The 122,551-nt window shown below is 50.6% G+C and overlaps 1 protein-coding gene across 5 annotated transcripts; it reads right to left on the bottom strand.

Moving 5' to 3' along the window:
* Nucleotides 1-3,078: 3,078 nt before the first annotated feature.
* GALNT14 (polypeptide N-acetylgalactosaminyltransferase 14) lies at nucleotides 3,079-94,509 on the bottom strand. 5 transcript variants are annotated; one of them, XM_054060887.1, is made up of 15 exons: nucleotides 57,823-57,960; nucleotides 56,970-57,194; nucleotides 42,145-42,243; nucleotides 33,294-33,361; nucleotides 30,830-30,895; nucleotides 29,020-29,141; nucleotides 24,343-24,430; nucleotides 23,585-23,669; nucleotides 22,078-22,181; nucleotides 18,431-18,557; nucleotides 15,738-15,830; nucleotides 14,205-14,288; nucleotides 13,119-13,263; nucleotides 8,239-8,358; nucleotides 3,079-7,671 (listed from the first exon to the last, which is right to left on the bottom strand). In XM_054060887.1, exons 2-15 carry the CDS (start codon nucleotides 57,092-57,094, stop codon nucleotides 7,513-7,515), a joined length of 1,485 nt encoding a protein of 494 aa, XP_053916862.1. In that variant the 5' UTR covers nucleotides 57,095-57,194; nucleotides 57,823-57,960; the 3' UTR covers nucleotides 3,079-7,512. The 5 variants fall into 5 exon arrangements, with proteins under 5 accessions (XP_053916862.1, XP_053916859.1, XP_053916857.1 ...); XM_054060882.1 differs by lacking the exon at nucleotides 57,823-57,960 and adding an exon at nucleotides 94,332-94,509 and having other exon boundaries at nucleotides 3,080-7,671; nucleotides 57,025-57,194; XM_054060885.1 differs by lacking the exon at nucleotides 57,823-57,960 and adding an exon at nucleotides 94,332-94,471 and having other exon boundaries at nucleotides 3,080-7,671.
* Nucleotides 94,510-122,551: the final 28,042 nt, after the last annotated feature.

Genomic DNA, 122,551 nt, shown 5'->3' on the forward strand with positions numbered 1-122,551 from the left:
GGACACCCCAAGCCCCGGCACAGCTGAATACGCAGGACCCGAGGTGCAGGAAAAGCGGAGCTTTTAGCTCCCCACTGCCTCACGTTAAAACAGGTCATGGCTGACCTTTTAAATTAGGCCGGATAGTGCACAGTCCCCTCGCACCCACCCACCCACAGCTGCCGCTATTGGCATATGCCACAGGAAGCTGAAGTCAGGTTAAGGACATGAACTCCTTCTCCCCCCCAGTCCAGTTACTTCTTACCAAATCCAGTTGGGGCACTGTGATTTTCCCTTTCCAAACCAGATGCTTGTGCTCTTAGGCAGCTTTTGACAACTTCCATTAATTACGATGACACACGAATACGGGGCCTCTCCCTCCCACAGCCGCACACACACGAGCCAAGAGCAGATTTGCTCACTGCCACCAAAGGCAGCAAGCTCGGCCGTGAGCATCGCCGCGTCCCCGGGGCAGTCGGCCAGGGCCATCCCTCCTGCTCTCTCAGGGACAACCCGAGTTGGCACCTTTCGCTAGGAGTCCGTTGCTCCTGCCTGGGGATAACTGCTTGGTGTTCAGGGGCCAGCCCCGACACTCTGGCCAAGGGGAAACGGCAAGACACAACCTACAAAACATTCCCAGCCTGGGCACAACTGCAGCAGGCAGCCTCGTGCTGAGGGAAGGGGATGGCTCCAGACAGGAGCTGTGCCACAAATCCATCCATATCTCCAGTACCAAAGTAGTGTCCCATGCCCAAATTCCTCCCAGGTGTCCTAAAAATTAGATAGTGGCAAAAACTAGGAAAACCTGTTACAAAAGACCAAAAGAAATGAGGAGGTGGGGGCAAGTAGCGCAGTATTTTTCCCCCCATTTAAAGCATCCTTTCTGTTCTGCCGGTCTCTGTAGCTGCAGAGTTCCTGAACAGACAGGCAGCAGCTGAGGACCAGGCTAGGAGGACAGAATAAACCAGAGGAGAGAAGATTCAAGACACTGAATCAACCCAGAAAGAAAAGCAAGCTACACATGTGACCCTCCAGGGCTCCACTCACCCACTGGCAGCCCAGGCAGAATCTCACAGACCAGCCTGGTGCTTCCAGAAAGCAATCAGAGCAGTCCAGCATCTTATTTGCAAGTCAACTCCCTCAAAGCAGGCAGAGCTGCCTCACTCTTGCCTTGGTAACCTGCTCTGGGTTATACCCCCAGGCCTCAGGAGGTTCTGTAATAAGGTTGGGAAATGCAATACACCTGTCCCAAATTAGAGTACTTAGGGTTTATCTCATTTCAGAGCAAACTCACGGATGGGTAGAGAACAGATCAGCTGCAAGAAATTCCCTTTATTGTACAACTTGTTATTCATGGTCGGGTGAAAATGGCTTCAAAGGTGATCCCATGCACTCTAAGGGATATCTTCTTCTATCTAACATAGTTTATACAAACCAAATTGGTTTTTGCTTCAAACATCTCTCTGCAGAAGAAAATCAATTTGAAGATGCAGTGGGTGTGATCTTTCAAGCTAAGGCTCCATTGCATTCACAGGAAGTGTTTGGCAATGCAAAGCTGCAGACAGGACAAATAATGCACAGTATCAGCACATGTGCAGCGTCCAAATCAAGGTTTCACTTCTGAGGCACTGAATAATCCACTGCCTCTCTTAACAATGGTTTCGCTAACAGAAGCAAAAATATGTAGTCATCAGATAAGAAAATTTAACTCCTCCAGCATTCTGGGGCAGATAAGTCACCTGATCAGCCGTCAGTGAAAATAAAAACCCCTGGAAGTGCCGGGTGCTGACCCAATGCCCCCCCAGGCTCCCTGCACCCCTGGAAGCAGGCGGTTTCACGCTCTAAGGATTTGTAACACCTCTGATTGCTCCCCAGCCTCACATCTCCACAACTCACTGTGCATCTTGTGAACTTTCTGCCCCCCCTTTCGCTCATCAGCTTCTGTGTCTGTTAGGCTGCCTGCCAGTGCTTCCCACCACTGCCAAACCTCCACGAAAACTCCCTTTCACCTCAGCTCGTGCACAGCCTCCCCAGATTAACTCCCCAAGGATTAGTATGGGGAACAGCCTTACAATGAGGAGCCCTCTCTCCCAACACTGCACACTCTTACTTCTGTGAAATGACCACTGTTGTCAGTGGCGCCAGGCAGCTAAAATCCAGTAAAACTTCATAGAATCATTAGGTTGGAAAAGACCTTTGAGATCATCAAGCCCAAACTTGTAGCTGCCATCTAAATCCTGTTGGCTTACCCGAGAGTCAGAGTTAACACCCCTGGATCAGTCTGTGGCTGTGTTTGGAGAAAACAATCCTCTCTGCTAGTGAAAACAGGCTGGACGTCCATGTGATCCAGGAATTGTCAGCAGGACCAGAACTCATGAAAACTGCTCCAAGTGGTCTAACACACACTCCTCTAAACCCACTTCAAATGCCAGAGCAGCATTACAGTACCAGGATGCAGATCTCCATTAAAATAGGCTCAGGCAGCTTCTCCAAAGCTGAGAGGAGGCAGCATGGCATTGTATCCATCTGCTCCAGAGCTACACAAATAGAGACGTGGATTGCTGTGTGTCTCCACGGTCAGAGCTGGCTGGGAGCACACGATGTGTGTTTAATACTCAGTACAAGTGCAGCTGCTCTGAAGGGCCCCAACAGCACTGCAGAGTTGCGCACCCTTCTCTTCACTCTGGTGCCGTTACAAACGCGAGCCCACAGTGCAGCTCTGAGCCACTGGGGCTGGATGTGCAGCTCCCTCAGACAAAGCACAGCCTCGCCAACACACAGCGGGAGGTAAGGCTGCCGGTTTGCCAAGGATGGTGCTTCGTGCTCTCCGAGCATCCTGGCACAGGACCCTGGCTGCTGCAGACAGCCACCACCCTACAGGGAAAGCAACCCCTCCCTCTCACAGGGTAGGTAAAACTAAGACATTTTAAAACTAGGAAGATTTGTATCAACTTGACCTTTAGATGGGAGTTTGCTTCTTCCCACTTCCCTCAGTTTGAGCAGCGGGAACAGGCCTGCCAGGACACTTCTGTCTGCAATCACATCTGGACACAAAAGCTTGGGTCCAGAAACTGCAGGGAAAAGTATGTTTACAATCAGTAAATTTGCTCACAGGGAAGATCCTTTTTTCCCCCACTTTTCTCTTAAAAATGACCTTAAACACATTTCTACCGACTTGCAGACTCCAAAACCTTTCAGCCGGGGAATAGCTTGGATATTGCAATTTCCTCCTTTCATTAAATGTATCTGGTTACATATAAGCATTCAAAGCTCATTTTCCTTTCCCCCTTTGTTGATTGGTAGGTTTTACAATTGAATTTAACCCTGTATAGTAGCAATGTCTTGTCTGGACACTTCTTTCTTATAAATCACAGGAAAGCAAGAGCCAACAGTCACTGCAATGGGCAGCTGATAGAGAATTGCTAGATGAGCACTAATGCAAAACTCAGCCTTGAAACTCAGTCATGTTTTCTTCTGTATATCACACACAACTAGGTGGGATTTCCTTAGTGCCTAAGGAGTACCAGAGAAAACAGAGTAGCTGCTACACCACGGAAGTGGCACATTTATATGCTGTTTATATTACATCAGCTCTAAGCTAAAATGCAGCTCAATTCAAAACTTAATTAGATTCAATCGGAGAGACAGTAGCTTAGAACAGGTTTTTATTCTTACAGGGTTCTGAAGGCACTTCCAGAGATAACAGAACAGTGGACAGATGGAAAACATCCACAAACCTGGAATAATTCCGCTGGATTTCAGCCCTTATGTCTCAATGCAAGCTGGACACGCGTACCAGACTTCCTTAAACTTCCCTGCCAAATGGGGAGGGGGAAAGAATCAGAAGGGCAAAGGTAAGCAAAACTCATGGGTTGAGATAAAGGCAGTTTAATAAGTGAAGGAAAATGGAAGAAAAAAAACCCAGCTAAGCAATGCACAGACAGTCACTCACCACTGCAGACCAATGCCTGGCCAGTATCTGAGCACACCTATCGCGGAAGAATATCCTCTCCAGTTTTATTACTGACTGCACCCTTTGGGTCCACTGCCCCAGCTGTGCCCCCTCCCAGCCTCTCACCCAGCCTCAGCCTCCCCACTGGGACAGCAGAGCGAGATAGAGAAGGCCTTGATCCTGTACAAGCACACCAGTAACTGCAAAATCGCTGCATGTTATCACCAGTCTAAAACACAGCACCACGGCAGCTGCCATAAGGAAAGTGAACTCCATCTGAATCAGACCCCGCGCAGATGGGCAGGAAGGTCCCATGGGGATAACTCCAGAGGCTGCCAGTCCTTCACCAGTCCAGGACTGCTGGTATGGCATGAAACAAAAACTAATACACAGCTTTATCTCTGCTGAAAACCTTCTGTCTTCACTAGAAGTTCAGGAAACTGAGTCAAGGAGCTGAAGTAAGCTTTCCCAAGTCACTCCCAGAGGCAGAAGAATGGATTAGCACTCAGGGCTGGTGCTCGTCATGAACCACCATCCTCCAGTCTTCACATCCCCAGCCCCATTTTCCTATGGCCTCACTGGATAACCTTCTGGATGTTCACAGTGTCATAAAAGACGTCTAGGCAAGTAACAAACACAAAGCAAAAAAGGTTCATCTGTCACTAGCGCATTTTAATAAGCAAAATAAACCTAAAGTTATAAGTTGGATTTCAGCAGCAGTTAACCTTTTGCCAATAAGATGCAAGTAGAAGATTGCTAAATGACACATTGGGGCTAACTCTGGAGACTGTCGGTCCATTGCCTGCTTGTATAAAGCTTCCCAGGAGCCAGGCTAGTACCCTCAGGCTTCTCCAAAAGCATTGCTGATCCATCGGGCTCATCTCATTTCTTGGACCATGAAACAAGCTGCAGTCCAAGAGTTACAGCCAACCACCAGACTGTCAAGTGGCTGCTGCTCCCAGTTCTGTTCAGTACCTGGTGGCTTTTGGGCCTGCAAGAGACTTGGCTGAACGGCGCTACTCTTGTGTAGGGGCCAGTCTGCCTGACGTCACCTTCCCCACTGCCTGCCCTCCGCTCTCCTCAGAAAAGCACACAGTGATCACCTTAGCACACGCTTTAGAACAGGATGGGGCTGGCACAGCTTTTGGATTTCACAAAATACAATAAGCTGAGAAGTTGGTCAAATAACTTCTTCCTAGAACACATCCCTGCAGGTCCCACAGGTCCGTGTGCTCAAGCACACACACATATAGCGAGGTAGCTGTTTTTGTTAAGGCAAAGAAGAGCATTTGCTGTTTAGAGAGCTTTGGCTGTCAGCAGAATAGATATTTTTGACTTACAAGGACGATAACAATGCTAGATAGGTCTGAGGACCTGGTCAGAGTACACCTGCTGGGCACTGCACTTCCCAACTGATGCCAAGTTGTTCCTCTCCAAGTTTTCAGGACTGAAGTGACAGCGGCTGGGCAGTCCCAGCTGCAGGCATGGTATCGGTGTGAACATGTTAAGCTGCAAGCTCTTGGGAGCTGCCTTCCCTTTGAGACTAGACCAGGAATTACTACTGCTGGCCTCTCATCACTGCTGTGTAAAGGAGGTGTGATATTTCCCAGCTCAATTAAACAGCAGGAGACCAAGGTCACTACCCTTCTTGGTGAAACATTCCATTCTCATAATCCCCTTTGTTTCCTGTTCGAAGTGGTGGTGCGGAAACAATGCTACCACAAAATGACAGCCTTCTCCAGCCCTCTCTAACAGCAGTCCTTGAGGTCTGCACCTAGGGAACCTGATTCAGTTAGAAATCACTGCAGCACACGGAAAGCACTTAGACCCTGCAACCTTTTGTAAATAAAGAGTTATACTGGCTCTGCCTCTAAAGCCAGGGAGATTTACACAGACAGCTTCCTCCCAGCACCGAGGGAGGAGAAGCCGAGGCAGTAAAATCCTGAAAGCCAGCAATTTACTCGAGGGATGCTGAGAGCACTTGAAGGCTCAAAGCTTGTGGTATTTTACCTACAGTTTGCAGCATGTGGAACAAAGAGGAGGATTTTCATCAAACCCTACATTTTTAGAGACACAAACTGTATTTTTTTGAAGTCACATTGATGGCCCTGCAGAAGTTCTCTTTGCGAGTTGTTCCTGCCCAAGTGCTGCGTGTGCAGCTCTTGGTGATTCACTGGCTGCTCCCCACACTGTGGTGAGATCCGCTCTGAAGGACAGGCTGGAAAGGACTCTCTGCTCATCTCCTATTCCTAGGATCCCTTTGAGGCCTCCTGCCCCATTATCCATTGGCAGTCACCTCACTCCCATATACGAATAGTACCTGACCTGGCCTCTGGTTAATCACTGATCTCAAAAACCTCGAGAAATTATTTCTACCAAGTCTGCCTGCACTGAAAGACTTCGGGAGAGAGCTGCTCTGTGACCAAGGGCTCCCTGTTTACAGGCATGACTGGGGGAATCCCAAACCTTTCTTTGGTACTTCACATCTTGGGCCACAGGACACCTGGGAAGCAAAACCAGGGCATATCCCCTTTCCTTCCTCAGTGTAGTCTCTAGTTATAAGTGCCATCTCCATTCCGTCAGCAGCAGAGCTTCCTGGGAGTCCCCCCTTCTGTAGTCAGGAAATTGGGAAACACAAATATGACACAATTATCTTCAATTACCAAAAATATTACTTTTATGGAAGAGAAGTGAAAATTGGACTTATTCCAGATTTGAAGCAGTGAGAGACACAGTTGAGATTATAGGGCAGTTTTCAGTGACCAAAGCTTGCTCGCGGCCTTCACAGAGGAGAACTAATCACATTACTGCCTTTCCTACCAGCTTCACAGCAATTTATATCCTTTAATTCCACACATTGAATGCTCTGTTTGCTTGGGCCTTGGAGAATCAACAGCCCCCCTGTGCAGCTGGCACCGAGCAGGACTGCTCCATTACTTGCTGTTTTGATCCTGGCTGTAGCTGTAAATGACTGCCCTGCCTCTGTACACACGACATGGATCAGGCAGGAACTCAAACGTGCAGCACGGTTCCACCCCCACTGTCTGCAGAAGACAAGCTCATCCACAGCTGTGAAAGTGCAAAGATAATCCAGTGTTTTCCACTTGATCCCAGGTGATGTTCCTTGCACATCCTTGCACATCCCTCCTCGCACAGTGGCCTGACCTCACAAAAGCTATCGAGATGCTTATTTTGCTAAGTCCAAGTTTCCTTTTGGTCTCCAAGGCTCTTCTTCTCCCTGTGTTTCCAGAGCGATTAATAAATACTGTGCATACTGGACTGTTGCAGGGTCCATGACACGAGCCCTGGTATCTCCTTAAAACATTTCAAGTTTGGTTTTCTGCCATTCCTTCTCTGAATGCATGACTGTTGACAGGCCAATACCAGCTGCAAGCCTTGCAGATGATATCAGTTTTTCAACCTGGAGCACCATGGCCTTACTTTTGTTTGAATGATCCTTCTCCTGTCCCATGATACACAAGGACTCCCACTGGTTTTTCATTTCAGCTCCATTGAGTGCATCCTGGCTGCATGTAGCAACATCTCCATGCCCAACTCCATGCTGTAAGTTCTCCAGCAGGTCAAGACATCACCATGTCCCAGCGCTGACTCATGGCGGTGGTCTCGCAAGGGTTGATGACAAGCTCTTTGGTGCTCTCGTTTGTGTCCCCAATCGTCTCAGTGTCCAAACAAAAGCGTGAGGCTATGTGTTCAATGTGTGACCCAACCTTACCCCATCGCTGAGGAGAGACAGACACAAGAGGAGAAACAGGTGAACAAGTTTGCTCCTTCTTATGCTTTTCCTATACTGGTCCAGCATCACAAGGACAGTCACCATGAAGTCCTTGTGGCCTGGGACGCACAGGGTCCTCTATCCTACAACCAAAGCACATGCCAAGTGTTTCTCCGATCAGGAGTGCGCTCATTTAAGCTCAGCCTCTGCCTGGCTTCAAGGAGATAATGAATTACTAACAGCTTTTCCCCAGGTCACTGGTTCAAATGCCAGCTCGATGATTAACTGCAGGGAGACGTTAGCATCTGCTGGCTGACTGGCAGCCCGTGTGAACTAAATTGCCAGTTCAGTTTGCCTTCTGTAGATAAGTATCCAGATCACCACCCGCGCTAATAGACATCCTTATCAACACACTCATTTAAGAGGCAAAGGGCTGAACAGACCAAAGCCCGTACTCCCAGCCAGACAGTGCTTTGCAGATGAAGTCAGAGCACGCGTCTGGTTTGATGTGCAGCGATACTGTGTTGAGAGAAAGGGAACTGCAAAGAAAATGGGGATCGGTGAAAGGGCTCACCTGCTTATTGTCACCTTCTCTGCAAGGCGAGAGCAGAACCTCGGAGCCAGGGAAGAGGGTGTACACGGACAAGCAGAGCTGCTGCTGGCGGACCTGGTGGTTGTATGTATACGTCCATTCCTGCAAAGAGAGAACAAGAAAGGAGAGAAGAGATCAGGGTCGATTCTTCATGTTCTTTCACCTGGAAAGCAACCACTTTAGCTTGGATCTTGCCCCCTCAGAAACCAAGCACAAACCTCACTCACTTCAGGAGGCACCAGGACAGGTCACTAGAATGTTTCAAGCCTGCCCAAAACTGCAACCATCACTGGGGACTGCAGGTATCAGAGAAAATATCCACAAAAGCTGCTTGGAGAAAATGGCTCACAACACAAAAGGATTTCACAGACAGATCTAGGCTGTGGGTAGGGAACAGAAAGTGGAGAAACAGCAGAAGACACAGAAATATGCAGCCACATAACGTGCAACCTTCTTATTCCCATTAAGAACAGCAGAAACGCCTTTGTGGTCAGCAGCAGGAGAGAGGAGGTGATACATAGCAGATGTTTGCAATTCCTAGGATTCTGTTCCCAAATATCACAAAACCCACGGAATCTCTCTTCCCTACATAAGAGGGGGCTCCCATGAAGTGCTGCCACTGAAGGAATGGAAGAGACACTTGTATCAAAGGAGTAGGACTAAACTCCAAACGTTTGCTTTCCTGGCTTGCTACGACCACTTGCTATTCCTGCTCCCCTGGGCTGGCCTGGAGCTGTTCATCTCATGCTACTTTTCATATTCAGCTGCTCTATATCAGCTCCTCAGCCCAAGAAATAATCTTTGTCCTGTGTAAAGCTTACCAACAACAGGGGCTCTCTCTCAGATTCTTTCTGTCACACATGGATAGTTTTTTTGGGAGAAAAAGAGAAGAGGCTGACCAGGATTTCCAAATGTACTGGACAAAGCATCATGTACGTACAGATAAACCGCTTAGCCCAGGAGTATTTCACAGAAATTTATTCCAATGTTTATTCAACTTGAACATTTTCTGTCATCCACCTGTGCTCCTATTACCCAAGAGCACCTCCTGAGGCTGTCCAGGCAGGGTCATCTCCCCCTTATTTCTGTGTGGACACAAGCAGGAGAACTGCTTTGGTTGCTTGTGCATAAGCCCAGGGAGCGATTTCTGGAACAAGTTTCTTGCTTAGAACTTAAGCTGGGAATGGAAAAATAAAGGGTAAAAGCTGCTCCTGGGAGACTGCAACCCTTTCTGGGTGCCAGAGAGGGAAGTGGAGAACGGCTGCCCCAATCTCAGAGCCAGGATGCCTACAGCTACCTCCAAAGCAGAGGCTTTGGGTTGCATTAGCATGAGTTATTAGAGCAGGGAAACACTTCCACCCTTGCATTTGTCAACATCAGCAGCTCCAACTCTTCTCCTCAACTTCACAACAGACAGCTATAGGCATTTAATTCCTGGGAATATAAATCCTACTTCATTCAGTTTCGTAGCCATTAGAAGGGAAAACATACTTTTGCACAGCAGAGCCAGATCCCCAGGACTTCACGCTGTGACCCTCACATCCCACACTTCTCAGTCTACTCCCTCCCACTAGCTACCAGAAATCGAACCTGGCTTCTGCACAGCCTGCCCACAGGCTTCTGAGCCAGAGCTGCCCAGGATGTCGTCACATAACCAGCATATATTTCCAAAGCCGCAGCCTGCACCCAAAGTGCTTCTGGCAAGCACTTCTTGTCAGATGGAGTAAAGTTTACCTGATCCTACAGTGAACATGTTCCAGACTTCCCAACCATGCCCACTGCCAGCTCTCTGCAAACTGCCAGCCTGGGAAACCAGGTGCCAAATTAGTCCTATGTCTGTGAGGAACCAAGCGGTGCAGGGCAAGCTCCAATACCTTTTCTCAGTGCCTGCACTGCTCCAAGCTGCTTTGAAAACATGCTTTATGTTTTTAACCAATTGTTTGTCATTTTAGCTCAGGACAAGGCCTGAGCTGCACCAGTGAGGCTCCTCAGCAGCAGCAAGCTAATCCTGGCTAATCCTGCAACTCCTGCACACAATGGATCCCCCAGCTAATGCAGAGAGTGGGACCTACTGACCTCTTAACACCCAGCATTTTGAATGCTGCTCCCAGAGCTTCTCCATGCTCTTTCTCCAGGCCAGGCTCTGTTCAAGCCTTCCCAGGATTCACATCCTCTAAAGGCAAGACCACCCCCCCACCTAGCGAAGCATCACGAGATGGACAGGGTGGTGGTAACCATATCTTCTAAGCTGCTCTTCATCACTGGAATCTAGGCCTACAGAGCTGGACACACGTGTCGGTTGGACAGCGGACACTGGACATCCCCTCCAGCTCCCAGGCTGTCCGGCTACTGTCTTCATCCAAACTGACTGATTTCCACGCAGCTCTTCTATTTTGGCAGAATGGCTTTTAATGGAAGCCAGTCCTGTTGGAAATGTTTTATCTAGTTCTAACCATTTTTTGTCTCACTTCAGCCCTAGATGAAAGCCAAAGAAGATGACGCAGAAAACAAAGAAATTCTGGGGGAAAAAAAACGTCACCAGAACCCAACAGAATCCACTAAAAGCTCTGAGTTAAAATACAGGCAAATGGCCACGTAAATCTTTCTCTAAGCCCATCTCTTCCCTGATTTGTACCAGACAAGATGAAAATTACTGTTTTATTTTCCAAAGAAACTCCCTAACTATCCACACTCTGGCACTCTGAGCGCTCCCGTGACCAGCACAGCAGCAACAGCAGCAGCCTGTCCTCACACAGGGTACCTGAGGGTAAACAAGATGTGACTTCAGTATGTTAAAACTTCCAGTGAAGCTGTGGCTGCCCCTTCCCTGGAGGTGTTCAAGGCTAGGCTGGATGGGGCCTTGGGCAGCCTGACTTAGTGGGTCATGTCCCTGCCCATTCCTATCTGCCACTAAACCATGTCCCTGAGCAAAAAATCACAGGGCGGGGTGGAGCTAGATGAACTTTAAGGTGCCTTCCAACGCAACTATTCTATGATTCTATGATTATCGCTCTATTCTGGTATTCCAAATACAAAACCAAGTAGCATTCAGGACGGCTGCATCATCTCTCCTGCACAGGCTGCTGATTACAACTCCCAGGTCATCCACAAGTTCAGGCAGTCTTGTAACGCCTGTGTAGTTAAAATACAAAACTAAAATACGTGAAAATTCCAATATCTTGCTTTCATCTGAAACATTCTCCGTGGGTACAAGTAACAGAGAATGATACTAGAAAGACAAAGAAAGAAAACAAAAGGTTTCTCTGCCTGTGGACAAAGCTCCTGCCTGTGCACTGAGGGCAGCAGTTCAGCAATCTGTTGGCAGTGTGTTTTTCCACTCCCCTGCAGAGCTACCCCTGGATGCGCACAAGAAATAGAGCTGCTCCCAGTGGGAAGCATTGACCCATTGCAAACTGCTGCGGAGTCAGAACAAGAAGACGAAAAGTTTGCCGCATGAAAAATTCCAAAAATCTACTGTGCAGAAACATCAAAACAAAATGCATTTGATGGGAAGGAAACAACCCGACTAGATGGTGTGACATTTTTCATTTTAAAGCATACATCAAATTGATGTCTCAGAAAGACCAATGCCGTTTCATTTTGAAATGCCAGATTGCAGCAGCATTTTCCATTCCACTTTTCCCAAATTTTCTTCAAAGCATCCGATTCATTCAAAGTTGCAATAGTCACTGAAGCACTTTTTTTCCCTTTGGCAGAGTTAGCCCTGCGAAACACGATGACCAGCTCTCACCAGCTCGCTTCTCTTGCTGGGTGCATAAAAAGTCCAGGCAGCAGCGGAAGATAGAAAACAAATTCTAAAACCCGGAAACCAGTTAAACTGAAAGAATTGTAACTATGCGGTGTAAGCATTGTAACTACGTGGTGCCTGCAGTTATATTCACCGTATTTTCTGAATGGACTAAAACTCAAGTAGCCTTGGTTTTACCAGGCTGTGAAACAGATACTGTTTTCCTGACTGAAGGCAGGCTCACAGCCGCATGCAGAGGAGATGGAGATAACAAGATGCTTCGTTTGCACACACAGATCAGGGATGCTTCCAGCAGTACCTCCAGGCTGGGCCTGTTACTTGCATAGCAACCTGGTTTGAGTGTGTAACCGTGAGGGTTAAGGGTGCACAGTCAAGTGGAAGCAAGCACACCACCACTGCCTATTAAATCATTTCACAGCAGCCTGGAGAAGCAAGTGATTGTTATCTCCCTGCTTTACAGATGGGAACAGCCAGAGAACTTACTGACAAGCCCACAATCACAAAGGCAGCCTGACGCAAAGGCAGGTTTTGAAGCCCTGTCTTCAGGGTGTTGCTCCAGTGACTCCGGCTGCAAGGCACACGTGCCTGCTCCTGGCTCTAACATTTCCTAGAACACCAATTCACACAGCTTTTTCTCATGTCAAAGACTCAGAAAAACAAGACCAACCTCATCAAATTCTCACTAGCTTAATAGGCAATCTAATATTGAGAGAACGCAGATGACGAAGTTACAAATACCACCGAGGTTCAGTGCATTTTGAAACAAATAAGGCTGAAAGATGAGATGAAATTACAGCTCTCTTTGCCTTTCCCTCATCTCAGCAGACAACAGCACCTGGCATTCCTGAGCAGCAGTAAGGGCTCAGCAGAGATAATCCAGCAGCCCTGTGCCTCTGCACCCGTCCCCACTGCTGCCCAGGGCTCCACAGAGGTGAGGAGGACTTACCACGGTTTAACTACATTCTGCCTCAGGAAACAGGCTGGCAGAAAACGTAAGCCTCCAACAAGGCTTTAGGAAACCTAAGAAATCATCCTAAAGCTATCCCAGACACTCCTCTCCAGGCGGCATCACGGGATGCACAACACATCTTACCTGTGCGGATGCTGCCGTGCCTTTGCTGCTGATACAAGGATTTAAGCTCAGGATGGGGAACTCTTGGGCTTCAGACTTGTGCGATTCTAGGCAGTTCTGCCTCTGCCTGATCATCCCAGTTTGGTAGAGCGATTCCTCAGGAATCCTGTGGGAACAGCAAGAAATATCACCCCTACTGCCCCAGGCACACAGAATACTCCAGAAGAGGGTCAGTGGGTGAGGACAGTGCAGTCCCATCATTTGACCTTCAGAAAACAAGAGTGGGGAGATCCATTGCAGCACCAAACCGCTGAGAGCAGGACAGGGACAAGGATGCCACAGAAGCAACAATCAGAGATGGATGGAGGGGAAAAAAAAGAACACTGCACAAGGCAATCAGAGGAGCGGGAACAGATAGTAAGCAGGCTGAAGGTCAGCCTTCAGCTTACAGGAGTAGAGAACTTTATCACAAACCGCCATGGAGTCCTGGCATTCCCTGTGAGTGCTGCTGTCCAATGCCACACACAACAAAAAAAGCAAGAAAACAGCTATAAATCATTTTCACTCTGTGATTCCGCACTCAGCCATCGCACCAGCAGGTCTCTGGAGGCACCCTGAAGATGGCTCCTGATAGTGACCCAGGGAATGGGTGCAATGGTTTCCAGAGTAATTTTGGTGACTAAAAGGGATCTGTGCAAAAGAGCAGCTGTGGAAGCACACATTAAGGAAAACATCAGGCTATGAGTAGCGCAGACGCACATGGATACAGGTTACGAGCTCCTAGAGGGGATGGTTTCGCAACAGAGCAGCCTTGAGTGTCACAGAACAGTGCGAAAGGACTGGAACTGGGTGCTTCTTTTGCAAACAAGTCATTCAGTACTGCCACAACCCACCACAAGCAACAGGGGATTTTCCACCTTGGGATACTTCTGTAAGGAAAACTGGCTATTTCCCTATGCCACATGTCCCGCAGCGTGGGCATGGGGACAACTAAGAAAGCCCCAAGAGGCACGAGAAATAACTCTCTAAAAGGAAAGCTCCATGGGGCAGAAGGGATGGGGCATCCTGTTGCCCTGCTACAGACAGGTAGAGATCGTGCATCCATACCGAAGCTCAGGATAAACGTTTTCTAGGTACCACTTGAAGCTGTGGCATTTCAACATCTTCCGCAGCTCCACTCTACTCTGGATGCTGTGGGAAGAAAATATCATAGAAATATAATAGAAATCATGAAGGTGAGACCCAGTGCCCCAGAAAAGGGAGGCTGAGAGAAACCCAACAGATATGCCCAGAGAGCAAACACAGGAGCATCAGCAGCTCAGTTTTCTGCCCCCTTCTGCATGACCTCGGGTGGCCTTTTGATCTGTCTCTGGAGAACTCACTTGGTATGGTGGCATGATGACATACTGCTGTTTTAACACAGAGCCTGTGGTTTGGTGGATGAAACGGTTCATGGAAAAGTACTGTCATTTAAAAGTCTTAGTAAAAAAAAGGGTGTGTTAACTGCTATATGCAATAAGCATTAATTTAATACACGAATGTAATAGGAAATTAATATATGCTATTATAAGTTACTCTTAGTTTAAAGGACAACAGAAGGCCTTGATTTCCAAAAGCACCTAAATGTGCCTTTAAGCCAGCAAAAATTAATCATGTGGTGAAATACTTCTTTCTTTCATTAACCAGGGAAAACTTCTGCTGAGGTACCATGCTGCACGATGACATTTTCCAAACTCCAGCTACTCCCTGGGCCAGTCTCTACCCATGAAGCTGCTATGAGCAGTAGGAAACCTTCAGCACCCTCCCTTCACACAGGCTGTCTTCTCCACACCCTCTTACATTTAGCAGGACAGAGACGTTACTTCATTTGGTGCTGATGGATGGGGAAAGGATGTGAAATCAGTGGAAACATGTTAGTCACAAGGACTTCAATTTATTTATCCTGGAGACTGAGCAGTAGCCACAAGGAATATGGGTTTCGAACTACCAGTAGTCAAAAGGACTTTCTAAGGAAAGGAAGAGCATTTGAAAATGAGAAAGTACCACAAACAGGAGAAGAGAAGAGAAGAGAAGAGAAGAGAAGAGAAGAGAAGAGAAGAGAAGAGAAGAGAAGAGAAGAGAAGAGAAGAGAAGAGAAGAGAAGAGAAGAGAAGAGAAGAGAAGAGAACCTCTGAAACACTTACAGTCCTCCTGACAGGGAGGACGTTTCTGAGTGCACAGGTGAATGGCAAACTCCCTGCACACAAAGCACTTGCTCTTTTCCAATAGAAAGGGCTTTAGTGGGCCCAACATTTGATTACTTCCCTGCCCCTCAGCTGCCTGTGAGACCTCTGAGCTCTCCCCAACAAGCTCCATGCTGGGACCAGAAGTACTTGTGCCTAACACCAAGGCAGGACACTGGCAGAGGGGGTTCTCCCCCACCTCAACTGGGTGCACACGATACACCCGCAGGGTGTATAAATGTGCCGTTTATGTTTCATTGCTGCTCTGACAGCGTCTGCCCACCATCAGCATTTAACTGAGCGTTACTACAGAAACAGCGCAGGTGGGTTTCTGCAGGGCGACGTCACCGTGAGCACCACAGCAGCAGGCAGAGTGCAGGCAGGGCATGGGCAGCGCGCAGGCAGCAGGGACACTTACTTTCCAAAAGGCCTCCCTTGGGCTGCGGGACGAGCTGCGTAGTAGTACCGCTTGAACTCGTCCATCCACACCTCCGCAGTGCGCTTGGTGTTCCTGAGGGAGGCAACGGAAGACAGGTAAAACCAAGGAAGACCCAAAGGTGATATCATCTACAACATATCAACTAATCTATCCTGCTCTTCTCCCACCCTCAAGCTGTTTTTTGGTTTCGCCCAAACCACTGTTGAGGCAGCCCAACCCTCACTACTGGAAAAGATACTCCTCCTCCCCATTACTCGAGGGACCAAACACAACAGGCCAAAGCTCAGGCGAAGGATTCACCACTCAAACTCAGCTGGATGCTTTGCATCCACCAGACTCAGAACTGAAGCTCCCCTTAAGCACCATCTCTCAGGCAGGCGTGCCTAGGGTTTTATTTAGAGATGAAGATGAAGCTCCAAAAAGTGGTGCAAAATCTGCCAAAGACAGAAGGCAAATATTTCCTTTATGTCAATCCGGTATGAGCCTTCTTGCTTCATACTCCTGGATGCCACAGAGGCAAATCTCAGCAATCAAAACTTGAGAGAAACCACCCTGGCCACAGTGCTATAGCATAAATGTCCATCTTCCACACTCGCCAGGTATCTGCAGAAGGTTTATGAACCTTAGGATATCTTCTGTTGGCCTCAGACAGATCTAACTCTCCTTGCAAACGGCTTTGTTGCTCCATGCCTGACCCTGCCTGGGTCAGAGGAGTCCTCCAAGCTCCTGCTCCAAGGCACGCCAGTGCCTCCAAGCTATTGCTACACCATGAAGCTGCCAGTGCCATGGGACAGGCTCTGGATCCAGCCAGGTCCCACGTGGCCAGAAACAGAGAGAGCCTGCTTGTGAAGCCAGCACAGCACCAGAGCCCGAGCCGTCTCGCGCTGAAGCAGCAGCTGTGCGGAGAAAAATCAATATCTGGCTAGAAAGGTGGAGATATTTTTTTGCTAACATCTCTGTTTAAAACAGAGGTGCCACAGAGCATCAGGTTGCCAGAAGCTGCTTCTCCTCTCAGCCTAAACACCATAACACTACGTTTAAGACTGATAGTTACCATAAGGTCAATAAAATCCCCATTCCCAATGCCTGCAGATACATTTCTGCAGACAGCTTTTCAGTCCCTTGCTGATTCATGGTGCTTCTCCCTCTTGCCTTAAGGCCACCACGTTAGTCTACATGCTCTTGTTGAAGAGATGCACAAGTCACAGCGCCTACCATCTGTACCTATCCTTCCCCAGCACGCAGGGCTTTTCTGTCTGGCTTCCTGATCTCTTTGGGTTTTAGAAGAGACTCGGGGCTAGACGTCAAGGCTCACACCAAGGTGTAGACCCAGACCTCCCTAAGGTCACCATGTGCCTGTGCCCAAGGTGCTGCCAGAGAAGCCTTTCCCCTTCAAGGTCCCCTTCTTCCTCCTATGCGTGACGCAACGCTGACACTGCCTTTTCACTCAAGTTTGCACAACTCCAACAGTGTAGTTTCCCACATCCCAGCCTTTTCTGTACAAGTCTATTTCACTACTAAAAGAAGAGCCCTCCTCACAATTGTTGCATTTGCGCTCCCCCCCTTGATGCCAGCAACGCCCCGTGCCCCTCACCGCCATGGTTTTGAAGCAAGAGCAGAAGGTCCCCTTCCTTTCCACACGCTACGTGGCTGGAAATCACACATCAGCTGTAACCGAGAGATGCAATTTGCACTCCCATTTGCTGTCTCCTGCACAGCGTGGGGAAGCTGCGGAGAGCCAGGTTAGCAGTAACCCCACTGCAGGCAGCTGGATCTTCACAAACACTGCCGGCTCTTCCTAACACTGCGGAAGCCACACTAAATGGAACGCCTGGTGTGTAAGCACACAGATGCAGTTTAGCTGAGAAACAACCCTGCATTAAGTGTAAGCGCCCTTGGTGTTTTTCTTTGTCATTTACTTAACTAACAACCTTCAGCCTCATGCTGTGAAGGAGGAGGGAATCCTTTTCCTGGCTTCACAAGTTCCTCATATCATCCTTTCCATGCTGATTCTCACTTCTGGTCTATCCTCTTCCTTGCCTGCTGTTCCCAGTCCTTGGCCCATTTCAGGCAGACATTGTGATCTGGTCTCTGCTCCTGCCTGCGAGGACAGACCCCCTTCAGCTGGATGCCCTGGCAGCTCCCTCGGTGCCCCCGCCAGCGAGGGACAGCCCATCACCGCCCCTGCTCCAGAGGCACCCCAGAGGCAAAGCTGCCCGCTCGGGCACGCTGCTCAGCTCCTCTCCAAGAGGCACTGGAAAACAAATTTTCTGATTCAGCCAAGGCATGCTTAGCCCTTGGCTAAGGCCACTGGCAGCCACTGCTGGCAGCCTCGTTTCAAGTCCTTATGAAGACATTCTGACAACCTCAGGGTCAAACCCATCTGCTGTCGCAGTAGCTACTGCCCACGGAGAGGCTGGGACTGCCCCTCCAGTGCCAGGCTGACACAACGCACCACAGAAGTGTCCTACTTCTGTCATATTCTTGACAGCTAGAAATCCTAAGGGAGAGTCGTACTGACTTGCATTTTCTTCAGCTCAGGAGATTCCTGCCCAGGGGATATTCCAATTTTTTCCTAACAAACTTTCCTCTCCGCCTTCTCTGCTCCCTCCTCCCCACGAGGCAGAACTTTATTCCGCTTCACAAAAACTATGCAAGCATAAAATACCTACTTAATGTATGTATTGGCATTTCCCTCTGGAAAGACATACGGATGCTTCTTCCGGAAGACATGTCCAACGCGGCTGCAGGGGATGATTTCCAGGCTCCCTCCACACATCCACACACGGAAAGAGATTTCTACAAGAAAAGCAGCTTCAGCGTTTTGTCTTTCTGTCCTAGAGCAGGCTGGATCCTAGTGTTGACTCTCACTTTATCTTCTGCTGGGGCGAATCAATTACCAAATGGGCTTTCCTAGGCACAACTCCCTTAAAAGCACATTTCAAAGCTTCTTGCAATCTGTTTGAAGTCAGTGCACTTCAAACCTACCTACAGCACAGGGGGTGCCAGCACAATGGCAAGACCGAGACAGTAAGGAGGTTTCGTTTCATGCAATCCTGCTTACACTGTGGAATCATCTTGCCAGTTTTGTGCTCCTGTAATTACTTCTGCACTGCCTGTTGCAAAGTCACTTCCCTCTAAAGGGCTGTCAAGTTGACCAGGAGAGACCATGAATTCTGTTTATTAATGACTGTAACTGTCAGTATTGCTATGAATCCACCACTGATGCTGCAAAGCTAACAGAGAGCTGCAAATCCATCACCTGTCCCAAATGGACAGCCGCTTACCCTGCCCAGGACATGCTCTGACCCTGCACACATCTTCATGCAAAGGTCAGCGGGGGGAGAGATTATCTCAAAAAGATCTGGATAAGCTGTCAGGATGGGAAACATCTCCCTGCTGTCCCCAGCTGCTCTGTGGCTGGTCCACCAGGCCCTTCTGGAGGAAAACAAGCCTGTGGCACAACTGACGGCAGAAGTTACAGGGCCCCTGCCAGGGAGCTGGACGAAATCCTAGCTGGCGAGGCAGGATGGGTGAGCAGAATGGCCAATCTAACAGCTCCATCTGCTCCCAATGCCTGCGAAACTATGAATCTGCAGTTCCGTTGTCAGAAAGTCACGCTTAGACAGAACCAGCATGGAAAAGAAACGACATTAAAAAGAAAAGGCTCCTGTGGTTCTTTGCATCCCATTTTATCATCTGTTGACAGTACACAGCTACATGTAGCGTACATTTACTCCCAAACTACAAATTCCTTTTTGCTTCCCCCCACCTTTGGCTACCGAAGTTAGGCAGGAGGCCACCCACCGCCTCCGCTGGCTCCTGCCCCCAGCCATCTCCCCACATACACCGGCACAAAGATGAATTGTCCCCAGGCTGGATGTGGGCAAAGTGCCTACAGTAGGAAGGCCATTTGCGCAGTATGGACAGGAGTCCTCCCCCTCCTTTGCGAACTCGCAAAGCTGTCACCCCTCCAAAACCAACTCACAGCCTCAAGGAGCAAAGGAGAACCAGAGCCCAGACCTCTAAACCCACATCCTCTTGACATACTCAGCTCAGCCATGAGGTGGACGTTGCCGCGGTCATGCGAGCCGCCTGCATGGCACTCCTGTCCCTGCTCCCAGCACACTGCCTGCTCCTGAGCTGATGGAAATGGGAGGCTGGAACAGCCAAAACACCCTCTCACCTTGATGCCCAGGTCCAAAATTTCAAAGCCTGAGCCCATCCTCAACATCTGCCCTGGCAGCAGGGACCAGCAAAGGCTGGAGTGGGAAAACACACCAGGGAGGAGAAGTAGTGTTTTCCAGAAACCCCTTCCCCTTCCCTTCTCTGCTGTGTTTAGAGGGAAAAGCTTCAACAGCAGCTGGAGCCTCAACACCTTGCCCAGCACCAAGTACTTTGAGGCCAATAAAACGTGCCCTTGTGCCACGTCCTGGTGCTATTAAGCAGCAACCTTAATCACAGCTGCAGGGAAAGGAGATTACAGCAGGATGCGGCCACTCTAAGCTGCTGTGCTTGTTGCCCTCGCACAGGGCTGCTGCTCTCGTTGCGTGTGTGCCGCAGGCTGGCCACACTGCTGTAGGGCAGTGCCCAATGAAAGGCAACACCGAGCCCAGTGGCTGCAAACCCCCGCGTGGCTGCTGCCTCGGGTCTTGCCCTCCTCGGGTCCTTCTGCTCAGCCTGAGAGAAGAGCAACTCCCTGAAGCACTGCGAGGGAAGGACCTGCGCCGTTCAGTCCCTGACCGGTGAGATGGGATCCGCCCGGCTGCTGAAGCAGACCTGTGCTTTCTCACTGCAGCATTAAGTTGCCCAGCCCATGGTTGGCCTTTTCCCTTTGTGTCACACCGTCACCTGCTTTTCGGGACCAGCGCTCCCCCGGGCACAGTGCCAGTAAGGGAAATATTGTGCTCTGTAGGACAGGCCATGAAGGCACTCATGGAGCACAACGCCCGCCCTTGCAGGGCCCTGGAGATGAAGATTCCCCAGAGGGCGGGCAGGCTGCCCTGTCACTGCTCATCTCCCAGGAGCAGCTCGTGCTGGCTGCTGTCGGAGAATACTGACAAGCAGAGACGGACAGTGGGTCAGGTGCAGTGCAGCAGTCCCTTTCCTGTCTGGTTCCCTTCCTAAATCCTTTGTTTGGGCTGTTGTCACCAGCAGGGGAGGTGGGAGGCCTGCTGATCCCTCCAAGGTACTGGAGACACCCCACTCAGATGTGCAGATGCTTCAGGTCAGAAGGGCAGTAAGACATCCACCCACAGAGAGAAAGCACAAGGGCAAGAGATTCCACTGCACAGCAAGATACAAATAAATAAAATATAGTAGAGGAAAAAGGGATGTGAAGGAAGCAACAGTGCCAGGCAGTGATGGGTCACAGCAAGGTAGCAGCATCCCTTCCCTTGGATGACTGACAGCGTCGCTTTATGTGTTAAGACACGAGATCCTTCCTTCCTTGCCAGCCACACTCCCCAGAGGTGTGAGCTATTAAAGCCAGGTTCTGATCTGTCTTCCTGACATCGAGTGCCTCCCTCTCCTGTCACGGATACAGACAATTCCTCTGATCTGCAGCATCGCTGCAGCTTCAAAGTAAGAACAGCCCGGGCTGATGAGCTCCACCTGACACGGGGAACACAGGACAGGCTGTTACCACTTTCATGTGCCCTCTCCAGTTTGCACACAGTATTTCTCAATGCCCGTCCTGCCCTGTGACAGCGGGCAAAGGAAACTGAATTTAGGTCAGCTCTCAACCTTCTTTTTGCGTGCAGGATAAACGATAGCGTGAAGGAGAGCTTGGCAGCGCTCGGCCATCTTGTGACGCAGGAATGGGGAAGCAGCCTGGTTACTTTGCTACCTGCCTGCAGCGTGGCAATGGAGCTCCACGGAGCTACTGTTCCAAGCACTCTGCACAGTCTGTGAAGCACCGATGCTGCAGTACACAGCTCTGAAATGCTGTCATCAGACAATGGAGTGAGACACATCCCTGCTTTATTAATGAGAAAATAAGATTGGGAAGGAATAGGATGATGTGTGTGGTGTTCTCTCATCTCTTGGTAGCACCAAAGCTGAGAGCTCTGGGTTTTCAGGTATTTACCTATAGAAAATGAACACAGCATGGAAGGTAGCAAGTATCAGCAACTGCTCAGCTCCCATCATTCGTGGCTGCCGGATCCCTTACTCACCTAAGACCATAACCTATGAATGCAAGTGAGGAAACTCATGCAGAGCATTCAAAGCAAAGTCCAAAATGACCTTGTGCCCATCTGGCACGACTCGGGAAGAGAAGCCAACACAGCAGGGCACAGGAGGAAGCAGAGTGACTCACCAAAGTTCTCCCCGCCCCAGATGTCCATGGCACTGTCGTACTTCCCCAGGCGGTTGAACCAGGCTTTGTCAATCACAAACAGCCCTCCAGCAATGATGGGAGTCCTGCAGAATGGGTAAGGGAAGATGGGACATGCTCTCAAACACTGCTGCAGCACCTGGATGCACAGAAGCAGTCCTTCCCTTTGCCTCTCTCTCTTTCCATCATCAGGACACTACCTGCGTATCTCCTTCTCAACAAACAAGGACAACACACCTTTGAAAGCATCAGAGCCTTTCTTTCAGCTGCCTTTGTATTTTGCTGTCGCTCATAAATCGCCCAGCACTTAGTGACTGGCTAATGCACCCGTCAGCACAACTCCTACGAGCTCAAAGTTCACAGCCCTGATTGTAGGCTTCTGCATCAAAAATGCACTTAGCGCTGGGGGGGTTATTCACTCAGACGGGCTTTTTGCCTGGAGCCAGCCTATTAAGAGCTACATTCCACTGGGGAGGGGAAGGCAGAGCCAATTCAGAAGGGCTTTTTTAAAGCCATCAGTAGCTGTGTGATCTTTATTTCAAAACAGGGTTATTTTTCATTCTTAGGATGAGCTAAGAAAACTGCACAGAGAAGGTCTGTGGAGGAGGGGAGGGCAGCTCGAGGAGACTTGCCATTTCCTGCACAACCCCTGTCTCCATTCAACTGCAGACAGTGTGGGTGCCTTAGCAGAGGCTTGGGAGGAACTGGGGTGACTGCTGCGCCCAGGCAAGTCTCCACAGTGCCCTATATGGGAGGAGGACCGGGAACATGAGCCTTCAGGACGCCAGTGAGCGCTCCTGTTAACAGCAGCATCCTAAGGAGCAGCCGTGCTTTGCTCCTCTGCGAGCCTCCCGAGGCCCCGAGTTTCCCCCAGAGCACTTGGTCTCCTCCATGCCACAGAGCTCAGCGCTTCACGGCTGGGTACGCAGATGCCAGCAATCGGCGTACCGCCAAGAAAGGCTTTCAGCAGCAGGACGGACTGCCTCCATCCCATTGCAACAGGACAGACAGCATCTCTCCCGTTCAGCTTTGCTGTCTCTTCTGCACATCCTGGATTTCTAAGCCTCCTTCAGCGAGGTCCAGAAGAGCCATGCTGAGCTGGAAAGGCTCAACTAGACATCATGTTTGACCCAACTGACTGAGGGCATTGACTAACTTTTAAGCAATAGCTGATGTGAGAGAAGCAGGAGTCCAGACCACTGGGTTTCAACTTTAACCATGTTCAGCCTCCTCAGAATGACCAGATCACAAATAAACACAAATATACCGCCTTCTATCTTTGCAGCACCTTCAGGCTCCACTGCTGGGAGGTGAAGCTGCACTGTTAAAACCAAGATAGCCAGGAGCTCACTGTAGAAGTATTAGAAGTTCAGAGCTGTCCTAGAAGGAACATCGCACTGCTGCAGTGTGTGGTGACACATAAGAAGTCAGATGAGATGCCCATCCTGCCCCACATTCCTCAGGTGCCTCTTTCCCCCTCTTCCCTTACTTAATGGGTTCGGTGGGATCAAGTCGTTTGGCTTTCTGCTCCGGGGAAAGCTGCTCCCATTTGAAATGCAGACTCCAGTCAAAACCTAAGACCAAAGCAGAGAAGTGCCACAGGGAAATTAGAACTAGGTATGGATTAGAAGGCAAGGCAGGCTGCAGAAGCCGTGTTTGATGGAGTATTTTGCCCAATTTCAAATGCCTTAAGCCATGGCAATGCAGCTCTTGGGAGAAGAGACTAACGACTAACATATTTTACTACTGCATATGAACAAGAACCAACGTATTGCATTACAATTGCAAAGTCAAGCACTCCAAAGGCAGGAAAGCCAGAATTAAAACCGCTGCTGAAGCCTCACTTTGCCCCCTTGTGCACACAGATACACGCTCCGATGGATACTGCGTGCTACAAATAGCACAGGCATACTAACAAGCACTACAGCTGCATCCTCCATTTGTTGCCTAGACATCCTCCTTCGCCACTCTTTGGCAGCCCGGCTTTCCATGCTGCCAAGGGTAGCTTTGACACGACCCTTCTTTCCTGCTTGACCGCCTTATCCGCTGTAGCACACATCATTCCTCACTTACCTGTCTCTAAACCAGGCTGGAAATAGCCAGTGGGGAGCACTCAGCAGGGCTAACGTGCTTTTAGCAAGATAGCAGGAGCAAGTCGTGCAGCGCAGAGCCACCAGCTCCTTGGGCCAGTGCACGCTGACACCGCAGGATGGACGCCCACGGGGCATGCACGTGCGGTGCACTTACCTCCTCTGAGGTCCGAGGAAGCTGCCACATAGGCAAAAGTGTCCAAGTTGATGATGTCAATAACAGGGCTGACCACTCGGGTGGGATCCTGGAAAGCAGAAGCAAAATGACCCATAACTTCAGATCACACCACTCAAACCGGACAAGGGATGCTCTGAACTCCTGGAGACATCAGGTGCCTTGAAATCTCGAAGACATTCAGGTTTGCGAGGGAAAAGCACCCGTCGCTGCCTCCTCCTCAGCCATTACATCAGTTCAGGCAAGGAATTAGCGATAGAAGTACTGCTGGGAGCCTGGGAAGACAGGCGCTTCCTCTCCTAAGAAAGAGGCCGGCATGCTGCTGGGCCGTGGAGCATCTCTCGGTGGCTTTGGCTTCACCCACAGTCTCTTCCCCTGCGTGCACTCAGCACCGAACTCAGCTGGAAGCAAAGCTCTGCCTGTCTTTTGTAAATTCACCAATGCATCCCCCTTTCACTTCCCTTAAGTCCTTTTTACTGGATTTCAGAAGTCAGGCACAGGCAGTTGAAACACAGGGGAAAAACACAGGCAGTCAAGCAGCTTAATTACAGGCTTTTTTAAAAATGTACAAACAGTGAGGATAAAGCTAAAGTTCTGCCAAAGGTGTGGAAGGGTTAAAAAAAAAAAGACCTGAATTATTTTAAATTGTTAGTGGCAATTTAATTTACATCTTGTTATGGGCAAAGAGATTACACCAACAGTTAACAATGAAAATATCTACAGGAGGAAGAGACTCTGACAGCTCTGACTGGTCTCTTATCTCCCTTTTTCTTCTCAAAAATCTCAAACTCCAATTATAGCTCAAAATTCCAAGCTTTTACCCTCACCCTCAGCTCAAATTGCTTTTCACAACCATGCAAAGAAAAGCATCTGAGCACATGCGGGCTTGCTTTCTCACTTGGAAAATACTTTGGTTTAGAAATTTAGTCTTAACAAAGACGTACTGAAATGCAGCCATCAAGGAGCAACCAAAGGCCATGAACTGGAAGCTGCTGCTACAGCTCAGATTTTCCAAATGAGCATGACAAATACTTTCCACAACAACGTCAAGTCAGGAGTCTTAACTGGGCTTTCTGTGGGTCAAATATCCCACTGAAAGGGCAGGGCCTGGGTACCAACATACCACATGCAGAAACTCAAGTCAATCCCGGCACAATGACCCTTTCCAGGCCATGGTTCTCCATGATGAGGGTGGTGAGGCCCTGGCCCAGGTTGCCCAGAGCAGTGGTGGTTGGATGGGGCTTTGAGCCTCCTGATCGGGAGGGAGGTGTCCCTCCCCATGGCAGGGAGTGGGACTGGCGGGGCTTTGAGGTCCCTTCCAACTCAAACCATTCCATGATTCGATGATTCTATGGCACCTGCTGCAAAGCGTCCCCCAGGACACCCAAGCATCCTTTACTTGCCTGAGGGTATGGGATAGGTTTTAAGCAAAGCATCTGCTTTACCTGCCGAACACTGCAGGGAAAGGATCACATCCAGTCACTTAAAACTTATCCCCTTGAGCACCTTACTGGTGAGAGCTAACAAGGAGCCCACGCACACCCCAGTTGCAGTTCTGCCTCTATACTCATTGCAAGAAACTTCTTGCAAGAAACCCCCTCTGCCTCTCAGCTGAATGCGTTAGTGCAGAGCACTGGCAGCTTTCAGTAGCGCTGCCTTCTCCCTGCCACGGCACGGGGACATTCGGATTTACTCAGCTCTCACGAAGGTCTCACTGACCCTCAGCAGCAGAGAGTGGCTCGAGAGCACAGCGCTGCTGCTAGGGTTTATTTTGGGTTGAGCACCAGATCTCATTATAGGCAGCTTCACCCTTCTGGATTGTTGACACCCTCCCATGCCAGGGCACATCAACACTAACAATGCAAAAATCTTCAATCCTCTTTCATGTTAAACTCTCAAAATACTGAGAATGTTCCTCCCACATACTTATCAAACAAACTATATTATGGAACTAAACCACAAGGAGAAAACTCTGAAAACAGCCTTAAGGACAACATTTCAATGTTGTTGAAGGACCTCGACTGCAGCTCATCTCCCAGCGTCCACATCATGACCTTGTAATGGTCAGCAACAAGAGCCACAGATGCTCCTCTGGCCCCTCAGCAGCTTCAAGCCAGGCTGCCCATCGCAGGCCTTTCCCTGCCTCAGGAGAGCATCAGACTGGGAGGAAACTTGAGCTGGAAGTGGGGGCTCACCATCCACTGGTTCATCCCAGTGCCATCTGCAAACCTAGTCTCGGGCGAGCTCATTGATCTATACTGCAAAAGCACCCTGGGGTGGATTATTATGTTTTTAGTTGAAATGCACCATAACGGGTTTTGAGATATTTGTTCCGTAAGTAAAAATAAAAGCCCATGCCCACATGCTTGCAGACACATTGGTGCAGAACACCGCTGTCACTGCCACTCCCTGGGGGACACACCCTCCCAGGCACCCCCAGGCACCCTGCTCTTCCCCTCTTACCCCTGCTCTTAGACTTCCCAGTCCTGCAGAGGTTTCCAAACCCGCGTGCCAGGCAGGCACTGCCCAACCCTGACAACAACTGTGGGCCTGGGCAGGAGACACCGTCGACTGCTGGGAAAACTCCACATGGGGCTCAAAGAGGCACCGGCATGTGTGTCCATGGGGGTACATGGTGGCACACACTCGCGCTGGCACTTCTCACCACGGAAAGCTGCAGGAAGAGCTGCTCTGCCCAAGGAAGCAGAAGAGAAGGAACATGTAGGGTGGCTGGTGGTGGCGAAAGCACAGGGTGTGCTTCAAGGCACTCACCGCTCCTTTCCTGGAAACTTAGGTCTCATCAGCTCAAATCAAACTGCTCCTAGGAGTAATGCGGTAATAAAAGACACTTTCTAGGTGGCTAAACCTCCCCAGAGCTGTCAGATGAGGATGCCTCTTTAGCACAGCCTGAAGGTGGCAGCAGTAACATTTCATACACCACTCGGAACAATATTTTAACCCTGATAGAAACAACAGGAAAGGTGAGCCTGGAAGAAGGAAATGCAGGATTCCTGTCCTTACCCTGCAGCTTTTGTGAGCAGCTAAAAACAAAGCAATTGGGACCCCACTTGGTTTGCAAGTCCTCCAACACTCTTCATAGTATGTCTCCCTTGCTGCCCTGTGGCTGGGGCAGGATAAGCAGCAGGAGCAACAATGCAGGCTTACAGACGGCCTTCCTTCCAGCCAGAGAATCATTTAACCCAGGAGAGCAAATAAACAGAAGTTCATGGAGTCAATGTGTGCATTCGATGCTAGTTCAGACCACAATGCAGGGAAACTCTTACGGAGATGCCGCATAATGTGCCTCATCCAGAGTCACCTACCCCACAGGTGCCGAACGTGGGGCACAGTCCCGGACCTGAACTGGAAAGCAGCTCTGCCTGCCTCCTTCCTGCTGCCACTGCCACCCTTCCTCTGCCAAAACACACCAAATGCTCTGCCTAAGAGAGAGGCAATTGCTCTGGATATCCCTCACCGAAATCCAGCAGGGCTTTGGCAAGGAATGAGGAAATCCTTTCTTAGAAAACACTCAGAGAAACAGCAACGCAGTGAAGTTCCATTGTGCCCCCACCCTGGGGAAGGCTGGCTGCGAGGTGCGAGTGGGGTTTCACAGCATGTGTTCTCCTAATTCTACCAGATCAGCCATCGGTAATGTGAAAAGGCCTTTTTCATCACATCATCATTTTTCCGCAGCTCCATGGCCCAGCCTGGGACCTCTCCGTCGCCGGCCACACTGAGTGCCAGCAGCACCCACTGCCCTGGCCACGTGGAGAGACCCAACCTGCTGTCCCCCTTCCCCTGTCCCAACACTGCCATGCACAGGGCATGCACAGCTCGGCCGGCTCAGCTCCCACATGCATAGATGTGCAGAGCAGGACACCTCAGATGAGGGAGGGTACTGCGAGCAGTAGCCAAGCAGATCTGTCCATAACCCACCGCACGGCCTCTTCCTTGCTCCTCACTGCCCCTATTCCAACACAACTCAGTAGTTTTAAAACTACTGAGCAATAAATTCCAGCACTCAGGGGTGCAATGAGGATGGGGGAAAAAGGCACGGTGAAGGGCAAGGACCACACGTCCACGATGGAGCCAAAGGTTTCGTCTCCCATGCTGTGCCAGCAGGACACCGGCACAGTGCTCCCTGCATCCCAAAGGACAGGGCGCTGGGAGCCTCTGTGCACGCATCTGGTGAGAGCCACTGGCGGCGAAAGGCGAATGACATTGTCTGCTCCAAAATCCGCAGAACTTAAATCCTATTAAATCAATTTATTAGCGCTTAATTTGCATGAAATTAAATTCGGGCCCTCTTCAAGGAGCCATCAACTCCCTTAAATCATCAACACTGAGCATTTTACATGAACCTAATTAAAAACTCTGCTGGAGCACTGCCCACCTATTCCTCTTTCCTCGTTCAACTCGTGCTGGGTGGCTGGAGCCTCGCTGCCCAGAGGCCCCTCATCCCACTACCCACCTGCTCTCCCAGTCACAGAGATGACCCCACCTGCCTGCCGGGTGGAGGAAGACCAGAAAAGGCTGCTTTGCATCTCAGAAGCTCACGGTTTAATTACTCAGACGCCTGCACACAAACAGTTAGGGCTGGGCGACTGGGGCATTTGTGGCACGTCCCCAGTGCAGCCCTGGTCTCTTGGGAGCACTCACCTCCTTGATGCGCTGCAGCAGAGGGAGCAGCCAGTCCTTGTTCACCTCACAGTGGCTGTCCAGGAAGGTCAGGACTCCCGCTTGCGCCACATCCGCCCCTCGGATACGGGACCGGATCAGGCCTGTGCAGGGACATGCCATGTCAGCTGCTGGGCAACGTCCCCCAACTCCTCCAGCATCACCTCCTGCACTCACACATCTCCTGGGGTCTGACCCATCCAGATCTCATTCAGATAAAGCATGGCTCAGGTTCACTGCCTCCTTTACGGTGCTGCAAGGCACACCAACCATTTCTCAAGCAATAAATGCTTCCACCTACATTAATGATTTATGACATTTATGCCAATCCCTAATTTGTGCAATTATTCCTGCTGTCACCTTCTGGGGCAAAACAGGACCTGAAATGCTTCCATAACCCCAGCAGGCAATAAATCTAACTGAGACCTAATTCAGCATGGAATGGGCCAGGGGAGCCGAGGGTGGGTCTTCTGTGGGAAGCCACCTATGTAGGCAGAAGGCGCAAGGGAACTGTAGCGTTAAGAATGGAGATGGTCTGTTGGAAAAGGGGGACTGTTGGAAGGCAGGCTGCTCAAGCAGAGCAGAGCTTCTTGATGAAGGAGAAGCAGTGGAAATATGAGGGGAGACAGGTGCAGATAACCACGGACAGGAGGGCTTCAGAGAGTAGCCACACATCAGGTCCACACAGGAGGAGGTCACTGACTTCATATTAACTCCTTAGAGAACAGGAGCCTAGGAACATCCTCTGAGCATGAGGGAGAGGGACAGGAGAAGGAAGCCTGGAGCAGAGAAGGAAGCCAAAGTCACCTCCTGCAATGCAGGTTGTCCTTGTATCTCTCTTCAGAGAGAGAGACCTTTTAAGACCTTGCGGGTAGGCAGGGTCTGCTGCATCCACCCCAGCCCCACCAGATCCTAGCAGGTCCTGAGGAACTCAGCTTCAGTGATGCATTAAGTGATGTCATCCCTCCAGGCAGGGTTCCCAAATCCCAACTGCTTTCCAGAGCACCAGCTCCTCCAGTTCCACACAGTGCTAGTGGCTAGCAGATGCAACTCGCTCTCCCGCCACTAACGGAGGGAAGAAAGGCCAGGAGGAGGTGCAGAGCTGTGAAGACCTACCCTCCTGTCAGCATGCATGTGTCTAACACCCACAGGGGTGATCCCACCCTGAAATCAGACCTGGAGCTGAAACCTTCTGCAGGAAGAATCCACAAACCCTCTCTGCTCCTCAGCCTCTCCAGCCTGAAGCATGCTTGGACTCGTGCCTTTGATTTGCAGCGTGAAGAAACTTCTTTGTTTTTCATTCTCCTAATAGCATAAAGCAGGACTCGAGAACACCTATTTCAACCATGAGGAATCTCCAAAGGTTGCCAGCAGCAGCCCAGAAGGGCACATACCCATCCTCCACACAGCCCTTCTAAATCTTTTAAACGTAATTAATTAAGTTTTATAAAAAAAAAAATCCCCACAGAAGCAGCAGGAGCTGATCTCCTCTCTTTCATTAGAGGAAACATCTTTAAAAATAAGACCTGGGGCTTTGTTTTGCCTGTTCCAATTTTCTGGCTAATAAGCTACAGCTGAGCCTCATTGGATATCTTAATAGTCCCCTCTTTTTCAGCAAAATAGGGGTAGAAATCTACTTCAACTCTCAACCCTTTATCGAGTCTCCTTTTATCGGGGCCTCTACTCTCCAGCAGCCACCATCCTCCCTTGTCACCCATTCCATAAGGTCCCCATCACTCCCACGCCTCCCGAAATTTGTTTCCCACCTGGGCCATGAGCCAGCAGCTCTTACCTTCTCGCCGTCCGTTCCGCAGGCACTTCACCTTGGGGAGCCTGCCCAGCAAGCGGCAGTCATCAGCTTGGGAAACATAAAGGGAGGACACATCACCCTCAGCCCTCATGGTGGCTCTGGCAGCAGAACTGGCACCAGGGAAAGTTTGGAGCAGGGAGAAGTCCCTGTCACGGACTGGCCGATGGCTTGTTCGGGGGGTGGCACTGCTAGGACACAACAAGACTCACGCAGCATAAATCAGGGCTGGCAGGGCAGCAGTTCTCATGAAACCTACAAACCCAGCGGATTTACACCAAGAACAGCTGCATTATGCTGTAAAGTCAGACTAGAAGAGCAGCAGTTGGGGTCAGAATCTGACTTTTTGCCCATTAATAACTATTTTTGGTAGCTACAAAGCAACATATCAGGTGTTTCGTGCACGTCTGCCTCGTGAGCCCTGAGTTATGGGAAAGAGAAGGTCAGAGAGCTCCATGGAGCAGTTGGAGGTTCCCTATGCCCTGGACAGCAGCAGCTCTGTGAGGCAGAGACTTCGCAGCTGCCCACATCCCAGCTGAGGAGGCCCTGCGATCCTGTGTGCATTTCCTGCCACTCCTCTCGCCTTGGTGCTGCCTGCAGCCCCGGCATCCTCCTGGCGAGAGCTGGGTCTGCGGGCAGATGCACTCAGCACAGCCCGTCTACCTCTGCATGCCTACACTGTGACCCCCACAACCCCTTTGTGCCTCTCATTGCTCTGCCTCCTCTTCGTCAGCACTAAAACCACATGTGCACCCCAGCCCTGCCACTCACCCCATGCACCCACAGCACCTCTGAGCACTTCTGTCCTCTCCAGCAATCCTTGCAGACAAGAGGCATCACCATACCCCTATCCCTATCGACTCAGCACAGCGCTGCATGCTCTGCGCACACCAGGGGAGCAGAAGTGGCTGGGGTTGGCTACGGACCTACAGCAGAGATGTGCTGGGAAGAGCGGGAACCTGCGTGCAGAACAACTGCATCCCAGCCAATACAATGTCAGCAGGCAGAGAGGTGAGAAATGAGACACAGCTGGGCACGAGATAAAAGCATCAATCGCTTTGGGTGGGCTGCAGAGGGAAAACTGGGCTGCAGAGGGAAAACTGACCGTGTGTGTAGTGTATTATGCAAATGCACGTATTTTATGTAAATGCATGCAACCCAGATGCCAGCAGGCTCAGGGTATCACAGGGAAGGGGACGTAAAACAGCTGAGAAGTGCTGGCTTGGAGTAGCTGAGGTGCTGCTCTAAGTTAGGCGAGAACCAGGTGCCCCCCTGCTCCCTGGGATGAGCTGAACTCCACCCCTGCTCCCCCTCCCAGTTCAGGGCACTGGGCACACTGAGACAAGGGAGCTGCAGTTCTGCAAATCTTTCTTCTTTCAGGAAGACAAGTGCTTTGCCTGTTTAGCTAAATAACCATCATTTACTTCCTGCACCCCTCAAGAAGCCTGCTCAGCTCTATGCCAGGGCAGCTCAAGTCTATGCACCTCCATCGCAACTGCTCTCACCCAGCACTCTCACTCCAGGCACTGGAGTGACTACCAAGACCACCACAAGCCCTGCAAACCCTTTCCCTGGTTTCTGCCACTGACCAGGGAGCCTAGAAGTGGGTCTCATCTGAGATCTGTCTGCACTGCGCTCTGAGGCAGTGCCTGTTTATAACATCCAAGAGCGCAGATCCTATTTTTTTTAAACCTCTCTGGTTTTGTTCTCACAATTCCCAGAAAGCAGATGCGTTTTGCATCTCCTTGAAACTCACATCCTGCGGGCTGCTCAGCTGAGGTGTAGTCTATCACCATTTTTGTGCCCGAGACAGCTGTTGAGCAGGCTCAGCACCTGGATCTTCCACTTGCCCATCCCACCAGGCAAGGTCTTTAGCTGGGGTGGTTCCCAGGGAGCCTCTGAGGCTTCACCTGCCAACTCCTGCTGGAGGTCATACCCGCTCACACTGTGTACCCAGAGGGAGTGACAGGAGGACATTGGCTGTCGTGGCGTACAGTACTGCTTATGAGGCATCTCAAAAATGCGCAGCCCAAGCAGAAATCCTCCACAAATGTATGCAGAACATATGCAGACATCAGGAGGGTCGGACTATCATTACCCTGTGCGATTCCAGTGATGCCAGCCCAGAGTTGCTCCTGGCTGCAGCTGAGAGTCAAATTAACCACACTGCGGCTGCAGTAGGATAAAACCAGGTAAGGACTGGATTCATGTCTACTAGACATAAAAATTATTTTCCATGTGCTTTTCTTGTATTTCATTTCATGAAAAGAGGTTTGATCGTTTGGAATTTGAATTCTCCATGCAGTGATGCAAAACTGGCACTGCAGGGTTTGCTTTCCGCACTAACTTAAATTTCCTTTCACTTGGACAAACTCTTCTCCCTTCTCTGCATAAATCCCAGCCTCTTTTGGTTTGGCCCCTGGCTTTTAACATAGAAAGGGTCACTTACGATCGTCACTGAAGTCATCCACAAGTATGATTTCATGGACAAGGCGCACCGGGGTGCGGTTCAGCACGCTGAAGAATGAAGAGAGAAAATCCATGACAGCACTCGACCAACTCAACAACCTAACAAACGGGGTAGGAAAGCCTGGGACGTGATCCCTGCCGAAGCACAGAAGCGTACACTCGATAAGACCCAGAAACCACGCCCCACCCCCGCAATAATCTCCAGGGCCCGGTTACCAGCTCCTGTAATCTAAGAGCCAAGCGCCCGGTATTCCTGGGAAATGGCAGAGATCCACCTTTACCACCTTAGAGAGAAAGCAGAGCACCACGTAAAGCCTGGAGAAATGGGCTCTTCAGCAACACGCACATCGCACCAATTCCCTAACGGGGCTTACAACAATGCTGCCATCATCCCGCCACCTCTCCCCGGGTAATGACACAGTGTCTGCCAGCAGCAGGACCAGCATCGAGAAAATGACCCAGCTCAAACCCATCTTTACAGAGCTCACAGCCATGCCAGGACAACTCCTGTTTTCAACCGTGAGCTGCCTGCGTTCCGGAGGCTGCCAGGAGGGTAAGAGCAGGGTTGAGCCTGCCTATTTAATGGCAGAGAGAGGCTGGAGGATGTGGTTCCTGGCTCCCTCCAGGTGGACAGAGACGGTGAAACGTGGCTGAAAACTACTATCTTCTCTGAATCACATCACCAAGCATATTATTAACAAGTCTACACCTGATTTTCCCCTTTTTCACATGGCAGAGGTCGGCAGAATTACATGTGCTTAAAATCCTGCCCCAGCAAAGGGTCACAGCTGACTTCTTGAAACCAAAACCCCAGAGCATCCTCAAAACCTCCTAAATGCTTGACCTGGGCTTTGATAACGCAGTGCAGTTATATGGCCTTTTCCAGTATTTAAACTTGTCTTCATCCTGAGCGCGGTTTCTTTTTCACAAAGGGTTTAAAATCTCCCCAAATTTCACACCTGAGTCTGCGTCTGATCTGGGTTAGAAAACACCTTCAAACCTCAAAGGGCAAACACCCCACAGTCTAACAGCCTGGAAGCCCCCAAAACCTCCAGATGCTTACTGACAGGATTCCCCGGTCTCTCAGGCTCTCAAAGCTCTGGCAAAAAGCCTGGAAGCCTGGAAAGCCACACCCCTGGCTCAGACCCCAGCCAAGTGGGGTCTAAAGGGCAGGCCCTCCACAGGACTCTAGTGCTTGGGAGCCACCAGCCTAGCCGGCAGATACCCAGAGGGGTCTCATGGCATCACCCCCGGATACCTGAGGACATTCAACCAAAGGGCTGAAAACTTCTTGATGACAACCGACAAGCCCATTCACCCAAGAGGGCTTGGAGTGTCGATGCCTCTTGCCAAGTGCCTGCTGCCTGTGCCAGTGTAACCCTAACCCACCAAGTGCTGGAGCTACCACCCTCCAGAGAGAAAGAGCTGAGCTGGATTTTTCTGGAAGAACAGGACATTCCTAGGCAGAATCTTGAAACGGGTCCTCCCTCCATGTTTAGGGTGTTTTTTTTCAGCAGAAATTCTGAAATAGAATTCAGAAAGTTTTATCTCAGACCAGAGCGGGTAAGGCTGGCACCTCCATTGTGGAGCTCCTCAAAAATCACTCCAAGCATTATTTTACCTGGAAATCGTCGTCCAGTTTCAGGATTTTGGCAAAAGCTGCAATTTTCTCCCCATGTCAGATGCCTTGCATGCCAAGGTTGGGGTGTGGAGGAAGAGAAAGGCCCTGTCCCTGAAGCAGCAGTCACAGTGGGAGCCCAAGCAGTCAGGAGCTGCTGCAGCCACCTCGGCATCACCAAGGGTTGCACCAAGCAGGGTTAGGCATCGCCGCCTCAGTGCCCACAACCTGCATTGGAAGTGGCTGAACACCCTCCTCCTGCTGGGGCACACAGAGCAGCTCAGATCTGCCAAGTGTTTTTTAAGCGTTATCATTAAGAGGTTTGTTATTTTAAAAACACCCCATACGCAAGAGCTGAGTTCAGCCAATCACTGCCGCCAGGCACCAGTGCAGCGTCTGGTGAGCGGCATCATGCTCTGTGGAACATCTAACAAGCACTGATTGCCCGGAAATCAGTGGAACCTGCAGGAAAGCAGCAGACTTGTAGAAGAGTCAGCAAAATAAATAAATAAATAACCTGCTGGGAGCAGGAGGGCAGTGAGCAACCAGCATATTCAGAGCCTGCCTCCATCCCATCTCCCCAACAGATTCTGCTGCCAGAAGGGTGACGTGGGGCTTAACTCTACAGCCAGTAAACCAGGATGACATCCCAGGAATGCCAAAGGTGGCCACTCATAGGACACAAAGGAAAAGTCAGCACGATGACTGATGAGGGAAGGGTGTCTCCAAGGACTGCTCTGGCTCCGTGAACAGCCATCCTTCCACAGGGTTCAGGACAGACAGCCCCGTGGGTGACACACCTGAAGGGAGACCTCATCGCTCTCTGCAGCTCCTGGAAAGGAGGTAGTGGAGAGGTGGGTGTTGGTCTCTTCTCCCAAGAAACAACTGATAGGATGAGGAAACGGCCTCAAGTTGCGCCAGGGGAGGTTCAGATTGCACATTAGGAAGAATTTCTTTACCGAAAAAGTGGCAAAGCACTGGCAGAGGTTGCCCAGGGCAGTGGTGGAGTCTCCACCCCAGGAAGCATTAAAAAACATGTAGACATGGCACTTCAGGACATACTTGAGTAGCCACGGTGGCATTGGGTTGATGGTTGGACTGGATGAGCTTAGAGTTCTTTTCCAACCTCAATGATTCTATGATTCTGTCACTGGGGACTGGGACTGGGACCGGCACACAGCCCTCTCCCATCTCCTGACCTGTGGGACTCGCCTAATGCACAACACTTTCCCAGATCTCAAGCCAACAAAGCCTTGGTGAGGGTGGTCCAAAGGCTGAGTCTCCCACAGCTCTAAGGGAACCGATGTCCACTGATGTCAGTGGGCTTTGAGCTCATCATCGCCCTTGCAATCCTGCGCACAGACACCTGCAAGCCTCAAAACTGCTGCTGAGCCAAGGGCTGCCTGATGCAGACACAGAGATCCAGGGAAAAGTCTGCAAGGCCGCGGCCATACCCTGCCTCCCAACACAGCTGGGAGCAAGTGCACAGGCTCTGCACCGAAGTCAAATTTGTCTACAACACATCTTCTGCCTGTGCTCTCTTATTCACACAGCAACGCACCCAGCTGCTGGAAACACAGATTATAAACACTCCACCTCGGCTCTCTTCAGGAAACAGCAGCACATTTTTGATGTTACAGGGATTTTTTTTTTCCAGACAGACTACAAAAGCAGTTTTAAAAATTCAGAGCCAGCTTTTCTATTGCTTTGCCTTTCCTCGGCTTTGATTTTTTTTATACTTTATTCTCTTTCTTTCCATGTGGTTTTTTTTTCCCTTTGCATGATCAAAATCAGCAGACAATATTGTTGTGCTTTGAAGTCCCTCTGTTATAGATTTTCTCCCCTGAAATCAAACACAGGTAGGTACAATGCAGTGATGGGCATATCTTAACAAATCAAAACAGCTTTTCAGTTCTGTTGAGCCACAGACGACAACACCTTCTCCCTTAAATCACCAAAAGGCTCGCTACCATCAAAATGAAAACTCATGCCCCCAGCTCGCTCAACCCATCGCAACCAGATTCACTACTGAATTATCTAGGAAAGTTAATACTGAGAAGTTCGTTGTTTCAATGGATTTGGCAGACGTTATGCAGATGCAGCCATGCAGAATCATAGAACCATAGAATGGTTTAGGTTGGAACAGACCTCAAAACCCATCCAGTTCCAAACCCCTCGCCATGGGAAGGGTCCCCTCCCACTGGATCAGGCGGCTCAAAGTCAGTCTGGTTGTGCTCATCACCCAGAAGAGCGGCCATCGGTGACTGCGGACATTGAACCTGAGGAACTCGTGAACTCGTTAATTCTCCCCAAGGCAACACACTGCGACCCATTAGGAGAAAAAAACACCTTGGTGAGCATAATAAAGTATTGAAAGGGCCACGGGTCACAATTATTGAAATCAGACCTGGAGCACAGAGAGAAAATGCCCGCCAAAATGAACTGCTTCAACAACCCGAAATGGCTAATTACGTAGGAAGAGAGACATCACACCAAGAATAACCATAATGAGCTTTGATTACACTGCGGCTCTCACATTTTATTCTTTCAAATACTCACCGAGCTCTTTGAAATTCAAGAGTTCTCTTGTGTTAACATCAAAAGGTAAGAGCACATGCAAGGCTGCGTGCTTAGGCACCATGAGAAATGATTAGCAAATTGGGGAAGAAACGTCCAGGGTTTAAGCAAAAAGCAGAATAAAAAAAAAGAATAAAAAGACAGTCAGCACAAAGTGCTAAATATACAGTTTCTGCATGACACCTTATTTTTGCATGGCTTGTTTTTGCTTCTCTAATCAGGCTCCTTTCAGTTATGGCACAGGCTCTATATGATGCCACTGCCGCCAAAGGAAGCAGACACAGCTTTGTCATTCCCCTGCCTCAGAGGAGTCTGGATGTGGCACAAGGGAAAGCGCAAGGTGCTGGCTGTCCAGGACATCACCGCTCTTATTTACGAGCACTGGAAAATGAAAGATGCAATAATTTCTCCGCTAATTAATGATTTAAATATTTCATGCAGTGTTCGCAGCAGTCACATCAGGACTTTTGCCAAAGGATGTTTTTGGTTTGTCAGCAAGAGGTAAATAATTAAGTTTCATTATTCCTGTTCTGAGCTCCCCAGCTGCAAGTTTGAAGAATGAATAAATGAAGACCACTCAGCGGAGCAAATGAGGCTGTCTTGCCCCTTGCCCCACAGGTTGCCAGCACAACAGCCGTCGCCACTCTTCTCCTGCCCAGCCTATGCCAGCGCTGACCGGCCACCCGGCTCCCAAACCCATGCCACTGGAGAAGTCCCAGCACGGTGGTCACTGATGGTCTGGGAGCAGAGCATCATCCCAGGCTGCCCGCAGCTCTGTCTCCTCCAGCCCTGCCTCCAGGGCAAGCGGCATTCCTCTCCCTGCTGCTTCCAGGGAGGGGGAACACAGCAAGCCTTGGTCCCTGTAAACCTTGGCAGGGAATGGCACACCACATCGAGCCCTAAAAGCAAAATTGAACTCTCTGCAGTGGCTGCATCTCAGCACGTGGGCACACCAATGCCCGCAGGGGTGGGACAGCAAAGGGATGGCATTCTCCTAAGTAAGCCATGGAGTCCCCCTCACTCCATGGGGTTGATGACAGGAGGCACTGTTTCCCAGCACTGCTTAGAGGCCCAGCACCAGTAATAAGGAGTCATCTCCTTTCCTGGACATGTTGCTCCTTGTCCTCCAGTGACTGCTGTGACCTTGAGACACCCTTAGGCTCTCACTCTGGAAGAGCCGAGCAATGACCTGTTTTCCCTGCCTAAATTCAGGGAAACCCCTCCATGGGTTTACACACACGCTTCCATCCCTGTGCTGCTGGACACTCAGCATCTTAACACACCGAGCCCTGGAGCTTGGAATATGGGAAATCAAACTGCAGGGGAAAGAGAAACCTGCCCAAGGTCATTCAGGCATTGAGTGGCTGAAACAACCACCCAACGACAGCTTTGTCACTGTCTGCACAGTGAAAAACAACACGAACCAACATCCTCCAGAGCTACTTTGCTGTTCCTCATCTCCTCCTCTCTGGCCTCTTCTCCTCTTTCCCATTTCCCTTTCTTATTACACCCTTCCTCTGCTGCCTGGACAATCACACATATTCACAAGCACAGTTACACATGCATTTACAAATGCTGACTGCATCATTTGCAGAGATTCAGGCATTTGATTAACTTAGCTTTTCTTTTTTCTTTTTTTCCCTCCTTTTCTTCCAGCTGGCAAATGGTCAGAGAAAAGATAGTGAAACTTTTAAACTCATTCATTATTCAACACAATGCACTAACTCTGCTCGATAGCTCTGACAATGCAAACTGTTCATAACGAACCACCCCAAACACAATGTGACGCACACAAGGGCTGCCGCGGAGGACACCTATTGGTGCCTCTGCTTCATTTCTCCAAGCACTCACAAGCATGCACGGAGCCTGCAATACAGCTCAGCCCTGACACTCTGAGCATTAAAGCTCCCAGGCACCGTGGAAAAGCACAGAAGGAGCAAAATCCCTCCCGCTCATCCATGGGAGCTGATTTCCTCCTCTGCCAAGGCGTGCCTTCACCAGCGTTTCCATCTGCCACTCCTCCATGCCTACAAGGGGCCTGTAAGAAGTGCACCTGTTAGGTGGACAGTGCCCCACTGCTTTAGACACACCAAGCAATGTCTTTTTGCCCTCTTTCTTGTTCCTGCCTCAAAAGTTAACTGAGAACACCCATTTTGCAAGGAGGCTGTAAAATCCAGCTTGCTGGAACTCAGGAAACCAAGTCTGCAAACCTAAAATCTTGCATCAGCCACAGACAAATGGTGTCCCTGTTTCTTAGCCTGTCCATTCACCACACAGGTTATACTAAGAGCACACCACAGAGACCATGGGGAGAACAAGGCAAGAAAGGTGCCCATTTCACCCACCACTGTGCTCAAAGTGCTTGGAGACTCCTGGCCACAGACTGCTTCGAGAGGCACGAAGCAGTGTCAGGACAGGGTTTGATCTGAATGGCAAAGGAAAATGATCCATGATGTTACAGCCACCACGGGATGGAGTCAGCTGGAAGACCTAATTAAACCAAGCATTTGCTGAGCAAGGGGAAAACACACAGGGCAGTCAGAAGGCACAGCAAATTAACCTACAGAGGCTGCAGAAGCAGATGAGCCCTCAGCTGAGTCCAAGAACAGGCAGAGAGGAGGCAGTACGTGCACAACCATGGCCGGAGAGGAACAGAGCACGAGCTACATCGCTAGCACAACTTTCCACCAAGGGCTGGTACCCCTAGGGCCGGTTGGATTAAAGCAAGCCTCTAAGTACTGCATCCGGGAGGAAAACTGTGAATTCCAACGCCAGGAGGCCACCTTCAAACCATGGGACTACAAAAAGAAGTGTGAGCTCTGGATCCCAGGCCAGGAATAGGAGGATAGACAGGGACCCAAGGCTGTCATCTTGGTTCCTCACTGCCCAGGCTTGCCTCTGCCATGCAGCGCAGGGGGATGCTCTGCAGGGCTCCGGCTCCATTTGGAGATCAGCTTATAGGAAAGAGGGCTCAGAAGGGGCCCCAGAGCTGGGAAAATCTCCCCACAGGCAAAACAGGAGCACTGGAATCACCAGGGAGAAGCAGTGCACAGGGGCAAAGCTGCAGTGGAAATCACATGCAGCTGGGTAAGGAAGGTAGTAAAGCCAACAATTCAAGTCAGCAAAGAAAAGAAGAACAAGGAAGGAAGTCTTTTTATAGCTGGAAATCAAACTTCAGAGGTCAATATCTCAGACAAAGAAGGGAAAATTCAAACTGCTTGCATTTCTAACTGCCATTGCTGCAACAAACAGCTCACTAGTGAATCCAGACATGGGGGATCCAGTCACGAGAGCCGTGTCGTGGGTCCAACACCCCTCATGTGACAACATCGCTCATGAACGTACCTGCCACGACAATCAAGTGCTGATTTATGTGGAGAAATGAGGAAGTCCATCCTTGCACTTCACATGTTATAAGCACCCTACATTTCAAGGGCTAGAGGACTGCCCTGGGCTTTGCCTTGCTGCCTCTACTACCATGGGTTCTGGAGAATGTTAAACCTACACAAGGCACTGTAAAGATACAAGAGAAGGTCCAGGAGCAAGGAGGTGGTACACAGTACCAACTGTCAGTGCTACACAGGCCTGAAATCCACACATTCTGGAGAGAGAAAGTAGTGATAGATTATTAAATGTGAAGCGAAGGATTGGGATTGGGCATGGAACCATAAAGCAAAGCAGGAATTCAATTTCAGCAAACTCATTTGTGGCACCGAGTGCGTCCACTGAGGAAGGGTGCTGCTGTCAGAGAAGAGCCCAGCGAGGACGTGGCAGTGAACAGGGCACAGCTGAAGCCTCCTCCAGCCGGCAACCCCAGTCTGACCAGTACCAACAAAGGCAGGGAGTACCAGTGGATGCCTGGGTTTAACTGGCAAGGCTCGTAGCAGGACACAGACCTTCACTGTGTGGGCATGAGACAGATCTGAAGACCACCCGTGGTTGACACCAAGCAGAGCACAGCCAGGGCACTACAGAGGAACCCCTTGGCAGAGACCAGGGACGGACTCCTCAGACACACCTCACAAGACCTTCCCACAGGAGAACATCCAGATTCAAGGCACACATTGGGATTAAACACTGATTTAAAAACCCTGCAGTAAAAATGAAGCCCTTGGTCTCTCCACTACAGCGGAACACAGCCAAGAACAAACTGACAAATGAAGGAATGGCCACATGCCCAGAGCGCTCCACCAGGCATCCAGCAGAGTACAGAAACCGTCCTTGAAAAGCCAGTCTGTGTGTGCACCATTAGGGCTGCTCAATTAGAAAGCCTTTCTGGCACTCAGCGGGTCACTGAGGAAGCTTGAACAGCAGCACCAGAGCACACATCTGCACAACAGCTGTGCCCTGACACCCAGCTGGAGAAACTCTATGATTGCAGACTCCGTCTCATCTGCTGCTGTCCCTCAAGAGCGTCCTGCACTAGACCCTGCAGAGGGAGCACAGCTACTCCCTTCCCTGAGCATCCCACTGTAAAATCTACTTCTCAGAGACCAGCCTTCATCCTAATTTCTCCCAGTGACCATTTCAGGTAGGTCTGTTCCCTCTGCTGGAGTGAGTGCAAACAGATTCTGTATTCGTTCACTCAACCTCTAGCTCCCTCACCCTTTCTTAAGAGCAGCCAGGGAGCTCTTACCTCCGAATGGTCCTTAGCAGGGCTGACCTGGCCTCATTGTGGAAGGTGATGATGACGCTGGTTGGAGGGAGGTCCTGGCGATAGCGCAGAGTCGTACACCTGGGGAGGGAGGAAGAAGGAAAGGTAGTTCAGGCACTGGAATTCCATATGGGAGCTCACTTCCCTAAAGCAGACAGAGTCCATCAGTTGATGGTCCTCCAGCCACTACTGAAAAAAAGGAACCAAAAAAGTTTTACTGTGTAAATCCACTTTGAAGGAGTCCAGAAACTGACGATTAAGTCACTGAGGATTAAAGTAACAAAAAAAGCTTAACTGTCATTATCAGGAAGAGAAGAGAAGAGAACTGAGGCACCCAGCTCGCAGCCCCTTCTCAAACCATTGTTTGCCAGCTGGCACAGCCTCCTGGTGCCAGCAGCCTTCCCCACTGATGGGCAGTGGGAAGCCAGAGCCCTCCCTTTTTGTGTTAGTTAAAGCAAAGGCACCGTCAGCAGATACTCCTCACCAATCTGAGCATGAAGGGATCGGGAACGGGACCTTAGTGCCAAGGCAAGGCATAGCTGAGGCACTTGGACAGCTGCAAGTCGTACGCTGCCTCAGTGGCTATGTGAGCTGCACGGAGCTCTTGGCACCATTCCTGAAGTACTTGTAACCATGCTGAGGGATTTTCTTTCTTAAATGCAGGCAGCAGCCCAAGCCCTCTCACACTGGTGGCACCAGCAGAGGCAAGAGCATCCCTGCAGCTCCCATTCCAAGCAGGCTCACTCCCACCTCCCGAGGCAGCTGGCTGCAAGGTAAGCGGGGTCTCATTTCTAAATTGATTTGTTTCCTTGTTCATTCTGCCTTAATTGCGTAACCTGACTAGAGGGAAGTTTTGGATTTAAATCTCTCCAAGCCAGCCTGCAGAAGGTGAAAACCCACAACTGCAACCACAGCCCCTGCATTTCCCAGGAGGAAATGTCACAGACTCTGTAATTACTTCAACCTTTAGCTGATAAAATTTGTGGCTTTTGTAGACCAACACCAACATGTTCCTAGCTCATGAAATCCAGAGGCATCCCTTACATCTGTGCTGCTCTTTTCAGGTTCCCATCAGTCCTGTGATGGACTGAGGATGACACAGCAGCTGCAGGAGGGCATCCCATGCCCAGCCTGAGGAGCTCCAGTCACAGCCCTCATCCCGCTTCCCACCCACGAGCCACTTGCCTGCTCCTGTGTCCCTGCCCTGGTGCTACCACAACCACCCTCCTGTGAAGCATGAAAGAAAACTGAGCAACCGATCTTTCAAGAAATCATCAGTCTGCTGCCCCAAAGCTCTGCACCACGGCATCTGCAAGGGGAATTGAAAACAGATGGGAAAATTATGGTGGGGATGTGGAAGAGAAAGCAGGTTACAGCAGCCAGATATTGCTGGTTTATGTTATCAGCATGGCACGTTGCACCTCAGAAACGCCAAATGCTAGACATATTCTTCTTAATGAGGTATTTCACCTTTTCATTCTGAAACAGCATTTCTGATTATTTACAAAGTGACCTAAATGAAAGGCAAGAGTGCGCGATGGGTGGAATCATTCCAAAGATAAGAAAAAACATAACAACGTGGGTCAGACAAAGTATTTGTAAGCTCAAAGTGAATCAGTTACTGTCTTTTCTCACCAAAACCTTTCCCAGATCCTGCCTCAACTTGACCAAAGCAGATTTCTTGTTACTACCCTGTTCTTTCAGCATAGTCACCAACCCCCAACACACAGGGGAGTTGTGAATTAGGGAACAGCAAGAGGTTGCACTCTGAGCCACTGATCCGGGTCACTGTGGGCCACTCGCATCATCCAGTGACCAACTTCAGCTGAGCCTTCCTGACCCAGTGAGAAAGAAGTAGATGCAGCTGCTCAGTGCCTTTTTGCCATACTCACGCTCGGCTCTCACTTGCTTTGTGGAGCTGCAGGGACAGAGTGTGGCAATTGTTCTCCCTGTCTATTTGTGCACCATTATCTCCCAACTGCTTCCCGATGTGGGTCCTCCCACCCACTTCCAGCATGGCATCAGGGGAGTCTGTGAAAAAAATGAGGGAAACTGTTTCTGGAAAAGAATGAAAGAGGGTGGAAAATATAAAGTCATCAATACTTTACTTAGGGTGTTACGATAGTTAGGGAGCTAATAAATAACGCCACAGCGGACATGTGCTGTGCCACCCACACGCAGGGGCGCCAGTGATCCTGTACGCTGGATGAGCCAGCTCCTCATCCATGACAACAACTTGTTTTTAAACTCCAGATGTCTGTGCACCACAGTGGCCCAACCAGAGTGCGCACATGGGAAACACCGAAATGCCATGTCCAAGCACCTCAAGAGCTTGGTCTGGATCTGCTCCTCGCCCCTGACTTCAGTCTGACGAGGCTCACCACATTCAGAGATGAGACCAATGCCTGCACTGCTGCGGTGGAGCAGGCAAGGACCGGGCAGCACTCCAGCCTCTTGTCGTGTGCAGCTCTGCACCACAGGCAGGACTCACTCCCCAGAAACCAGCCCAGAATGGGTTCAGCTGAGATGCTGCATCCACCAGGGCTCCTCTGGGGCTGCCATGCGGCCCTGGCTCAGCCCTCACCCAAGATTGTATCCCCAGGCCCTTCTTCCAGGAGCCCTCCCAAAGTTTCCTCCCATCGGTCCCACATTTTTTTGCCTTCAGCCCCCCGTGTAAGGGCAGCTGAGCGTCCTGACTCCCCCAAAGGCAGATTTCAGCTTAAATTGTTGACTACAAGTGTTTTTTTGGCACTTGCTCGGGTAATAAAAACCACAGCTTGGAAAAGCATTAAATCCAGCATGTCCAGAATTATTTTGTGTGACAATTACATCTGGGGTAATTTCAATTTAATACCTCACTGCGAGTGAAAATTGCAGCATGCAGTCCTAAAATTGCTGTAATAATGAAAATAAACCCGCTAAGAGCTGCCTGTGCTACCTCAGGCTGTCACCAGCTAAACGCTTTGTGCCGCTTATGGCATTTCATCCGTCACCCAACTGCCAACAAGGAAAACCCAAAACGACCACCCACAGCATTTTCAGGAAACCAGTGGAAGTTTGAGGGATGGGGGGAGGGGGTTTGCTCCAAAACAAGAATTCCCACTGAATTTTGTAACAATGTCAGAATCAGAAAGTTATGAAAGGGTCACCCTGCCTACAGACACCTTAGGGATCCCGCTTGGACAATCGCAGCTAGACAATCCCAGCTCACCGTACTTCCTTCAGAGCGGAATGAGCAGCACCTCTCTTCTCCATGTTCCAAACACGCCGCTAACAGCTCAGGAATGAATGGTGACACAACCGTAAGCAAGGATGCTGACAACCAGCGCCCTGCACCCATCACAGCAATCATAAAGTCCTCTCACCGACTCCCAAGCTTTGGACACTCCAGTTCTCCTCACAGGCCTCCCAAGTCCTCGCTCTGACAGCTTTATTCCTCGGTTGCTTTGACCCTTGTGTCCCTGGCAAGTGATGGGTTAACACACCCTGGTGACCTCTGCCCAGTTGCCCTGCATCCCTGGAGGTCCTTCTGATGAGGAACACATGACCGTTCCAAACGCACTTCAGAAACACCGCCACACAGCAAAGTGGCAAAGCCCAAAGGTGCAAACAGAAGCGGACTCTGCTTCTCCAGGGATGGCTGCCCCATCCCTGGAGGTGTTCAAGGCCAGGTTGGATGGGGCCTTGGGCAGCCTGATTTAGTGGGATGTCCCTGCCTATGGCAGGGGAGTTGGAACTAGATGATCTTTAAGGTCCCTTCCAACCCTAACTATTCTATGACTCTATGATTCTACGATTCTCAGCCCCTCCTCGTCCACCCTTGGGCTCATCCAGAGCGTAGCTTCTTGACATCTGCCATCACGTGCCCACAGAACTGTGCCATGTACCCCAAAACCCGTCTCTCATGCTCTGCCTCTTCTATGCCTCCTTCTCCTTCTTCAACAGAGGACTGTCCTCATTCTGCTCCCCCAGCTTCCCCTGCCAGGCTTCTGCTCACTCCTCTTCTCTGCTTCCACAACCACCACTTGCCAACAGCTCTGCTTTGGATGTTTAACATCTTCCACAAAGTCCAAACTCTCCCTCACACATCTCACCATTTCCAGAGCGCTCTCTGCATATTTACTTTGAACAGCCAGCCACACCAGACAGAGCTACACCACCTGCCAGCTCTCTCCTGGCTCCTCCTTCTCCTTGGAAACCCATGGGAGGGCAGCCGTGCCAAAAGGAAAGAAGGATGAGAAGTCAGGTGTCAGTGATGCCACATGATTGCTGGGAACGCCGGCAAGAAGATCAGGAAGACTATCAGGAAAACACTGCCAGGACGCTGAACCACCTCTGGCTGTTAGACAAGACTCCCACAGGAACCTGCCCAGGTCCCTGTCTCTCCCCTCCCCAGCACATCCTACCACAAAAATACCAGAAAATGGGCAAAAGAGAACAGCCCTCCTGAGGACAGGAGAAGATGACAGAGGTCTTCTCAGCCTCCATGATGTTCTTTAGTCGAGGTGCTACCGTGAGTATGACAGCCACGGCCAGTGCTGTCCTGAAGGCAAGCAGCTCCGAGCCTTGGCAGTGAACCACCTCCTGTGCTACTCACCTGGACAAGGACCTGGGAACTGGAACCTGGGTTCAGCTCAGCCAGTTGACCTGAGAAGGTCAATACCCTTGGGTTGACCAAGGAGGATGTTCCTCTACACAGGATTTTCAAACTAAAGCAGTGCTGTATTTGGCTCGCATACAATTAGTATTTCCCCTTCCTCCCTCCCTTCCTCCCTCCCTCTCTCCCTCCCTCCCTCCCTCCCTTCCTCCCTTCCTTCCTTCCCTCCTTCCTTCCTTCCTTCCTTCCTTCCTTCCTTCCTTCCTTCCTTCCTTCCTTCCTTCCTTCCTTCCTTCCTTCCTTCCTTCCTTCCTTCCTTCCTTCCTTCCTTCCTTCCTTCCTTTTCCCTGCAAGATAGTTATCTAAAAAATGAATCAAACGGCTAAACTTGAAGAAAGGGAGAAATGCAAGAAGGCAAAAATAACCTTCTGTGCACATGATGTGCTGCTGCCTGCGAACCTCAAAACTGATGAAATGATGCATTCATAATTTATTAAAAATTTGCTGGATTTTTGTTTCTGGAAAACGGGGTGGGGGGGAAGAACCTACTAAAAAGGAAGGAGGGAATAGCATGGCTGCATTTAAAAACAAGTTAAAGCAGATTGTGTGACTTGATTTTCAAAGCAGCTCATGAATGATTCAGACTTCCAGGGCTCTCCACAGACTCAGGGCCTGTCTGGCGTCAAGTCTCCCCACGCCTCATTCCTCAGAACTGAGGCAAAAAGGGAAAAAGGACCCAATAAAAGTGAAAAAAAAAACCAGAACAACCCAAGAAACAAACAAACAAAAAAAAAAACACTAAAAAAAAGAACTTTCTTTGTTTTCAGTGGAATTTTAAATCATGGCCAAATTCTGGTTCCAGTTTTATTGTAACGCCAGAGCTGATGTTAAAACTTTGAGCATGCAGGGATCTGCGGCGCTTACAGTAAAAATCCAGCCAAATGGCCCCAAAGATTGCCTGGGATCGTCCTTTCACTACAGCTGATGGAGTAGGACCTTCAGGTGCTGTGTAGCTGAAAAAATAAACAAACAAGAGTTTGATGGAAGAAACTGTCTCATGGCCTTAATTATCACTAGTAGCGAGCCTTGGAGAATCAGTTCCATCGCTTACTAATACTCGACCTCGATTCCAGCCTACACAAACGTATTGGGTCAATAGCAACACCAAGACAAGCGTGAAAGTTAAACAAACAACTTCATCCTGTCAGAATTACTGGGAGCAAGTTATCAAAGTAATCAATGGCACATAATAACTATAAGACAAGTGGTCAATAAGTTACAGCGGTCAAAGGCAGAGGATGGCTCTAGCAAGGAGTGATCAATGGCACTCCGGGAACGCTGAAGCACTTGGTGATGACGCAGTGTCCATCACAAAGCCATCAGCAAGCCCTGGTACAGTCCAGGTGGGCGCTGCATCACTCCCAGTGAAGGGCACCAAGGCGAGCAAGGCTTTATCTTTCCTATAAAAACACAGAAGGATCCTCTCTGCTCATTTCAGGGAAGGAGGCACATGGAGTTCGAAGAGGAGAGCTGATGCCTCCACGGACTGACCAGTGTTGGCGCACCCATCCTGAGGGACACAGGTGGGACGGCAGTCGATCCTGGTCTACTGGACACCCCCATCCCTCCCTGCATCAGGAAGAAGGCCTCTCCCTAGTGCAGCGAGCACCACAGCAGTGCCACGTCCTCCCACTGGTGGCTCCTGCAGCAACAACATGTGGCATGGCTTCACTTCCACACTCTTTGTTCCAGAGGAGCCCAACCTACACTGTTCAGCTGATCCACAAAACCACTTGCTTTTAAATACAGCCTGCAATTTCTAGATGACTACAGGCGCCACAAACATTTGCGATCTACATGAATTTTTTTTCTTTTCAGGATGAGAAACACAGATCCCTCGGGCCTTGAGTTTCCTTGTATTTTTACTTTGAGATTCACTGGGAGTTTTACTTCTGGTTTACCCTGAAATTGCTGACTCCCTGGCTTTTCTTTTTTCTTAAAAAAACAAAGAACCAAAACACAGTTATTCACCCAGCTCTACCAAGCCCTGTGCCCCAGATTCAGGCTCCGGAGATGTGGCACTCACAGCACGGACAGTGGAGTGGATCCCATCAGCCACCCAGCTTCCGTTTCCAGCTTCAGCCTCTCAAATGGAAGCAGCAGTGCCCATGCCCCACAACTGCTCATCTTGAAATAGAGCAGTTCGTTTTCAGGATGCAGTGACTGGCAGGTCACTGTCTTTTATTAAATTCTCAGCTCTCCCCCCTCCCTACCATGACAGGGACACACAGAGAGATCATCGTGCCACAGACAGATCATCCGGGGAATGAGTTTTTATCTCTGGGCGAATGTGTCACAGAAGTGGAGCTCATTACTGGGGCTCTGTTTTTGGAAAAGATTAATATTTTATCACACGTCTTCTGTCTCCAGGAATAATTAGCCCTGGCAGCAAGAGCTCTGCTATTTCCCAGGGGACTGAGCCAGAGGCTGGAGGGATACACATGGGACTGATGGATAGACAACATCCCAGCTGCGGGCTAACAGTACATCTAACCAGAGGCTACTTCTCAGCACTAACTCACCTGCCATGGAGTATTACTGGAGGCCAACCCTGCTCCAAAGGCTGTGCATATTCTGCTCATCCTACTCTATGTCCTCTGGTACAGGAGGTGCTCTAAAGCAAGGCACTGCGACTCAGCCAAGAGCTTTGCAGCCACACTCATGACACCTGAACTCTAATCCAAGCCCCTTCTCCTTGGACACCATGTCAGGCCAAGCTCTGCAGCAGGTTCTTCCCTCACTGTTCAGACACCAGGGTATACACAGCAAGAGGGAAATCCCATGGACTTCCCTAGTCCTTTCATCCCAACAGCAATCCTGTCCTCATGGGGAAAACTGAGCACCACAGGCAATTCCCACAGCGACAGCAGTGGATAAGGTCTCCTCAGAGCTTGCATGGAAGTCCCCAGCACCCAACATCTCCCCACAATGCTGCTCAGAACAGGGCCAGGATGTAGGCAGGGTAAACGGAAGGACCGTAAAAGGATGAGGGAAGAGCCACTTCATATCGACACAGAATTATTTTGAGCATGTGATTTCCTTGGAAAAATGCAATGGACAGGTGGGTGGGGAATGTCCAAAATAAAACTCTCACAGGGAAACTACACCAAAACAATTCAGGTGAAGGTAATCTATCACCCGGAGAGTGGGGGAAACTGTTTTCAGCATTCCTTTCTCTCAAGAGAGCAACTTTTGGCAAGCAAGATGTTAGTCTAACCGAAATAAAGCTGTTCTCCAGGGAAGAGGCAGCTGGGATGGAGGCTGTGCAGGCTCCTCAGTGAGCTCCTCTGTTCCTCAGGGATATTATACCATGGTGTTGTTGAACAGTCCCCAGTCACCCCCACTGCAGGAGCTGGGCTCCAAGACACCAGGTCCAGCGAGCTTCCCCGGTACCTGCACTGCTGATTCTCTTTGCTCTGCAGACACTTTTCAGCTGACAACACAGCCTTGGAATCATTTCTGCTCACAGCATGACCAGGAGCCATAACTCACCCTTCCGGCACAGCACTTTCAGACATAACTAGCTTTGTCTTACAGAAAAAAAAAAAAAAAAGAGTAACACAGCCATGCAGCTGACAACCTCCTGCCTTCAAACCTCTCGCCGACTTTCAGCTGCCCAGCTGCATTAGGAGAAGCTACAAAGCATATTAAGACACTTTCCTTCACATCACTGACCTGAGCTGGCTACCTCTGACTCCTCCTGAAGGGTTACCAGGTTGCACAGATGCCGAGGCAGGACCAATTTTCTCTCCTAAGATGTTGCCCAGCCTGTGAAAGCTTCAAACTTGGGCTACAAAAGGCAGCTGATTGATGGCAGAAGCAAAATTAAGGCCACTTTAGGCAGGTCCAGTTCATCCCCAATACACACACCAGCCCCTCTCTGCCTGACAGACTGTTCTTATACCAGCATCTGCAGAAAAGGAGGTGATGGAAAAACACCGTGTCAAGCACTAACCTCTTGGGGTCTGGCGTCCAGGAAACAAAAGCAATCACAATGTTTCCTAATGGAATTACTTTGATCTCAAATGAGTTTTCCGTTCATTTGTGTAACTGCTCGCCTACAGGGCCATGCTGAACTCTTGCCTGTAGTTAGGAATAAGAAGGATACCAAGACCAGAGGCGCAGGGATCACAGATGTCCTCTTACCCAGCTAATTCAGCCTCAGAGTAACCTCTGCTGGCAGAAGATCCAGGGACAGCCCCCACCCATTGGGATTTTGCCCAAATGTGATAAATCTGATTTTGTAACAAAACCACAAATGCCCTGGTTTTGCCCAGAAACAGTGTAACAGCTGGAAAACCAGATTGAGGGACATCTTTGGGATACTGCTGGCAGTCATGCAGCAGCCAATGACAAGCCTCAAAAGCAAGCAGATACCCGTACCCACTTGCATCCAGCCCCCTCCAGCCCACGCAAGGTGCAGCCAGCTCCTCCTCCCCGGGGCATCACACAGTTCTCCCGGGGAAGCCTCCACACAGGGACCCCCAGTCCACAAGGAAGGATGCAGGACAGAGCAAAGCATACAGACAGCAGTGCAAGGACACTTCCTCCAGCTTTCACCAGCACAGAGTCCAGAGGTGCAGCAGTGTTCAAGCACCTCCCTTCCCCTGTCCTCTTCACCTGGCTCCCTCCTTTTGGTCTTAGCTTCACCCACCTTCACGGACAGAGGCCCATCTACCCTGACTGCAGGCACAGTGGGCGTACGTCTGCTCAGCCACACTTGGCTCCCTGCTGTCCCACCACCCCACTGCCCCAGGCAGATGCACTCAGCAGCATCAGGGTCAGGGAAATCATGTGCACACACACGCATACCCACACTTCTTGCCCTGGTCCATGACACAGCACATTCAGCATCAGCAACTTGTATGGCACTGCCTGAATAAGCAGATTTTTAAAATAACAACCCCTTGGGACCTCGCCTGTGTTACTCAGGAAACTGGATCAGCTCAGCCAGAACCCAGAGGCCACAGCGGGAAGTGTACAGAGTCAGCAAAGGGAAGGGCTACGGCAGACCAGGAAAACCTCCAGGTTCAGTTCCACTCTCAACTATTCCATGTAACGTCCCTGCAAGCCTTCCCTCTAATTCAAAGGGGGTTCAGCCACCCACTGGATACCAACTGCCTTCAGGTGCTACTGAGGATGGCAGAGCCCCATGCCTGTGGAGCAAGGTGGGCTTTGCCACATATGTCATTCTCAAGACATTTAAGTTCCTCCTTTGGGGACTCTCAAGTAACCAGGCAAGGAACACAAGATGCCAAAATCCCTACATGGGGTGCAAAATGCATTTCTAGCTGCTGAGACCCAGTGTTCACTACGATTCATCTCAAAGTGGTTTTGGTCTTGCGGGCAATGACATTCAAAGAAGACAAAGCAATGTGAGAAGTCCAAGGGGATCATAAACAAGCTAAGCCAAAGGCAATGCTGTCAAAATCTACTTTTCTCCTCTTCAGTTCCTCACTTCCAAGAAGAAATTACAATATTCTCAGTACACTTGACTGCTTGCTGCTCCAGGGATGCAATCATCAACTCAGCCAAAACCAGAGCCACTTCAAAACCCACATGTGACACAGCTGCTCTCACGCAACGCATGCGGACGCCCACACATGCTTCCACGTGCCATGCCCAAGCACATTTGTGCAGGACACTGGGACACAGGAAGACGTACAGAGGCAGAGATGCACTCAGCTCCACGTGCCCATGCGCAGGTACCACAGCTGGCAGAGGCAGGATGCCATGGGTACACCGTGTTTACCCTGCTCAACCTCATGCACAACACAACCAGGCATTTTCAAGCACCCCAACCAGATCTGCTCCCATGTAACACTGAAGGCCCAGGCTTTGCACCCCTGGGATGCCCACTGCAATTCACGGGTCAAAATAGCTCTGCAGCATGTAGTGCTGCTCCAGGGCTGAAACCCTGACATCTCTGGACCTTGAGAACTCCAGACAGCAGCTCTCTGTGCCCAGGGGAATGTCACAGGAATCTCCTCTTCCCACTCCTCCATAAGCAGAGCCACCAACCATGTGCAATGCTCCCATCCGACAAACACACTCCAGCTGGCATCGCATGGGGGTTTGAGCCGGAAAGCCAGGAGGAAGCCTTACAGCGTGTGCTCTCCTGCAAACGGAACAGGACAGACTAAAAGGGCAGAGCTTTTCTAGGAGACACGAGCTGGCGGGACCAGGCCACTGGGTGGCCAAGATGCCCTCATCTCCAGCAAACAATGATCTTCACCTCTGCCAGTATCCCTGACAGCCTCATATTTCAAGCACAACTTGATCTCAGCAGCTGCTTTCTCTCTCCCAGACATGCACATACGCACACAAACATATCTCTTCAAGCAGCTTTACAAATCAAGCTTAGCTGGGGCGGCAGGGCCTCTTGTAAAGCACTTGGGACTCAGAGAGGAAGGTAACTTCAAAAATTCAGAGGTTTACTGCATTACTCCAGGATCTGAGAGGGCTCCATTCCTGCCTTCCATGGTCTACCAGCTCTTGAGACAGAACTACTAGACTCGTGTGGGCACTGCAGAGGAAAAAAAGCAAGACAAATAGAGGCGAAGAGGCAGCGGGCATGCCTGAGTCTGGCTGATGTGATCCACAGTAACTAGCAAAGTCTGACGAAGGCTCTCACCAGTCTCGTCTACTCTCCTCGTCCCTGATTTCACCTCCTTGCTTCACCATCATCCGTGAGTGCAAACCCCAGCTCGGGCTGGTGCTGGTTGCACCCCAGCCTGGCTGGAGAGCCAAAGCAGCATCTGCAAATCTATTAAACACAACAGAGCATTCCGGAGGCAGAGGTCAGCCTAAGTAGCATATGGAGCATCCGCACGGCGAATACCAGCTTCCCCAGGAGCTGTCTGCCACAGATGGAAAATGCCCAGGAGCTGTGACGACAAACTCTTCCGGCTGGAGGCGACACATCCTCCCTGTCAGCTTTCCAAGCTGCTGAGCAGTACTGGAAACCTCAGCTCCTCTCCTCATGCTCGCATCCCTGACAATGAGTCACTCCCGGCCATTCTGGTCCTGCGGTTTGCCGGTGGGAGTGCCGATGAGGTAATCCCAACAGCAGCACAGGGGGACTGGCCACCCACCCCAGCCACACGTGGACACGTCACTGAGAGCTGGGTCCAGTTTGCTGCTGCAGCCGTGGGGATTGTTTAACATTGGCTCCTGGTGAGGACACAATACACCCCCATGGGGCCTCTTCACACGGTCTGAGGACTTAGTCAACATCCAACCAGGAACACAGTCAACAGCAGGGACCTACAGGCAGGTCAGCAGGAGCTATGCTTCAGCTGTGAGATCTTCCAGGCTGAGGGACATGACGCAGTCGATGGCATTTCCCAGGCTGAAACCACCCATAAACTGAGCACAAAGTTGCAGCCCTGTGCTGGCCAGAAGCAGGCAAGGAGAGCCACTGTGGTTTCCCCAGATTCAGTTCCTCGGAACACCGTGATTCTTCTCCATCTGAAATCACTCCACTGGCTGCAATTTAAACTCCAAATCAATTCAGCACACACTGTTAAGCAACTGGCTATCAATGCTATACCCACCCTGCTGAAGGTATTTGCTCTCTAGGACCTTCTGGCAAGGTCCTTGCTGCTCAGCCCTTGCCAGCTATTGTTGGCAAGCCCAGAAGCCTGGCTGGATTAGCAAAGAGAACTCCAGGAGATCTTCTGCAACCCTCGTGGTGAAAAACACCCCACAGAGAGGCAGTAAGGAGCAACACTCCCATGTCCCAGGCATCAGGATCAGGACTGAAAAGTGCTGGTCTCCAGGCATTACCACGGCCCACAGATCTGTGAGTTTTGGTGCTCCCATCATACTGAGGGAAGAGGAGATGGACAGCAAACATGCTGAAAACCTGGCCAGAGAGCAGAACACGCTGCTTCAGCAACAACATCCATCCAAAAGGCTGAAGGATAGCCTGCCTGCCTATAAGAACACGTTCAAGACCCTTTCCAGAGCCTCCTGCCTCTCATAGGATGTTTTTTTTGGGAACAGCAAACGGGTCGGAGCACCTGGCACAATGGAGCCTTTTAATGCGAAACCCCGTGCTAAGATGTACCTTCCTCCAAGGCCAGCTGGAGCAGAACCGAAGTCCAACTTTTCGTCTTTGCTATCACACAAGAGAGCCCAAGCAGTTCCAGTCTGACGTGCACAAAGCCGCCTAAGCCAGGTTTGCTGTCACAATCCAGTTTCTAAGCCCAGTAGGTCACGGACCGCAAGCCCTAGGTTTTCTTCATCTCCCACACCAGCCCAGTCTGCAGTTTTCTGTTCTCCCCATCTCAGGAAGGACGTCTCCCAGTCAACTCCAGACTGGACTCCCTTTGCACGCACTTCTTGCACAGCCACCAGCAATTTCTCACTGCTCCAAGAGCAAGCCGTGCTTGTTCACACTTTCTCATCCAGCTCCACAGTGCAGTTCAGGACCCTCTCCCAGGCTGCACAGTGGTGTCAGAGCATCGCCTGTGGCAGCTCCTCAAACACCTGTACCACAAGCAAGGATTTCTTTCCAGAAAGGGCTCTGCAAATTCTACACGTTCCTCTGCCTGTCCCATCTCCATGCCCAGACCCTTCTCCTTCCTCTGCCACCCCCACCAGTGCCTGCCTCCCCAGGCCTCCCACCAGCCCCACTTCCTCCACGGTTGCTCTAAAGCCCAGCTAATGGCGCATCACCCATCGCATTGTTCAGACATATTCAATAAATCAGAACCCAATTACCGGGGTAAAGAAATTGGAAGCAAATCCAATTAGCCCCAGCCCCTCCCATATGCTGTGCCCTCACTTTCTCCTTAATGAGAACTCTTCCTTTTGCAGGAGCACTCAGCACTGCATCCACCTGCCCAGGAACAAGGTGGCTGCCACCATGCAGCACGGGTACGGCAAGGGAGCAGCTGAGGCCATCCTCCCTTTTAATAGGGCAGATGGCTAATATCCCTGGCATTAGTTCTCTCCAGGAATAGCACACTCACAGTCTGCTCGGCTATAACAGGCATCCGTCAGGGCTGGCAGCTCCTCTCTGGAGAAAGGAGCATCTGGTCCTTACTACAAAAAGGAGCTAAAAGAATAAATAAGTACTGCTTGCTGTAGGGCTGGGGAAGTGGTGCTGTTCAAGCATTTCAGCCTAAATACTGCATTTGGACCAGACTGAGGGAAATTCAGAGTCAGATCAGATGCTGGGAGTTGAGTCACTTTGACCTGAGAGCAAGAAGCAGCCTGGGCAACACAGTGCCATGGCCAGGTCTGGCACAGGGCTTCCCCCAAAGGGCTCCCAGGAAAAGGCAGGAGAGGATCACTGCTGCCAGGGACCTGGAATGTAATGCCAGGCACAGCTCCCTGGGAAGGGCTTCCATGGCTGCAGGCCAGGCATGTGCTGTGCCCTCAGAGGATAAGGAGCAACAATGCCTTCATGGGAGCTGCATCGCAGCAGACGAACAATTAACCCCACTGACCATCAGCAACCTCAGCTCCTACCTGATGGGTTTGGAGAGAGGATCAGAGGGAGGCTACAGCTGTGCTCATGGTGAGCGAGAGCGCACTAAACCTCCCATGCTGATCTCCTCACACCGACAACAGCAACAGAGCGCGGTCCCGCAAGGTGCCTCTCGCTGTAGTCCTCCCAGTCTCCCTTCAGAGGTCCTTTGACAGCCAAAGCATTTCTGGTCCTGATGGTGCTGCAGCAGTGAGTAACTCAACAAGTATTTACTGTCCTCTCTCAGTCCCTCAGCAAAAGTCCCTTATTCTCCAAATTAACTCCTCTCTCTGCAGAGCAAATTAAGTGCTCAACAGTTATTGTATCCCTCTTGCACCGTCCCACTGCATCTTCTGCAGAGCAGCAGTCCCCAGCACCATTGAAGACTTTGCCCATCCTGGAGATGTGCTCTTGTGCGCTCATTACCTTCCTGAAGGGAAAAAAGGCCTTTTCCTTTCTTTCCCAATGGTCTTGGAATAACTTCTATAGGTTTTAATTAATAGGTTTAGGATTCTCAGACATGTCAAGAAATCAAGTAAAGTGAAAGATTCAATCCTAAAAATACAACTCAGGCAGAACCAACCCCAAGCACACCCACAAAGCATGGGTGAAAGGCCCAGACCTGCCTAGCATCCCACAACCACAGCCCCCAAGAGGAACAGGACCACCCACCCACACAATGCTGCTTCATGAGGAAGATCAGAAGAAACCAGGGGAGAGGCAAAACCTGTGATGGCGGGTGTCACGGATGGCACGGTCACTGGGGATCCTCTCGCTCTCCCGCTGGTTGAAGGCATGGAGCCGGTACGGGTCCTCGCCGCCCTTCCACCTCCGGGCGCTCAGGTACCTTCTCTCTTCAAACTCATCCCAAAGGTCATCCCAGTCCACGTCCGAGCCCTGTGTGTACAAAGTCAGTCCCATTAGAGACAGGAGAGACCAGAGGACACTGACGCTGCACCAGAGTTCTCCCAAGCCCCACGGGACATTGGCTGGCCCTGCAGCATGGGGGGGGCATCGCATGAGCAGGCTAACAAGGAGACTTATCAGGTCTTCAGGTTTGTTTTTTTCCCTCGAGTCTTGCAACAGGATGTGATAAAGCCTGCCAATTGGAATTCAAAAAGTTAATGTGACACCAAAGGCAGGCCTCTCAAACCGCACCATCTCAAGAAATATAAAAGAAAGCACAAACATCAGGATTTCCATTTCTCTTCACCCAAAAACCAAACGTATTTACACCATGTGCCTGTTTGGCCCTTAGCCCCCCAAACAGGAAAGGGCCATCAGGAGTGGTTTCATCAAACACAATCCCATGTTTCCACAGCCATAACCCAGCCCCAGGGCCAATGCCACCAACAAGACCTTGGAATAAAGGTGCTGTGATCCTCGCAGCCCAATTTTGATCCTTTGTGTGGCAACAAGTCTCCCACCAAGGATTTCAGCCCTACCACTGGGACACGAGTGGGCAAGCATGTGCCCATGCAGTCCCTTCCCTCTAAAAGGATGAAGGAGCTGTGTTTCAGGGTACCTGACATCTGCTGCGGGAGGGGTCTGAGCACGCCCTAGCACTGGTGCTGTCGGGGGCCTGAGCATCCCTCAGCAGCGCTCCTGAGCTGCTGAGCACAATGCAGCACTGATAAGGTCTCATCGTCGCAGCAGCACAGCCTCTTTGATCTCAGCCTACATGTAACAGAGAGAGATGCAAACATTTACAGACATCTCAGCCCTAAAGAAAATTGTGATCTTATCCAATAATTGATCTGTTCTTCTCCTTTTCTTTTTTCCTCCCCTCCTCAGCTCACACCATCTCAAAGCCGATTTTGCCTGCTAATAGTACAAAATGAAGCTTTTGAAACAGGCGATTTTTATCCCATAATTGATTTTACTCACAGCTGGCAGTGCATTTTCTCCAGTCGTAGGAAAGGGAGGAGGGAGCACCGGCTCCTGCAAGCAAACCACGGCAGGGCCAAGCTAGGAACCTCCAGCCATACGATGCCCCACACCTCCCGGGTCACGGCAACACATGCACCCCCAAAAATCCGACAGACCACAGGGCTGTAGGGGTTTCCAGATACAGAGTCGCATCCATCCTCCCCCATGGCCCTCCCAGGAGCTCCTCTAGCAACCACCCCAGTGCAGAGGACACCAGAAGAAGCCCCTGAGCCACCACCCACACTGGGAGAAAGTTATTTAGGACTGGAAGAAAGTTATTCAAGGCTGGTAGAAGGTTATGAAACCAGCAAGGTCACCACAGTAGGTTTAGGAGAAGGATGTAGTAACCCTTCTTGCAGGCTTTTGGGAGAACAGACATACACGGGGCAATAAATATTGTTTATGGGTTTTTTTAAGGCATCTTGCAAAATGTGATTTACCACCGCTGTAAAAAAGATCAGGGAGAAGACAGCGTATTGCACTGCAGAGCCGCTGACAGCTTGACGTTTATAAGGTCTCACGATGACCCTGGGGGGCCTAGCGCTGTTAACACAGCCACCACGCAGCTGCAGTCCCTAAATTTTAATGCTGTGAAGAAAAGTAAAAGTTAGTTATATCCAACTTGGCAAGAAGAGAAACGGCTTTTAAAAATGGCCACATAGCACTTAAGGCTGCTGGATGTAGGCATATACACGTATTTTTTAATGCCAGTTAAACCCAGTAGCCTTGGATCAACTAGAAGGTGCTGTCAGGCCAGCATCCGACGACTTGAGCTGGCAGATCTCTGCAGACAGCCACAGCTCCAGGAAAACTGGAGCTCCTGCACATGGTGCAGGGCAGCAAGGCTTTGATCAGGCCAGCAGAAGCAGGGGGTTGGAGCCAGGCACGTGCTTCAAGGTCTGGAACGGCATTCCCCCAGCTTCCATCTAACCCCATCAGTGTCCTCTTACAGGGAGATCCCAGTGGTAGATGAATATATGGACAAATACCGGTGCCTTATGCCATGCCATTTGCATCCAAGGGTGGCATTTGCAGTTTCCACTGTAGTGAACAACCAACAGCCTTGTGAAATCTCCACCTGCAAGACATCAACCCTGCTTGATTCACCCAGGCTCTCCTTTTCAGGTCAAGGAAAGCTATTGGTAGGATGGTTCCTAAACATCAAACAGCTAAACACAGATCTGAGATCAAGAGCAAACGATGCCAAATAGAGATTAATTTTAACCACTGCCTGGCCACAAAATAAGCCACAGGACTGCGTTAACTTTCTTGGCCAGAAGTAAACAGCCAGCTTTGGTCACACACTTTCAATCCACACCTCCTGTCCAAACCTTATGGGTGTGTTCAGCCTTCCATCCAGAGGCCCCCATGAGGACAACTGCAATCGAAGCAGGACACATGCACCCAAACCTCCGCAAAAAGCTCCCACACACAGCCGTGAGGGAACACAAGGCAGCGCTGTCTGATGAAAACCTCCCAGCTGTGCAAGCAGTGGGAGGCAGGAGACCTCTTGACGTGCACATAGGGACTCGCTTGTTCCTTGGTGCCTGATCAGGGATGAGGAAAGCAAGTTAGAACGGAAGGAGGAATCCCTTTCAACCACCCAGGGACAGCACATCAGTTACAGGTTACAGGGTAAGGTCCCATTATAATACTCCAGCTTGGTGTTATCACCTCTTCCTCACACCAGAACTCTGTCTGGGGAGTTATTTAACTGATGTGCAGAAATCTAAATTTAATATGTTATGATCTAACTCACTTTAGATGCCAAATTACCCTGCACTAGAAAAGGACCAAGTCAATACTCCACTTGCCTTTCTATTTATCTTCTACAGGGCTCCTCTCTCCAAGTTTCATATTCATTTTCTCTCATGTACTAGTAATAAATTTTCATTTTTTTCTTGGAATTAGGTAATTTCTCTTTCAACATTGCAGTTTAATGGCTGGTATTAATTATAGGAAACATAGTCGAGCTCTCAAAAGAGTTTAGGAGACTTGAGGCTGCATGAAAGACAGGAAAAAAGTATCCCAGGGTGCCCAGCTGTTCCCAGCAAACAAGGGCTGCCCCTCGACACCACAGTGGGGGAGTCAGTGACAGAGATCCCTCCCAGAAGAGACGTGCAGAGATCTCATTGCGGAGAGGAGCTCCCACCTCACACAAGCACCCAGCTGAGAGCAGGGCTCATCCAGACCCTTCTCCTTCACCAGCTGGCTGAAAGCACCCCCCAAATCCAGCCCCCACCTCACCACCCCTCACCACCCCCGACACAAGCATGGAGGCAGCTTCACACAACTGTACATGGAAGACTGAAAGCCTTACAGTGCAAGGATGTAATCATCATCTGCCTCTCAAATTGTGGCTTGGAAACAAAAAAAAAGGGAAAAAATAATATACAAAAAAAAAAAAGGGTGCTGCGGGGGGGGAAGAACAGGTCATTAGCAGTGAAACTACAATTTTCTGGCAACCACTAATGCCTTGTTTATGTGGATTTCTGCGAATATGACATTTTAATGGCATAATAATTGTGTGATTACAGTACAGCAGGGATTGCTGGAGCAGGAAGGAGGAACAGCATCCCAGCCAGTGGCTGCTGTGGGCCCGCAGCATTCTAATGGGATGCTCCGCTCCCTCCGGCCTACAGCCACAGGCAGCCCCCCACACCCCTCGCTGCCCCAGAAGGCCGGGCAGGGCTGGCACGGGGCAGCAGCACCATGGCAGGGAATGGCTATTTGGGGTGAAAAACCTGGCCCAAGCAGAGCTGCTCGGGAGCAGGGATGGCAGGGCAGGGCACACTGGTCCCCAAGGCAAGCCACGCACCGCCCAGGAGGAAAAGGAATAGGCAGCACAAGCCCAAAGCGGGCTCTGATTCACTTTCTTCTTCTGTCATGTTGTGTTAGAATAGACAACTTAAGCCTTTACTAATATTAAAGCTGTTTCCCTTTTGGGGCTGCTGAGTGTTTCTGTTCAGCCACGATGAACTGGACCGGCTCTGAAAGCATCCTTCCAGGAGGTGGCAAACCCATGCCAGCCCAGAGGACGTTTGCCAGGAGGCCCAGGTATTGCCCAGGTGAAGGGGATTTGCCTGTGCAGGTGCCATGATGACCTAAGGGAGTCTGGTAGTTGCCTAATGTGCCTCCATCCATCTTTTAAACACCTTCAGGGATGGTGACTCAATCACCTTCCTGGGCAGCCTCTGCCAGTGCCCAAGAACCCTTTCTGTGAAGTTTTTCCTAATGTCCAGTCTGAACCTACCCTGGTGCAGCTTAAGGCCTTTCCCTCTCATCCTTTCACCCATCACTTGGGAGAAAAGATCAACACTCACCACTTTACAGCCTCCTTTCAGGCAGCTGGAGACACTGACAAGGTCTCCCCTCAGCCTTCTCTCCTCTAGGCTAAAGAATCCTTCATGAAGCGCTCACCGTTGAGCCTCCATCCTGCCTTTCCTGGGACTTGGGCATTAAAAACAAGGAGGGAAGAGGGAAATTAAAAACAAAAAAACCAAACCAACCAAACACAACAGCCTAATACAAGCTCCAAAAACCAGTGAGAACTCCAGAAATTTGGATGCCCCACAGCACGTTGCTGCCCAGCCACTCCTCTGCCTGCCGAGGGTTGAGCACGTGTGTGTTCAGTGCAGCTCAGGGCACTGGAGGCAGAAGGCAAGCCTTCAGCAGGAATTGCAACCAGGTATTATACAAATGAGATTTACATGTCCTGCTGAAGCACGCAGCCCCTGCAAGCAGGGCGTTCAATTATAGAGCTGTTACCAGCCCAGGCACTAATGCCATCCGAAAGGATTATAATACTTCAAACAGGGCAGGGCTCATCCCTCCTCATCCCTCCGTGCCAGGGCGCACGCTAAGAGGGACAGCAGTCCCAGAGAAGGAAGAAGTGGGGCAGCATCATGCGGCCTCTGACCTCTTCTCTGTCTCCCTAAGAACCCCAGGTGGACCATCAAGGTACAAGATCCTTCCGTCAAGCTCTGATGTCATTTTCCTGACACCAGAGACCAGCGCCCAGCTTAGCCCTGCACACACAGTGCTGTGCATCCCGGCGACCTCATCCCCAGGATATAAGGCAGAGGCAGATGGAGGACCACGGCCATACACCACCCAGCCGAAACCAAGCTGTGGGTCTCTGGAGAATGGGGTCCGTTTCCATCCTGCAGCGCGTTCTCCAATGCTGCAGGCACCACTCAGCAGCAAACCAGCACAGATCCTGGAAGGGTCATATCCCGCACCTTCTTTTTCTTGTCCTCCTTCCCCAAACTGTGTAGCCTCCGAGCCATGCAAGCACACATCTACAAATTTTAGGGACTCCAGGCATTTGGAGGAGCCCACAGAAATCCCAGTTGAAATGCCTGAAGTTAAGTACTTGCTTAAGTGCTTCACTGGTTCAGTGCCACCTTCTCCAGCTTTGTGCTGACACCAAGCAGGCATCGGAAGTGGAGGCAGCTCTGGCCCCAGCTATCCTTCATTAGGCTTCTGTCCCATGGGGATTTGAGCTCCAGTTCTTTTATTTGAGGGCTGTGAAATTTTTCTTCTTCTTGCATCAGTACCTGGGCACAATACTACAGGGCACCTGGGTGGCAGCTCCTCTGGGATCCCACAGGGATGCAGAGCAGACCCATCTGCCAGGATCCACCAAGGGGGAACAGTATCTCCCACTGCTGGGAGGCGATTTACAGCTCCTCAAGGGAGACTTACAGACCTGAGTCTGCTCTGAGCCTGCTTCCTGGGGGAAGAAAGAACAACAGAAAATAGAATAAAATACTTATACAGATCCCTGTTTAAAGGAAAGCACTTCTCCAGCACAGCCCATCCTGCAGCCGGGGTCCCTGGAGAAGCTCTGCGCATTCCCCATTAAGCTTCCTGCTGCCAGTGACCTCTCCCTGCTTGCACACATCCGCAGGCATGATGCTCCATCTTCAAAGGACAGAGCACTGCCTCCTCCTCTGCTAGTCTGGGAACACAAGTCCCCGAGGACCTTCTAGGAAGCGTCCCACTTTCTTGGCCCTGAGGCCCAGGCCATGCTGCAACCACCCCTGCTGCCCAGTTCCCTTCACTGTCTCTCTCCAATCCACCCTCCAACACCCACTGGGCAGTGTCTGGACCTCTCCCGTGTCACACACGTGTTCACACAACAAATACAGCCACTGCCTCAGGCAACAGGACTGACAAGGGCCAGAAAGCGGCCGCCAAGGAAGACTCGACCTCCAAGCAGTATGGTTGTGACTTTGGCCTAGATGGAAACATCCACACTTCAGCTCTGGAGAAGGCTCCCCAGCGTCTTCCTCCAACTGTCCCCATGCTCAACCAGCATCCCACAGGCTGTTGGTTGCTGATTCTGTGCTAGGAACCATCCCAGGGCCGGGCCATCACTAAGCTGATCACAGAACCACTTCTTTGTGCATCTTCTTGTCTGTATCGGCACTGAATTACACATGGGGTCCAAAACACCCTCCAGAGGCTTAAATCTGCTCAAGTCTCTGGCCAAATTCAAAGGCATGAGAAGCCACCAGAGAATTATTGATGCTTTTTTCAATAGGGCACCAAAGCTTTCATTTTAAAACAGATGCGATGGCCAAGACAGCCACCAAAATGGGGAATTTATTTGCAAATCTGGAGCATGGACCTCTGAGCCGCAAGAACGGAAAAATGACAGATTCATTGCTTTGATGAAAGGCCAAATTTTGTTTCCTGGGCTTCCCCGAGGAGAAGCAAGCCAGCTCAGAGTTCACACCACACTTATCAGCAAGCTCTTGCCACGCCAGCAGTGATGCCAAGTTAAAATATATCCCCACCTCCTGCAGGCAGCCTGGGCCTGGGCTTCAGCACAGACGATGCCTCTGCCTGCCAGCTTAGCACCAGGCCATCAACCTGCCTCCGTGGGCAGAGAGCAACGCGTGCTGCCAGCAAGCATCCCATGCCCCAGCCATATCCCAAGGAATCCCCATGGGGATCCCCATCATCTTCAGACGCTGAGGAACCTCCTGCCTCCCGGGTGCAGGACCAGGACACTGATCTCTAGGGAAAAAAAAACATCCAGCTACAAAATTCCCTTTGTTCTCCTTGGAAAGATGCTCTTCCTTCTCAGGTGCACACAGAAGCACCTCATTGCACAAAGAGTGGAGACTTTAATTCTTTAAAATAATAAATTAGCCCGTACAATACCCTGACACATGAAGACAAATCCTGTATAATTAAAAAGGAAAGGAAGCCGATTATATCCTCCTGGAGAATAGTGCTGCCTGCTTCTGGTTTATTTATACGTTACACTGTATAATGAGCTGAATATTTAGGAGGTCAGCACAAACCAAGCTGCTGACTGGAGAAAAGAGGAGACCCAGCTCCGTCTGTACCAGGAGCCAAGCAGGAGGGTGGGATTTCGGTCACCTCCTCCTCCTGCTCGCAGCAACTCTGAGATGTTGCGGGACTGCTCAGCTCAACTGCTCTCTCCCAATAGATTGCGCTTGGGCTGCATGGCTCTTCACAGGCCTCCGACAGAAAAGGATGGCCGAGGTCAGCCAAGCCCATGACTGCCTGTGAATTCTCTGTGAGCTCTAATGGGTCTGAAAACAGTCACTCTGGACGAAAACAAGGCCAAGTGGGCTTGAAGAGTCTACATGAGAGTCTCTGCTTCCATTGAGATTTTATTTAAGATTTCAGGTATACAACCAAAAAAGAGGAGGAAGATCGCAGCTCTGCTCCACGGTGAGCTCTTGGGAGGATGGTAATGGTCCCCTGCCAGCAACAGGAGCCCCACAGCTCCCCTGTGTCCTCTCCATCCTTTGCTGATTCCCCTAAGCATCCTTTTTCCTCCCAGAGGGGCTCCCCTCAGGATCCCACTCCCGGCTCGCCATGGCACTGAGAGATGGCAGAAAGCACTCCAACAGCCCCTGTGCCACGCTAACCAGAGCACTGTGGGCAACCCCTCCATAGCCCGTTGCCACTCTTCTGTGTCTACTAGCAGCACAGCGTGAGGCAGCCCCGGAGCTGCACCTCTCAGCGCAAGCAGCAATTACACGGGGCACTAACTGTGAAAGAAAGGAAGGCAGCATCCCGTGTGCCCCCATGCCAGGTTCAGCTTATTCCCAAGACCATAGAATCATAGAAAGGTTTAGGCTGGAAGCGACCACAAAGCCCACCCAGTTCCAGCCACTGCCATGGGCTGGGACACCTCCCATTGGATCAGGGGGCTCAAAGCCCCATCCAACCTGGCCCTGAACAGCTCCAGGGACGGGGCAGCCATGGCTTCCCCGGGCAACCTGAGCTAGGGCCTCCTCGCCCTCACGGGAAAACATTTCTTCCTAATATTTCATCTAAATCTCCCCTCTTTCATCTTAAAATCATTTCCCCTTGTCTTGTCCGTGCACTCCCTGATAGAGAGCCCCTCCCCAGCTCTCCTGGAGCCCCTTTAAGCACTCATCAGATGTCACAGGCATCTGGGGAAAGCGCAGACCACGGCAGGTAAATACAATGGCAAAAGGGAGCTCCTGCATGGACAGACAGGATTTTGTTTTCCTTCTGTGCCTTCTCAGGACAGACACGAGCTGCTTCCCAGCCGTGAAGGTCAAACCAGCCTCCAGCAGGAGCAGCAGATGATTTAGTACCCAGGCGCCCATAGCTGTGCTCAATCTCCAGCTGAGGTCTGTTCATTCTTCTGCTTAAAAGCCAAAGCTCCTACCAAAACATGGACTTTTAACATCACAGAGGACAAAGAAGGTCTTCCTCTTCCCCATGGATCTGCAGGTCCCACATGCTCAAGGATAGCCTGGGATGAGGCACATCAGCGGGAAAGGGAAGGGGAAAGAGGAGCAGGGAGGGAAGGGTGGAAGAGCCAGCGGCTGGAGTCCTGCTCTGTAAAAGCAGGCAGCTAATCCAAACTGCACCTCCTGAGCGCAGATCGTGCTGTTAATACACTCAGCATCCTCAACCCAACACGGCCTTTTCGCAGCAGCAAAGCCAGGGGTAATCCATCTGGTAATTGCTTCCATGGGGATCTTTACACAGCTTAGAAACTAATGCTACTATTCTTCCTCGAGCAGCCGCCCTTCTGAACCGAGCAGCAGCGAGGAGTGATGGATAACAGCAGCGTGTTAATGCTAAAGGGAAAAATGCCTCTAAGAGAGGGAAAGCTCAACCCTGGCTTATTCTGACAGGGGGGGAAATGCAGATATTAGAAAAACAGATGTTCAAGAAAAAAAAAAAAATCATTGCAAATACACAAGGCAGTGACATGCATGGCCTTAGCTGTCATCAGGAAGCCACCAGCTCGCCTTTCCCCTCCCTCTGTCAGCTCACTGCTTTGAAGGAGCAGAACTTTCCCATGGTGGCACAATGGGCTCCAAGAAAGGAGCTCAGCAAGGACAAGAAATGCTGTCAGTCCAAACTCCACACTCCTGCACTCCATTTTCAGCTCTTCAAAAGCCCTGGACAACCCAGGAGCCACGCCTCAGCTTTTCTGCTCCTACAATGAACTGACAAGCCAGTAAGCATCACCTGCGTGGAGTGGCTCCAGTACAGGGACTTTTTTGTCTCTCTCCATCTCTCACTCTTTGCAGAGTGGGACAAGCAGATGGACCACAAAAATGATCCAAGGGCTGGAGCACCTCCTGTATGAGGACAGGCTGGGAGAGCTGGGGTTGTTCACCCTGGAGAAGAGAAGGCTCTGGGGAGAACTTAGAGCAGCTTCCAGTACTGAAAGGCGATCCAGGAAAGCTGGAGAGGGTCTCTTAATCAGGGAGTGCAGGGATAGGATAAGGCAGAATGTTTTCAAGCTAAGAGAGGGAAGATTCAGACCGGATATAAGGAAGAAATTATTTTACACCGGGGATGGTGAGGCCCTGGCCCAGGTTGCCCCGAGCAGTAGTGGATGCCCCATCCCTGGAAATGTTCCAGGTCAGGTTGGACGGGTCTCTGAGCAACATGATCAGGTTAAAGAGGTCCATGCTCCTCCAAGGGGGTTGGATTGGATGGGCTTTAAAGGTCCCTTTCCGCCCAAACCATTCTAATTCCATGGAAACCACTGCTGGTGACTAACCAAACAACCCAAGCCCTCTTGGAGAGCTTTCCCAGCAGATGCACGCCATGTGGTGACATGCCACAGGCCAAACCAGGCCATGCAGCTGCCCTGGTACTGGCAGAGAAAATTTCAGTCAGAGCACAACCTCTCCAACACAGTTAAAAGCACCATCGGGAAACAGAGAGGCTGCCCTACCTCACACCGAGGGGATGGAGAAGCCAGGAACAGGTTTTCAGCAGCTGGCAGGGGCCACACGGGCTGTGGGGCACTGGCCCACAGGGCATCCTGCTGACCTTTTGTGGACAGCCGGAGCGTGGGACTCACCAGTGCCTGCCTGTCGGATGCTCTACCTCCAGCACAAAGCACCAGGGCTCCACCGTGACCCACATCACCTCACATACACGTTTTGCAGACGCAAGCGATCATGTAACCAGAAGCTGGTCTCCTACACGCAGGCAGAGGGAGATGAAGCTCAGGTCACAATGATGATGCTCTGGGGCACATGTATGCCCCTGCTACTAGCCCAGCCTCCCCCTCCCCGCTCTGCTCAAGGAAAAATCAGATGTAAAACATCTGTGACAGCAAGAACTGATGTAAAACTTTGATCTTTCGGTACCTGCTGTTGGAGCATCTGCAAGATTCTGGGCCTGGGAGCAACATGACTGACAACACTAGAGATACAGCAGCATAATTTAGAGCGTTTGTGTCAGCCCAGCCTTCTCTGATCTCGGTTCAGTAACAGGTATAAAAAAGCAATCCTGGATACTGGGAAATGGACCACAGTAGGGCGTTGTGAGCTAGAAAATACATAAGCCAGGTGAGGAAGGACTGAGAGTCCCTTCTGTCCACAAGCATGGGCGCTGCGGGAGCCTCAGGAAAGGCACTGTGCCATGGGATGATGCAGGCTTAGCTGGGGACTGGGGAAACCAGAGGCAGGGCACAGCTGGTGTGACCTGGCCAGTAGACCCCCGGCTTCTCCAAGGCCTGGCCACCAACCAGCATAGCGCCACTGCTTGCACCAGCAAACCCTCAGCTGAGCTGCAGCCAGGCAGGGGAACAGCAGCAAGGGACACAGCGAGTCCACATGGCAGGGACAGCCTGAGGACAACGCAAAGCTGGCAACAGGAGCCAAAGCTTGCAGTGAGGGCTGAGCAGTGTTTGAGGGATTTTGCCTCAAAAATCACTCCCACCACGAGAGGAGAGATGGTGCTGGGAAGATAAAACATGGCTTCTTCTAGTGCTAATTCCTTCTGCCACTCCAAAAGCCACCTGCCTCACTTGAGGGACAGGCTCAAGCACCACTGTCCTTCCCAAAAAGAGAAGCAGTCAGATGAGCATGGAGACGGACCACCTCACACTCCACCGCTGTGCTCAGGCAAAGGCACATGCAGAGCTCCTGCATCGTCAGGAGATCAGGGACGCAAATGGAAAACAGAAGGGGCTGGGGTGGAGAACAAAATCAAAGCTGTAGTTGGACTTGTAGCAAACAACAGCCACACCAGTGCTCAACAAAGCCATGGCTTTACTGGAGGGGGAGAAAGAGCATCCTACTCTGGAGTCTGGCAACCCACTGGCTCCACTCCTGCGACTCAGTCCTCAAGCACCTCAAACCCATCAGAAGGAAACCAGGTAGAGACAAGGCCTGCAACGTCTCCACAGCTCTGCAACATCATCGCCTTTTCTCTCCTTTCCTTTGCCTTCACACATAATGGGGAAGCAAACACAGACACAGTGAGAGGAGCAAAGCTGGAGTTTCATCACAGGCATTCCCAAGCCTCAGGTCCTCACCTGTGACACTGAACACCAGCCACAGAGGAGGAGACAAATGGGGGACGTGGAGGCTTTCTGGCCACCGCTCTGCAATGGAAGTGCATGAAACCAAAGGCGTGACACACCTCTGTGGTGTGGAGGACAGCTGTGTTACCCTCTCTGTGTTACCCATCGCTGGAACTTGCACAGGCAGGAGGATGTGGGTTCAAAAGCTCTCTTTCGTCACAGCCAGGAGATACAGCACCAGTCTTCCCGACCCATTCCCTAACACACTGGCAACAGCCGATCAATGTTTCTGCACATCCCTAGGAGCCAGAAATAAAAAAAATGGAAAAAAAAAACCCACTCAAAATAAAAATAAACCCCAAACCCACTGCTAAGTCACCTGCTGCAGCAAACTCAGAACACCGCCCGCGAACACAGAGATCTGGATGGGAATAAGCAAACGGGCACTGTGCCGTGTTGTTACACTGCTGGCAGTGACTGTAAAAGAACTGGGAGCCAGAGGGAAAGGAGGTGGTGGAAACTTTTCTGCCCACAGGTTTGGACACACCACCACAGCATCTGACAGCCCACAGGGACTCTGCCTGCAGAGAAGCCACATCTCCAGCCAGACTTCCCAGTGGAACGAAGGGAAGTTGGGGAGTTGACACAGCAGACTTCCTCTCCATGGCCAGAGGGAAGTCTCCTGCACCACCCCTGCACAGACCGTGTATCAAACAAAACCCTGTGATCTCCTGGATGTTTTTGAAAGCACATGGGACCAATCCCCAAATTGGTGAAGCCGTTTCCCTCAATGCTGGGCATCCACTGGCTCATTCCTCCACCCACACCTCCTCCTCCATCCCTCAGCAGCTGCCTCCTCCCAGCCACGGGCATGGTTCTGCCTGCCCTTGCTCCTAAGCCCTTGGCACCAGCCATGGCGTGCCCCCAAACAGAGGTGAGACTGGTGCAATCCAAAGTGCTCAGTGGCACATTCAGATTTTGACAGGCACACCGGAGTGAGCAAGAGCCACACCACCTCGGTGAAGGAAGAGTGGGGAGCAGAAACCTCATGAATGGAGACCTGCTGAGGAGCAGATGTGCTATTCCAAGGATGCTTCCTGAAACAGTCAGAGCGGACATCCTACAAGCCACAGTGCAGACAGGTTTCACCATCTCAACCAGCACTGGTCCTGAGTGCTCTAAAACAAAAACCCACCTGGCTGCGTTTATATTTGATTTACTGCTTGTCAAGGCACCTCCAGTGCACACGCTCCAGCTGAGCATTTTCACATTCCTTCTGCCTTCACTGGAGCCCAAAGGAGAAGAAATTCTCATGAGACATAAAGAGCCCCAGACGCCACTGCAAGTCCCCAGCTCCAAGCTGGATGACCGGCTCAGCATGGTGCTGGGAACAGCAGGGACACAGAGCCCCAGCTGCAGCGCCTGCTGCAGCCACAGCAACTCTGCCTTCAGACGGCGACAGGACCCGTCCCTCCGCAGCCAGCAGCATATGCTGCTGCTGCCCACATCCACATGGATGCCTGGAGACACGTGCCAGAAATAACCGGTTACACAAGCCAACACTTTTTCTCCTGTGCAGGCAGAGAGAGTTGTAATCACAAAATACCAAGTACAGCTGACCATTTGAATGCATCTCCTCATTCTGCAGCAGAACAACAGCATCTCAAGGGCAACAAAATGGACTTGAAGAAGTCCGGAGAAAAAAGTCAGCCAGCAGGAGGTACCGGTGGCTGGTGAATATCTATATGGCAGGGAGTTCCTGCTCTTGGTATACCAGCAACCTTTATGTCTGCTCTAAAATAGGGGCAATAATGCTCACTTGGAGCCTCGTGCTGAATTAATCGTTGCAAAGTGCTCTACGGTTCAGCGGCAAGAGACAGGAACACAGCGCTAAGTACAATCACAGCCACACTCAGCACAACTAACGGTCTGCTGCGTGGCAGTCTTCAGAAAGCCTTCCTAACACCAGTTGCTGCTTCAGGGAAGGACACATGGCAGCCCAGTGGCAGGGCTGCGCTCTCCTCCCTGCCCTGGGCAGGCACAAGCAGCATCCGTCCCGCTCCCAGTGCTGGCCAAAACCTCGTCCCAGCCAGGCACAGCCACAGCGGCTGTAACCTACTGACCGTCCAACTCTAAACCACTGGGTTGGGGAACATGGTGTTCAGAAGAGCGGAGAAAAGGGAAAAGTTATTTTAAAAGGCTTACTCCTCTCTACCTACACCTGAACTCCTCCTGTGCTCTCTGCCTGGCAGGCAGGATGAGGCTGGGCGAGGTGCAGGGAGGGCATGGTGTGGGTGCAGCAGGCGCAGCAGTGCCTCTCCAGGGCTGGCATTTCCTGGACAAGGGCCAGCATGGCATAACACAGCCAGCCAAGAGGGCACGGAGCAGCAGCGGGAGGGATGAAGGTTTGGGTTCCCATCCTGCCCCATGGCAGACTTCCCTCTTGCACAGGTGGAGGGGAGCAGCATGCCCACAGCTCCCTCCCTGCTGAGTTCCACATTCCTACACCCAGCCACAGCTTTCCACAGCCCAGTTCCTTTACAACGATGTGGTAAATTAAATATATCACTGTACATGCATGTATATGCCTGCACACCATGTTCTTCCTGCTCATTTACACACCCCTGCAAAAAGCCCCCAAGCTGAACTGGCACTGCCGGCAGCTGGAATGGGAAACCTGTCCCAGGGGAGCAGAGTGACAGAAAGGCTGCTCAGAAGGGGAGCAGTACTGGGTCACCCCTGCCTCCATGCTCCATCTCTGATGAGAGCCTTGACAGCAAAGCCTGGGGAGAACCACAGGCAAGTGAGCACCAGGACACCTCTTGGAGCTCCCTTCCACTGCCGGCACACTCCCACCTTCACGTTTAGTGCCTGCACAGACCTTCCTCTCATGTGTTTGTCCAGTCTTTGCTGAACCCACACAGGCTTTTAATGCCCACAAGATGCTGCGCAAGGTGCTCCACAAACACCATGCATTTGTCCACATTGAACTTGCTCCCAGTCAATCTCCTCTGATGATCCCAGATTTTGTCCAGAAGGAGAGGGGAGGTATTTCTCATTCGCTTTCTCTCTGCCATGAATGATCCTCCAGATCTCCAACAGATCCCCTTTCCTTTGTCCCAGGTCACACAACCCCAGCCTACTTCTCACAGAGAAGCCAAATCAAAGCCTCGATCGCCCCATGTGTCCCCCACTCTGCACCATTTCCAGCTCTCTAAGATGGCAGGGAGCAGAGAGCAGGCAGGATCCAAACAACAGCACCCTGCTCACCCTCACCCCTTACCCACCCATGGCTCCCTGGCGAGGCAGCCAGCCTGCCCACAACGCTCCAGCCCTCAATGTTCACTGTGGGGCCAGCTGCATTCCCAAGCATCGCTCGCCTTTGCTAGCAGCATGGTAAAATCCAGCACAAGTCACCAGAGAGAGGTTGTTCAACAGTCCCATCCTCTGCCTCACTACTTAAATATCTATAAAAAGACAAGCAGCAAAAGCCTTGTTATTCCAAACTACAACTTCAGGCTAACAAAAGGCACAGGGGCTGTGGGAGTGAGGTACGTCAGGATGAGCTGCTCTTCCACACTGAGAGAGGAAACAAAACCACAGGGCACTTGGCAGGGGCTCTGCTATTTCCAGTGCCACAGCTGAGCTCGCTTTGGCTTGCTTTGGCTTATCCCTCACCCTTGCCCAGCAGCAAGAACACCGAACCGGAATGAGTAACCAGCATTGCCAGAGCAAGGCTCTGCGCCAGCACCAGGCGAACCTCAACGGCCCCTTCCTTTCCAAGACGAAGCGGTGAACATGAGGAATGAAATTAGAATTCTTCTGTATGTTTCAGTTTAACATTCTATCTGTACTGGAAGCAGCAGGGAAAACACGTGAGAAATGCAAAGCGAGGAACCACTCCAGCTCAATAGCCGAAGAAGCCAGAGGAAACACTAGGGCATCTCGGGCAAGCTCTGCAAAGCTCATTTCAAAATGTTCCCTCCGCCAACACGGATAAATATTTGAGCAAAAAATATTACAGGAAAACTCAGTTGACTCACGAAGAGCAAGTACATTAAATATAGAAAATAAATTAAATAATTAAAGGGCAAAAGAGATGGGATTTTAGCCCTGCTTTGAGCATAATTTTCATTACAGCCTTACATGGGGAGCTAGCAAGCTGCTTTTAACTCTTGGAGTGGGTGAAGTAGGTGGCAAAGCAAGCTTTTTCTGTGCTCCCAAGCTGTGTTTCCCCACTTTGGGAAGCACAGAGCAGAGGGACTGCAATCCCCGCTAGCTGCCACTCTGTGCCCCTGAGGCGCAGCACAGCCTCACCCACCATCCCTTTGCTTCACCACCCGGGGCTCTCCATCCCTTCTCCGCATCTCGATAGGGCAGTTGTCGTGCAGAGACAGTACCTGCTTTGCCCACAGTGGCCCAGAAACTCTCCATGTGTTGTAAGCTCACTGGGAATGTGCTGTAAACTGTGAGTCCAGACGCTGGGCTCTCCCAGAGCTGCAGGTGCATGTGGTAGCTCTTCAGGTACCCAGCTTCAGTCCCAAGCTTAAAATAAGTAAATAAATAAATGAATCCCAGCTCCAAATAGACTCAAAGATCTTGGGACAGCCTGAAGTTCAGGCTGTAGGTGTTAAGGCCAGACCCTGTTATTGTCCGGAGCCAAGCCCTGCAATTTAAAGGTGTCCTGCCACTGGTCCACCCCAAGGGCGGCTCCCAGTCCCTGCTGCTCTCCTCAATTACACACAGCAAAAAAGGCAAGATCAAAGTTCTGCACGGCTTCTGGCAGCTCACCACTGACCTGGCTTACCAAGGCTCTGACCAGTGCCCAGGCAGAGCAGGTGAACTCCTTGCTCAGATCTCAGGGAAGCCCAGGGCTGCCCAGGAATGAAAGCACCATGTGCTCCTCCACTCCCCAAAAATATTTCCCAATATTAAAGCAGGAAAAACTTGTGGGAAGGCTGTGCTGTGCCTGCTGTGGCTGAGGGAACAGTGAGGCTGTTGGTCTCACACAGCCATCCACCCCAGAGGGTAAGAGCCACGGAGAAGACAAACTCAGAGCCAGGCTCTTTTATTAACATCCCTCTCCTTTCTTCCACTACACCCCTAGAAAAGGTCCCTTCCTCCATCTGGAGCAACATCCTCAGAGTCTGCGCTGCAACAAGGTCAGCCCCAACACAGGGGCACCCTGGCCAGTGCATGGAGGAGAAACAGGAAAAATGACTTGAAGAGACATTTCTGTGTCTGCGATCAGGAGACTGAAAAGCAGCAGCAGCAGCTCCCAAAACAACACACAGCATCTAAGGCTGCACCACTGATCCTGGCAACAATCCCCTCCCTCTCAGCTACAGAAAACCTATACATGGGCAAACAGACATATAAAGATAGATACAGAACTTTCATGTTGTTTTGCCTTTTCTGAACTGTCTGGAAAGCATCAAGGACTCTCTTTCCTCAAGCAGAAGACAGCCATGCCCATGACTGAGCAGCGTCCCCCACTCATCGTGCCAGACTCCTCTCCATCCTAAGCCCCATGTGCCTTCTCTTCTCTGCCAGTGCTGCTGGAAGTTGCAGAGAGGACAATTAAACTGTGGCAAACTAATTGAAATGGACCAGATACATTCCCAATCTTCACCAGGCCATCCTCTTTGCACTTATCCTGGCCATCAGCTCTACAGGGATGGAACAGTAAGTGCCTAGCACCGCCAGACCACAAAGGCACAGCCCAATCAGTGACAAAAACAAACAGTTAATTACAGGGTTGTGATTAATAGTTGGCAAATGCTTTACGAGTGCGCTTGCATCTTCCTCAGTAATAAGTGATGGATCCTGTTGCTCACAACAGGTTCAGCATTCCAACCACAGTCACCAGTGCAACCAACTGCCCCTTCAATACATCTGTAATGCACCAAGCTTGCAGCAGGACCATAGGGAAAAGAAGGCACTCCGGCTGCTCCAAGTCCCTCACAAGCATCCTCTTGGTTCCCAAGGCAGCCGTATTCCATTTGAAGCATTAAATTCACCCACTCTTCCCCAGGCTTGCGAACTGACCCTTAGAAAACCCTGTAATACTAAAAGTGTCAGCCTGTTGCTTTTCCTGCCTTGCTTCGCTGTGTGCAGCTCAGTTTTGGTTTTAGCGGCAAAATCCCCGCATTCTGGAAACCACATGAAGCTGGAATTGAAACTGAGAAAAGAAACTGCCTGTCAACGAAAATCAAAGAACTGCACTGCCAAAACTGAGCAAGAGGCACAAAGCAGCGAGCTTCAGTAGGGAGGAGAGAACGTGGAAGTCGCACTAATAGCATCCTTGCATTCGTAATAATCCAAGAGACTGGTAATGATATGAAACCATCTGGCTGTCAGCTGCTTGGGCACCACGCAAAGGTAAGGTGTGATTGGTCCCTGCAGCCCATCACCTTGCCAGCTCAGTCAGGCTAGAACCAGGCTGGCAGTGGCCCTCTGAGTGCAGAGAGGAGAAAGAAACCCAGAAATCACTTGTATCATAGGGAGGAATAGCAGTCTGTGGCACACAAGGCATTTTTTCATTGTCTCTAACTTGTTTATTTAGGAAGAGGCTTATAAATCATTGCTTTCTCAAGAGAGCACCAAGTAACAGCTACAGGAGAGTATTTCTTTATTTAAGAAAGCACTGCACAATAATAATTAGATCTTTTTAATGGGCTGTCGAAACAGTGCAATGCCAGCCTCTTCTGTTATCCTGGTTCTCAATGATTTTATTAGCCAAAGAGCTGGAAGGAGATTGACTTGGTATTCCTGGTCTCGGCAATTACATTCTTCTCAGACCCAAGCAGGAACTACAGCTGAACAGCAACAACCAGGACGATATTTAATGCCCATCTCTGTACCTCGACATTGTCTGGTTTGAAATAGAGTCCTTGTGCCATTTACTGGCAGTGGAACTAATAGGATTCTGCAAAAATCAATCCATAAATGCACAGGCACTAAAATGAATGGTTTCCTTTCTGTTGTGTTCACAGGAGGGTTCTTTTACAGATATCTAAATGCCAGCATAAAAATTTCAGGAACAACTTCTCCAAGTCTTCATTAAATTCAAGCGGACTTTTGTAGGAAGATTGCTTTAAAAGGAACTGCTATTTCATATTGCAGCTCGTTATCACTCTCAAGCCTAAAGCACTACGTTCCCGAGAGCCAACCTGATAGCATCATGTTCCCACAGGCATGCAGGAGCTGCAGGGGAAAACAGGACTGAGGTTAGGATGGGACACTGAGCACCAAGCCCAGCACAGGGCCATCATCCACCAAGATCCCCACCCATTTGACAGCAGCCACCACACCTACAAAAACCCACTGCCAGTGGCAAAATGCTGCCCGAGCTCATCCCGGGGTCCCTAGAAAAGCTGCAGGGCTGGGGGCTGCCCAGCCGGCACAGGGACAGCTCTCAGAGGGCCACCAGACAGGAGAAATAAAGCCATTAACTGAAGCGGAGTGCTTTGGCAGGACAAGGTGAATGTTTCTTAATAAAATATTTAATGAAAGTGAATGAAAAAAAGGAAGCATTTCTTCCTTGCCCTACTGACTTCGTTAATAATAGGAGATGAGTTTGGCGTTTGTGTTTTTGAGGAAGCAAAAAGACCACATGACCTGTTTCTTGCTTCTGAAAACAAAAGTTTATCAGAGCCACCTGCAAACTCTGCAAATCTCTGCCTCCACAGGGGTATTTCTTCCAAGGCCACTTTCCCAAAAGCATCGTGGTAATTCATGCCCCAGAGGCAAGGTGGAGATGGGGCCAAACCCCTGCATCGCTCACCAAACCCACTTTGCACTCCCACCTCACCTCCCAGAGGTACAGGACAGGCTTTGGATCAGCCTAAAGTTCCATTTTGTGCTGTCCAGCCTCCGGCTGCAGGCAGGGATGCTGCCACAAGGCCTCCCCTGGCATCAGGTGATCCGACTCAGATTTCATCAGCACTGATTTCATCAGCACTGCACAGATGCAATGGCTCTGCCAGCACCAAGGGCTGAAAATAGATAAGTGGACAACAGCCAGGTCAGGCGCACATGGTCCACAAAACCAACGCCTGCAGTCCCTCCTGATCCACAGGGGACATCAGCTCCCCAGCCCTCCTCAGCAGAGAACAAGAAGACAACAACCATACGGACCAGCTTCAGCACTGCTGGCCAGTAACACTGACACTCCTTGGCTGGTCCACTGGGACTGCCTCCGGGAAAAGCCAAAGGGCAGAAAGGCACAAGCACATCGCCAGATCCTCTACCAGGAATAATTTTCCATGGGGCATACAACTATCTCAAAAATAAATTGGGATAAAGGAGACACCATACATCCAAACCCTCTGTACACCTTCAATGATCCATCTTGTTTCTTAACAACTCCAGAGAGATGTGGCTCTGCTGTAGGACAAATAGCTCCCAAGCACTCCCTGTCATGACAGACTCGAGGCACACATAAGGTCACCACAGCCTCCTGGCCAGAAGCCAGGATTGAATTTCACCTCATCCCCTTTCACCTCCTCCTTCAGCCACAGAAGCTTTCCTCCATTTGTCCTTCCTCACGTTTCACTTCCAACAGCACAGGACTGCAACAGCATTGTTTTTTCTCCATAAGCAACCTCAAAAAACAAGTCATTCCCAAACTGTCTCACCAGACTTTGCCTCTGACACCAGCCAGGAAAATGCAAACCTCCTCATAGTTCCATGACAAGTGACGCTTTTCCCATTTTCTGCCAGCAACAGATCATCCCAAGCCACAAGACTTCTTTTTGCCGTCTTTTTTCTCCCCTTACAAAAGCTGTGGCTGAGGATGGTCACACAGGCATCGAATCCTCCTACTGCCAGCCACCAAGTGCTCAACCCCATGGGAGCCTAGCACCAGCGAGGCTCAATGGTTAAATCCCTCTCTCTCGTGCAATCCAGGATGCATCCCAGTAAGATGTCCAAGGCTTAGCAGCACCCTCGAGGCAGGGACAGGCTCCTGAACCACCACCCAGTGCTACACAGAACCACAGAATGGTTTGGATTGGAAGAGACCACAAAGCCCACCCAGTTCCAAACCCACACCTCTCAGTGGATCAGTGGGCTCAAAGCCACCACTTCTCTGGGCAACCTGGGCCAGGGCCTCCCCACCTCCATCGTAAAGAATTTCTTCCTAATCTAAACCTTCCCCCTTCCAATTTAAAGCCATTCCCCCTCGTCCCGTCACTCCAGGCCCTTGTAAAAAGCCCCTCCCCAGCTTTCCTGGAGCCCCTTTCCATACTGGAAGCTGCTCTAAGGTCTCCCCAGAGTCTTCTCTTCTCCAGGCTGAACAACCCACCTCTCCCTGCCTGTCCTCAGAGCAGAGGAGCTCCTCTGGACCCGCTCCGACAGACCCATGTCCTTATGTTGGGGATTCCAGACACGGGGCTCCCCGTGGGAGAGCGGAGCAGAGGGGCAGGATTCCCTCCCTCGCCCCCTGGTCCCGCCGCTCGGGTGCAGCCCAGGACACGGGTGGTTTCTGGGCTGCGAGCGCTCGCTGCCAGCTGCTGCCGAGCTCCTCGTTCCCAGCACCCCAAGTCCTTCCTCAGGGCTGATCCCAGTCACGCCGCCCCCCAGCCTGTAGCGAAACTGCAGTTTCTCATTCCCAGGAGGTTTGGGAGGGAGATCTTTTCCACACTTGCAGGAGCGCGAGGACACCCCCTCCCATGCTCACCCGGAGTCGCAGCCCCCCCCGGGGCTCCCGGCACGGTCCCGGCACGCGGCCGGCGGGTGCGGGGCCAACCCGCTCTGGCGGCGGCGCGTGCGCAGTGACGCCCGCTGGGAGGGTCCGCGGCGGCGCCCCCGCCCCCTCGAGCACGTGGTGTGCGCCTCGTGGGTTCCGTGAGGGCCGCGTGAGCCCCGCGACAAACACCCCGACAGCTGCTCGGAGATGCGCTGGGTATCTCCTATAAACACCCTCAGTGCCGCCTACAAACACCACAGCTTCTGCTCGAGGATGTAAGAAAATGATGAAGGTGTGATGGAACAAGGAAAAGGCAGATAGGGAGTATTCATGATTGTTTAAGGATTGCCTGCAGGACATCCTTATCCTAACTAAGGATGTGGAAAGGAAATAAATTGCTCCTGGGGAAAGTCCAGTTAGATTCCATAAGATGCTTCACTGTGAGAACAGTTAAACCTTGGATTCATCTCCCCAGGGAGGTGGTGGACTCCTCTACACAAGATTCTTTTAAGGCTGAGCTTGACAGGGTGCTGGGCCATCTCATTTATGCAATAGATCACCTAAAAGGTTGGACCAGATGATCCTTGAGGTCCCTTCCAACCTGGCATTCTATGATTCTATGGTTCTTCGAATTTTGTGTTAGTAGAATTGTGTAACCTAATGCATATCCGCATTAGCTAGGTGTAATAATTGTATTAGCTAGGTGGGATTCAGAGCATCAGGTTTGTCTCAGTAGGCCTTTGGGGTCTTCAGTAGCTGTGCTAATTTCGTGGAAGATATTCCATCTAGCACCCTGTGCAGAATAAAAGTGGTATCTCCTCTCTAAACAAAATACTTTCTTTGGGGAGTTTCTTGCTTCTGTTATTTCAGGTAACGCTGCTCCCACTCCCAAGGGAAGAAGGCACAAACAAATCAATGTTCACACAACTTCACCACCACTAGCTTTTCACTTTTCTCTCTGATTTCTTTTTCCCCATCAGAATGACAATTCCTCTCATCATTGTAGCTGAATTTAGCTCATTTTTAGTTAATTTGGCTAAGATTTTGCTAAACTTAGCTAAGCAGTTGATTGTACGGAGCATCCCCTACTGAATCTTCCCATGCCTCGAAGTCCTGTCTATTGGAATGGAACCATTATCACTGGTTTGTCTCGGGATGACAAGCACTAAATCATTGTCACCCAGCATCTGGTTTGCATCCCACAGGGAGCCGCCAGGCTCCATGCAGCTCCAGTGGATAATTACCCACCAACAACTGCACTCCAAACACCCTTCCCATCCCCAAAGCACGGTCCAGGGATGAGGGACATGGTCCAGGCAGCCCAGTGACCCAGACACTGCCACTGCCTACTTCTGCTGAAACCAGTAGAAGACTGAAGCCCTGGGGGCCATCAGCCTTTCACCAGCGAGGAAAGCGCGTGAAAATTGAAAAAGAAAGAACACAGCTAAGACAGCAGCAAACGGAGAGGTTGTAACCTTAAGAGCTGCAGAAACACTCAAACAACAGGATGTTGGCTCAAGCCTTCCCTCAGCTGCAGACAGCGAGACTATAAATTGGCCTATGATTTAGCTCCATTTGGTGCCCTCTACTCAGCCTCTTGCCACAGCACACGCCATGGATACCGGCTTTCATCCTTATCTGCCATCCATTAGCTACTGTCAGCAAGTGAGGGGGCGGCGGGTGCCAGCGTGGCCCTGCTGTCCCATCAGGCTGCCTGCCAGGTGGACAGCATGCACGCATGGGAACCCCCTCTTCCTTCCCCAGCAATTTGCATCTTAGCTCCTCAAGTCATCACTGGGACCACGCTGTTGTGCAGAGGGGCTTTGATCGAGGCAGAGATTTCATTTCATAGCTCATCTATTGTTGCGCACACTATTATTTTTCCATTTTTTCCTCTTTTTCTGATTTTTTCCTTTTTTTTCCATTTTTCCTTTTTTTCCCCCTTTTTCTTTTTGTCTGCTCCTCCTCAGTTCACATTACAGCCATCGTTTATCTCCACAGCACCAGCAAGCTGATTTACTGCCTCCATCAGAGTGGCTCCAGCATGAGCTGCGTGACAAAAGGAGACATCAAACCCAACACACAAAACAGGGACCCAGCTAACAGGAGCCTGGCAGGACAAGAGGGAGGGACAGGGCGGAAAACCATCCCACGAACCAACAGCACCAATGGTGCAATTTTCTTCACTCTCCCTCATCGAGGCAAATCTGCAAGGATGCGGCAACGCCAGGACAGACAGACTGATGTCCTGCCAAGCATTCCTGAAAGACCAGAGGTTTGAGGCTGAGCACTCTACAAGAAGAGATTTGGGCAAGACAAATCCCTCCTGCCCCCCAACCAGGCAGCAGAGAAACCTGCTCCATCAGGATCGACTTGGAGCATTCCTGCTAAGCACCTAATTTGCTCTCCCTCTCCTAATGAACAGTGTGACAAGCTCAGAAATCAATGGAGGCTCAGCGAACCCCGAGTAAAGACTCCTGCCGGCGCCCAGCCAGGCATCCCCGCCGCGCTGCTCTCTCTAACTGAAACCGACTGGGGAGTGATTAACCAACAGGTTTGTTAACAGCCATCTCATCAGGACTCTCCTCTCCAAGATTCTGCGAAAGCAAGCCATGGAAAGGAGTCATTTGTGGAGATGCCAGGCTCTCCCTAGCAGTACCAGCACAGAAAAGAGGGGCTGCCGAGGCCACTCCGGGAACTGGCCTTGAAAAAGCACCCAGCGCTTCCCCACAGACAAGGATGCTCAACTCAGCACTCCTCTCCCAAACACCCATGGGCCTTTCAAAGCCCTCATCCCTACAGCTCAATCTGAATCTTTATGGCCAGATGGATGCAGCACATCTTGGGGCCGAATGGGAAGCCAGGACACCTCTAAGACAAGCCACCCACTTGCAATACCAGCAGCTGGGCGGGGAGGGAGGCAGGCAGGGGAGAGAGAACAGGGCTTCAAGGGGACCAGGAGGGATGGGGAGCAGCCCAACAAGAGAAGCAGGGTACCAAGAAAGTGCTTTTTGGCTCTTTTTTCTGGCAGGCTGAAATCCCCCCCTGTGGTGGTTGAGGCTGTGTGCAAGGGATGAGGCTTCGAAGAGAGGGAGCCAAGAGAACCCGGGAACCGGGACAACGGCGGGCATGGCAGGGAATGAACACTCCCCAAACCAACTGATCCATAGAGAAAAACCAATGGGGAACATCTTCCGCCCAGCACCCAGAAGAGATTAAGGTGGATTGGGTCCTTTTCAGCTGCTGGCTTCAGCTCAAAAAGCCTCCCCGTGCCACTGCCCCATTTGCTGCACTATCAAGTATATGTCGGTATATATATGCATAAACGTATCTCTCTCTCTCTCATTCAGCACACTGCTTTTCCCATCCACACTTGAAAGAGGTACGAGGAGAAGCAGTGTGAACGGCAGCGCTGCATCCTGCACATGTGCTCCTGACCCCCCAGCTCCTCTGCCTCACAGCATCCATGCACTCTTCTCTTAACCTCTCCACAAGGGGCTCATTTCCCACCTCATTTCATGGCTCTGGACCTGAACCGTTCCCTCTATGTTTTGCTTGCTTAAAAAACGCACTCACTTAAGAGAGAGGGAAAAAAAAAAAAAAAAGGAGGTAGGAAAATGGGAGAGATTTAACTCTGCCTTTGAATCTCCTGCCTGGAGGGGCTTCACACGCTGCTCAATGCAGCACCGGTGATTTAATCATCGGTGTGAAGCTACTGCAAACAGCATCAGACAGCAGAGCCTGCAGGAGTAACGCTAGCTCTAACAGCAGGAATATTAAGGGCATTTAACAGCCCTTGTAATCACACTGTGGCTCTGTGCAAGAGCACAGCCAGGCAGCATGAGGAAAGGCACTAAACCACGCTGCTGAGTTATCAAACTTCACTGTACTCCTTATGGCACGCAAAGTCAGCCCCACTTACAATAAACCCAGCGCTGGCTCCCAATGCTTTCTCTCAAAACCTAATCCCACGCAGCAAAAGCCCTTAAGCACATGCTGGGATGAACTGAGCAGCTTTAAAGCCTCCTCCAGTCAAAGCTGGCCCCATGTGGAATTTGGGTCCCTGTAACACGGAGCCAATGTTAAGACCTTCAGCAAAGTAATCTGTACCTGTGTTTGATGCCCTGGGAAAGGATTACTGGGGGAGGAAAAGAACTCCTGAGCAAGGCGTGAGTTTAGCTACACCTTGGAAACAGATGTGTAACGCTTTTCAGGTCAAGCGTTAGTCCAGTCTCAAAGGAAAAAGTTTCCCAGCTTTTACACTCTAAAAACCTTTACTTTTTTAATTTGGATTAATAAAATTCTGAAAAAAATTCCTGTGATTTTGATGCAGAAATGGCAGGTCCTCTGTTGTAACTTACTGTAAAGAAATGCCTGTAAAACACAGAAACTCCTGGCCTGCAGACTTGAAACACAGCTTCTGGAAATAAAGAAAAAAGGGAGAATTCATCTGCTTTATCTTTCAGATACAGTAATAGCTGCTAGTTCTGTCTGAAGACAGGGAGAACATCTTAAGCCCCAAGCTTGCATTCAGACAGACACTGGCTGCCCAGGGCCGTGCACGCAGTTGGTGCTAATGTCCAAACCAGTGTTAATACCAGAAGATTTTCACCAAAAATTAGTTGATTCCAGCAGATATTTACCTCTAGAGACTCAGAATTATTTCAGCTGTGAGACAGTGCAGGCATGTTTCAGCTGGACTGAACACTTGCATTGCCGGGTGCTCCCACCCCCATGCTTATATCAGCACAGCCTGTGCACCAGTGGGCATGGAAATAACTACCTGGCCTTTTACTCACACCTTTAATTATTCAGCTTATATTGACATATAATTAATTGAAGCAGTATAAGCTTCTATTCCAAATACAGGTGCCGCATACAGGCATCACTGAGACTAAAAGGTGCAAATGACACTTTACTTAATGAGATCGTTTCCAGTTATCGCACAAGCAAACCCCTGCCCTGAACCTGCACGTGCTGCTCCACCTGCAGCAAATGCCTTCACACCTGCTTCTGCCCCAGTTCAACAACTGCGGTCTGAGTACAATGCTCTGGTTAAACAGCAGACGTACCAGGGCCCAGTTAAACAGTAGAGATCCTCTTCACTTCTGGGGCACATCCAGTGTCAGGATTTAGTCATGATGCCAGCAGCGGGATCAGAGCTCCAAAGGACGCAAGAAAGCACCAAGTGTGAAGAAATTCAGTTTTGCAGAACACCACTCGTGTTTGTTGGAGAAGGTCGACCGCACTTCACCTCCCAACAGCCAGTGCCCTTGGGTGCCGACACATTTTCCTGCTGCCTCATACACCCTAGTGGAGCTTCTGCTTGCAAAGGCCAAATTGGAGCTGACTTTCCTTCACTGATATTGCCTCCAGAAGGGAAGGTCCCCTCTCACCTCTCCAAGCCCTGTGGTGCCTCAGGTAAAGAACAACATCTGAATGACCTTTCTCAGCATTCGGGTGCCTGCCAGAGCTCCCTCTCACACTTTAAGTTAGGTTGTGTTTGTATTCTCGTTTGGTTTTGGAAATATTGTGTTTCTTGAGTGCACAGTGCATCCAGGCAGCCTTTGTCGAGGAGACACATCCATATCTGTGCACAGTAACACAGGTCGTGTCACCAGCAGCAGCAGGAGGGACCACCAGTGTACCGCTCTGATCACCCAATTTTTTTCTTTTGTCACTTGCAAATCTCTTTTCAAATTTCAGCTATTTCACCTGCAAACATCCTGGCTGGTTTTCTGTTGCTGGAGGGTTGAGGGCTGGGTAGGGAGAACCAGACTCTCTTTCAAATAACAAAAGCAGGGAAGAAAAAAAAGTTGGTTTGGTCCCATTACAATACCCTAGTGATCTCTGTTTTGAGCCATTCTTCCTTCTTCAAGCTCTGGGCTGGGACTTCAACCAAGCAACTGACAGCCTCTCTGTGGGCTCAGATATTCCACTGTTCCCCTGAGAACGCCACCAAAGGAGGCAAAGCGAGAAGCCTTTGCATAGCCCAACTGTGCACAAATTTATGATGCTTCCTAAGACCACAGAAGCTGAAGTCTCAGCAGATTCCAGGCTGTTTGTAGGCTTGATCTTCTCACCGTTTCTAGCAATGACCAAATCCTTCACATGTCACCTCTGCCAGGGGGGCGTACATCCTTATTTATCCAGGAGCTGTGCAAATACAACTGTTACTGCTTGTGAAGCCCTTGGCTGCACAAGCATTGAGCATGACAGAAAAGTCTGCGTGGAATTGCATAACATTGTCCCATATCTTTGGGCTCCAGGCTCAGCAGGGAGCAGCAGGGAATAAAACAGAAAAGCTGCTTGAAAAGGCAGCAGAGGCCATGCAGCTGCATGGGTGCTCTTGTGCATCATCACAGTGGGGAGGATTCAAACTACACCGGGTTCAGGGAATTGAATTAAAGCAGTGATGTGTACAGCAGCACGCTCTGCTTTGAAACCTCTGTCCCACTCTTTGAACTCACAGTAGAGTGTCTCTGTAGGTACTTAAATATATGGAAAAAATGTCAAAACTTCAGAAAAAGAAGGGAAATTGATTTTCCTTCTTGCTTCATGGGAATTTCAGCCCCACAGCAGCATTGCTGCTAATGGTTTCCCAAGATGTGTGCCAGTCCTCCGCCACCGCACGCTGTTCGCCTGCCCCTCTCTTGCTCCATGGCAGCTGGTGCTGGCTGGCCCCAGGCAACACTTGTCATCTCCCTCACCCCAAAATCAGCTCCTGCCACACCACGGCCAGCAGGCAGAACTGCCAGGGTGTGGCTGGGCTAAGCACCCATTCCCAAGGGCTGCATGGTGTGGGGGTTCTTCTTTTAAGAGACCTAAACCAGAGATCTTCCTGCAGGATGGGAAAGCGGGAAGGGAGGGTGCTTCACCAAGTACTTTGCAACACCACAAGGAGCATGCCATGTGCAGCCTACATGCCATACATGGACAGTTTAACTCTGACTGTTATAGGGATATTCAACTGTTTTGATCCCAGTCACAGGAGCAGATGGCTGGTTAATGCATGTTTGAGTCTCTCCGTCCCCAAATTACACCGTATTAGTGCACCGGGAACACAACGGGTATTATAAACACCAGAGCTCTTCTCCACTCCCTCTCCATCCAGCTCTGCACTTGCTGAAAGGCAGGACTGAGTGACACAACTGCTTCCCTCCCCATTTGGCTCCCAAACACCAGCTCCAGCAGCCCCTCTGCATCTTCCTGCTGCCCACCTCACTGGAAAAAAACACTTGTCTTCCCCAGCCAGATCCCGAGTTTTGCATTTCAGCTGGGCAAGGTCAAAGTGCAAAGGGGGTATATCCCAAACATCCCCCAAGACAGATTTCAAAGGGTATTGGAGAACATCGCTTCATCCTGAAGGACCTCAAATCAGCCCATCGGGTAGAACAGACTACACTGGCTCAGAGGAAAAAAAAAAGTCTTCTCTGAAAACAAAAATTAAAAAAAAAATCAATGTTTAATAAAAAGAACTGACCTGAGCCTTTGAAAAGGCACCTGCTGTCACCTGTATCTCTTCCATCCCACCTTTTCTCCATCTCACCTAATGACAAGCAACTAAAAATGCAATGCACAAAAAAAAAAAAAAAAAGATGCGCACAAACTCCCCCTGTCCTGGCAGGGGCTGCAACTGAGGCCCGCGCCGCTCAACATACTCGTGTCTTATTTGCGAGCCATAATGTGTTATGAGGTGTGTTTGTAACTGGCAGATGCCGACAGTGGTCCTTGAGGAGGCAATGGTGTGTGTCTAAATGCAGGCAAAGCTATTTAGAAAGCTGGGACAAAGCAGCCTTGCTCTCTTTGCTTTGGCCAAATTACATCCTTTGGACTTATGCCTTCAGTGGCTTAACAAAAAAAAAGAGAAAATAATTTGTCTCAATTTCTTTGGCTCTGTGAAAAATATTTAGAGAATAGAAAGTGATTTCAGAGCTCGTTTGGTTTTGCACTACACAAGCCCTGTTCTCCTCGTATCACTTTCCAGTCAGGTTTATTGTTGGCGTTTCCACTAGAAAACCAAGGAGGGGAAGGCTAAAAGCTTCTCTCTTTCCCTCGTCTTTCAGCCTGATCTGAAAATGAACCTGGTTTGCTTCTGAATCAATTCTCTTCTGGCACCACACTTCCTCTCGTCCTTTCCAAGACAAGATGCTCACTTGGCTCCTCCAAATAATATCCCAAAGCCAGAGCTTGGGCTGCTTTGTGGTGAATCATCTCCAATCTCTGCCCAGGTGCAGCAAGGCAGAGTTTGGGGTGACACACACATGCTCCCCCCTCCCCCCCAGGAGTGCCATCACCAACGTCTCCGTGTCCCATCCAGATGGGGACAGTCCCCAATCCAGCACATCACCCTATGCAGAAATGAAACTGGCATACTGTCCCTTCCCAAAACACTTCTCCATGACACACGAGGGACTGTCACACCTCTCCCATTCCCTCTGGGCTGCAGTAGGTGTTAATTAAGGCTCATAAGAAGTTCCAAACAGCAGCATTAAAGGCAAACCCTCCGTAAACAAAGCAGTGAACTCCTGCTGAACCTGTCACAGCACTGCTAATGATGAGAAACCATCCTCCTCCCAGCACCTCATGTCACGGCCCCCCAGGACAGCCAGTGCCCACCTGGCAGTGGCAGCTTCCCCGGCTCTGATGGGAGGGAATACATAGCAAGAGTGAAGCAATACTGATTCAGAAGAGCAGAAAATGGGGCGCAAGATCTCCTCTTTGGCTCACTCTTCCTCTAACGCTGACTCCTGCTGAGACTTTGGAAGCAAAAAGGGAAAAGAGGGTGGGAAATCAATTTAACTGCAGCTTAGTAAGCAACTGTGCTAAGTGGCGCTGGCAAAATCTGAACATTTCACTGTGAGAGAAAAAGGGGGGAAATAGCTTTTTCATTGCATGGGAAAGTGGATTGAGAGCAAACACCCCTCCGCCCCCGATCATCTGCTCCTCCTCAACCCTTCCTTCTTTAAACAGGAGGAATCCAGCAAGAAACACACAGCTAACACCAGCAATTTCCTACTCCAATTAATAGTCAATCCTCTGCACCCTTTGTCATTAGGTTACACATAATTACCCCTTCACGCAAATGTCTTTCTTAAACAGATTCTACTTTTGCTTCCTCTGCAGATACATTCCCTGTAATTGGTTTTATTGCACAAAAGCTGGGCTGCCCTGGCAGAAGAGAACGGTTATAACCGTCTCTCTCTCCCAAATGCAGTAGGTTGAATTCCACAGCTTCTCCCGAGCTTACTTTTCCCACCAGCAGAGAGACCAGAGCACAGGCAAACACGCCCAGAACCAAAGTGGCATCCCATGGGCTATGCACAACGGACACATACCTTCACGGACCCAAGAAAAGCACGTGGCTCACGACACCTCTGCTCAAATCCTCTGTTCAGCTACCAGTGATTTGCCAGCCTGGGACAGTGACGCTGCACCCGCACGGATATGGGCTGCAAGATGCTGTGATTTGCACGGCTGCCTCTCCCAGCAGTGCCCGGCTCACGCCTGCTGCACCGCAGCTGCTCTGCTGAGCGTGCCCTCCCTGTGTGCTCTGCCCTCATCTCTACGCCTACAACCAACCTCTCTGCTTCAGCAGGGACAGAAAAACTCTGGCCCTGCTACCATAAAACCTTTGACAGACCTGTTTTCCTCAGGCACAGGGTTGCTGTTTACAGTCCTTACCCGGCACGCTTAGGCTTACACTGCGCAGCCAGGGTCAGGAGACCTCTCGGCAGAGCAAGAGGAAGCAGAGCCAGCCGAGACTGGGCCATGAGCACATAAAGATAAATCAGGATGATATTCTCTTATCATGGAAAGGAAGAGCCAGGAGGAGAAAACAGCCTCGTATTTTTGGGAAAATAATCCACCTCTGTATGCATCTGAGGTGGTGAGAGGATAAATAGGAACAAACACCTTCCCTGATAGTTAAAGTCTTTCTCAAGCGTCGAGACACTTCACAAAATACATGCGGTGCCTGCAATGCCTCAGCATTCAGAGGCAGAGCCGGTTTCCCTGCCCAGAAGCAGGACTTTATTTTGTCAGGCCCTCCCCTAAGGGTCACCAAAGGCTCAGGGCCACGAGCCAGCGCTGAGCCCTCATAAAAACCCATCTGCAGGGCCGGGGGCTCAGGCCCTTCCCCATCACTTGGGGAGGCGATGTCAGCCCAGAGCCACCCCACTGGCAGCACGCAGGACGCTCTGAAAGGACCTGGCCAGAAGTAGATTACGAGAGGCCGTGACACCCTGAGCCCAGAGCATCACAGTCCACCCCAGGAACATCACCACCATCACCAAAACACCTCCTCAGCGCGCCACAGCAGGAATTTCCAGTTCTGTCTACCCTTCCAGAACAGAATAAAAAGTATTTTTCTTCATCTGGTGCTGAACACCTCTTGTCAGCAAGACATATGTCAGCAGCATAGACATTTATTTAGCATCTTATCGGCAAAGCAGCATAATCCTTGCATTCTCTCCCTCCTTCTCAGATATTTTTTTAAAAGCACTGAGCCAGGAAAGGCAGCTGGATGTCCCGATGCTCACCCTTTTGCAAAGCAAACAGGTCTTGTTCAATCAATATTTATGTCCCTATCAGTCACAGTTGCAACACGGAGCTCTACCAGAATGTAATGGGGTAAAATTCATTCATCGCAATTACCAGTGAAAAATTAACAGGGTTTTCATTGACTGCTTATTGTTTTGCAGGTATCTCGGAGAGTGCCTTGATGTGCAGTCAGTAGATTAATTCAACGAGACATGCCAGACAGGCTGCTCACCATTCGTCCACGGCTGGTTTAGTACCTGAGGTGACTGGGTGCTGACTTTGGCAGGACTTCCCGCCTTGCTCCTCCTTCACGAGGACACAGACTTTTGTACAAAGAGGCAGCCGTCCTGAGCAAACCCTTTTCCCAGGCCTTCCGGAAGGAAGGCGATCACCTGAGAAACAGCACCCACTCATGCACCAGACCTGTCCTGCCCAGTCCCACAGATGAGGACAGCTGGGGCACAGTACTGTGGGTTTTGTTTCCACATCAATTACCAGCAGGAGAGCGCAACTGGATTTCACCCTACCTCCTGCACCAGCAAAGCTCTGGACATACTATAAAGCTTGGCTTTGCTCCTAGAGATTTCAGGGTGGGATTTAACCAACAAAGCACGACAGAAGTTTCCTCTTCTTTCCCATCCTGGACCTACCCATGCCCTCAGCTGAGCCCCCAGCCAGCACGACCGTCCCTGCCTTTTTGTTCCCAACAGCTTTGCCACTTCAATCCCTTAATTGTAAGATCTGAATTTTTGCAGGGTACGCAGATATTTTAATCTGTTAAGTGGCTCTGCTGCTATAAAACTGACAGGAACTTAATATCTGCAAACTGTGAACTGAGCTGCAGGTGCTGAGGCTTTCTGGGCGGCAACAATGCAGAAGGGAGCAGAGGCCGGTGAGGCACACAGGCGCAAAGCTGGCAAGCATCCCTTTGCATTGAGGTCCAATCCTGCAGGGTGCCAAGCACCATAGAGCACTTCAAGCAGGCAGCAAGGGTGCTGAGCACCGCTGTGGCTGCCGCACATCTCCTCACCCCCCTCAGACTGCATTTGAACACACTTAAAAAGGAGTCGTTGAATCGTGAACACTAGTACAAGTACATCAGATCACTTATTTTGGTAAGAGGAACTTTTCCTCTACAGATCTTCTCCTGCAATCCAGCCCTCAACCGAGCCGCTTTCCCTCTGGAGGCTGCCGGCTGTGCTTCAGAAGGAGTAAGCAGGCACAAAGGAGAGAATAAAAAGAAATAAAGCCCTCAAATCCAACAACAAAGTCTTCCTGCCCCTCCTGCAGGCACTGCTGGCCCCAAGCACAGGAGCCCAGACCCACTGCAAGCCCCTCACTGCAGCAGGGCTCTGCCGTACTGCCACCTCCCCACTCCGCTCCACTATGGATTCACCAGGTGGAGGAGATGAGAGGACCAAGGGGGTTCCCTCTGCACCCCCCCAGGACTACACCACTGCAGCCTCACACAGGGCACAGGCACCAGCGGAGCTACAGAGCCAGCAAGCTACAAAACATCCCTGCACAGCCAGCTACACGTACTCCTCACAAATCAGTTTGGGAATTTGTTGTAATTAATCCCACGTATCAGTTCCTCTAATTATTTCTTAATGTAATTAAGTTATTAATTCATATGTTCCCCCCTCACCGCTTTCCAAAGCCAAGCAAAGGGCCAGATCAGAGGGAGGTGGGGGAGATGCTGCGCAGTAGCGCAGGGATGTGACCCTGGATTACCAGGACATGTGCCGAGCCCCAACAATGCCTCCCTCTGCAACTTCAGTTGCATCACGGGCAGCCTGATTTTCCAAGAAGGCTGAATTACTCCAATTCCTCCAGAGTCAACTAGAGCCAGAAAGATACAAAGTTCAATTAACCTGTCGGGTTTCCAGTTGATCCATCTGGAAAACTGCTGGGGCAGGGAGACAGGCTGGAACTAATTAATGCACCGAGAGCAGGAGGCATCCACAAGTCTCAGCTGATCTGTAACCCCCAGCAGCCCCATCTCCTTACATTGTCATCCACCAGACTCGGCTTTCCTGAGGACTGAGCCCCGGCTGCTACCAGGCTCCCAGCGAAGGCTTGCAGGCAGCGCAGCCAGGCAGAGGCAGGTGTGCCACTGTGACTCCCCTTCTCAGCCGATTTATAGGACCTTATAAATAATGTGCAAAGAGCAAGGGTGGGTTTCATTCACTGCACCAATAGGGCTTGATCTGCCCTTTGGAGAACGAAAAAAAAAAACACAAATGCCAAATGACAGCAGTAGGAACAGCACTGGAAGGACTCAGGAGCTTGTCCCGGGAACAACTTCATGGTCCTAACCAGAGCAGGTTATGTTCTACGCGCTACCAGCACTGCACGGTTACTACACCCCAAAGCCAGGAGGGAGTCTCACACCCTAAAATCCAGCCTCAGCCTGCTCTGGATGCTCCACGTACTGCCAGTGGCTGCACGCAGCAGGGAGGAGGAGGGAAAGGAGGCAACAGGGGTCGAGGGGAGCAAGGGCTGGCAAGAAGGGAAGCCCTCTGAGCCTGCCTGCCACCGGGCAGCACTGAGACCCACAGAGATGGGATTAGAGGGAAAATCAGATAAAAGAAAAGAGGAAGTGAAGGCAGATTAATTAGCAGATGTCTGCACCTACCTCTTCCAGGCACAAGCAGCTCGGGAAAGCTCAGCTATCACTGTCAGACCTGCCTGTGCCGGGCCTGCAAGAGGCAGAGCCAGCAGCACGTTTTGGGGTAGGCAGGATGGGAGGACCGCAGCAGAACGCTCACACTGAGGACCTACCCCTCTGAGACCTTGCCGACCCCAACGCAGCTGGAGGAAAAACCTCACACGCTTTCCTTTGGGTAGCTCAGTGCTGATTTGGCACAGGGTTTGGCGTAAAAGGGGGAGAAGGACCAAACACTTAAGTAACAGTGGTGGAGGGGCAAGCCGTCCACACAGCCGAGGGCAGCAGCTCCACAACAGCAGCTTATGTCCCTTGGCAAGCCACCCACATGCCACAGCTGAGCAGTGAGCTTGGGCACCGTGGCCTTCCAATGTTGGACACGTGCTGCAAGCCCTGCTAGAAGACAGGCACCGGTAGGAGGAGGCATTACCAGCTGGAGCCTAACTAGAAGAGTCTAAAGGTTAAATCCACATAAGGCATAATATATGGTGTGCATATGGCTGCAGAAATGAAGCAGAGACAGAAAGGAGGCAGAAAGCCAGGGGGGTAGGGGGGCATAAAACACCAACACATCAGAAAACACTACCAGGAAACTTGATGTGGATTTGTATGGATTTGCTCCATTTCTGCATCATAGCTCTGTTACCAAGTTTGCGCTGCCATTAGCAAGCAACCTAGTACCTCCAGTTTCTCAAGGAATTTGGGAAGACAACACTAGCTGCTCAAGTTGTTGTCATCTCGCCAGTGCTGCCAGGCTCCTCTCCAGACCACAGCACCCCTGCTTCTGGTACCCAGGTCAGCTCTGTAGCCGTTCAGAGGGGTTCACTGAAGTCACACCACATCCCCATGCTCACGACCAGCTTATAATTTATCCTCCTCAAAAGCAGCTTCCAAAGGCAAAAAAGTGTAATTAATTGAAGGAAAAAAAAAAAAAAAAAGAATCTGCACTCTATGGATCTCAAGGGGATACAACTGTTTTGATGGAAAAATCATAGGAAATGAAGGAGAGGCAATTTTAGCAGTAAAATTGCTGGAGTTATGACAACTTGGCAGTTGCAGCTTTAGAACTCAGGGCCTGATCCTGTGACAGCAGAAGTTTGCTTTGCCAGCTGCAGGAGCCCAGTGCAGCCCCTGCAGCATCAGGAACCCACACCTCTGGAGAAAGAGAGCATGGAGTGGGAGCGGAGAGTCCAGATCGTCTGCAAAGCGAAGCAGCAACGCTGCTGCCGCTGGAGCTATGCAAGAGGCAAGGTTCATTTCAAGGAGAGTACAGGAGCCCAGACAAACAGTGGAGGTCTCATTTTACTTTTTTTTAGGAAGGCAGTCCTGATAGAAACCTATCAACACCAAAGCACAGCTACAGTTAAGAAAGTGCTTGCCTTCTAGCTGTGTTTGCAGTGACTTACTGCCTTCTCCTGCTTAAATAAATAAATATATGTCTATATCATTATTTATTTTGAGGCCCGAAATTGCATAAATTCATTCCCCTTTGCCAGGATTGAAAGATTTCTGAAAGCCTGAAAAACCCTCCTCAATCATTTTTATTTAAAAAACATGGAAAACCAATAATTCCTCAGGATGAAAAAATCAAAGTAAGCTTTACGAGTTCTGACGTTTTTTTTCCCCAGCCAGGCTGTTAATTCAGTTGCAGAGGTGACACATCCAAGCCTGTCCAAAGACCCAGGCAACGCATGTAAGTGCCCCAAGTCAGGGGCCAAACCCTTGGTCGGGTGTCAGCGCTGTGAAGGCAGTGCTGAGGGCTTGCGCCCTTCCTCTGCTGCAACACTCTTAATCCCAGCAGATTCTCAGTTCCCGGCCTCTAATCCCGACTACTTTATTCAAGATTTACAGCAATAAAACTAAGACCAACATCTCACCCTTTGGAGAGTTATCCCTCGGGTGAGCTCCGGCTGCTCTCGGCCACCGGAGAGAACGCGGGTCCTTGTTCAAACACCACTGCTCGCAGCTCCCGGGCTTCGGGCAGTGGAACTCTGGCTTCACTCCCGGCGCGGAGCGGGGTAACGCCGGTGTCACTCCCTGCGTGGAACGGGATGCTCTCGGGTCTCCCACGCGGTCGCTCCCGCCGCTCGGGGGCTCAGACGCTCCACCGCACCCTGCTCCGTGCGGGCTGACACGGCCGCGCGGTGCCTCCCGACACAAGCGGCGCGCAGGGCCCCGGCGGGTTCTCTGGCCCCGGGCCGGCATCCCGTCCCTCCCGGTGAGGAGGGGGCTCAGGAGCGCTGCCGGCCGCGGGGAGACCGACCAGGCACCCCACGAGGGGCACGGAACGCGCGATTCCCTCCGCGCTCGGGGCGGGACGGAGCGGCCGGCAGCAGGAGGCGCTCCGGGCGGGTCGCAGGCGCGGGGTCCCGAGCGGCGCCGGCACTCGCGGCACGTACTTACCTCGGGCGTGCGCCCCGCGGCACCCGCCGCCGCTCGCCGCCGTCTGGCCCCGAGGAAGAGGAGGAGGAGGGCGGCGAGGCAGAGCACCCCCAGCACCGACAGCGCCAGGCGCCGCGGCGGCCGCCGCATCCTCGGGCGAGCGGAGCCGGGCGGCAGCGGCGGCTCCCGCCGCCCCGGAGCCGGCGGGGAGGAGGGGGAGGTGCCGGGCGGAGGGGGCTGAGCCGGGGACGGGACTGGGCGGCACCCGGGATGCCCTGCCCGCCCCGCCGGGACCGGCCGGGAGGGGGAGCGGGATCCGCGGCGGGGATGCGGGCAAGCGGGGACGGGAGCGGGTAACCGGGCAGCGGGGTGGCTGTAACGGGACGAGGAGCAGGCACGCCGTGAGGGATGCGGGCAACCGGGGTGTACCCGGGACCTCCCGTTTCTCTCACCTTCCCCCCCTCCGTGCGTGGCTCCGGGACGCCTCCCGGCGACCCCGAGCGGCATCTCCGCTGGGAAGCTGGGCCGACCCGGTCCCGGTCCGGGGAGGGGCGGCCAGCACTCAACAACGCACAGAGGAGGCTCAGACATAACGGGAAGATTAATTTATCCAATTGAAACAGCAGGGGGAATTCAGGTAGGTGGAATTTAATTACTGGGTTTGGAAGAGAAGATGCGAGTGTTCGGAGCTGTCAAGAGCAGTTAAAAAATAAAATCATAATCATCGCGGCGGCGCAGGGCGGCTGCGGGGATGCCCTCGGCTCACCCTGTCCCGTGGGGGCTCCGCACCGCCTCCCCGCACAGCCCTGGCACGGGCAGTGCCCCCCAGGCCGCCCACGCCGGGAACTGCAGACATTGCTGAGGGGGAAAGAAACCCCAGAGAGAGATGGAACAGAGCCGCCCCTGCTCACCTGCCCCACGTACTGCGCCGCGGTCCCGCCACTGACACGTACGGCGTGAGCGGAGCAACCCCTTGCAGAAGCATTAGGGAATAAATTAGCTGTTGGAGCAGATGGGAATCGTTCGTGTTAGAACAAAAGCTATAGAACAAGCCCCATAAAAACAGGAATCCGTGCACAAAGTAACATATGGAATGAATCGAAGATAAGATGTCAAACACTGGAAAGTCCAATGCACACGTTGTAAACAACCTCTCCTATGTGTTTCCCACACACTCCTCCTCCATTCATTATTTCCTGCAGTTGTTTTCTGTCACTTGCTAATTTATCATTTGTGATCTTCATTCTCTGTCCTCCTCTGATTTATTTCCAGGGCTCAGTAAGCCCTTCTCTCCTAACATAATCCGTGCCTCTCAGGCCCAGCATTCACAGAAAGATGCCCAGATAAAAATTTCATTAGCATCCACAAAAAGGGACATTTTTCTTTGTTTTAAGGCCATCTGACTTTGAAATGCCTTTACCAGAAGAACAAAATTCAGGTCCAGCAGGCAGGCGTGGGCTGAACTTTGTTTCACAGCAGCTGCAGTGGCACAGCCAAGCAAGAGCAGAGCTGACCAGGTGGGAGGGGAGCAGAAAGCCCTCATGCTATGGTGAGCCACCAACCTGACACTGTATGGGAGGCCTGTGCCATGAACTTACTGCCTCTTCCCATGGGGTGCAGCCCTTGTCACGCCAATTCACCATCCCCAGACCCACACTCTGGGTAGCTCGACCCCTGCGCTCCAGCTCTGCCACCAGGAGACATCTGCACAGCCTAGAAGAGAGCTGCAACTTGTTGCAGGAGGCAGTGCCCTCCCCCAAACTGTGGCTTTATGCTTTCTCCTGAAAGCTAAGGTGAAGCACCTGAGTAATTTTTAGCAGCTGAGGCGCATCAGTTGCGACTTCTCACATGGCTTATAGTTGTGTACTTACCTCGAGCCTGCCCCAGCTATTGGTACGGGCTGGTCATTGCCTCTTACCTGCCTCCCTCTAACCCTTTCGGGACAGGAACAGCTTTCTGACCAAGAAGATGGTCTTGCCACAAGTAGAAAGTAGTCGCTGGTGCTTTCCTGGCTGAGATGAAGTGACCTTGCCTGCTGTAACGCAACATTCCCTCAGCGTGTTTTCAGAGGGTGCCGAGGATTTTCCTGTCAGACCTTACTCCGTGCCAAGAGAGCTTTTGCAGATAGGGGCACCTGGGTGTTATCGTTCAAAGCTGGATTAAAAACCTTGTCTTTTTTTGTAGGTCAGACTTTCAGCAGAAGTTATTACAAAACATTGGGGGGAATATGGGAAATAGGGAAATACATTAAAATTAGATTACAGGTAAGGTAATAAATAGGACAGACTTGACAAATACGTAATCAGATAGTGCTATCTTATTACCTTGAGAAACAACTCCCTCTGCCGAGGGAAAGCTTTATTGGCAGGGCTCGGGGCTGTGAGGAACAACCTGCTGTGCCTGGCAGAGAGAACAAGCAAAGGCCGGACTCTTCCCCATGGACACAGCCACTGTGCCAGCAAGGAGGCAACACCGTACAAACCCCTGCCTGCTGGAGCACTGTAGCTGCTCCCTGCAGGGCTCCCGTGATGAGATGGGAGATCGAGGAGCTCCAGTGATGTATGCAGTCTCCAAGGAATTATGTTCCTCCTGGCGTGTGTGTGCTGGGACACACCATTTATTGAGCAGATGATGGCAGCAACTATTTAAACAAGAACAAGGCAAGGGTACAAATATGTAGGTTCAGAGTTAGCTGAAGTCATACTTACATAAAAATCCTTCCACAATACCATTAAAAACATGGCAATAAAAGAAAAAAAAAAATCTTCAGTTGCAGTAGCGATACCTTTATCTTCCCATTTTTTCTGGATTTTCATCGGCCAGTCTCTGCTGCTTCACCAGCAAGGTCCATACCATACTACCTGTTTCAAAGAGAGCAAAATCCAAGGCCAGCGGTGCATCCAGAGACAGAAGAAAGTCTGGAAAATGGGTATTTTATCATTTGTTGGTATTGGCACTGCAAACCTGATGAAAGTGATTGTTTTGTGAGAGAAAAATAAAAAGAACATAACTTCTGAGGGGAAAGGGGACTTCACAACCACAGCCTCAGGAGATGGCCCTTCAGGATCCTGCCTTTAAGGAAAAGGTGGTAGGAGAAAGTAGCTCTCCTTGCTATTTCTGTAAAGCGCATTTCAAAGGGATTTCATCTCACCAGGTCTACAAACCAGCTGGGCACTGCTTCAGTGCAGTTTGTACTAGGAATATTCCTGAGCTGGAGTTCGGTTCACATCTGAGATCCCAAAGCTAACACAAGTTTCCCTCCCTGCCCCTGGAAAAGGGTGTGCTGCACCTGCTGACTTTAACCACACTGAGGACTGGGTCAGGGAGGGAAGGAAAGCACATCCAGCTGCTCCAAACCGCTGTTTGGCAAGTGCTGAGCAGTGGCACATTTCACAAGAAACCTGGCTGTCCCATGTCACTCAGCAGCTGAGGCACCAGCCTGGGTGTAGGATCTCCAAGAAAGCGAGCCCACACACGCCAGGCACAGCCAACAGCCCTGACCTGTACCCAGGGGATGCATCAGAATCCACTCACTGCTTGTCTAGGTTTGGAGCTGCATTTGGACTGTGAAGTCATGTCAGTGACTCCTTGAGGTTTATATTTAATACAGGAATAAAAATCTATTTTTGGATCTGCAGCTGTTCAAAAAGCCTCCAAGCTACTTGGTCTGTTCCTAATCCTGTCAGTGTGGGCAGAAGAAGAGGAGAAGCCAGCAAGTCCATTGCACAAGAGCAAGAAGAAAGTATTGCTTTGCCGTGGGGATTTGCCAGCTCTACAGCACTTGTCACCATGACACCTCAGCCCGGTGCTTGTTGCTGGTGGTTCCTGGCCACAGCCACCACCACACATGGCCCTCAGGGCTAGGAACAGTGGCAAGGGCTCTCTGCCACCTCAGACAGTGCTCTGCTATCTCAAAAAGCAGCTTCCATGAAAGCTGTTGAAGCTACTGTGAAGATTATCCTACAGTTTTGTGGCAGGTGAGCTCTGCCTTTGCTTTTATGTGTAATGGGAGCCCCAAAAAACAGACCTTTGCTTGTGCTGAACAATGTTCTCCCTGCATGCCCTCAGAAAATACCACACATTAGAGACAGCTCTGGCCTAATACCAGGAGAACTGTAAGTTAAAGCTCTTCTGAAAAAGATGTAAAAATATTATAGTTTGTTGTCTCCTTTCCCTCACTGCAGTAACAGAGCAATAGCGTGTCCTACTGAAGCTGAAAGCACTCACTTTCTCCCCTAGGGCGATATCCGTCTGCATCTCTGCACCCACTGCTGCAGCCAAGAAGGGAAATTCCTGCAGGCTTTTTGCAAGCGGAGTTGCAAGCACTTCTTTTTCAGTAACTAAAGGATTTTTTCCTTTGTAATCAAACCACAAATGTTCTTCTCTAGCAAACTTTCCACAATGTCATCTCCAGTTAATTAAAGGTTTAAGCTGTTTTATGCAATGTTATGCATAAAACAAAAAAAATAAAGGAGAGCTACTATAAAAGCATTTGTTAATTGAAGTTCTCCGGTCAGCTGCAGGAGCACAAGCTGTTCCTCGAATAGATTGCAACCAGCACACATCTAGACATTCAACTGCAGTTCCTACAAATCAAGCTCCCACCTTCAGCCTAGCTTGTGTGGCACCTACAGATGAGGCAGTGCTGAGCTCCCTCACCATCGGGACAAATGCGAAGACTTCGCTGTAGCTGGACTGGAGGAGATTGGGGAGAATTCTTGCCTACCACGAGGTATTGCATCTTGCACCTTTAGCAACTGCAATCAAACAAGCGCCCACTTGCACTGTGTTTAATTCACATACTTCCCAGTCTTTGCCTCTATTTGCCAGAGCATAGAGTTTTCCATATTAGATGCAGCCTTTTTACACATACCCAGTGGTGCCAGTACAAGGAAATGTGGGAAAGAGAGCCAGAGCAAAGGGACATTTGAAGGGAGACACTGACTTCAGCATGCGGCTGAGGGACATATTAGAAAGCACAAGAATAGATCCCTTGGACAGTGCTTTTCCACTGTGAACACATTCAGTAGTGTTCACTGGTTGATTTTGACTGGCCCTGCTTTTGTGTAGCTCATTGCCATAATAGAGTTGTCTTTTGGGTCCTGTCTCTCTACAAATGTCTCTGGTGGTTGATAGTCACTCCTGATGATCCCCAATCCAGGCATTCCGTGGGAAAAGCCTATGGATAAGCAATAGCTGCCAACCCCACAGCCTGTTTTTCCAGTGTTGTGGCTGGAAAAAGCTGTCCAGCTCCAGGTCACTGCATCAGCAGTCGGTGGCAGCCAGGGCAAACGGCCACAAAAGAGCATTTGAGACAAAAGGCAGCGGGCAGCTTCTTGGGCCAGGTTGCAGCAAACAATCGATAAGCAAAGGTAGCACAGGGCAGGTTAATCTTTACCTGCAGCACCCGAGCCTGTAAGGTGCTGGGCACCCCACAGCGCTCTGCGCAGCTCTGGCAGGTGCCGCACCCCCAGGGCTCCTCAGCCGCCTCCCCAAGAGATGTGCTCCTGTGTGCATGGGGTGTGCACAATGCCCCCCATCCCTCCAAAGAAAGCAGAGAGCACTAAGCCTTTTGTTCCTTTGCATATGCTAAATCAGTCTTTTAGCCAGCTGAGGGACAACCACGTCCCTGAGACACATTTAAGCCCATAACTGCAGTTTGGATAGGTGACACCCAACAGCATAAAGAAGTGTCAGGTGATGGGTGAGAGAACACAGTAGCCAAAAGAAAGCTTTGTCCTTAAAGCACCTTTCATGCCTCTGTTCTTTTGCAGGCAGGTGTTAAGCAGAGCCAAATCTCTGCTTCTGTGATGTGTAAGTGTGGCCCAACACCAGCTGGGATTTAGGCATCTATTAACACAGCTGGCAATATGTAATATTACACCAGACATTTTGTGGAAAGGAGCATTTTCACAGCTGGATGAAAAGTTTTACACTCTTTTTTTCTCCTAGAAAATTTTTGTAGAAAAATTCTTGACTATTCATCCCTCCTCCCTCCTGAGGGATCAAAAAACTGAGGAGAGCAAGCCGCGCAGCAGCTAGCTTCTTAAGATTTCAATAGCATTATTTAGGAGAAGCACCTCAAAATAGACGTTTCTTCCATATACTATAAAATGCTTTAAGTATAAAGACTGGGTGATTTATATGCGATCAGGTAATCCCCTGCTCTCACCACAGAAGTTCCAAGCTGCATCTCCTGGAAAAATACTTCAGGGCAAACAGTTGCTCTGCGCAAAAACAGTGCATAACCTCAAGGTCTATGCTTTCTCAACATCAACCTTCTCATGGGATCCACTGTGTTCTCCTACAGGAGCACACACAGAGCACTATAAATCCTGCCTACAAGAGACAAATATTCTACCCCAATCATCCTCAGGTGGATTAACATCTCATTTCCCATCAACAAATCATTGTTGTTTGTAGGAAAGCAAAGCAGCAGCTTAATTTCCCCACTAGCAGGACAAAAATTTCCAAGGCTGCTGTTTAGAAAACAAAACTAATGCTTAATTGCACACATTTGTTTCGCTGTTACTGAGAAAGAACAAGTTAGAAGCCCAACAGCATTATTTTTCCTTCCCTGTGTAACACCTCATTAATGCATTCAAACCTGTTAGAATTTGTGAGCCCCAGAGGCTCTTGTTGAACCACCATGAGATCAATAAATGCAAACAGAGCAAGTGGAGAGGAAGTCAGGGTCCTAGAAAGTTGAAATATCTCCCATTAGGGCACCAGAATAACTTTCTTTGAACAAGCATTCCAACAGCGGATGAGATGAGATGAGCAAGGGAACGTCCCTGGTAGAGGCTACCCAGACAAACCACATGAAGGAAGAGCCACATCTCAGCTTAAGCACACGGAACAGAATGGGCTCCGAACAGCAATATGTGCTCCAGACAGCTTGGTCTGTCCTGCACAGGAGAGGTATTTCACAGGAAATTCTGTGTATGGGAGATAATTGGACAAAACCACTCCAACATTTCAGGTTCTGATCTCACCGTAATAAGCACGCATGCAGACAATGCATATGCATGAGAACATAATTAGGAGTGGTAAAACCTGGAAGATTTTCAACCTCCATGGCAATTACCAACTTAAACACACAAAAAAGTTAAGATAGCCTTATACTCAAAGGAAAGTTATTATTCAAAGTGCCTTGCCTCATTATAGTTAGCTTGAGCTCAAACATTAGGCTAGCAGGCAGCGGAGCTGCCTTCCATTAGCAGCAGGTGCTCTCCCCAGGAGAGAGACAGGATGCTGACATCCTTCTGCTCTTCCAGAGGCATCTCAAACAGTCCCTAAATGCTTTATCGGAACAAAAATAGAAAACTGAAGGCACACATGACTGGCAGCTTGGGCTCCCCTGTTGCTCTTTGGGCTTCTCTGGTGAAGAGCATTCATGGACAGAGAGCTACCCTGTGTAAATAGATTCACTAAATAAATGTGGTAATTACACAGAATATTATTCTCAGTAGAAGCAACAGCAGGGAAATGATTTGCATAAGAAATGTGGATTATTCATGTAAATGGATGTGTTATTCACTTAAAGAAAAGATGAAGTCTGGTCTGAAGACCTAGAACTCAGCTGTATGTAAAAGCTAACGCTTAGCCAGCATCTCATGCCTTCACCGTGCTCTGGCCACCTTTACTGAATTCATCTTTGCAGTACCAGCTACATTTTTCTCATCAGTCGATTTTTCTAAAGCTCAAACTTCCCTCAATCCAGGGGACAGTTAATATCTAGGGAGCCTGGTTTGCCTGTCATTAAAGCACCTTAACAAGAACTCAGGCTTTTAATCCTTGTGTTTCAGCAAGCCAAGAAGCATGCCAAGAGAAAAAGGAGCAGCTTCTGGGTTTGAAGAGCTGAGCAAAAAGCCTGACCTAGGAGGATCTTCTAGCTGTCTTTCTCCTAGTGCTGGATGGAAGGAGGGGCTCAGCTCCTGGCTCTGCCCTGCACAATCCAGAAGCAGAGGGGAGCACCCTCAGTTTTGGGGGGCTATAGTATCGCAGGACAAGCTAGTATATATAGCCTTGCAGCCCCTCAAGAGCTGGGCTACTGATGAAGACACTGCATGTCCACCTCCCACGCTCTGTGCAACCCCACCACACACTCATGCTGCTTTCACACTGTGATCTGAGCAACACAGAAGGGGCTGCTCTCATGGTAACCTCCTATTGACATCAGGACAGCCTCATCCTTCAGCTCAGCAACCCCAAGCCTGCAGTTACACAGTAAGGGAGATACACTGATTTAACACAAAAAGCAGAAAGGCAGCCTTAGCTGATTCCGCAGCACCTTCACCCTGCACTCATACCTGTAGAAGAGCCACCTCAGCCCATGGGCCTGCATCAGCCAGAGCCCAAAACACACACCACAGCCTCTCAGAAAAGCAGCATCACCAAAAGACACACCACCCAAACTCAACCCTCAAAAAAAAACCCCTCCCTCAGGGTAGCTCTTCTTATAGGCCAAGTCATTGAGGCAAAAATACTCTCAGCTGGTCCTGACTTTCAGGACTGCAACATGGGCCACCTGAGCGTCTGCTGCCTCCAGGGGCTTTAAATAATTTGCGAAAGGGCGTCTGCCTGCCTCACAGCGAGAAGGACTTAATTCACCGTCATGGCAAGCTCTCAGTGACAGCTACATTTGCAGCTCATGTTCTGGTGCCTCAATTCGGTATGGCCGTGTGGACTTCTCAGCTCACTCCCGCTGTTTCAGGTAGGTGGAGTTGATAGAAGCTCTCTGATGTTTTTCAAATGTATTGTAAAGTTGTACGTAATTTATAGATTAGCGTTGGGCAATGGCACCTCCGCGTGGCCTGTCCACCAAGTTCCTACCAAGATTTTGTATTTCCAAGTACTTGTGCACCATTAAAATAATAAAAAAAAAGAAAATTTAAAAAAGAAGATATAAGGATTCCTTCTACTGAGCTTAGCAATTTATTCTTGCAGCATATGAATTATTTTCTGTTAATTAATTCCCTAAATCCTTTATGTGCTTAGGTATGTGTTAGTTTGATAGAGTATCCCTTTCTTTTTGCATTTGATACAATTAAAGTTCTTCCAAACTTAGCGATTTAAACTCTTGGAAACGTGCGCTTTGGAAGATACTGATCCAGATGATGGCTGTGAAGCGCCCAACCCTTGCTTCTGTACCCTGCCTTGCGCAGAGCAGGCTGAGGTCGAAATTGAGTTTTCAGTAATGCACATCTCAGCTGTTCAGAAGCCGTGAGCCCTTCAGATCAAACTGCTTGGGAGGCGCTCAGGGTAATTTCTGTTGTCTGTGTTTTCCCTGATGAGCACTGGGGCGCCAGGAGACACAATTCTCCCCAATTCCCGAGGGCGAGCATCTTCCTGTCAGGCGAACACTTCTCCGGCATCACTGAAGGGCAGTTAGCCCGGAGCTGCCAGAAGTCGGCCACGACCCGTGTGCTCAGCACGGGCTTCACCCGCGTTCAGGAAAGGGCCCTGGCAAGGGGGGCTCCAAGGTAAAAGGAGACCTCCCGCGGTCTGTCCCACCGCTTTTACGGACGCGGTCAGACCCAGTGCTGCAGCACACAGTCCAGCCTGGGCCAGTTCTGCGTGGCTCCAGGTTCAGCCCAGATTGCTGGAGCGCAGGGGGTTCGCAGGAGCCGGGGGACACTCAGCCCTTCGTGCCCCAAGAGCGGGAGGCAGTGTTTAAAACTAAGGTTTCCTGAGCTGCGGATAAGACTAGGGAGCAGGTAGGAAGAGTGTGTGAGGTTTTTGTTTCTCTCTTTAAGAAGAAACACAACAAATAACACTAAACACCCAGGTTACAGAGGAGGGACAACATGGACTTTCATATCAAAGAAGTGCAGCCCTTCAAGATTTTCCCTGCATCCAAAATGAATCACTGCCATTTCCATGACCCTTTCTTTGGAAGGGTTGTGCTTGCTGTGTGCTCCGAGCTCTGTGCTGCCTGCTCGGTTTTCCGGAGAAACACAGATCCGGGGCGCTGGATCTAGAGCCCTGTGGAGCAGGCGCGGGCACGATCGCTCGAGTGGTACTCCCGGATAACGCTTCGGTTTTGAAGGGGGCAGCAGCGACAGAGAGACAGTGGTAAGAAGGAGCTCTCAGGGATAACCCCACTCCTTGCCTCCTCTGGAATCCTGGTGTTCGGCTGCAAAGGCAGGAATATTCTGCTCCTCAGCCCAAGCAAAAAGCAGCGTCAGCCTGAGAGCACCTGGGTCCGGGTTGCTTGAGACCCAGTTGGGTTTGTCTGGCTGTGGCATATTTAGGAGAAAGAAATCCTGCTTTTACCTGAGGGGGTAAAAGCTACTTTAGAGCAATTACCTCTTTCATTTTGTCTCGCTTAATGAGCGCCAGCTACAGACATCCTTCTCGTAGCAGCCACGTTTGCAGGAGTATGAGCACCTCTGCATGTTTCTGCAAGGTTCTGGCCTCTTACCCTTCCCCCCACCCCAAAACCTGGGTGTTAGAAAAAAGAATTGGTCTTTTAAAAATATGACTCTTCATAGCAATCCACGTTCTGGGGTTTTTGAATCTGAAATTGTAATCTCTACATTTATACGTGGTTTACTAAATATTTCATCAACATGAGTTTCAGGAGAAAGCTGGAATTTTAGCTGAATGCTTTCTTAATGGGCATCGCTTGTGCTGGATCATGGGTGCAAATTTTCCTGGAAAAACTTGTTCCCTGCAACAGCAGCAGCAAAGTTCAGTTCCATTGTCCCACAAAACAGCTGGAAATTTCTACAAAACCCAGCTGTGTTTTCAACCTGACCCTCACTATGAATGTGGGCTCCAAGGACTCATCTGACTGTCCAGCTATAAAATTATTACTGGTAAAGGGGTCACGTAATTCACCCCAGAATCATTTTCTATGACAAAAAAAAAGAAAAAAAGATCAGGAGATAAGCCGCCATCCTAGCACCAGGCAGGTGCTTTGCAAGTGGCATCAATCTCGGCACTGCCAGGCTGGATAGAATTAGTCAGGATTTTGTATTTTTTTTCCTTTATCTGTGGAAAGTCAGCTTCCTACACTACATAGCTGATCTGAGCAAAACAAAGGTCTGCTGCATTGGAAGGGAGCGCGATGGAGACATTCATTTCCCCAGAACAGGTAGTGTAACAAATCAATCCTGACTGCACTGATAAATTGAACTTCAAGGTTGGTGATACTGCTTTTCAGGTCTAATCCAGTGTAAGGCACAGCAGGAAGGGAAAGCAAAGGTGCTCGCTAGCATTTCATTCTGCAAAGAGTTGCTGCTTGAGCAGGGGAGAAAAAAATAAAGATTATATTTTTCCCTTCTTTTTCAGCACAATATTGCAACTATTTCTGAGGAAGGTGACATGGGGCAGGTGGACACTGTGGGGCTGAGTGTGCCGGTAGCAAAGCACAGAACTGACCAGCAACCGCTGGCTTCTTGCTAAGCCCGAAACCTTAGGGTGGGATCACAACTTGAGCTCCTGGGTGCCAGTGAGAAAGGAAGGGTTGCTTATGGGAAAACCTGGCTCACAGCAGCAAGGGGATTATACAGCAGCAATGCTCCCATATGCAGAAGTAAGGGGAGCTGATGGGCTGGTTTCAGGAGACTAAGGTTCAGATCAAGTCTTGACTGCAGAGTCCCATGTTGAATGCAGATGCTTCCCATCCCAGGCACTGCAGAAATATTTCTTTTTCTAAGTAGACAGCAAGTCCTGCTGTCTGCATCGCAGAGCAGCCAGCACCCTGGGGATCTGGTTTCCTTCCCTTAGCATTGTAGCACTGTAAATAATAACAAAGGTGATTTTTGCCCTTAATTCTTCTGAGTCTGGGTGTAAACATCATACCTGTGTGAAACTCCAGCTTTTTACCCCTCTTCCACACTAGAGCACAGGGTTGTGTTCAACTAAGAGTCCAGCAGGACTCATGCTGAGAGAAAAGTCTCCCCATCCCTCCTTGTGTGGGCAGAAAGCTTGAAACATTGGCCTGAAAAGCTGACAGAGCAAATTAAAATAAGACCCAAGATCTGCAAATTTTGAAATTCAGTTGTTTTAATTGAGTCTGCTGGAAGGGTTGCAGGACAGGGCAGGGGGTGAGGGAGGTCTGGTGTATACTTGGATTTGTCAGTTGCTTTGACTCCATGTTCCCATGCTGTTTCTTCATTCCCATGAGCGTCCTATGGAAAGGCTGTGCTGCTGGCATACCTTGCACTCACTCAACTTAGCAGCACACCTTTGGGTACTGCCTGCCCTGGCAAACAAGCTTTTCTTTCCAAAAGCTTCAAAGTCCTTGTTTTTATGGCTACAGCACAATGGCAACTTGCCCTTTAGAGGTCACTTTGTGGGCCACAGAGTTAGTATTATATGTGCTGCTTAATAATTAAAAACAAAGCAACATTATTCACGCTACACAGAGCATCTCGTGGTATGGTCCAAGTCCACTGGCACAGCTTGGCCAGCCATGACGGTAGCCACTTACATGAATATAATACCTTCCAGCAAAGGATTGTAACATGCTTTTCAATAAGGCAGTACTGTTGTTGGTCCTGCTGTAAAATTGGTGAAAAGAAGAGATGTCATGTCGGACAGAGCACTACGCTGCAGTGTCACAGCATGTAGACCTTCAACTTTAGTTGATCACCCAGAAATAAATATACAGATAGGCAGAAATACTCGGGCCTCAAACCTGGCCTAGCCTGGCGTCTCTCCAAAGGTAGTTATCCCTAGATGTTGAAGGGCAAAAGCATCATCTTCCTGGGGGGATTTGACCCCAGATGGCAGCTCTTTGCCTTTTGCCTGAAGTCAGATTTCCGGTGTCTGCACCACCCTTCACTGAGGCCAGGACCACACCAGCCATGAGTGTTGTTGCTGTAAGTCTTAACCCCATTTCGAGTCCTATTAGGCTCAGGAGTACAGCCTGTCCTGTTGTCGTCTGGACAGAAGCCCTGAACTATGTGGAATGCACACAGTGAGGCTGACAGGTACCTGCTATAGCCTGACTGTGCACTAAACGTGGGCACTGCCTCTACCCAGGAAACTTGAAGTGTTTCCAGTGTGTGTGTATCTTGTAGGAATAAGCTCTAGCTGAATCTTCTGTTTGCAAAGGGTTGATTGGTTCCTTTCATCTCAGTCTTACGGTTACAGTACGCCTCATCATCCAGGTCCTTTTCACACTCCAGCCACTATTTGCTATTCGTCTTATTTGCAGGTGCCTTTTGCAAAAAGGACCTGTATTAGCAGTACTACTCGCAAGCCACAGCCCCACTTCTTTCATCTCTGCCAGAGCAACGCAACCCACTGCAAAGCTCAGCATCTCTAGAAACGCTGTGGTTACAAACGAATGCATCCTTCAGCAGCCTTTTAGACCATTTTTTCCACAATGTACATTGTAAATGAGGAGTAATATATCTTCAGAATTGCCCAGAAAACGGTATTCTGTTAGCAATTTAAAAGCCTCACAGTGTCCAAGTAGGTGTCCTAGCCAGAAACATTTTATTTTGAGCCAGATAAATCCAACTGAATTGTACACAGTTTGGTCTAATCATTCCGGTAAAGCACTCTTTACAATTCTGTAACAGCAAGTCACATGGCTCAATACAGTTTACTGCTGCAAATGCTTAGTTATTCATGGCAAGGATGAATTCTGTTTCTTTCCTGGATCAAGTAATCAATAGCAAAATAATTTCCCTGCAATTACATCGCTCTGCATTAAAGAGGTGTGAAGTAAATAAGTACAAAATCTAATATTAAAACCAACATGTACAACATTATGATGAAGTGCAGTTTGAAAGTGGGTGCCCTGCACCGCAGTTTTACACATGGCTTGAGGCAGAGCCATGTCCAGCACACTCCTGGCCTTAAACGGTTCTTGCTCAGCTGATTACACACATTGTGCAACAAAACTAATTGGGACTGGCAGATTTCATCCCATCCTGCTGAAGAGAGTCCTGCTGTGAACACTGCACTCAGGCAACCCCCCAGCCATCCCCATGGGCGCTGGGGACCACCGTGCTCAGAGCGTGCTGAGACCTACGCTCTCTCTCCATCAACCTTTTCGGTTCTTCCAGTGCTGCTCCTGCACACAGTAAATCAGTGTTTATAATAACTCCCGCTGAGCGGAGTGCAAATTAAATCAGGCTAATTTAGTTTGCACCATCGTGTTCAGCTGCAGATCACAAAAGGAAACAGAGCCACGGCAGTTGGGAGAGGGGACGTGCTTTGTGGTGGGAGGTGTGAACGGAGCACCTTCGGGAGCCCCACAGCACAGCAGCACTGCAATGCCACTACTCAAGGGCCCTGGATGGCATTTCTCCCTCTAACATGCCCTGCAGTGCAGATTTGAGTTCCGTGGCTCCGGAGATGCCACAGCAGGCCACTTATAACAGATGAGAGATCTGTCATCAGTAATAAACAAGTACAAACGTAGCTGTCTGTTTATCTGATTCTAACAGTTTTCTCATAAAAACAGTATGAAAATTATACTGTTTAGAAACAGACTGTTCTGGGGAATAAAGCACACTGTTGTTTTTACTGTTTAATACCTCCTGACTAGGAACGCTTAGACTTCTCTCTAAATATGCTGTTGCACAGGCTTCAATGCATTGGGAAGCACATCCCTGAGATTGCTCTTTTGCTCGTGTTTACATTCTTGTCCACAGTTCAACTCATTCCTGAATGTAATACACAGTCTAAAAGGATATCCTTATTTTATGACTTTGCCGCTGCCAGCTGGAGCAGCAGCATCAGGACTAGGGCTCAGCTGGGCAGCCCGTCTTGCCTGGCCAGCTACAAAGTGCCTGCCTCACGTCCCACAATCTCCACTCAAAGCATGAAGCACACAAAGCTCTCAAAGCTGATTCTTGAGTCAGGGTCACTATATCTGATTGCCATCAAATTACAGACCTCATTGCTGAGCAAAATGCCTTCATAGAAGAGAAAAAAAAAGGGAAAATGGAATTAGAAGGCAACTCCCAGCTCTAGGCACAGCACAGCTATGGGTGTGCACGCAGCTGTGAGCGTGCACAACTGAGTGGTCTTCAGCCCTTCTCCGACAGCTTGGTTTTTCAAGCCTCCTCTAAGATTATCAAATATCAGCCAGCCCAAACCAGACAACCACGTGGACATATCTCCTCCAAATTTGGAAGGGTTCAGATCTGAGGTAGCAATTTAGTACAAGCTAGATCTGGCCTCCCGCATGCATACATGCAACCCCGCACACTCTATTAAAATTGAACTAGAAACCAACAGGAAGAGGTTTCAAGGCTCGGTGTAAAATAGGCAGACACTTCTGTTCCAAAGAACCATCAGCATGAGACCACACTGGGGCAAGGATTAAGTAGCCCTTCCCACAGCAAAATTTTCAGATATGTTTACCCAGCTAAAGACGGAAGCAGAGGTGTCTAAGCCAATGCAGTTTCTGATGTTTTCCACTCCTCCTGGTCTCTACCTACAATTCTCAAGATGTTTCCCAGCCCTAGGCTTTTTCCAGCCTTTATGAGGAAGAGGATGAGACTTCCCAAGATGTGCTGTAGGATTATCTGTCTCCTATACAGCTGCATACAGTTCCACAAAATAAAGCTTTCCTGATCTGCTGGAAAACTTCTAGGAGAGGGCAGGGAATAACATTTTTAAACAAAATAAACCCTCCAAAAAATAAGACAACACCAATGGGATTGTGAGCAGAGAGATATTGCAAAGGGACACAGAAATTATTGCCATACCAAACAGAAAAGTAGCCTTTTCCACAGGACTTTGAATTCCCTAATACTCAGTGTGCTAGACGTGTTTAGCTTTGTAGGAGAATCAAGGTTGGAACATCTCAATTAAACACCAGAGAGCACCCATTACATAAAAAAAACAACAACAACAAAAAAAAACCCAAAAAACCCTGAAACCTCATATCCACTCTAATATTCACACAATTACTGTATGAGGATAATGATTTCTTAGCCCATAAGCCTGCCTATGGGCTTGAGCCTCCTCCCACTAAAGTCAATGGAAGCCTGGCTGCTCATTTCAGAGGCAGCAGGAATTAACCCTTTCCCAAACCAACTCCATTTCATCACAATTGAGTTGTTATTATGGAGGGTGAGAAGTTCAATAAGTAGGGCCGTGTCCAGGTGGTAAAGAAATCACACTAACACCCAGTCTGCCATAAAAATAATGCTCCAGTGAAGTATTGTGAGTCAGAAGTATCACTCATGTCAAGGATATATCCAGGAGCGCCAAGATACTCTGGCAGACATCCAGACTGAAACTCAGGCAAAAACTCTGAAAATCCAGAGAGAAAAAAGAAAAAGAAAAAAAAAAAAAAAAAAAGAAAGACGGTTGAGTCATTGAGCATCTCAGAAAAATGGACTTTTGGACTTTCACAAAATTCCCCCTCATTTGAGAGGGCTCAGGCCTCAAAGCCTTTGTGAAACTTCACATCAACTTGAGAAGATGTATCATTTATGATGATAAAAATATGTGGCAACAGGATGGATTCTACAAGTCTCGGAAAATCCAATATGAGCTCCCTGCAGGCACGTAATGTGGAATGAAATATGGTGCACTATCTCCAGCTATTAGAGAAAAAGGAAGGGAAAGGACATTCAAAGTTGTGATCCCAAGCAGAATTTACTGCATGACCTTGAGCAAAGTCACTTGACCTGAAGTGCTTTGGGGAGCAGCACTGCAGATTACTGAAACCCTCATGTTAAGCATCTGTCTCTCTTTCAAAGACACTCTGTGAGCCCTGTTAATACAATTAAAAGTACAAGCATTGCTGAAAATATGATGCTGCATCAAAGTTTAGCATTCCTGGTTCATACATAAATTACATGAAAAGTAACAGAAATAGACCCTAATCTCACTGCAAATCATGATTACAGATTATCTGTAGACTTCCACTGAGCAAGCAGCGGAACTATAACTCACCAATCCCTTTTCTCCAGACAGTGAAGATGGTTTAATCTTGTAATAACCCTATTTAGTAAATATTAATCAAGTACTGTAATGTTTTTAAATGAATGTTTTAAATTAGATCTCTTCTGAAAAATAAAGACTTTCTGTTCAACAGTCTTCTTGCAGATGAGACAGTGCCTGGTGGGTCACTTTGCAAAGACAGAAGATGTATCCTTGTCCACCTGTGTAGAAAAGGGAGTAATGTCAAATTCAGCTCAAGTAGACAAGTAGCTCAGTCTTTTGTTCATCTTTGGTGGCTGTAATGGCTGGGCGCTGTATTTTCCATGTTGCACATCAGTTGTTACCAGCAAATAAACTGGGAAGGAAAACTGGATTTATCATCATATCTGCAAGTTCCCTGCTGCTGTTCAGAGAAAAGAGTCACTGCAACACCTCGCTGCTGTCCAGTCGGCATTATTTATAACTAGGGACCAAATTAGGGCCTTGCAGAGCACTCTGTCTGCCACTGGCAGCGCGGATGTCTCAGTCCTCACACAAGAGAGCACTGCAGGGCTCACCTGGCTCTCAGGAGCATAAGTTACACAGGCTCCCTGCACCTCCATCCTGTCTCTCAAATAAAAACGGAGCACACATAGCAGGGAATAGCAAACAGGAATAGCGGGCAGGTACCGTGCACATCAAGGTTCCACCACAGAACTGCCCACAGGTGAGCCAAATTTCTACACCTTCTAGCAGTGGCACTCCCAACACCGTAACAGTGGAACAGGGTGGAATAAGACAGTTTCACAACCAGGACTGAGGTCAAGCTGGGCAGGACGGTCGAATTCAGAGTCAGTATTCACACACAGCACCTATGCTTGCTCTTTCCCCTCATTCTTTCAGTTGTTGAAATTCAAACCAGATTAGCTTAGTTTACAACATTTCTACCATATTGATTCACACCTCAGCAAATCCTTTCTCTCTGACTTGACATCAGGAGAATCAGTTCAGTCAGATTCAAACCAGTTTCTCTTCCAAGAAGTCACAAAATAGATAAAGGAGCTGAGGCTTTTCTCTAGGAGATTTTACCTTACAGAAACATTATTTCTCAGCACTTACTTCTCCAAGATGCATTATTCAGGATCCTCTGGACCTGGACAGTATTTATTTCAGGATTCTGTGATATGGAAGAGAATTTCTTTTTTTAAAGTATTAAATCACTTTTCTCCCTCTTTTGTTTTCCCAGCATGCCCCATCTTCACTCTCTGTTTTTCTGGCCCCACTCCAGCCACCGTGGAAATCAATAGAAAAGAATCACGTGGAATATGACAAGATCCTCAGCCTGGAGGAGCCGCTCTCTGCTCTGGGCTAATTTACCAGATCAAGGCACGCCAGAGCCCTTCGCTTTGGTGGCTTCACTGCACTGTCTCTAATCCACCGTCCTCAGAAGGACTTCAGCCCACTGTTGCAGTGCATAGTTTTTCCCCAGTGTTACAGCTGTCATAAGGAAAGCACGGATGTGCATACAGCTCTCCAGGGGCTGCTGCCATTTGAAATCTACAAATCACCATTTCTGCACAAGCAGCCATCCAAGCGTTACCAGCAGGGTCTCCTGGCAAACTGACGGTGCATTAGAAACTGTTGAACTTCTCCACAGTCTGAAACATAAGCAAGCTACAAGACTCTCTTGTGTGGGCCTTGCTCAACACTTCTTGAAAGGATAAGGCCAAAATAAGTGCTTTAGCCACTGAGCATACTAAGGTGGGAGAAACCCTCAGCCAGCCTCTCCAAAAGATGTTGTACTGCTTTCTGCAGAGAAAAGCCTTTATGCTGCCTCATCAGACCAGAAAGACCATCCCATCCCAACATCCCAGAGAAATAGGTGCTGAAGGAGGGGCTGCAGTATCTCACCAAAGAACATGCTTCCTAGACCTGCAGGATGAATTCAGACTCCTGCTGAGGCTCCAGAGTGGACAGGACAACCACATAGACGCTGGGCTCTAGGTGGAAGTCAGGAGTCACTTCCCTCTCATCAAGGAAGACTTAGTGCTTGTTCACAGGTAGATGTCTGGTGAAGAAATCTGACGGCAGCTTTCTGTTGCTTTCCTGCAAAAGGCAAAAACCAGAAGAGAAATGTGTTCAGCACCAGCTGAACAAACAGACAGAAGGTACGTGGAGAATTCACAGACACAGCATAGACAGTCTGCCTTCACACCTTAGATTTTTTTACAGCACAAGCAGATAACAGGGCTCAAAGGACTCTGTCTCATGCCAGGACATAGTGGTTCTTGCTATGCACCACCCCTGCCCAATATTAATATGACAAAGAACGGGGCTTACTGCAACCTTGTCAGCACTGTAATAGTACTTGCCAAGAACAGCAGCAAGGACTGGGGAGAAGTGGCTTTTGTCAAAGCAGCTACTGCAATATCCATTTCCATGCTGACAGAAATGACTGCAGGCAGGAACTGCTCTAGAAGACACCCCTCCTATCCCATAGGTACCACATGCTTTGTTACCTCAGCTTGTCCTTCACGCTAGGAGTATGGTAGCAGAAGATTTTTCAGAGCATCTGTGATCTGAGCATGCCACAGGAGCAGCCTAGTCCCTAGCCTTGACTTGATGCATGCGTCCTTGATCTGCTGGCACTCTTGGCTCTTACAGATGTTTTGCTCGACAGGCACTTTTCGGCAATAGGAGGATGGATAAAGTGTTGATCCAGGCAACACTGAACTCCTTTTTAATGCCACTGAGTGCTCAGTACACAAGCCAAACAAATAATTCTGCTAACCAAGACCACTGTCACCTTCTGTTCTTTGCTGTTCCTCAAAACATTTAACCATTTTACTCTGAAGCCACATAGTTGAGATGCTATTCTTCTTTTGCCAATATTTTTCTTACTAGTGGAGCAGTCTTTCTTCTGAAGGGGTCAGGGTTACTCTTCCTCATGTCCTTTATGTTAAATTCAAGTTTTTATATTCCAGTCCAGACTTTGTTGACTGTAGTTCCAATACCTTAGGTGCTCTTGTCTTGCAATCTCCCTGTATTGATCTTGGCAACCACTACGAACCTGAAATTAAAATCTTGACTGCCACTGTTCCCCCTCACAGGTGGGGCAACAGTATGCTGAGACCACACTCAGATCCCTCTGGCAGGATATTTAACTCACTTATAACCACAATTGTGCCCAAAATATTTAAGACAGGAAGGAGTGGCATCTTACCTCATGGTTACCATGCTGGAAATACAGTAACTGTGAGCACAGTCATGCTGCCCTGACCATACGCTGAAACTAGTTTGTGCTAGTCAGCCCCAACTCAAAGGGACTCTCATTTAAGAGATGTTCTAAGTAGTAACAGAGTGAAAGATGGGCCCTTTTAAGATAAAAGGAGCTAAACTTTTCCTTGTTTTAAATAGCCTGGCAACAGACTGAATAGGTCACTGTTTGTGTGGACCTCCAGATCCCACAGGGATTTGATCTTAAAGTGCAGATTACAAGTTTAGCAGTGCAACTGCGAAGTAAGACAGGAGGAAGGGCCAGAAACAAGGAACTACATTTCTGCTTACCTGTGACTAAGAGCCAGTTTTGTTTATTAATGTATCACTATTCCTCTACCACCCCCAGTGCACTGGCTAGCTGACTTCAGATCCCACCCACTCTGTTCCCTGCAGGACTGAGCCTCTGCATTTCCCATTCACTTTACTTAGAATACCACTCCCTGGAGATGCTGAGGATGCAAATTTTAACAGACAAGTCTAATGCCCTGAAGAAGCTCGGTGCTGGCACTGAGGGCTCCTGCAGTTTGTTTCATGGCATGACCAGCTCATTGCCCCGTGTTGGCAAGTGATGCCTTCAGTGACAGCAGAAGCTGGTCGAAGTCATTCAGCTTCTTGTCTGATGTTTGCGGGGGGAAGCAGGAATATCGTGTTTATGTTGTCAGTTTTGTGTTAATGGGTATAAGGTGCCAGTAACTGAGTCAGCAGAGCAGTGTTACCCCAGAGTAATTCAAAGGATCCCTAAGCACCCCCTCACTGTTACAGAATCCCAGACGTTTTACTGCTGTGTTTCCTTTAACACCATCTCCCACTTTTCAGGGGGTACATCCACTTCTTCTCATCTTCCTGGCTGATCAGATCTGGAGCTAATTTACAGATTATCGGACCTAAAAAACGAATCTAGAAAATCTCGCAGAGACATCCTTAGAAAAGCGTGCCAAAAGACGTCGTGTCAGCAGTTTAGTTTAATCCATATGGTTTATAACAAGGGAAAGGGAGCAGGGAATGTTGAAGCCGCACCATTCTGTGTTACATATGGTAATATTCATATTTTATTAGGCAGTAGAGAAGAGAGCGTCTGCTCCAACAGCGGCATCTAGCAGTAGCAAATGCTCCACTAAAGTTAAAACAAAGGAAAACGGCACAGAGATTAAAATAATACTGCCACCAAAGAGAGCACGGTGAAATGACACAGGTGACAACATTGCCACCTTGAGGCAGAAGCTGTGGAGAAACCACGAACAAACTTCAGGCAAGTGCTTCCCAAAGCTACCTTAAAAATAAAAGGCAGGACAAAAGCTCCCGAGATCTGCCTATGTTTCCAGCAGCCCTGGGAGACCTGGCAGTGCCCCTCACTCTTGTCGGTGAAAAATAGCGCATCTCTTCTGTGTCAGCACAGCTACTGCTTCTCACGTCATCAAGCAGGAAAGGAGAGCAAGCAAGCATGGCCTGTTATAAAGCAGACCATATATGCCTCAGCCTAAGTGGCAGTGTGCTGCTTCATCTCCAGATGCAGCCCCAAAGTTACTGGCAGAGAGGGGAGGTGAGGCTGCCATTACCAGAATTCCCCTTCCTCCCTTCTTTTCCTCAGCAAAACCTTCTCCTCCGGACTTAGCAGCTCCCATTTGTAAGAGCTAAGGGCAAAACATGAGGTGACTAACCAAATGTGGCCCCAAATTCAAGGCAGAGCACACAGCTTTCCTCTGCACAGAGGCTGAATCCCTGTCCACACATATCTCCACATTTATCCTCCGCTAAACACAGGCTCTGTTACACCTTCAGCCATGAGGCTTCTCTGCGAGCATCGTGGGTCCCATGAGATGTAGCTAAATGACTCCAGTTTTCTCCAACAGAAGCCAGAAGTCCTCCATTTCCATCAGCCAGTCCATTCAGTTGCACACACAGCTTCGAAGCACTTAAAATATAAAAATCTAGACTGGTTTCGTTGGTTAATTTTCTGTAAAAGGAGATATAACAGGAAGAGTGTTTGGCATAATGAGTGAATGACTAGGACAGCGCAAGAGGCAGCTGGGAGTCATAGAAAAGGCAGGCCTACAGTATGTTGCTCATTATGCTCTTCAACAGGAACAGCTGGTGTGTTGTCATTGTGTGACAGACGCATCAGAGAAGTCACTGCTCTGCAGACAAGGTGAAAGTCACTTGCATTCCCAACACCTCTCTGTCTTCCTCCTTATCCCCTAGCCTCAACAGGTCCCATCCCGCCGAAAGAAAATTACGCAGTCAGACCAACTTTGCCACCCAGGGCAGGTGTGAGGCTGCTCTGGCAGAGAGGATCCGGCCTCACACTACAGCACCTCTCAAGGAGGTGTCTCAAGGCTGGAGCTGAGCCAGGGCATGCACAGGAATCATGACGCACACTGCAAGGAAGTCTGCATCAGTCACTGCCCAAAGTTGTGCGGTCTTGGGCCGCACTGTGCCTGGCCCTGCTTCCTGACACTAAAGCACCTCATCCAGCAAGAGCGGGACTCACTGCGGTCACCCGGAGCATCCCTTGCCTGCCTGGTGGCCTCCACACCATCGTGCTCCTACCCCCTTGCCTGTCCCCTTCGATGGCTCCATGTCAGGAGAGGCGTACGGCCATCGCTGGAGGCCAGCGCCCGGCCCAGCACACCCCGTTCCAGCAACGAGATGGGCACAGGCCCAAGGACACGATGGAGATGGTGGAGGCTTTGGCAAGGCAAGCGTCCACCTCAGTGTCCCCAGGTCTCGTCCAGGGGTTCCTGGCAATGGATCTGAGGCTCAGCGCTGGTGAGGAGATTGTGTGTGGTGCCCGTGGGGGCTTCATGGCACCAGCCCCGCCACCAGCACCGAACCACCGGCAGCGCCCGCACCAGCGCGACACGAGCTCCGGTTTATCAGCCAGCTCCAGCGTATTGGAACGGGACGGTTTTTCCTTTCTAGCCTTCCCGTATTGCAAAGCTGAGGTTCTTCCTGTCGGGACAGCTTCTGCCGCTCGGAGAACGTGTGCTGGGAGTTGTGCATGAGCAGGAGAAAGCTGCCTTTCCTCTGGAAATGCCACCTCCGCCTTTCAGCGTGTGTTTGGAGGGCAGATCAGGTGAGTGAGCTTTACGGGCCGTACACGGGTCTGAAACCGTGCCCTGGGCGGCGCGGGAAGCGCGGAGCCCGCAGCCACGGCCGAACTTCAGCGCAGCCGTGTTTGCCTGCCCGGCAGCGTCCGTGCTCCGCCGGCGTCTCGGTCAGGGTCGTCCCGAGGGAAGGCACGGTTTGCGACGCTCCGAAGCCCGGCGGCGGGCGACGGTTGTGCGGGCGGCACTGTGGGAGCTGCTGCTCCGGCCGATTCGGTGCCCGTTCGTGTCAATCCCGAAAACGGATAAAATGGTGAAACCGGCACCAATATCTTCGCTTGGCTCAGGGCGGCGGCGTTGTGGCCGCAGCGCGGTCCTGCGGCGAAGGGTTTAAAGATCGCCGCGCCCCGTCCCCGCCGCTTTCAGGAGCGGGGCTCAGTGCTGCCGTGCCGCGGCCGCAGCGCGGTACTGCAGCCCGGGGGCGCGCGGGGCCGGGCGGGTCGGGGAGGGGGCGGGCGGTGCCTTTCAAAGCTCGGCTCGGCTCCGCCCGGCCACGCCGCCCTGCACGACTCGGCTCGGCTCGGCTCTGCTCTTCGGTGCTCTTCCGTCCACCGCCGCCTGCGGTCAGTGGGATGCAAGCTGAGGCTGGGAGAGGGACAGCGCCCCGTGTCCCGCCGAGTCTCCCCCCAGAGCCCCCCTGTCCCTGCCCGGGAGGGGATGCCTGCGTCCCCCGACAGCCCCGTGAGCGCGGGCTCGGCTCGGCACGGCTCAGCTGCGGAGTGTTGCCAAGGGACGTTGTGGCCGCCCCATCCCTGGAGGTGTTGGAGGTCAGGTGGGACGGGGCGTTGGGCAGCCTGGTTTAGGGGGATGTCGCTGCCCGTGGCGGGGGGGTTGGAACGAGATGATGGTTAAGGTCCCTTCCAGCCCGCACTCTTCTAGGGTTCTGTTAGGGGAGGGAAATTGAATAGGCTGTTGACATTTTTGGCTGGAGGAGGGGTGGAGATCCAAAAGTCTTTCTCTGGTGTCGCCAGCGGGGTCCAGCGGAGGGGCAGTGCTCACCGGTGGGCGCCGCTCGCCTCCCCCTTGCCCCCTTCCTCTGCCCATCGCCTGGGCCGACCCTTCTCGAACCACCCCAACAGGCGCTGATGGGGGACGGATGGGCCTTATTGTTCTGATGGGAGGGGGTGGATGGGCCTTATTGTTAACTGCTTCCACGGCTGGGGGCGGCATCCCAGGGCTGGATCGGAAGGGGGGGGGCGGGGGGGCGGGGTGTGGGATGCCAGGGCTGGACCCTTGGGCAGGAGGGGGACAGAATCCCGGGGCAGGATCGGGGAGGGGGTGGCAGGATCCCAGGCTGGATTCCAGGGCTGAGGGTCAGGGTTCCGGGCAGGATCGCGGGCTGTATCCCAGGGCTGGGGGCCAGAATCCCTGCCCGGGTCCCGGTGCCCGGGCTCGACTGGGGCGTGAGGGGGGTACAGGACACGCAGTACTGGGAACAGTGGGGACACAGTGCGGACGTGGTGCAGGGGACAGTGGGGACACAGCAGGGACGTGGTTCACGGGGCAGTGGATACACTGGGGTGCAGGGGCCACTGGGGGCAGTGTGGACAGTTTGACTCCTTCCCCCGGGGCTGCCCCCCCCGGGGGTCCCGAGCGGGGATGGGGGGCGGTTAGGGAAGGGGATGGGGGGGGGCAATGCTGTGTGGGCTCCACTTGGCCACAGCAGGGGCGCCTCTCGCCCCGCTGCTGCTGCCGCCCGCCTCTGGACCCACCGTCCCGAGAGCCCCCCCGGCCTCCACGGGTCCCCTCCAAAGCCACGGGATGGGACCCCCCCGTAAGAACCAGGACAGGATCGCCCAGCCACTGATGAACCCCACAAAGGAGCCCAGACGGGACCCCCCAAAGGCACCGCGACCGGAGCCCCCAAAAGGTACTGGGACAGCATCCCCCCAGCGACACCGGGAACCCCTGAAAGAACCGGGATAGGACCCCTGACACCTCAAACCGTGGTGGGAGCCCCCAAAGGAGTCGGGACCCCCCAGAAGAGCTGAGATGAGACCCCTGCCAAAGACACGGCTCCGAGAGCCCCCCTGGACCCCCCCCAAAGGTGCTGGGACGGGACCCCCCCAGGCCCAAGTGTGGGGGGGAGGGGGAGCAAAGGAGGGCATGGACTGGGGGGGGAGGAGTGAGTGTGTGCATGGCTGAGTGTGCACGGTGTGTGCACAAGTGTGTGTGTGCATGGCTGAGTGTACGTGTGTGCGCCCGTGCGTGCTGCGTGTGTGTGCAGGAATGCGTGTGCACGGCTTGGTGTGTGCAGGAATGTGTACATGAGTGTGTGTGTGGCTGAGCGTACATAGAATCATAGAATCACTGGGTTGTAAAGGATCCACTGGATCATTGAGTTCAACCATTCCTAACAATCTCTAAACCATGCCCCTCAGCACCTCATCCACCTGTCCTTTGAACACCTCCAGGGAAGGTGACTCGACCCCATCCCTGGGCAGCCTCTGCCACTGCCCAGTGACCCTTTCCGTGAAAATTTTTTTCCTGATGTCAAGCCTGAGCCTCCCCTGGCGGAGCTTGGGGCCATTCCCCCTTGTCCTGTCCCCTGTCACTTGGGAGAAGAGCCCAGCTCCCTCCTCTCCACAACCTCCTTTCGGGCAGTTGTAGAGAGCAATAAGGTCTGCCCTCAGCCTCCTCTTCTCCAGGCTAAACAACCCCAGCTCTCTCAGCCGCTCCTCGTAAGTCTTGTTCTCCAGCGCCTTCACCAGCTTTGTTGCTCTTCTCTGGACACGCTCCAGAGCCTCAACATCCTTCTTGTGGTGAGGGGCCCAGAACTGAACACAGTACTCAAGGTGCGGTCTCACCAGTGCCAAGTCCGGGGGCAAAATCCCCTCCCTGGGCGCGCTGGTCACGCCGTTTCTGATCCAAGCCAAGATGCCATTGGGCTTCGTGGCCACCTGGGCACGCTGCTGACTCACGTTCAGTCGGCTGTCAACCAACACCCCCAGGTCCTTCTCCTCCAGGCAGCTTTCTAGCCAGACTTCTCCTACTCTGTAGCAGTGCATAGGGTTGTTGTGCCCCAGGCACATGTGTGTCCCCGTGCGTGCTGCGTGTGTGTGTGCAGTGCAGGCAGGAATGCGTGTGCACAGCTCGAGGTGTGCAGAGCCGAGCGTGTGCCCGCAGGTTGAGTGTGCAGGGCTGTGTGCGGGCGCGTGCGTGTGCAGATATGTATGTGCGTGTGCACATCTGTGTGCGTGTGCTGGCGAGGGGACGCCCCGGGGGCTCTGGGGACACCCCGGGGGCGGTGGGTGCTGGGGGTCCACGATGTCCGCACCCTCCAGCCGCCCCTCACCCCCAACCCCCCCCAGACCCCTCCAGGTGAGGCTGCGGGTACTGAGGAAGAAGAGGTTGAAGGCTTCGGCCAAGGGCGCCGCAGCCCCACGCCAGCCCCGTGAGTACACGCGTGTGAAGATGCACCAGACGGCACTCGGGTGTGAGCACACCCTGCACACGCATACGAATGTGGTTGGCGTGTGGAGTGTTACTGGTGTGTGATTGTCATGTCGTTAGTGTGTGACTGGCCTGTGATTGGTGTAACTGGTGTGTGAATGGTGATTTGCGTGTGCCTGGCACGTGGAGTGCGAGTGGCATGTGATTAGCCTATGAGTAGCACGTTATTGGTGTGTGACTGGTGTGTGATTAGCATTTGATTTGTGTGTTGTTGGCGTGGTCTTGGCGTGTGTCTGGCGTGTGATTGGGTTGTGCCTGGTGTGTGACTGGCGTGGGGTGTGTCGGCATGTGATTGGCGTGCGATTGGTGTGTGACGTGTGATTGGTGTGTGATTAGTTTGTTGTTGGCGCGTGACTGGCGTGTGATTGGGTTGTGACTGCGTGTGTTTGGCGTGTGCTGTTTAATTGGCACGTGTCTCCCTTTGGCCGGGATCCCTGTGCTCGGGAGGGAACGGAGCAGGGGCTCAGTGCTGCCGTGCCGTGGCCGCAGAGCGGTACTGCAGCCTGTGGGAGGTGGGTGGGTGGGTGGGGATGTGCGCGGGGCGGGGCGGGGAACGGTGGGGCGTTGCGTTTCAAAGCTCGCCTCGGCTCCGCTCGGCTTCTCTGACTCGTGCTGTGGGTTAGGGATTGGTGTGTTGGAGGCTTCCCCCCCGTGGGGTTTCCCCCAAGTGGATGAAGAGCTGTGGGGTGTTTTCTGAGCAGCAGCTGTGCGCAGCTGGATCCCTTTGCTGACCGTCTCTGTGCCTGGGGATTTACTGACCTGCAAGCGACCCGCTGCTTTTCTTGTGGGAAGCCTGCAGCGGACAACTGACGTTCTCCTGAGGCGACGTTGGGCAAGAGTAGGCGGCAGGCAACACGGGACACTACTTTCTGGCTTTGATACGATTTTCGAGGCAACCAGTTTGCTCTGAGTCAACCTGCCTTTTCCAGCGTTGCGAGGGCGGAAGTTGGGGCGGGGGGAGAGGGTCTTTTTGTTAACGTCTGGCGCTAGATGGGCTCTCTTCTCTCACAGCTTCGACGGGGCTCGGAAAGGCAGGAGGGTTGAAAAGCTCATCCCGTCACGGTGGCGTTGCCGGGAGCTTTCTGTCCGTCGAAAGGAAACGAAGCTGTTTTCAGCCAGGGTTCTGGAGACTCGGCTGATGGGCACCGAGAGCCAGTCAGATGGTGGCGAGAGCGGTGGGAAAAGGAAGAAGCTGCTCCTCCGAGGAGACGAGCGACGGATGGTAGGTGGGCTGTTTTCTGTGGACGAGGGCAGCAAAGTAACCCGAGGGGAGGTGAGAGCGTACTGAACGTACACCTCACGCTGTTGTCTGTTAAACCGGTCGGGGGGCTGGAGCACCTTCCCTATGAGGACGGGCTGAGAGAGTCGAGCTTGGAGAAGAGAAGGCTCAGAGGAGATCTTATAGTGACCTTCCAGTTACCTGGAAGGGGCCTACGAGAAATCTGGAGGGGGAACTATTCATAAAGGCTCGTCGGGGACAGGGCGAGGGGGGGAACGGGTATAAACCAGACAGAGGCAGATTTAGACTAGACGTTAGGAAGAATTTCCTCACCGTGA

The sequence above is a fragment of the Cuculus canorus genome, chromosome 3, assembly GCF_017976375.1.
Source record: "Cuculus canorus isolate bCucCan1 chromosome 3, bCucCan1.pri, whole genome shotgun sequence".
In the NCBI taxonomy this organism is placed as follows: domain Eukaryota; kingdom Metazoa; phylum Chordata; class Aves; order Cuculiformes; family Cuculidae; genus Cuculus; species Cuculus canorus.

Excerpts from the sequence above, each read along its gene's own strand:
- GALNT14 (XM_054060882.1), bottom strand. The coding sequence starts at position 94,460 with ATGCGGCGGCCGCCGCGGCGCCTGGCGCTGTCGGTGCTGGGGGTGCTC. Across the intron at positions 29,142-30,829 it reads GCGGAACGGACGGCGAGAAG|GCCTGATCCGGTCCCGTATC; the intron begins GTAAGAGCTGCT and ends GTCCCTGCACAG. Across the intron at positions 15,831-18,430 it reads AATGCCAATACATACATTAA|GAACACCAAGCGCACTGCGG; the intron begins GTAGGTATTTTA and ends TGCCTCCCTCAG.